Raw genomic sequence first — 130,434 nt, 5'->3', positions numbered from 1 at the left:
AGGGTGAGGTCTGTGATGGTGGGGTTTAGAGGGTGAGGTCTGTGATGATGGGGGTTTAGAGGGTGAGGTCTGTGATGATGGGGTTGAGAGGGTGAGGTCTGTGATGGTGGTGGTTTAGAGGGTGAGGTCTGTGAAGGTGGGGTTTAGACAGTGAGGTCTGTGCTGGTGGTGGTTTAGAGGATGAGGTCTGTGATGGTGGTGGTTTAGAGGGTGAGGTCTGTGATGGGAGTTTAGACAGTGAGGTTTGTGATGGTGGGGTTTAGAGGGTGAGGTCTGTGATGGTGGGGTTTAGAGGGTGAGGTCTGTGATGGTGGGGTTAAGAGGGTGAGGTCTGTGATGGTGGTGGGTTAGAGAGTGAGGTCTGTGATGGTGGGGTTTAGAGGGTGAGGTCTGTGATGGTGGGGTTGAGAGGGTGAGGTCCGTGATGGTGGGGTTTAGAGGGTGAGGTCCGTGATGGTGGGGGTTTAGAAGTTGGCGGTGGAAGTGTTTTGGGGACACAGATGTGATAGTTATTCCAAGACTGTGTGAACTCGCTGTGAGGTGGACCAGTATACCGTCCTAATGGACGCTACACTGTGAGCCCTATAAAAAGTGCTTTTAGGCCCAGATCCTTGTTTTACTTGGACATTAATGTGTTCTGTCTGTTTCCTGTATTATATTTATTTTTAATCCCTTCCAAGGTCAACCAACTATTACGATAAATAAGACTGTGTTCTTATTAACAGACCTGCCGGGTAAATTTCAGGTACAGAAATGAAGAATATAGTGCACATTTACAGAGGCATGGAGGCCATAAAGCTGTGTGACAGTGCAACCATTGCAGTATACCAACTGAGCTCCTCAGACCAAGAAGAGACAATGGCCGCTTTTATTTCTTCACCGCACATTCCTACGGAAGAATGGAACTTGCCCACCCGCTTCGCCACTGAGTCAGAAGCAGACAAACTCCTTATGTGTGTCGCATTACATCCCCAAGTCATAGGTAATGTTACAGGACTTTCCACATTACCCCTCTTCTTGCCACCATCACCACTTTTCTCTGCTCACTCTACTGTTTTAGGTTCCATAATAAAGTAAGAGAGCATCAGTAGAGGAAATGTACGCATTTGTAAGAGGGCTATCGAAATTCATCACAAACGCATCGAAGGCGCCTCAAAATTGGGAGAATGCACACATGGCTTTACTTCAACCCAGTGTGCCAAAACATCTGGGAATTTGAGGAAATCTTTCCCCGATATTCCTCGTTTTGTGACTCTAAACGGGAGTTAGAGTGCATGAGGAAGTCAGGCCTCGGTTCCCCACTGCTGGCTGACTTCATCGTCCTTGACGTGTCAAAAGGGTGTCAGAAACAACTTCCCCCTGGCAACGCACCAAGAAACCGGTTTCCCCTTCTGCCCGGCAGGCCGTTTCCGGCGACGGCCTTCCCCATGCAGGATACACACCCCGACTGAGGAGAAACGTCTGGCACTCCTCCTGACTTGGTTTAAGGTTCCGTCTTTTGTGCCTGCACATGCATGTGTGTGTAATGAAATGCTTACGTTAGAGACATACTCTAGTATGTATGCACACGCTTATGTGATACAAACATGTCGTAGCCTTTTGTTTGATGTCGCTGGTTCATTCGTTGTTTTGGCGATGTGCCTATTTTGATATTGTTCACTGAAGAATTCTTTGACTTTCTGTCAAGGTGTAGCAGTTTCCTTAAACATTTGGGATGATGATTTTCAGGTTCTGGGAACCTCACTGTCTGAAATGTGATGGCTGTACCCTGCAAGTCCAAACACGAATGTCCAAATGGACTCTGATTGCAGCTTTAACCTCAGTCCAGATCATGCCAACTGTGACGCTTAGTTGTCAGTGCACACCAAAGCCAACTGACAATGAAGATTTGTTTTCATTAGTATAATGTATGTGTCATGTTAAAGAAAACACAAATATATAATCAGGATTTTGTTTAAAAATCGCTAGCATTTTTTTATTTTGTAAATCTAAACCATGAGGACTGTAAATATGTTGACGTCGAACGAGCTGTAACAGAAGCACGGTGCTGAAATAACGCCTCACGCACATGCTGATAAGAAAAGCATAAATATAATGAACACAATGCCTTAACACATCCAACTGTCATCAATGCCTGAACTGGTCCTTGCCCACATTATTAACATATGGGACTTCACCAAACTCGTCTCTTATTATAATTCAAGCATTGCACCCAATCCATACATAGGCCTGGCTAACTACACCATTACATCAACATTATCGGAATCATTAACACTACCGAACAGTTTCTAGACAATTCGTATTTTTACCTTTCTGTTTAATGGTCAAAAACACATAACGCACAGCCATATGGAGCTCTCCTCTCTGGGCTGTTTAGGTGCTGACTGACCCGCTGGTTTAAAACAAATAATAATCTGATTGTCTTTTAGACATTATTTCTAACATTAGCTCACAATCTTTATTCCACCACAGTTGGTAAACACATGCCCTTTTGACGGCTCTGTTGCCGCTTACGCGATTACGTGACTAAGCAACAGGCAGTGTTTTTTCATTCCATTTATTTTAGTTATTTAACTCTCATGTTTTATACTTATTCAGACACAAATCCTTATCTGTCAAATTACGCGCATGTTTAAGACGGTCCCAATAGGTACTGGATAAGAGTCACTAAGTCCCGGATCCGGATCCACCTGGATCTGGCACAAATTAAGCACCTGCGTATTTGCAGTTAATTCTTACGACGTTGTTTACCACCATTTCAGTAAAATAAGCAGACATTTAGCATACTGCTTAGGTACAACAGTGCAAATAGGCTCATGTGGGATTCATAACATATAGTATTCAAGAAGCAATGGATACATTTAATTACAGGTCTACAAATGGATCTGGCTATATCCAACTGCCCCTTTAAATTAACTTAACCCTAAAGACTTAATGAAGCCTTAATAAGCTTTGCATAAAGCCTTCGTAAGGTCAATAATAATAATTAAGATACTAAGGATGGTATAATGGGGTCGTTCTTTGCAAATAGAATGACATAGGGGAGAACGGGATGGTTGTAACATTTTGGACATTTCTGTCTGTATCTTGAAGCTCATTTAAGCCAGTGCATTCAAAATTGTATACAAACTAGTTACATGTGTCTGCTATTAGATGGCATAGCTGTTATATCTGTGACACAAACAAAAAATGCATAATTTAGTCTCAAACACAAGGAGTGAAATGTTACAATTCACCCCATAGCATGGGTTAATTGTAACATACCCTGGGGTGAAATGTAACATTATGATATACCCTGGGGTGAGTTGTAACATTATGATGACAGAAAATTAATATAGAAAGATTTTTATTCACAACTTAAATTACGTTTTAACATAATTGGTGTGTGTGTGTGTGTGTGTGTGTGTGTGAGAGAGAAGTATGTTAGTTACTCTCAGTCATAGTAGTGAGACATTTGAATGTAATACATTTGAACAAAAGGAGCATTATTGAATATTAGCTTGTGCTTGTTTGTTACCAGCAGTCTAGGCATACTGAAATTCAAAGAAAACATATATAGGCCTACAACAAAAATGCTGCATATAGTAGGTTGTAACATTTTAATTGTTGTTACAACTAACCCAGACTCTTGTTGTTACAACTAACCCAGACTCATATAGTCATGAACTAGCTTACCTTACAGCTAACAGGTAAAACATTATCACTAACAACTTGCATGAAAGACCCACAATAAACATGATTTAAGTTTGATGAATTTAATTGCATATCTGGCAATACTATCACAAAAATAATGAGATAAAAAAATACTTTCTCTACCTCAAAATTAGTTTTTTCCTTTTTAAAAATGGTGGTGTCTCCTACAGGGTGCTACTTCTTCACATATGAAATAAGGATTAAACTGAGCATGTGCAGAGTGAATCAGATGATTCATAACTTGTTCCTGATTAGAGAAATTGGAAGTGTTACAACTGACCCCTGTTATAACCATCCCCAATCTCCCCTACAGTAGATTGCTCTTAAGGTTTAATTTAGTCTTTAATAAAGGCTAAAGTGTGACTGTACATCATATAGTTTATTGAACATAAATAATATTTTCTGTATTGATTTACAATGATATAAGTTTACAGAATACAACAGAAGCCTATTAAGTGATCAAACAAACTTCAACTTTGTTTTTATAATTCTAAGTGTTAGGCGTGTTTCAAACAAGTAGTATGTACACAGCAGAAAACACAATATATTCTTACCTATGTTTAAGTAGCCTATGTCTGAGATACTGCCAATATACATAAGAAGGCCCTAACCCGTGAATGGGTTAATTAGAATTCAGTGGTTGATCCACTTATAAGCTACTGTCAACAACTTCGTAGACTTCCTTAGAATTAAGCCTTAACGATAGAGCTTCGACTCGTCTTTTATCAACAACAGTGGCGGGCGGCCCTCTTGACCAAACAAAGACATTAAGGTGAGATGGAGAGATATCTGAAGCTCAGCTCCGCCCGAGCTACTTTGTTAAATGAAAAATAACGAGAGCCAATAGAAAGCAACTCCAGCGTAATGGCACGCGTGTAGGGTACATGCGCGCGCGGGGATCACGCGCACCACACGCACAAACGATGTACTCCGCTTGCGCACGTTGAGAACACCCCAAAGAGGAGGAACTAAAATATGGTCATTTAGTTAATATCACTTCTCTACCAACGCCAAACCAAACAAGCTGCTGAAGGTGTGCCGGACACTTACTGAGAAACGTTCTGGATGAAAGGTCACCCTTACATTATTTGGATGTCTTTGAATTCGGGTTATTAAACCGTCGTAGAGAAACGATTGAAGAAGCTTGAAGTGCGCGCACAAATCTGCAGTCATTAGTTTGAAGACGAGATATGCGTAGACAGTGAGTGAAGACTTCTGCACTGAGCCTGCCCGCGATACATCGTTGAGCTTTTCAGTTTTATCAATATAACTTTGGCTGTAGAGTTTTGAACCATCTACGCGAAATGGAGAGACAGCAGTGTTGAAAGACTACTGGAATTTTCGTTTTCCCAGACCGATCATGGTAAGTGGAATCATATGAATAATAATATTGCTTTTCAGGTCTTATTGTCTAATAGGAAAATCAATAGCCCATGCGTATTCTATGTGCAATTGTTTTGGTTAGCTTAGAGAGTCATGTTATCGGCTAACAATATGGTACTAAACAAGTTTCAGCTCTACTTGTAGGCGTGTTGTTGTTCAGTCGTAAATCATACAAACAATATTGTATATTTTTTTAATTTATGGGATTTTCTCTGTGTTAAACATTTAAGCTCATGACAACTCGTTTCAAATTACCCGACTTTGGAGGCTATATTAATTTTTCCAAAAACAATTAACATTAGGCCTACTGTAAAAATTGCAAAGCATTCACAGATATAATTATTTAGTAAATATCATCGATACCCACTTGACCTTATCTTCCAGGTGATAGTGGTTTAGTCGGTTGTTCTGTCTAGTATCACTGCCGCATGAAAAGTTGGTCTGTATATGAGGCCACGGGATGACGAGACACTGTGATTTCATACCAGAATTGTATTTTCTAGTTTGTGTATTTAGTTTGTTTGAATTGCAGTAGATTACAACGCGTATCACGAACTCGACAGTCAGAGGCGATTCCGGTCTATTTCCCATTACACCACAGTAGAGGGATTTGCTAATTCAAAAACGGACATGCTCCACGTTTAAGGCCTAAACTCTTGAAGCAGCTCTTGAAGTGGGCCTGGAAGTATGGAATAATGTCAACAATTTTGTATAATTTGTATGTTTTTGCTATGGTATAAAATTAATCACTAGTCTGCTATTTATGATCAATTAACCTCCGTTAATTATCCATTTACCTCTATTGCTTAAAATATCCATGACTACAGTTGTATATTAGCCTATAGGCCACATCATAAATAATAAACATGTGTGTTTAGAAAATCTTCCCAGTGAATCCAACACCTCCATGCGTCGGGAATCTGTGACATCATCCACTGGCTTTGTCACATAAGAGCGCTTAGCCTTTATATTCCTAAATGTGCCATCTTACGGCTAGCTGCTTCCCTTGGTGAACAGCACACCGACTTCTGTTTTTTGGAAAATATGAATTCCACAAGTTTTATTTTGGCCAAATATTTTTGATCTGTGTGCGTGTGTGTGCCTAAAGTTCCTGTTTGTGTACTAAAGAATGTTAGGGGGAGTGTACCATTGGGTCCAACTTTTCGTTAAAGCTCTTTGTTTTCGTTGGTGGCAGTTGAATCCTTTAACACTAGTGCTTGGCCTAAGTACTGAAGATTACACCTAAATCACAGAGGCCCTTTCCTTGCCAGAAACTAATTAAGTAATTTAAAGGAACCACTCTAAGCATTTTTCAAAGACGGGTATTCATATTTCTCAAGGACCCCTTCATAGCTTCAGTCGAAAATCACCTCCAGTGTTTTGCTAGCCATTCCATTTACCTTTAAACACTCGTAGATCATGAGAGAGTTTCAGTCAGAAGTGGTTCTGGATCCCTCCTCCTTGCGCTATACACAAAAATAACAAAACCATTATTTTGTGTCTGAGAAATACAGACAATGGTTCCATTGACATTTTTATAAATACCTAAAATTATGCTTGTGGCACATTTTCGGCCAGTGCTAACGCATAAATATTGATTTCCGTCAATTAAATATTATATTATGTGCAGTATGTTTCCATTTATAATTTTGGGTGATAATACCTTTTATGATAGAATTGTATATTTTGAAATTAATTCAACAGTACAGTATTTAACACTATGTACATTAGTAACAATTTTTTAATTGTATACTGGCTTAAATTCTATATCTATACTGGCTGAAAATATTATTATTTATGCTCTATTTCATATACACAATAAAACACCAGCATTAGTTTGTTGTCCATCCTATTACAAATAGTTTTGAGTAAATACTTTTTTATTTACTGTAACTGCAGAGAATACTACTCACAAATGGGTATGTTAACAAAGAAACAAAAATTAATCCAATTAAGTATCCTCATCTGCTATTAATACCAAGTGTGTTAATATTTGACTTGACATCCAAATCATATACATTCAATATACTGTACTTGTAGAGCAACCATTGGCCACATAGTTTCTGTATCAAAGCAAACTACTAAAAATATAAATAATTGGAAACCCGCTCCCGGTCTGAATTTCTACCTACACAAATGCTGTCAGTATGTGCTGGGTGTGTATTATTTAACACTGTTTTGTATCTTAATAATATCAGGCCCCATTTTTGGATGAATCTTCTGCTTCCCGAGACCCTTTCTCTTCACGGTTACTTCAACTTGAGTCTAATAAATAGTGAATAAGCAGGAGCCCCAAGTCCTGAATCCAGGAGAATTCCCCATCCTGTACCGAGAGGCACCCCCTCTTAAGAAAACACAAATTAATTCCAAACTCCTCTGTAGCCAAAGTTTGGTGGAATGATAAATATTTTCACAGGAAGCTCTGCTCTTCCTGACTTTATCTCCACCAATTTCATTATTTCACCGCTGACTGAAGCTCTGTGCTTTGTTTCCACCCTGGGAGTCAGGGGGCCTTGAGCTCTCTCCCGAGTGAACCGATCCCCTGTCCCCATCGAGGGTCAGGATCATCATCTGATGAACACAAGACGTCCACTTCTGATGAAGGCAACAGTCCTGAGTGCATGCACTAAAGCAGGACATGCAGTTTTGTTCAGGTCACACCGAAACATCGGTGCACTGTCCTCAACAAAATGTATTTAACAAAACTCTGTAAGGGCACTGTGTTTAAACCTGCCCCCAACGTTACTGTAGCCTGCCAGCAACGTTACTGTAGCCTGCCACCAACGTTACTGTAGCCTGCCACCAACGTTACTGTAGCCTGCCACCAACGTTACTGTAGCCTGCCACCAATGTTACTGTAGCCTGCCACCAACGTTTCTTTAGCCTGCCACCAACGTTACTGTAACTTGCTACCAACGTTACTGTAACTTGCCACCAACGTTACTGTAACTTGCCACCAACGTTACTGTAACTTGCCACCAACGTTAATGTAACCTGCCACTAATGTTGCTGTAACCTTAACTCTGGTTAGGCTGTAACCAAAGTCTGACTGCAATGTTTATTACTAGAAGTTGTGGTTCAGATATCAGACATCCAATGAATAATTAGAACTACAAAACACAGTTTTAAAAAAAAAGGTAAATGGTTTTAATGGAAATAAAATGGAAGTAGTAATGCTGTGAAATTAAATGAACTACCACGATTTAAATTCATGTGTTCTATAGAAAAAAATATGAAACCATTGTTTACTTGGAACTTAAGTAACACTACTTCCAGGTCCCTGCTGGTAGGGTTCTAATGATTGTATAATGTCTTGGATAAAAACGTGTGTTATCAGAACCTTGCGTCTTCATTTCCCGGTAACCCCTAGAATGACCATTTAATTGAGGCTTTAGCGAGGGAGTCCTATTTAATACAGGGATACTTTGATCAGCGATTACCACCAGCAAAGGCTCTATGGTGATAGACCACGTGGGGGGGGGGGGGGGAACACTGAGTGCTCAGATGAGGAAGATTTAAGGAAGGTTGTGGCTCTCATCGGCTCTGCTTGAGCAGTTTGTGGAGAGGCTTCAGCGCACACTCGCGTGCACGCACGTGCACACAATTCTTTTAAACCCCAGGGAGCATCCTGGGAGGCCTGCAGGGTTCCCAGTCTCAACTGTGTGTGTGTGTGTGTGTGTGTGTGTCCCCGCTCTCCAGCCAGCTAAGTCCTGGTCTGTCAGTAGGCAACAGCTGTCTTCTCCAGCTATCACACCTCTCCTTATCTCAATTGGGGGAGCTACGCTCGGAGGCATTGAAACACCGACACACACCTACACACGCAGGGGCAAATGCACAGAAAAAGCACAGTCATGCTGTAGCGTCCAACCTGTTCTCCTGCTGTTATCTTTCTACGCAGCGTCTTGAATCTTCCGCAATGTCCAGTAGGAGGAAGCTCCGAAATGAAAGATGCTCACACATTTCGTTCTCCGGTGTGAACTTCAACAGAGTTAACGCAGCAGGATTCATTTTCAGTTATCCATTGTCAGTTTCATTGGCTCTGGTGTTATCATTCAGTTACAGGTCTGTTAACGAGGGTTTTGGCAAATTCACATCTTATGAAAAAAACTAAAGTTTTCCCTTCAGAGAATACTTTTTCACATCAACTAAACTGCATGTAAACTGCATGTAAACCATAAAGTTAGCTACAACTAAACTACAGGATAACTAAAAGTAACCAATAGGTATACTACTACTAAATGCATCTGAACTACTGGAAAAATACAACTAACCATAAAACTAACTGGAAGCAAACTACGTGTAAACTGCAATGACACTATTTACAGGTAAACTACAGCATTATTCTAGGTAAACTACAGGTAAACTAAGTTATTTCTTCAGCAGTAAGGCCGTGACGTCTTTGAGTGATGACTGAATGCTTCACTCCAGAGTGTGCGTGTGTGTGTGTGCGTGTGTGTGTGTGTGTGTGTGTGTGTGCGTGCTTGTGAGCTCTGGACAGCTGCTAGCAACTAGGGCGGGCGTTGTCATGGACTGTAGAGTAGGGGAAAAGGGCAGAGCTTTGTGTCCAAATTACTAATAAAGAAATTGGCTCAGAGTGTGTGTGTGTGTGTGTGTGTGTGTCCGTCCAAGAGAGTGTGTGTTCCTTCATGCTTTCCCGCTTTTAAGCGTGCATGTATTTCTGTATGTGTGTGTGTGAGAGAAAGATACTACCACCCCACTGTTCTTTTCACTTCCATCAGTAGGCCAGATGTTTTACCTGGGAGCAGACCACCATCTGACTGGGGTCAGCCACCGCTCTGGTCCATGCCCCATGTTAAGGAGGCTTCCGGGAGGTCTGCCAGCTGTCCCTCTCCCCGACCCCCGTCCCGAGGCACTGTTTCTGGGCAAGAAAAGGCTCTGGTGGTGGGGGGGGGGGGGGGTAGGTGGTAGGGGTGGAGGTGGTATGGGTATATTAGGAGAAGTGGTTGTGAGGGGTGGGGGTGGGGGGGTGAAGAGAGAGACAGATAGAGGGAAGGAGAGACAGGGAGAGGAAGACTGGAGCGGAGAAATAGTGTGAGAGAGAGAGAGAAGAAGACAGAGAAGAGAAGAAGAGAATGACAGACAGTGATAGAAGAGAGTGATAGGGAAGGACGGAGAGAAGAGAGAGAAAGATGGAGGGAGAAGGGAGGGAGAGAGAGCCATCGTAGAGTGATTTAATGAAATGGGGCTCCATTTCGGGGGCTGGGGGGTACAGACCTCCATGCAGCTGGTATTAGCCACTCTTTTTCTCGGACTCCGTCAGTTGGGAAAGAAAAGGCCACCGAGGTCTCTCAGCTAGTGTTACACACACACACACGCATGCGTGCGCACACACATTAAATGTGTAAAGGTACAGAAGTGTGAGAGTGTCCTTTTGTGAGTTGAAAGCCACTGAATTGACATTATCTGTTTGCTTTTGAAAGTTCCATTTTGATTTAAAGAGGATTTAGAGATGGAATGCTCTGTGGAGGGAAACAGGCCACTGTCTCTCCCAGGGCCAGTAGTATAGCCTGGTAGCCCAAGGGCCAGTAGTATAGCCTGGTAGCCACAACAAGAGGTCTAGTAACACCGGAGGAGCCTCGCGCGTCAGTCGGAAAATCAATGTTTTAGTAAAACATAGGCATGCGCGTGTGCGTTTTAGTTTTGGTGAAATCCCCAGACTCTTTGGTCATTCTGTGTATGAGTCTTCTTTCTCAGGAGCCCATTACTGCACTGTAATCATCTGCTTTAGGTCTCTCTCGCTCACATACACACACATATACGGTTTAGGTCTCTCGCTTACACACACACACACTCACTCACACACACGCCCACACACACATGCACACACACACACACACACATGCACACGTGTGGCAGCCAGCCTTATTTATGGGCCATGCGGTTCAAAGGCTGCAGATGGGGTGAAGCCGCGGGCCGTGTGTGTGTGCGTGTTTGTGTGTGTGTGCGTGTGTGTGTATGCGCATGTGTTTACTTCAGTGTGAGGTGGCTTTGCGTGGACAAAAAGGCTTGTTTTCTGTGTGGTTTGGCTTTACAGAGGCTAGAGGGTTGGTTGTCCATGACACCATTTAATGTGTTTTTTGTGACTCCCTTGAAAAAGACACATCCAGTACTCAACTTGTGCTTGTGCTGGTTAACAGTCTGGGATCATTATATTCTCTGTGTAGTTTTGTCAAAGATGGTACAGTGTGCAAGGCCAGTCACATAACTTGTGTTAATGTACTGTATACAGATTATGTTTATAGATTTACTTTGTGGGTGATATTGTAGATACAAAGCATCAGATAACATTCCCTGGGTCGTTTACGACAGACCTGATTTCTCCTTTTATTTATAATTAAAACCCCACTAACCACAGCTCCACATTTTATTACAATACACATTTAATGATTTGGCCTGTTGTTTCCTGTCGGAATGTTCTGTGGTTGTTTCCTTCTGTAAACCTGTGGTTCTGTCCTTCTATAGGTCTGTAAACCTGTGGTTCTGTCCTTCTGTAGGTCTGTAAACCTGTGGTTCTGTCCTTCTATAGGTCTGTAAACCTGTGGTTCTGTCCTTCTGTAGGTCTGTAAACCTGTGGTTCTGTCCTTCTGTAGGTCTGTCCTTCTGTAGGTCTGTAAACCTGTAGTTCTGTCCTTCTGTAGGTCTGTAAACCTGTGGTTCTGTCCTTCTGTAGGTCTGTAAACCTGTGGTTCTGTCCTTCTGTAGTACTGTGCTCCTGGGGTTCTGTAGTACTGTACTCCTGGGGTTCTGTAGGTCTGTGCTCCTGGGGTTCTGTAGGTCTGTACTCCTGGGGTTCTGTAGGTCTGTGCTCCTGGGGTTCTGTAGGTCTGTACTCCTGGGGTTCTGTAGTACTGTGCTCCTGGGGTTCTGTAGGTCTGTGCTCCTGGGGTTCTGTAGGTCTGTGCTCCTGGGGTTCTGTAGTACTGTGCTCCTGGGGTTCTGTAGGTCTGTGCTCCTGGGGTTCTGTAGGTCTGTGCTCCTGGGGTTCTGTAGTACTGTGCTCCTGGGGTTCTGTAGTACTGTGCTCCTGGGTTCTGTAGGTCTGTGCTCCTGCAGGCAGTGGCGACGGACTGGGGGTGGGGGGGGGGGGTGGGGGTACTAACTATATAGGGCCGTGTGGAGGGGCCCCCGAAAAATGTTTGAATCTTGAATAAAGAGGGGAGGGGCCCTCAGAGACAGACTATGTACAGGGCCAGAATTTTGTTTTCCACCCGTGCATGCAGGTCTGTGGTTCTGTGCCAAAGGGCAGACAGGAAGCATTGAGGGGGCATTCCTGACAGATGGCACTAACTTCCAGCAAGGAGTCAATACAGCCACAATCACTACACTGAAGTCTTGTTCCAGAGGCTTTGTTGAAGAGGATGTCTGTCTGTGCACCAGTCCCTCCAGGCGGTCAGGGGGGGGTCAATTAGGGTACCAGGTGGGGACCCATATGGTGTCATTAGGTCCTCAGTTACCATATCACACTGAGCCAATATGTTACTGAGTTTTTGGACCGATGCAGCTCACTCAGAGGCCACTGATATTGTGCAACTTGGCTGATGTCCATTACAAACGCTCACACAAACCGCCGAACTGATGCACAAGTATTTATGTGCGCGCACACACACACACACACACAAGACAATAGAAAAAGTACTCTCCCATGAAATATGTTGTTTTTCTTACATATTTGGTCCATTGACAGATAGAGGTAACCTCGTTTAAGTAATGACACAGACAAAATGCTTTGCAATCATTTAATAAACAAAAATCAACAGAAATGCAGCTTCATTTTATACAGCACTGCTTCAACTGTGTCGTGTTCGAGGGCTCTCTCGTGTGCACGGCAAGTTTCAAGTCCCCCTAGAGCATTTTGGTAGGATTTTGATATGGCCTTTGATTTGGCCGTTCCACAACCCTTTGGTGGGACAAGCAGTCGTGTGTAGTTGACCAGTGGTTTGGACTTTCTCCATTTGTAGTTGATCAATCGGACAGTGGAATGATGTACTTAGAAATGGCTTTGTAACCCCTGCCAGACACATGGGTATCAGTAATCTTTCTCCAAGGGGCCTCAGATAGGTCTTTTGGCCTTGGTATGATGTGTTACTATACATCCTTATGTTTATACCAAACCGGCTTCTAATCTTTATGGAAGGTTGGATCCTCCGAAGTTACTCACTAATGATTTTCTAATCTTTTGATTAAAAAAATTCACATTTTAGGTTATGGTAATGTAGGGGTTTACTGTTGTATTGCATTAATTGATTTAAAGTTGATTCTTTTTTGTGATTTGTTTAATTGGGTGATGTTGATCAATGAATGTGGTTGAAATTTAGTACAAAGATATGTGTTCAAAAATGTATAAAGAAAATGCAATTTTCAGGGAGTGTACCAACTGTTTCACAGGACTTTCAATGCAGGCGCACGCACGCACGCACGCACACACACCTTTAATCTTTAATACTCAAATTTAGCAATCAATCAAATTTATTTCATAACGTTAAACTTACTGAATCAGAAGTTGTCACAAAGTGCATCTACTGTATGAGTTCACAAGTCCAATTGCCAGTGAGGTCCCGGGCTTGTTCCATCCGCTCCGATGTGACGCAACTTGTCACGCGGTACTGCAGAATCTGATACCCGTGGAAAAAAAAGTCCTGCCCATGCAAAAACCAAGATGTCAGGTGAAGCGAGGCCGACCGGGCCGAAGGGGACCGCGGCCCCGCAGAGGTTTGCTTTAGCTCACATTTCAACTGGAACCGGACAGATCTCTCCGTGTTCCCATGCCCTTTGCTCTGCCGCTGAGCTCTGCTGGACCCAACCAGGAAGCGCCCGGCGCATCCCAGGCATGGCGGGAAGTCGGGGGTTTTGGCTGGGTGGCCACAGCAGCCGCGGTTCACTTTCCCATGTGCAGAGAGCGTCGCCGGCCTGGGCGAGGTCGTACCGCCCAGGGTCACATCCTCTGTGTCCAGTGGCGAGTCAACACGCGTGTGGCTCTCAAACGGCGAGGGGTCACGGCCGAGGTCAGATGAGGCGTGATGATTCACTGCCGGGGCACCGAATCATGGTGTCCGGTTGTTTTGTATTCACGCCCGGCATTCGCTGAGAAATGACGGGACGGGACGGGGGTCAGTCATATTAAATATATTATCTAGCAGGTTCTCAGGATTTGCTTATGACAAGAGTCAATGTGAACCTTTTGCTACCAGGTAGGATGACGCAAATGGGTTGAATAGTTGAGATGTCCCCTGAGTTGTTTTTGTCCTCAGGATGTCCCCCAGCTTGCAGAGATTCTCACTGAAAACCAGGAATGAGCTTGACTGGGTGGTTTCATGGTTTTCAGGATGCCCCCCCCCCCTGCTCGCAGTTTACCTGGGACGTGTCCTGAGCCTGTGATCAGCGTCACGGGCCGGGCATCAACCTGGCCTCCTGACACCGGCCGTGTCTACACTCCCCCTTCAGGTCATTAAGCGCAGGAACCTAAGTGCTTCTCAGAGTCCTTTGGCACATCCACCGAAGAAATAACTATTACTTACTAAGAAAACAGCCAGCCCTGCAGTGACTCAGACCGTGGCCTTAGGAGTGCCTGGGAGGTCAGCTGCGTCAGCTGCAGTTACCATAACACACGATGCATCATGTGTGCAACGCGGTGTGCGTCGAATGTGCCGCTGGTAATTGAAACTCAATGTGACTGACGCTTAGCCTGTCAGAGGGCCGCAGTCACAGGAGTCCGCTTGTGTTCTGCATGTGCTAACGTGCTAATGGCAGGAGCCCGTGTGGATTTACAGTAGCCAGACTTTCTCCGTAGCGTCACAACCTACCGTACGTGTGCAGCTCCGGGTCCTCTTTTCAAGTGTCCTAATTTTCTAGGAATTCCCGAGACCTCTTTCTCCCTCCCTCAGGCCTCCTTCGCCCTCTCCCTCCACTACCCTCTTTCTTTCTCCCGGGCAGTTGCCGATGTCCTCCCTGCCCCCTATCAGTCATGTGTCTCTTCTGTCTCTGTCAGTGCGATGTCAGCGACGGGGTCAGAGTTCAAGCCGTAGCGTTCTGCGTGGCCAGATTGGAGTGCCCTGAGGGCATGGAGACCACTGTCAACATCAAGAGGGCTGGAAAGAGTTGTTGCCTTTTGTCCTCATCCGTGACTAATCCCCTTACTCTTAATCTTACTGTCTCTTCCAGCTGTTCTCCTTCTTTCCCTCACCCCGACTTCAAAACGAATCCTGCTCTTAACCCTAACCCTAACTTTACCCCTAACCTAACTCTCAACCCTGCTATCCGTGTCATATTCTTATTTGACGTTCATATATGATTTAGAAAGTGGTTCACGTTACAATTTTCTTTCGGCTCAGAAGATGTTCTGGTGTAGTAATTTCCCTGTCAGCGACCAGTAATGGTTTAGACCTGTTGAAAGTTGCAAACAAAGGTACGCTTCCTCCTGGGTTTTGACATTGGCACTATTGTCTGAATTTGTGTACCACTGCTGTTAGCTTAATAAACCACAAACAGGTTGGACAGTTGTAAGTGCCATGTACCAACTTGAATGTGTCCACATTGAAGTTCCTCTGTAACGTTGTATGTAATTGCTGTGTCAATAAAAGTTTTTTGAGCCACTTGCTCTAAAGTGGATCTTAAACTTGAGAGGAAAAGCAACAAGTGTTGTATAATAGTCACAGTCCCATAATATCCTCCAGGTAGGGGCATGACTGAAAACACATTGCCGTTAGTTTGTTTAGCCTGGCAAGTTGTTATGCAGTTGAGAGCAGGTTTTGGGGAGGGTAGGTAGGTTAGCGGTTAGGGCAGAAAAATCTCTCGTTCGGGTCCCTAAGCAAGGCAGTTAACTCAAATTGCCCCCAAGTCGCTGTTATGAGTTGAGAATACGTACTCAATTGCTTCTTTTTCTTTCAGACCATAGTTATAAAAATACAAAGAATCTCCCTCTCTGAAATTGTTTTGCTTTGTTTTTTCTTAGAATGCATTCAGTGGTCTAAGAAAAAACTGTTTAGCAGTTTAGTTCAAATATCTTTTGAGATTTTCATTCAACACTGCTGTTATTTTAGATCTTTTTATTTTCCGTTTGCTGTGACAATGTAAAAAATGACAATAAAGCCCTTTAAACTGAAAGTGATTTAACTGAGGGAAATAGAGAGAGAGAGGGAGGGGGAATAACAGTAGGGGTCTTCTGGGTCAATGGCCAACTTCAGGAACACCTTCCTGTGCTTGGAATGACAAGGGTTGGCATTGACCCCTTTGACCTCTGCCCCAGTGACCTTTGACTTCTCTTTCTCTCATTATCAGTCTGTTTTTTCCATTCCATTCACTGTACTAGAAGCAATTTCAATGTAGTTCCAGCTTAGTTATTGCATTCAGACATGGTCGTACGTATCAGTTGGTGTGTTTCATTCCGCCAAACTGATTTGGTGTCTATCAGGGTGCTGCTTATATTGAGTTATTATACGGTCTAGACAAACCGGTTCTAAATAAAACAAGTACAACATAATTGTTTCATTATGTCAGGGTTGATTTAATTTATGTCTAATTCTGTCAGTACTCAGTTTGGCTTGCCAGTGCTATTATCTTGCCCTAGCTTATTTGCATCTCTGGAATGGGTGCAATGTGCTAAAAGAAGTGTGGCATTCTATGTACCTTCTCAGGAATCTATGTCATCTTTCCAGTAAAAAAAAAAGCCATTTTGACCCGAGGCAAAAGAAGACGAAACAACAACAGCAGTCATTTGACTGTTGTCTGTCAGTGGCATCTCTAATGGGGCGTTCTTAAGTAAACCTCCCTGGCGTTCCATGTCTGTCTGTCTGTCTGTCTGTCTTTTTTTGTCCGTCAGGAGCCCCATTCTTTCCTAAACCTCAAAGCACTTTGTGAACTTTCCGAGTACGATAATTGCCCCCTTTTCGCTCAAACCTGAGTTCTGTTCCAACTTCCAAGCGAATTTCTGCCCGAGGCGTGTTGCTGTGTGTCAGTCAACCGCTGTACGCCTGATGCTGATTCACGGTTGTTTCCACAGAAAAGCTGACGGCCAGAACCTGAGTGATTGTGCCTTGCCAGGGAACAAAACACTCTCCACAGAATCAAGTAAGAGGGCTGCATTTACCAGAGGTATTATTCTTTTAAAGAAGCAGCAGGTCTCTTTTATTACCTCAACAGTGCAATCATACCACAGAAATTTTGTGCAAGTGTTGAAATTGTAGTTGTACAAAGCCCTTTGTTTAGACAGGCGTATATTTCCTTTTTCACTTCTCAGAATTTATATTTTTTTATTGGTATTTATGTGTATTTTCCTTGTTTATCTCGTGTTTTCCCATCCAGGGCCTCCCAGACTCCATATCAGATTCCTCGTTTATCTGCAAGTGAGTCATCCAAGGCAAAGCAAAGCATCGGCTGAGCAGACGATAAAATGCAACATTTTGTTCAGTACATAGTTACCATGTTGCTTAGTAATTTCCCCCATTCTGGCTTCTTCCTCCCAGATCAGCTGACCTGAAAGCTGTCATGGCAGCATACGGTCAGACCCAGTACAGCCCCGCCCTCCAGCCCGCGGGACCATACACACCGTATACACACCACGCCCAGGGATACAGCATGCCCTCGTACAGTGAGTACCACATATCACCACCAGGCACGTACTCGTACAGTGAGTACCACATATCACCACCAGGCACGTACTCGTACAGTGAGTACCACATATCACCACCAGGCACGTACTCGTACAGTGAGTACCACATATCACCACCAGGCACGTACTCGTACAGTGAGTACCACATATCACCACCAGGCACGTACTCGTACAGTGAGTACCACATATCACCACCAGGCACGTACTCGTACAGTGAGTACCACATATCACCACCAGGCACGTACTCGTACAGTGAGTACCACATATCACCACCAGGCACATACTCGTACAGTGAGTACCACAAATCACCACCAGGCACGTACTCGTACAGTGAGTACCACATATCACCACCAGGCACGTACTCGTACAGTGAGTACCACATATCACCACCAGGCACGTACTCGTACAGTGAGTACCACATATCACCACCAGGCACGTACTCGTATAGTGAGTACCACATATCACTACCAGGCACGTACTCGTACAGTGAGTACCACATCTCACCACCAGGCACGTACTCGTACAGTGAGTACCACATATCACCACCAGGCAGGTACTCGTACAGTGAGTATCGCTACGGCTCCCACAATAGGTGTCACAAATCCACTCCCATTCACAACAGTTGTCTAAAACCACAGGCTTATAATTTACATAGATGTACTGATTTATCCAGTGGGACTAGCAGTTCTTATTAAGATACTAAAGTATGTTGGTGGTAGAACCACATTAGACACAGTAAATACACTTTCCTCTCTAAAGTAACTCAACCAGTTTTATCAACAGTTTCTTTGCCTCTCTGCAGAATACGGAGTAATATGTGTGAGGGATGGAATCATTGATGGATAACTGAATCATGTTTTGTCCATCCTACCAGAGACAATGTCTTGTTTTGTCCCCACAGACATTAAAACAGAAGACAGCCTGAGTCACTCTCCAGGACAGAACAGTTTGCTGAGCTACTCCAACTTCAGCAGTACCCCCAGCCAGTCACTCTACAGCTACTCCACACATGGTCAGCCACACACACACACACCACACCACACCACACACACACACGGATGGATGGACGCACACGCTGGCACACACACACACACACACACGCTGGCACACACACACACATACACTGGCACACACACACGCTGGCACACACACACACACGCTGGCACACACACACACACACACGGATGGATGGACGCACACGCTGGCACACACACACACACACACACACGCTGGCACACACACACACACACACACACTGTCACAAAAACACAAACGTTAGGAAAGACCCTTTTCGACTTTTTCTCTAATCTATTCTTTACTCTTCAAATAGACATTCAGCTTCATTCCTCCGCCACTTCATTCCTCCGTCACTTCATTCCTCCTTCACCCTTTCCCTCTTGCTGTTTTACTCCCCCCAATCTCTCTCTCTCTCCATCTCCCTTTCTCTTTCTTCCTCCATTTTTCTCTCCATTTCTCCATCACGCTTTTTATCTCTCACTCATTTTTTATCACTCTTTCTTCATCAACCAGCTTTCTGTCTACCTCTGACAAACATGCACCCCCCCCCCATTTCTCTCTCCATCTCTCTCACTCTCTGAGCTGCCTTCATTTCTGGTCGTCTGTTACCTCCCTCCCTCCCTCTGTCATATTTGTCCCTCTGATCTCTCCGTCACGACCTGTACCTCCGACTACTAGCTCAGTGAGTGGGGTCCCGGTGTTTCCAGGTGGGTGTCCGTAACGGTGGCTGTCTGTCCTCCACACCTGTTCTCCATTAGCCGCGGTCTGGGGGTCTGGCGTCAGCCGTCTCTCTCCCCCTTCTGTCCCTCCCCTCTGGGGGTCAGCCCCTTTACTGATCTCACATCCACAGCACACAGCCTCGCTCGGCCCAGTGTGTGCACTCTTCTGTGTGTGCGTGCGTGCGCGCGTGCGCGCGTGCTCCACACATTCCCCAGGTCTTCGGCGCCCAGAGCATGCTTGGCTCAGTGGGTCTTGATAGCTTTCAAAGCAGCGTGAAATTGACCCCCGTTCTGTCAAGAGGCTAGAGGTCAAGGGGCATGTTGTGGTGCAGGGAGGAGGGACTGCTTGGACTCATTGACAGAGAAATGCAGGGCCGCTGATGACGGCGTCGTATTCATGAGTATGCACCGTAGCGGAAATGGTGCGAACGCGCGTTCAGGACATGTGTCCTCTGGCTACCAGGAAGTAGTCTGAAAGCAATGTGGTTTTTGGGGAGAGTGCTGGTCGGAGGGTACTGGAGCATGATGTGGCTCGGCCCCCCTGTCTGATAAACCCTCCCCCCACACTGAGGCCAGTTCGCACCGCTCTTTGAGAGACTCGTGGGCAACAGTCGACATGCTGACTAAGTGGACTAAGATTCCTGGGCACAGTGGCACTGCCGTGCAATATTTGAAACCAGTTAAAACTAGTTAAGCAAGTACACAAACACACACAACCCCACCAACACGCCCGCACGCACACACACACACACGCACGTGCGCATGCGCACACACACACATTACACCACAGAGCGTAAACCAAACCAGAACACTGTTTATTTGGAGACCTTGTTGTTTCTTTGTGTCGTTGCTTTGAAGACCGTGTTTTGTTGTCATGGGAAACTCGCGGATAGTTGGGGGCATTAATCTCCAGCTGTATCTTGAGATGGATGGATGGAGAGAATGTGGGATGAATGGAGGCATAGATGGCTGTCAGACGAGCTTGGCCAGGGAAAAGAAACCAGAGTAAAGACTTCTTTCAGCAGATTAGATAACACTGATGGAGCGGTTAGCGCACCAGGCTCCCCTGTTGCTGGGACTCATTAATAAAGCGCTGTTTGCCCTGAGCGAGGCGCTAGCAGGTCGCTGGAGGGGTTGAGGCCAGTCATTCGTTGATTTGAGGCCCAGATGACGCTAGTTCGGACATCCCGTCGAATTGATGGCAATATGGGTTGGGTTGCAAAGGTTGTCTCCCGAAATTGCGGTTGAAGGGATTTTGTGAAAACCTGTGAATGTTTTGGAAAGTATTGTTGCCTTACAATCTGTTACCAGTGTACGTACAGCTGCAACAAATTCCCTCATTTGAAAGTTGGTTTAATGTTGTTTTCCAGGTAGCAGTATTTCATCTGGGATTTTCCAGGGAACCAACCCAATCACTGGTTCCACTCCATTTAACACCACACAGCAGGTCAGTACAGGACATTATCAGGAGATATTCATTTGGTGGATGCCTGTGTTTCTGAAACACCTTCTGGGTACCGGGGTCACGACCCGGGTCACCGCTTTCGAGTGCCCCCCGAAACAACAAGTGGCCATGCTCAAGGACGCAGCACAACGGTTCACATTTTCCCATTACCCTTGGCGTGATTTGTCAAACACACGTCCCTGGCATCACAGAACCGTGTACACGCATCTTCTAACGGGTTTAACGCCTCTCGTCCAACAGGACTTCTCGACGTACTCCGGCTACAACCAGAGCCAGTACTCACCCTATTACAACACACACTACAACAACCCGTACCTAACAGGAAACAACATCAGCCCCGGCGCCATCACCAGCGCCATACCCTATCAGCACCCAGAACACCCTGCCGTCATGCCCAATCACAGCCCGGAGTCCCAATCAGGTACGGCTGGCTGGCCCGCCACTTTCCTCCCTTCGGGAGAGTGACTTGTTGCACATTGCGTGGCGCTCTCTCGTGTTTCTGACGCGTTGGTCCATGGGACGTGTGTTCCAGGAGAGTACCACCCGCCTCCGAGCCCCCCCACTCCGGGTAAGGAGCCTGACGGGGTTCCAGTCAGACGGAGCTCCGAAGGAAAACTGAGGGGCAGGAAAAGAGTCAGCGACCCACAGCCCCCTCTGGACTCGGATATAGAGGTAATGTTTCACACACACACACACACACACACTGTTGATGTAGCAGTTGAGTTACTGACCACAGGCCCGCAAAACACACGGCAAACACACAACAAACACACAACAGAAACAATATGTACACAACACTCAGTCATACTGTAACGAAACGTGATTTTGACAGTTAGGCGGATGGACTAATAAATATAAATAAATAAACATTACTGCATAACATCAATAGGAATACAAAATAAAAATAACGGTGTTTGGTCCAGTAACAGGGTTTACAGTGTACAGAGATCTTCGGTGGAGAAGTACCATTCAACATTTATTATGACATTTTTCTGACTGAGTTTTCTGCTGATTTTTCAGGATGTATTATTATACCTTAACGTAATCTTCTTTTCTATGTAGAGTTATTGTCAGAGGTAAAGAATTGTGCTATTTGGCTGAATATTTTTTATCTTCATCTACCTTTTCAGCGTGTGTTTGTATGGGACCTGGACGAGACCATCATTATTTTCCACTCTTTGCTCACGGGGAGCTTCTCCACACGTTTTGGCAAGGTAAAAATAAATAATAATCGTACATGAATGTTACATGGTGAACAATCTCTGCACTACTTTTCAAGTTAAATTACACTAAAACTGGAAGTAATTTTATTGAATTAATGCTTGAGTAGATAGATTTCAACGTGAAGCATAAATGTCAATAAAACAGAGGGAACATTCTTTGCTTAAGTGGCAGTTAATATTCACTCCTTGAAGAAAATATTCTACCGTGGCGGTTAATATTCACTCCTTGAAGAAAATATTCTACCGTGGCGGTTAATATTCACTCCTTGAAGCCTCTTATGAAAGGGTTTTCGTTCTTTGCTCTATCCTTAACTTTTCACACGCTTGATGTTTTCCTTCTCTGCTCTCCTGGCTCTTTATAATATCCAGTGGACTCGTTTGGCCAACCCACGTCCCGCTGTTTGACTGACAGAGGACGAACCTTTACGTAAGAGACAGGCAGCTGATGAGGGGAACAACAGTCATGTTTCTTTTTTTTGGCCTTGACCATGTTTTGAATTCTCACGGTCCCTCTGCGGTTTGACGCGATGCAACCGGGGAGTCGGAGCGGGAGAAAGGAGAAAGGGGAGGAGAGAGTATTGGGGGGGGGGGGGGTGAGGGAGGGTGGGGCGCTGACACTTGACTGTTGTGCCAGATTCCTGATTCCACCCACCCAGCTTCCCTGCTGAAACTTTAATCCGACATGCCTCTGACATCAAAACTCAGACATCCGAGAGAAAATAAAAAGTCATTGGGGAGGGAGAGAGGGGGAAAATTACCCAAATCCCCCAAAAGATTACGGCCAAAGTCTGGAGTGTATAGGCCCAGTGGGGCTATGTATGAGCCAGGGAATGGCTTTCCAGTCAGGTAGGAGCGAGTTTGATACGTGTTCTCACAGCAATGCTCACCGTTTGAAAACGATTCATGTTTATGTTAACTCGGGTTTCCCACTTTTAAAGAAACGGACCCCACTTCTTCCTTCGGGCAGATGAAACAACATGCCTGGTCCACGTAGACTGTGGGGGAGAGGGTGTGTGGAGCCATGTTTTAACATTTGGCGTCGCTCCACAACAGTTCCTCAACCATATCTTGTCTCCCAAATAAGTGGTCTCTTCACACAGCTACGCGTAGACAATGGAAAAGCATGGGTACTGGGTCAGCGCGGGCACTGGGTTAGTATAGGGAACCCATTGTACGGAAAACAGATAGTTACCCTGGTGTCAACACATACTCAATGTTAATGCTTAGCATCAGGTCTGCTAAGACACCCTATGTGGCCTGGACCCAAAGCATTTTTCATCTTTAGTATTTATATTGATTATATAAAAAAAATATATAATAATTAAAAAACATGTCTAGATTGGTCCACACAGCTATAAAGTAGCAGTAGGTTTGTGCTGGTTTAGGAGCTCATAGCAATTCAATGTACTTATAACACTACATTTATTAAACTTTTTTTAAACTTGTTTTGGACTTAACGTGCAGTTCCACTTTTTCCGTGCTGTTTCTTCTTCCATGGACTGAAATTTGGAATATAAACACGTGGTCACATGATTCATTTTGTGTGGCGTCTCAAATAAGTGGTGTCTCAACTGTTTGGCATGACGTCACACACTCTCCGGCTCCATGATGTCTATAGGTCCTGCTCCATGATGGTTACAGGTCCTGCTCCATGATGGTTACAGGTCCTGCTCCATGATGGTTATAGGTCCTGCTCCATGATGGTTACAGGTCCTGCTCCATGATGGTTATAGGTCCTGGTCCATGATGGTTATAGGTCCGGCTCCATGATGGTTATAGGTCCTGCTCCATGATGGTTATAGGTCCTCATCCATGATGGTTATAGGTCCTCATCCATGATGGTTATAGGTCCGGCGCCATGATGGTTATAGGTCCGGCTCCATGATGGTTATAGGTCCGGCTCCATGATGGTTATAGGTCCTGCTCCATGATGGTTATAGGTCCAGCTCCATGATGGTTATAGGTCCGGCGCCATGATGGTTATAGGTCCTGCTCCATGATGGTTATAGGTCCGGCTCCATGATGGTTATAGGTCCTGCTCCATGATGGTTATAGGTCCTCATCCATGATGGTTATAGGTCCGGCTCCATGATGGTTATAGGTCCTGCTCCATGATGGTTATAGGTCCGGCTCCATGATGGTTATAGGTCCGGCTCCATGATGGTTATAGGTCCTGCTCCATGATGGTTATAGGTCCTCATCCATGATGGTTATAGGTCCTCATCCATGATGGTTATAGGTCCTCATCCATGATGGTTATAGGTCCTCATCCATGATGGTTATAGGTCCGGCGCCATGATGGTTATAGGTCCTCATCCATGATGGTTATAGGTCCGGCGCCATGATGGTTATAGGTCCTCATCCATGATGGTTATAGGTCCGGCTCCATGATGGTTATAGGTCCTCATCCATGATGGTTATAGGTCCGGCTCCATGATGGTTATAGGTCCTTATCCATGATGGTTATAGGTCCTCATCCATGATGGTTATAGGTCCGGCTCCATGATGTGGGATGAAGTGAGGTTAAAAAAGGGTTCAGCCTGCGTAATGTCGAGCAAGGCCAGTGTGGCCACAGCAAGTGCCGAAAAACAAATGGTTGTGCTGAAATTATTTTTAAACTACCTTTGAACGTGGACTGTTAGCGATCCCACGGTAACTTTACCAGAGGTGACCTACGCTGCCTGGATCATACGTGAATAGTCTTTGTTTATGATAGGTGGTCTACACTGCCTGGATCATACTGGTTCCTCTTACTTTCTGCAGTGAAGAAAGAAAAGGCTTCCCACAGAATATTTCACTAAAAAAGAGGTGGAAATATCAGAATTTCAGATGTATTACTTGCTGGTATGTTCTGTGAGTACGTAGTCCTTCGCAGGAGTAAGCTGGCCCTCTTATTTCTCATTCATTCCTCCCTCTGCATTCATTCAAGGAGCATTCCAAATGCCTTGCACTTAGCAAGAGAGGCTGATTACGGATAATTATCTCCATTTTAACAAAACAACCCCCCCCCCCCCCCTTATTCAAAAAATCTACTTCTCTGACAATCAACTGTAGGATTTTTCCGAAACCTAATCTGACACTCACCTCTGGCTGACGCCTCCCTTCTCTCGGTCTGACACGGTGCCAAGCTGAAGAACCACCAGCATGGCCACAGTGCCAATGCACCGCAACAGCCTCTGGTGCCCCGCCAACTGTTTTCTTATTAACTGTGGTTTCTCAGGTTGTTTACGGAAGTTTTATTGTGTGTGTGTGTGCGCGTTCGTGTGTGCACGTGTGCGTGCGTGCGTGTGCTTGTGCGTGCGTGTGTGAGAGATCGAGAGAGGTATGGAAAGAGCAAGAGAGAGATTAAATAGGGGTGGAATTTAGACAGAATAATTGATTGACAGAAATGTAGTCACACCGCTGGTGTGATCTAACCTGTCCTGTCAGGATGTGAGAAGGGCTGCCAGCAAGGACATGGTTTAGACAGAATAATTAGATAATCAGGCCAGACACTTTGGCTTGATTACATACCGAACATGGCATCTCTCTCAGGTCTTTTCAGCGGAGCTGCATGGTTAGAGGCCTGTGTGAGTTGGCTGTTTGAAGATTTGTTGTCCTACTTCCTCTGATGGTTTCTACCACAGAGCAAACCATGTTTTTTTTTAAATTGGATTATTTCACCGCTGCTCTGTATACCCATGTCGGTCAATTAATATGGTGTTAGGCTACCTGTACCATCAAAATGTGGAATTTCCCCACACTCATTGGTATTAACAGGCCATCTGTATTTCCTACTAGATTATGCAGAATTCTTTCTACCTGTTACCAGAGGGACTGAGCAATGGGGGAAACACAAAAGCCACAATAGTTGCTAAGAACTTGTTCAGGTCAGACAGCAGGATCAACCAATGATGTCATAGTTTAAACTCTCCCGGCAATGACCTATGGAAATGCAAGAGTCCTGTTATGGGTTTTGTCCAAATAAATGGGGCAGTTTCCCCAACTCTGGTCCCCCAGTTCCCTCAACAGAACCCCAGCCAAGCACACCTGATTCAACGAATCATCAGGTCCGGGGCAAATTGAGTTGGGTGTGTTTATCTGGGGCTATGACAGACACGTGTGTTGTTGGTGGTACTGGAGGGCCGGCGTTGGGAACCACTGAACTGTGTGAAAACTAGGTGTTTTGAGTGTACCTCCACTTCTAAACTGCTGTATACGTGTGTCTGCTGTCAGGACTCGTCCAAGGCCGTGTCGCTGGGTCTGTGGATGGAGGAGATGATCTTCAACCTGGCAGACTCACGGCTGTTCTTCAACGACCTGGAGGTGAGGCTTATTTCCCTATTGGATGAGACCGTACAGTGCGTCGTCCGTGTCCAATTATCCATCAGATGTCATCACTTATTATGGATCATCCATGTTCTCATTTATTGATCGGTCGTCATCCACATTGTTTCTTGTTAAATTTGGTTTCTAATCCGTTCCGCAGCCAGAAAGCCTATGTTAGCCATAGTATCAAACTGTTTAAGAAGGCACAAGGTTAGCAGCGGCGTTGTTAAGGTTGTGGGTTTGATTGCCTCCAGGGTTTTGGGCTTGATTCTCATATGGCCTGTTTGAAAACAGTACAAAAATGTATGCACTCATTACTAATATGTTGCTCTAGATAAGAGCGTCTTCTAATTTTACTTAATTCTAGAAATCTCTCTTGAAAGATTCAATTGATAATCCAAACAACAACAACAACACATTCATGTAATATACAGTTGTGCTCACAAGTATGCATACTCTTGGAGAATTGGTAATACAGCTCCGGAAAAAATTAAGAGACCACTGCACCTTTTTCTTTCCTTTTCAAAAAAGTCGAAAAGGAAGGTTGAGTGAGGAACAGAAGGGTTCAAATTAAGAGGACACTGCACATTGTATGCTTCTGTTCCTCACTCAAACTTACCTTTTCAACCTTTCTGGAAAGGAAATAAAAAGGTGCAGTGGTCTAAATCTTTTCCAGAGCTGTAGATATACACACCATTTGTTAAGAAAACATGAGTGAGCAGGCAAAACATGTATTTTATTTCTTATGGGATTCACATAAAACTGTAGGTCATAACAGAATGACACAATCATAAAACAAAACAGAGTAGTATTTCTCCTGAGGTTACCTGTGGGTATTTCTTTGTATCCCACACAATTCGTCAGTTTTGGCAGAAATCTTTCTTGATCTACCTGACCTTGGCTTGGTATCTAGAGATCCCTGAATTTTCCACTTTTTAATAAGTGATTGAACAGTACTGACTGGCATTTGCAAGGCTTTGGATATCTTTTTATATCCTTTTCCATCATAATAAAGTTCATTTACCTTGTTACGCAGGTCTTTTGACAGTTATTTTCTGCTCCCCATGGTTCAGTATCTAGCCCGCTCAGTGCATCCATGTGAGAGCTAACTAATTCAGTATTTATACACAGACAATAATAGCAATTTAAAAAGCCGCAGGTGTGGGAATTTGACCTTTAATTGACATTTTCACTTGTGTGTGTCACCTTGTGTGTCTGTAACAAGGTCAAACATTCAAGGGTATGTAAACTTTTTGCTCAGGGCCATTTGGGTGATTTCTGTTATCATTATGATTTAAAAAGGAGCCAAACAACTGTGATAATAAATGGCTTCATATGATCACTCAAATAAATGTTTTGCATGATCAGTCATATTTTCTAAATCAGTGCCAAGATTTCACAATATCTGCCAAGGTATGCAAACTTTTCACACAAATGTACATTGCTAAACTATGACAACAATATATGTTGTGACCTTTTTCTGCATTTCATATTCATTATTAGTCAGAAGGCACTGTGAAGTTTTTGAAGAAATCTGACAAGTGGAATACCAAACTCACCCTGTCCCTAGACAGGTTGGCTGCCTAGATTCTTTTAGATGCTCAGTGGTAAGGTAGCTGCAAGATGGATGGATGGATGTGTTCTGGACAAGAGTGTCCTTGCCTTACTGGGTGACCTGGGGTTCATGAGTACAGGCGATGGTTTATAAAGTGTTGAAGTGGGATGATGTTATCCATCTCTAGCGACCAAAATATGTATAATATAACACTTTACTACAAAATGTTCTGATTTCAGCGATGATGTAAAATAAGTTGTAAAGTAGAAATTAAATGGTAGTGAAGAACATATTTACCAACTGATAGATCGCAGGCATTGACCAAATGTATAGGAGTTTCATTACTTGTGTTTCTGGGGATGGATTATCCTTTTAATGGTTAAAGTGATTTGGGGTTAGGGTTAAAATATGTTCTCTGTGCATTCCACAGCCTTGTTCTGACAAAGACAAGGATTAAAATTGGGATTGTGGGTAGAAGGAACACAGTGAGTTGATAATTATAGGTGTGTGTCTGTTTCTGAAAGGAAAATTAGTTGTGGGAAGGAGGAACAGCTGAGGGGAGGAAGGCTAACAAAGCCGTTGTCAAACCCAATATTTAAGTTCCTTGTTTTGTCCGCCTCTGTCGTTTGTTCCTCATGCAGGTTAGTAGGCCTAAAGTGGCGGCCATCTTTGTTTTACTTGTGGTGGATTTACGGAGGAATCTAGCATCAGTTTTGCAAGGAACAGGAAGCACAAATAATGCCTCATGTTTTCAGAAGGCCTACAATGGCGCCCACTTCTTGTGAGTTGTCTGCTGTGGTTGATTTAAGTGGGCAATTAATTTACCTTTTTCAGCAGCTTAGAAAAAGCTAAACAATGTCTCAGGGCTAATTTCACTAGCGGACATTGTTTTGGGCATGTTTATGTTTTATTTTGATAGAAAGAGCGTTTTTACTAAAAGAGCCGTGAACCGGATTTGAGCCATACTGCAGCAGTTTGGGCACAATGGAGGCAGGGCCGTAGTCCACTGGACTTCCCTAGGCCAATCAAACACCATTTCAAACACAATTTTTAAGGCCTATAGTGATGTCCGATGTTAGGCATGCGATGTGTTTGCATATGGAAGAATCTAAGTTCGCATTTGTCAGCAGCTAACAAAAAGCTGAGCAACGCCTCAGGCTGAGGAATGTTCACAAAGCCATTCTGAAATGTAATTTCTAGGTTCCTTTTTTTTTTTCTTCCTCTCTGTCTTTAGTTTCACTGCATTGTCGGCCTTTAGTGGTGACAGTCTTTGTTAGTTGTGTACCGGAGGAGTCTTGCCCTCGGTTTGTTGTCACAGGCAAATGGGAAGCCAATATATTCCAAAAGCTGAATAGGCTATAGGCAATGGAGGGATGATGGTTAGGGAAGTCTCCACCTGAGAGATGTGAAACCGCAAATGATCACGTTTGTTGGTGGAGCTTAAGAAATTGTCAGTTTAATTTAACATACTTCAAAGTATGCTATTGGTCACATCTATAATTCGTTGTCGACACTCGGCCAGCTAAATATGTGCTTCCCCCTTTCACGGCACTTCGAGGCAATTTAGCTTCAGAGGCGTTGAGATGTACCGCTGCGGGGTCGAGAGCTGCCTAATAAAACACTAGCTTAGCCTTTTGTGTTCTGTGGGTCGCGCTAACAAACCCTGTCGGTGGGAGCCGGGTCTCCGCGTCGGGGGAGTGCTAGGGGGGAGTCGGGGGGGAGCGAGAGAGGCTGAGATGTGAGAGTGTGATGAGGTAGCGTCTTCCTGTGCCTCAGCCAGGTTTGAAAGGCGATCGGGCGACCTGTCAGTCCGGCGTAGCCGTCGTTGGAGAAGAGGTACAGCAGGAGTCAGGAGTTACCAAAGTGAGAGTCAGGGGAGACGAGAAGGGGAGCGATGAGGATAGCAGATCTGAAGTGGAGATGCAAGGGGATTTGGTAAAGAGGAGGTGGGAGGATGTGGCGTGTGTAGGAGTTTGAAAGGAAAGCATATTTTATGAATTGCTTTGAGGAAGAAAATTTGAGTTTCTTTCAAAGTTTTTTTTATTTAATTTTTTATTTAATTTTTTTTTAAGGAGAGAGTTGAGTAAGTTCAGCTATTTGACCAAATATTTAGGTAGAGGTCATAATTTAATTGAGTCTGGGATGACAAAAAACCACATGGAAAAAGTGGTCTGCAAGTTGGGTCCAAAATACAGATTTTCCCAAGTCAAATTCATTTATTTTGTTAAGGATTTCCCGACGCTTGCACAGTATCTAAAGGAGATACTTTAAAGATTGTTCTATACATAGAAGGCAAATGACCGTGGGCTGTGCTGAGTCAGATGTTGATAAGTGCAAGTTATTTTCTTCCCACTTCTAATGCAAGGAATTATCATTGGTATATGTGATAACAGCGAGCCTGTTCAAGTGTTTTAAGTAGTACCAAGTGTTTGTTTGGTGCTGTGATTTTGTTGAATTGTGTTTACGGGATAAAGATACATGGTTTTATAAAAGTTGTCGTAACATTTCATTCAGTACAGAGATCTGTAGCCAGCTCATTTTACCCTGTCTCTTTGCTCAACTTACCCCATACCCACAGTGAGTTGTGCCAAGAGACCACTTTTCTGGGACAAGCTACGTTTTCAAAGCTGCACTGTTTACATGAATTCTGATTATTTCAAGGTCCTGAAATATGTATGTTGATAACTTTGTTAGAATGTTATATTCCCTTGATGGAGTGATGCTGATTTTAAAAACATTCAACTCAACTCACTCACCCCTAACTTTCGACAAACACATAACAAACTGAACACTCCGAATATCCAGAAATCCAATTTAATCAAGCATACATATTAAAATACATGTATAATGTACAACCACGTTTCCAAAAAAGTTGGGACGCTGTGTAGAATGTAAAGAAAAACAGAATGCAATGGTGTGCAAATTATTTGAACCCAATATTCAATAGAAAAGAGTACCACATATCAAATGTTGAAACTGAGAAATGTGATTGTTTCTTGGAAAATGAATGCTCCCTTTGAACTTGATGCCAGCAACACATTTCAAAAAAAGTTGGGAGAGAGGCAACAAAAGACTGGAAAAGTTGTGTAATGCTAAAAAACTAAACCTGGTGGACTATCACACAACTAATTAGGTCAATTGGCCACAGGTCAGTAACATGATTGGGAATTTGAGGATGGGCCTGTCAGAAGTAAGGATGAAGAGGGGTTCACCACTCTGTGAAAGACTGTGCGGGCAAATAGTGCCACAATTCAAGAATAACATATCACAACCTAAAATTGCAAGGGGATTTCATCATTTACGGTACACAATATCATTAAAAGATCTGAGAAATCTCTGAATGGACAAGGGTGAAAACCAATATTGGATGGCCGTGATCTTCGGACCCTCAGGTGGCAATGCATTAAAAACAGACAAGGTTCTGTAGTGGACATCACTGCATGGGCTCAGGAACACTTCCTAAAACCGTAGTCTGTGAACACAGTATGTTGCTGCATCCACAAATGCAAGTTAAAACTACCATGGAAAGAAGAAGCCATATATAAATAAGATTCAGAAACACCAGCGCCTGCTCTGGGCCTGAGTTCATTTTAGATGGACTGAGGCAAAGTGGAAAACTGTCCTGTGTTCTCAAAAATCTAAATGTGACATTGTTTTCGGGAATCTTGGACGCCGTGTCCAACCCGACTAAAAGGAGAGGGACCATCCGGCTTGTTATCAGAGCACAGTGCAAAAGCAGGCATCTGTGATGGTATGGGGGTGCATTAGTGCACATGACATGGGTGATTTGCACTTCTGTGTAGGCACCATTAATGCTGAAAAATATATACAGGTTTAGGAGCAAGATATGCTGCCGTCCAGACTACGTCTTTTTCATGGAAGACCTTGCTTATTTCCGCAAGACAATGCCAAACCACATTCTGCACATATTACAACAGCATGGCACTGTAGTGAGAGTCCGGGCGCTAAACTGGCCTGCCTGCAGTCCAGACCTGTAACCCATTGAAAACATTTGGTGCATTATGAAAAGAAAAATATGACAAAGGAGAACACAAACTGTTGAGCAGCTGATATCCAATATCAAGCAAGAATGGGAATACATTCCATACACAAAACTACAGCAGTTGGTCTCCTCAGTTCCCAAACACTTACAGAGTATTGTTAAAAGAAGAGGTGATGCAACACAGTGGTAAACATGCTCCTGTCCCAACTTCTTTGAAACATGTTGCTGGCATCAAATTCAAAATGGGCATGTAATTTTCCCAAAACAATAATATTTCTCAGTTTCAACATTTGATTTGTTGTTTTTGTACTATTGTCAATTAAATATAGGGATCAATGATTTGCACATCTTTGCATTCTGCTTTTATGTGCATTTTACGCAGCATCAACTTTTTGGAAATGTGGTTTAAAGATTGGTTTAACGTACAAAATAATTCTGCATTTAATGTGAGATAGATCAGAATTTTTTGGGCAGTTGGCATAAGAGGTTGATTGGGTGTCAGTCTTAGTGAGGTGTATTAGTGGAGTGTGTTGGCATCAGGTGGAGGGCGAACACTGCCATATTCCACCTTTTTCCTCTGGCGCCTGACTGTCCCGGCTGCCTCCTGTTGTCTTTTGTTTTCATTTTTTTCTTTCTTTCTTTCGTTCTATCGCTCCCTGAGGCTCCCTTAAGATGAAACCTGCCCATGCACAGCTCTGAAACGGATCCCCCTCTAATATATCCACTTTCTTTCCCTCTCCTTTCCCAGGAATGTGACCAAGTTCATATTGATGACGTGGCGTCAGACGACAATGGGCAGGACCTGAGGTAGTGAACTGAATAGCTTTTTCTCTTGAACTCCACTCGGCCCCACACTCAAACCAGCATTGAGTGGTTTCACGGATATATTGAAAATACGTCCCGCTGTTTGTCTCAAAATCGCCTCTCTGTCTGTATCGGCCTCAGTCTCTGTCTGTCTCTGTACCTCTCTTAATGTGTCCCTTACAAAAAAGATTGCCTTTCTGAAACTTTATTAATGTGCAGGAACCTGACCAGGGTTTGAATCTTGCTTGCTGATTAGCCCAGGGGTGCTGAGTAGCCCAGGGGTGCTGAGTAGAGTACATGCCTTCGGGCGTGTAAGGATTCTGGTAGGGAGTTCTCAGTTGACCAGCATGATAAAAGCCAGAACAGCATCTGATGTTTTTGTAAAAATAAAATGTCCCAAGTACGCTGGGAGTAGCTGCAATGAAAAAAGTCAGAAAATGGATATAATACAATTACAAGGAAAAACACAGGGCAAATAAGATAAAAAAAAGTGCAACTGCGGTATTACGGACACAGAAAAACTGCTTTTGTTCTTAGTTACACCGCTAAAATAACTCCAATGGTTTGGATGCAGTTTTTGCAAAATACAGCAGTTGTTATAGACATGATTTATAAATATACTGCATTTGAAAGATTTGGTAAAGGTCGCGTGTGCGTGTGTGTGTGCGCACTCGTCCCTCTGGCAATAGAAGTTACCAACATTCTTCAAAGTCCAAACTAATACTCCTTCATTCTCTCTGCCTTCCTTGTTCCTGACATTTTAGACTTACATTCATTAAGTATTTCAGGATAGGTTTCAAAGGAATATTTCTAAGTGCAATGTGAGAGTGCAATATGTTTTTAACATGCCAGTGCGCATTTGTTCATATTGAAGAGCTTTCAGGAACTATTCTCCACACATTTTCACACTTCATTACACCACTTCAGTAATTATATTATACTACTCCAGGACTCCGCTTTAGCTCCACACAAAACGTAATTAAAACATTACATATTAAATACACATGACATATATTTTATAATATGTACCTTTTTATAAAAGGAGAGCCTACACATTAATAAAACGTTTAAACTATATATGAATCAATGTTCAATTGAACTTCACCACATCATGCGTGTGAAGTCTGAAGGTTCTGGCGTGAAGCTCTGGGTTCCCAGTGCCGAGCTTGGCTCTCATGGCTGGATCTCTGTTGGTTGTTGTCCCGCAGCACATATAACTTTGCCACCGACGGGTTCCAGAGTCCCGCGGGGGCCGGTGCTCTGTGCCTGGGCTCCGGAGTCCACGGGGGGGTGGACTGGATGAGGAAACTGGCCTTCCGCTACCGGAGAGTAAAGGAGATCTACGGCACCTACAAGAACAACGTGGGAGGTGGGTTCTGACAGGAGCTGGGCGGGGAGGGGAGGGTAGGGGAGTGGAGGGGAGGGGAGGGGAGGGGAGTGGAGGGGAGGGGAGTGGAGGGGAGTGGAGGGGAGGGGAGTGGAGGGGAGGGGGGGTGGTGTTGGGGTGTGCCAGTGGGTCTCTCTGACTATGTAATGGGGACATAAATGTTTTTTATTTCAGTGTGCTTAAATCTGTGGTTGAATTTAATAAAATGACCACTGGGGAAGTCTCCACCTGAGAGATGTTTAACAGGAAAAAGGCTTTTTTTATTTTTACTGAATTTTTAGGATTAGAGAAGTTGCAATTGGGTATAGAAATGGGGCAGGGTTTAGTCATTACCGGTTGGGTTTAGGGTAATGGTTTGGCATTAGGACTTGGTTAGGTTTAGGGTGATGGTTTGGCATTAGGACTTGGTTAGGTTTAGTTTATTGTTTTGGCATTAGGGCTTGGTTAAGTTTAGGCTTTAATGTTTGGTTTTTGAGATAGAGCCTGGCTAGGTTGACCTTAATGTTAGACTCAAGGCAAGGTTTATGGTTAGGACTAAGTTGGTAAACTTTGGTGTCCGCATGTAGATAGAGTAGCTGTGTGTGTGTGTGTGTGTGTGTGTGTGTGTGTTGTGAGTAGTGATGGCCAAATGAGGCTTCATTAGCGTTATTGTAGCAGCAGGATATTATGCTGGCAGCACTCAGATTTTCTTTATCACGATTGCTAAATATATTGCCTTATATATTTCAATTATGGCTTTTATTTTGAAAATCAAAATCAGAGTTAGCGCTGCTAGCATAATACCCTGCTACTAGAAGAACGGTAATGAAGCCTCATTTGGCCATCACTAGTAGTGAGTGAGTGTCCATGAGTGAGCCTGTGAGCGTGCACGAACATGCCTGTGATCTCGTTTGGCAGTCAGCTGATAGACAAACCGCAGTGTCAACTGGAGTGTATTCCTGCCTCGTACCCATGATCATAACACACAGCTCTTGGGTATGTCAGGTTTGCTGGGCAGCCCCAAGCGCGAGGAGTGGCTGCAGCTCCGGCGGGAGATGGAGGTGCTCACAGACCTGTGGCTGACTCAGGCTCTCAAGGCCCTGGCGCTCATCAACTCCAGGTCAGGACAGCGCCCATCTTGGGCTGCTACTCTGCGGTTGAGTTACTGTGTTTTTCACAAAATAAGGAACAATGTAAACAATTGGCTTCACTTAAGAAAGAAAAAGGGAGAGTTGGGTAAGAGATCTTTGTAGATAATCCAGACAAGTTATGAAATGGATGGTTTCCTGTATGTATTGAAGGGATGGTGAGTGACGTTTTATGTTCCTGCGTGCAGCGTGAAGAAACATTTTGAAGAAAGAGTTCTGCCAGCCAAAGTCATCAGGTACGCTAGCAAGATATACTGCTTGACATGTGTTGATGTTCCTCTGTCCTCAGACCCAACTGTGTTAACGTTCTGGTGACCTCCACCCAGCTGATACCAGCCCTGTCAAAGGTCCTGCTGTATGGCCTGGGTTCTGCCTTCCCCATAGAGAACATCTACAGTGCGACCAAAACCGGTGAGGCGGTGTGACGCACTGGGTACTCGAGCTTCAATCATCAGAAGCAGACATTGTTTCGTAGTCCCAGAAAGACTGACTAGCTGGCAAGCTCTAGAGAATGTGTAAAAACTAGCACATCCTCCATTTTTAAAAGCGTTCCTTCGAGAGTGGGAACACAACTGAACAAGTAGAGCCCCAGTCAGGCTGTAGTCTTTGCAAAGCCAGAGAAAATTTGTCGAACTGGCGGTCGTGTAATATCATGGACGATTCTTGAGAATCGTTCAATGGCTCTATTGAACAAGGACAACTGAATCCCCTTGCCAGTAGTGTGATTGAGCAATTGGCAAAACGCAAAGGCCACAATAATTGGTACAGAACATGACTCCCTTCATGTTTACATCAGGCAGCAGCATCAATCAACCAGTGACATCACTGGTTGAACACTCCAACCACAGATTGAAAAAGAAACACTGCTATGGTGCACAATTACATATGTAACACCAGCAATGACTCATGTAGGAAGACTGGGAAAAAAAGACTAATGTCTAGCCTTGGATTTTCCCTTTAAGGTTTATTTAGAATTGTGTGCATTTTCTGCTGAACTGCTGATTGCATATTCCTATGAAGGGAAATAAAATCTATAGGGGAATGACACAAATGCATTTAATCTGTATTGCGCAATGTTACAGTCTCACGCTTAGTGTTTTAACAACTTGAACGCATAGGTCTGTATTGACACTTTTTTGCTTGGCCGGTAACTGTTATGTTGGTCCTTCAGGAAAGGAGAGCTGCTTTGACCGCGTGGCGCAGCGGTTTGGTCGGCGGGCAGTCTATGTGGTAATAGGGGACGGAGTAGAGGAAGAGTCAGTAGCCAAGAAGGTGAGCCACAACATGTCACTCATGTTATACAATGCAAGGTCAAAACAAGGTGAGATTCAACACTCCAGTCATTAGTGTGTTACATTAAAGCCCTTGTCTAAACATTGTGTTAATGAGATAACCAGGAAGGGGTTGTGAAGTGGTACACTATATATTTCACACCAAAACACTGGATCAAATCTACACCAAGTAAAAATTCACCAACTCCAAATTCCCTGAGCAAACGAAAAACATGGTGGCAATTTCGGTGAAATCCGTAACCAGTAGTAACTGCTAACCTCTATGAAGGTTTTAAACTTAGAATATGAATCACGCACTCCCTCTCCCCTTGTTTCCATGGTTCCCTCTCCCCTTGTTTCCATGGTTCCCTCTCCCCTTGTTTCCATGGTTCCCTCTGCCCTTGTTCCCATGGTTGCATTGTAGGCTAACTAACTTACCAAGCTGAGCTGTAATGAAACGGCTCAGCTGATTTAATTTGGAGAAAGAAAAATCTGAATGCCTAAATTGATGTCCATTTTTTGTGTCTTGCAGAAAAACATGCCTTTCTGGAGGGTGTCCTGTCGGCCTGATCTAGAGGCTCTGAGTCATGCACTGGAGCTGGACTACCTCTAGTGGTTGCTATCACCATACTTCCCATCATGCCTTCAGTTATTTCCTGCCTGGTGAAGCCACTTCCCGCCCAAAGGGCCAATTGGATTGAGGGCTGCGACAATTTACTACAAAACAAAAGCCAAGAGTCAAGGGACCAATGTTTGTGCCTGCAGGGAATTAGAAATGAAACTGGAAATCTTACACATGCTTTAATCAGTTCACATGTGACCGGTATCCCAGTTTTCCATGTGAAAGGTATCCCAGTTTTCCATGTGAAAGGTATCCCAGTTTTCCATGTGGAAGGTATCCCAGTTTTCCATGTGAAAGGAATCCTATGTCTGAACTTTAAAAGGCTGAAAATATGGGATCTGAGTGCATTTCATCCTTGTGCTGAGGATGGATATTTAGTTTGTTTTGTGCTGGCTCATTGTCTGATTAGGAATGGGTTAGGCAAGTGGGAACTGTAAAATGTTTAAATGGGGATTGGACACTACCAGCACGTCATTAGAGATAGCTAGCTAGATCCTACTTTGACTGGATCATTTCACATGACTTAGTTTTTGTTGATAGATTGTGAATTTCTATTATAACTACAGCCTTGATAGTGCCTCTGTCTAATTTAGCAGGTTTTTGATAAATTCATAGTCTAATTAGATTTGTTTTAACCAATAAATGTGACCTATTTATTGATCAGTTCAGTTACACCTGGTCAAAATAATATTGTAGATGAAATCTTACCACAGTCTTACTGCTCAATCTCAATGTTATGAGCTGAGACCTCAAATTAAAATGTATTGGTTGAGGACATGAGCAACATGTAAACGTGAAGATGGATACATTGCCATAACATTTAGTTCATAGCCCATTAATGATGAGTGTCATTATCAATTTAATCTAATAGACTATTGAATTGCAACAACCACACAATAGAGTCAAACTGCAGAGACTATCTCTGCTCCCTCAGACAGGGTAATATCGATTCTGGATGATGTTTTTCAATATATCTACTGTAATTAATATTACCAAATTTGAAAACCCTTATATTTTACTTATTTAATGTCATTTCCTCGGCATAATGGCAAAAACGAATTATGCAACCTCCATTTGCAGTTTAGCCAAGAGGACAGACAGACAGAGACCAACAGCACTAACAAAACCAACTGTCATGAAATGGACTCCATCTAATGCGTATTGCAGAAGTTCAGTGCTATAGTTTTGCACTCTGGCGTTTCCGGATACTACATTCACAGTCAATCACAATATAGTCCAGAATCCTCCAAAATATGGGTCGAATCGAGCCCTCAATCAATGTGGAAACAAAGCAACCCTTTTGACACAGCACAAGGAAAATCAATTACTTAAGAAATATCCATTCCTTGTGAAACCTCACTTTAGGCATATCATTTTGGCTTGAAGAGGACTTAGTGTAGTAATTTAATATTCTAGAGAACACATTTTCTGCTTCCTAAGTTTCTGGGTGTACATTTGTTGTAATCTTTCTCCATGAATGTTCATACGGTATATATCCTGTATGTAATGGACCTGTTATGGTTGTCTTGGGACTTGCATGTGCGTATTACACTGCCTGTCAGCTTAGCTACGATTTGTATATAAGGATTTATTGTTGATTCGTTTTTTTTGACAGACAATTATAATAGATTAATAAAGATAAATTAATTACATTCTGATAAGTGACATTTATTCAAGATTGTTTTGCATACTGACTGTATTCAATTGTATTCCAAAATATATTATTAAAATAAATATATTTATGTATATTTCTATTAATACAGATTTGCAGGTTATTAGTTAACCATTAAATTAGAATATAATTGTATAATATACAGTATGTTACTTGGATTTATAATATATTGGTTGTATACACAAACATTAATGTTAAAGGGATAATTCAACCAAATTACAAAATGGCACATTTGTGACCTTTGTGATATCAGTAGTCTATGGACGAAGTATTATGGGAATCCATGCTTCGGTTTAGTTTCCCTAGCGTTGTTTCCACATGCTATTATTTTAACAAAGGAATTACGGCACAAATCGTATGCAGGTCAAAAGATCCATATAAGCATTTCTCGCTCATAATATCCAAATCATCCAAAGGTGTCAACAAAGCCCTTGGAGATTATTTTAATACTATGTGCATGCTTTTATAATACCGGTACCATGATATACTAATATAATAGGCATTTTTTAAATTGTAGCATTTGGAAACAGTGGCAGAGAAACTGAACAACATAATAGATTCCTCTCCAACCTCCTTAAAACACTTACAGGAAAGGACACCGATTGTGTAATTATATATGAATAAATTAAAACGATATTAACTTTCAAGCACAACACAATAAACCATTTTGGAGAAGTGGCTAGTATGCTGTTCTCTCAAGCAGATACAATTATTGTATATATTATTTTGCTAACTTTGATTTTAGATGTTACAGGACAGCAAATGAGGAAACTTGGGCCAATTGCCCCCTCTAGTGGATGCTTGCTGCACTGATCTGAACTCATTTATAAAAACGATTTGATTTTAAATAAAAACATACCAACCAATCTCTTAAAATATAAACCCTTTTTGAAATAGACGTTATAAAACGAAATCGCTTTTTAAAACTATATTACATAAATATGCTTTTCATACTTTCTGTGCATTTACAAATTGACCTGGAGTTAGTCAAATGTACGTTTTCCCCTCCAACAACGATTGATGGGCATTTGTATTTATTTTTTGGAATTTGCGTTTTCCTGCAAAAAAGTTAAATTAAAGGCAGTGCTGAAAGGAGACACTGTTGTACATAACACTTACCAAATAACTGCATTAACTTTTGATCTCAAGAGCAGCCCTTAAACGAGGTATATTGCTAATTTATTAGTTACATAACTTGCTAGTATACATTACACTGATAACTGTTCATGTCATTTTATTCCTACTTCATTTACAAAGTGCATGTCAGAGTAGTCAATATGTGACCCGGAAGTACTTTTTCGTTCTTGTTTGTTTGAAGCTATTATATCAACTCGACTGAAATATGTCTAAACTACAACCATTTCGCTTGTTTTTAAATGAGCGTTTAACGGTGGCTGCACTTGAGATTTTCGGGGCAGTTCAGAAAACGGTAACCGAGTATCAGGAAGAGAATGATCGGCTCCGGAGAATGCTGCGGATCACGATGGAGATGAAACTATGTAGAAACGGTGCGTATGGAGCTTGCTAGGTCTCTCTTGATAACTATATCTCGTTTTATTTAGTCTACCTGTTTAGAACTTCAGTGAGCACTGATTCAAAACAGCCAAAGAGAAATACCGGACTTATTTAAACACAAAGAAATGGCCAATACAAATGTAACCGATCTAAATGATGGTATACTCGAAACTAGACAAGCTACAATGAACGCCAGAACTAATTTGACAATTAAACTAGTGTTACATGTCTTTGGTTTTGGAATAATGTAATCACTATGGGGCCAATATTGCCGTAATTGCCTGAAGACTGCGACCAGAAACATCATCCCTGGTGATGCTTTGCCTGGCCTGTACTGTAGCCATCTTCAGTTCCAGCTTGTGTTAGGGCCTTTTGGTATTCTCTGAGACTATTCGTCGAATCCTGTTATAGTAACTGAAAATTTAAATTAATTCATACTTGAAATCATATTATCCACTATATTTTTAATTACTTTTATTTAGTGTACTCATTTATGTAATTTGATACATTTGAGTTTATCATCACCCTTCACTGTTGATGCACATTTTTGAAAAGCATTGGTTGGAAATAATGTTGTGGGAACCAAACCCCAAAGTCTTACAGAAACCATACTACCAAAGTACATTGTTATATATAAATATATGTACATACTGGTGACAAATTAAAGGAAAAACCTGAGTCAATTATTGCAGGAACATAACAAATGCACATGCTTCCATACAGGTGTACTGCATGGTACAGTTAAGCAATTAATATCCGATCAGGCTCCGTGGCATGGAAAGTAAATAGTGAGCAGGCCCAGTTGATCTTGATTTTGGATCAAGATGGCATCTAAGTCACTACAGGACACGAGGGGTAACTGAATGGTTTTATGAGCCTGAAAAAGATGTGAATCACATTCCATGGTCTTCGCAGTCACCAGATCTCAACCCAATTGGACACCTATGGCAGATTTTGGATGTTAGACAGCGCTCTCCACCACCATCATCAAAACACCAAATGAGGGAATGTCTTTTGGAAGAGTGCTTTTCCATCCCTTCAGAGGCTTGTGGAATCTGCACCAAGACACATTGAAGCTGTTCTGGTGGCTCGTGGCCCAACACCTTACACTTCCTGTTGTTTTTTTCTGTTGTCACTCGTCTGTTCGCGTGCATGTACCCATGTATGTGCGTATACGTTTTATTTTTAATTCCTTAGTATACTGAACTTATGGTCCTCCCCTCCAGACTCGCTGCCTCTCCCTGTTGCTGTATCTGAAGAGGAGGTGTTCCCTGAGCAGCAGCACTTTGAGGAGGACTGGAGCCCTGGTGTGCCACGGGAGTACCCAGACCCCACACAGATTAAAGAGGAACAGGAAGAACAGGAGGAACTGAGGACTAGCCAGAAGGAAGAGCAGCTTCGTGGGCTAGGTGCTGATTGCATAGAGTTCAGATTCCCCACCTCCCGTGAGAAAGGCCAATCGGATCAGGGGGAACCCCTTTGGTCCCTGACTCCTCCCCAAACCCAGGCTGTGGAGAACCAAGAGGGTGATCCCGAACCAGTGGATATCAGATCGTTTGCTACCGTGTCCCATCCGAAGGGTTTTGACATTCCCTTTGCCTATTCAGATCATCAGGACAATGCCTCCAGCTCAGCCGTAAGCAGAAACCCAGTGGGACGTGGAAGCAGTACACCATTGGATCCTGGCCCATCAGTGGATTATAACCCATCGCTGGATCCTGCCCCATCGACAGATCCTAGCCAATCAGCAGGGGAGCACTGTCTCAAACCCAACACCGTGCCCAGAAAAACCCACCGCTGCCTGGACTGTGGTGAAACATTCGGAGAACCCCTGAATGCTGACCTCCAAAGGCATGGGTCCCAGGCCAAGAGGAGTCCCGGAGAATTCCATGTCTGCAAAAAACGCTATGTCTCCACCTGCAAGCTGAAGGCCCGCGTCCAACTCGGCCACAGTGGGAAACCTGGCACCTGCCCCTTTTGTGGCAGAACCTTCAAGCAGAAAGCACACCTGTCCAGGCACATGAGTATTCACACAGGAAAGAAACCGTTCAGCTGCAGCGACTGTGGGAAGAGCTTCAGTCGCAAGGAGACCTTAACCAGACACGTCATCATTCACACTGGAGAGAAACCCTTTATCTGCGGGGACTGTGGGAAGAGCTTCAATCGTAAGGAGCACCTAACTGGACATAGGTGTGCCTTCCATTGACCTCTGACCTTCACGTCTATATAAACATTTAAAACTGTTCAGACCCTCCATTTCTATTTTATTATGTTTTATGTAATGAATGCCGTTATGCTGGTTGAACATGGTGGGCAGTCTAATCATTTAGATGGAGCAATGTTCAGTTAAGACATGGGAACAGTTGTATGCTTTTGTTTAGTTTTATTGAGGAAGCAGAGTGACAGTAATTAGGCCTTTACAGTGAGGGTTATTGCAATCGAGTTCTGTCCTGTCTTGGATATTGGATGAAGGGTTGTTTCATTCAGTCATCGAAAAAATTATGTCCTGACCTACACTTTGCATGTCCATAGTGTTGTTTTTGATATTCTCCTCACTTTAAAATTTGTGTATCTTTTTTTATACTGAGGTCTTTTGGGATGTACTCACGAATTGCATTTTCATTTCATAGCTGTAATAAATGTGATACCATGTATGTATCCTTCCATGAACATTATATTTGATCAGTGTTACACTATAAGAATTTTACATTCATTTATGCTCTGTTAGATATGTTTTTGCAGGATTGTAACCCATGATGCAGTGGTTCAAAAGACTTAAACAATTACCAATGGCTACAGGAGAGTCAAGGATCCTACAATGCACATCTCCCCCAATCACATTGCTCAGTCAACCAAGAAGTACTCAACATAGCGTATGTGCCTGGAGAAATTGAACTTGCAGGAGTCCACCCACCACACTTAATGCAATTTAATGGAAGTACCTTCCAACTGATAAACATTTTCTCAAGTTCACCTGACCCATTATTAGCTTTGGTGGGCAAACGTGACATTTTGTTTCACTGGGGTGTAAATGTGCCAAATGCCAAACAACGCTTAGTCACCTATCATCATGGGGAGGGTCACAGAAGACACAAATGGGATAAAAGTTTGTTGACCTTCATGAATTAGGCAGTCGCTATAATAAAACATGCTACACACTTGAAAATAGCCATCTCTACTATGGGATAATTAAAAAGTTTAAATCAAGTGGAGCTGTGCCAGTGTCATGGGAGAGGACACAGGTGTATTCCATGGACAGTAAGGATGGATGGAGAGGTAGAAGGCCTCCAGAGATTCTTCAAAGGAGTGATTGAATCCGTGTTCATGTTGTTGTGCGCCATCTAGTGTTGCACGGAGTAACTGACCGAAAGGGAACCCAAGAAGAGTTTTTTAGTGTTGCCATGCTGTTTTATAAATGATATAAATCACAACTGATTAGGGAGTAAATTCACACACTTTAATGATGGTGTTTTGGGTGTTTCTGTTTTCATGAGATAGGTATAAATAATTGACTTCTGGGTTTATAAGGAAGGGGTTTCTGACCAAAATGCATAATAACTAATATTAAATAAACAGTCTATTGAAGTTGGAACATAGGCCTATGTGCTGTGTTGGAACATCCTACTGTTCAAATGTTCATTTTTATGTCTCACTATTTTTAGCCCCACTTTAATGTAAGTCACAAAACCCGCAATTACCAACAAAACCAGCAACTACCAACAAAACCTGCAATTACCAACTAAACCCGCAACTACCAACAAAACCCGCAACTACCAACAAAACCCGCAATTACCAACAAAACCCGCAATTACCAACAAAACCTGCAACTACGAACAAAACCCGCAACTACAAACAAAACCCGCAACTACAAACAAAACCCGCAACTACAAACAAAACCCGCAACCACCGGAGATGAAATTCAGGTCAGTAATAAAAAAAGGATGGATGATCAAAAGAACATATAACCATAAGAAGAAAACAGACCAAAGAAAGAAACGCTCTGCGTGTTGACAGCCATTCATCCGGAGTCCAAGAACCCTTGTAGTGTGGATCCCAAACCCTCCCCAGCCATCAAAAGCATAATAACATCGTAGCTGTCCAGAGTCACAGTGCATCAGCCAATAGAGGGGCGATCAACAACAATAAGTTTCAGTAACACCTTTATATGTGTCGACAAATAAAACAAAATTAATATAATTATAATGCATACATTGAAGAAAAACATGTTTAACTTAAAAATATAAATATTTAAAACCAGAATAGCATACTTAAAAAATACATGTCTGCTTTAAAAATACATGACTACAAATAATTCCATGAATTTATATAGCTGAATCTCTAATCTTAATGAGCTTTCCAACTTGAAGATGAATTCTGCCGTTTTTGGACAGTAGAAGTGGTGTTCATTGTTGTTTAGGCAAAATTATTCTACCTCTAGTTTATGCTAATGTAAAACAACATACTACATACCCAGTCCAAAAATAGATGTTTAAAAAAAAAAACATTTCTTGTTTGAATTTTTTCCTCCAGAATGCATCTTTTAGGTACAACCATGAATTGTGTCGGAATAACTGCAAAATGCCTAACTGTTCTCCACAGAGACCATCCTATAGCCAGTAATAATTGCAGGTGTATCCAGGATGGCTAAAGCCGCCTGCAACATTTTTTTGCCTGCCATCCTTGGAGTGAAACTAACTTTCGTCTCCACAACGCCCCCTGGAGTTAAAAGGTGAATCCTGCGAAGATGACAAAGAAAGTGTTAAGTTAAGTAAATGACTGAACGATGCAATGTACGGTATGGCTGGATGTACAGGACTAGTTATTCCTGAGTCATTCTTTAGTTGTATAGGCAAGTGTCTCTTTGATACTACTTTAAAACTCAAAAGGCAAAAATTTGATAAATCATAACAGTTTGGTTCCATTCAATTCATTTAAGAAAAGTAGTTTTTGCAGCAAAACATCTATTTGTATGCATTAAAGAAGCAGCTTGGCTTGTCAGATACCTTAGTGGTTAGAGTATTGGACCAGGTTTCAAATACCCGAGCTGACATGGTGAAAACTCTATAACCAAATTGCTCTTGCAAGTCTCCTTGGATAAATGTGTCTACCAAATGGCTAAACTGTTATTTGTAAATGTCCTCACTGTATTAGCTGTATAGTAGGCCTAATTTGCACTGGATAACTGCATCTGATGAACTGTAAAATGGTCCTTCTGGACCAGTGTTGGGGAATTTTACTCTTAAAAGTAACTCATTACAGTTACTAGTTTTAGTTCCCATAAAGTCACTAAATATGATATTTAGTTACTTGCTGTTGAATGTAAGGCGTTAAGTTACTTAGTTCATTTAATTCTATATTCATGTGTTGGTCACTTGTGCCCAGAAGGCACACATTTAAAGTGTTATTGTACATTTACATAGTCAGGAATTGCATGGTCTGTGTTGCATGGTCTTTTCTTTCCTTTCTAAAAAAGTTGAAAAGGAACGTTTTGAGTGAGGAACAGAAGCGTTCAATTTGCAGTGGTCTCTTAAATGTAACCCTTCTGTTCCTCACTCAAAACATTCCTTTTAACATTTTTTGGAAAGGAAAGAAAAAGGTGCAGTGGTCTCTTAATTTTTTCCAGAGCTGTATTTTGCAATTACTTCTTTAATCAAGAATCTCTTCAATCAATAGATTATTTTTTATTGCAAGTGCCTCCACATTTTCAGGCCAGGCTGATTCAACAGCCTCCAGACAGCCTACAGACAGCCTACAGACTTCAAGACTTACATTTTTTTTAGATATTAAATAATATTTTATAGGTATAGCCCCCCAACATGCTCCAAATTAAAAATAGGCTCAGTCGTTTGTGTCATTCAAAGTTTCGTTTGTGCTGTTACTGTGTTTTATTTATTAGACATTTCATTTTAGGTGATGATGTCAACAGTCCCTCAAAATATATACTTTTTGTTTGCCAATCGCAGTAAAAGAGGTCACAGTATAAGATATCCCAGTCACAGTATAAGAGATTCCTATCACAATAAGAGGTCACAGCAACAGTAGAAGAGGTCACATATAAAAAGGACCCAGTAAAAGTGTAAGAAATACCAGTCACAGTAAATAAAAAGGTCCCAGTCACAGAAAAATAAGTCACAGTAAAAGCAGCATGTTGGCTCAACTGGAAGCTGCCTTTAACAACTGAAATGCCAATAACATATTTTCTGATTAAATCCAGGACTCCTTGTTTTTAATGATATACAGAGAACAAAAACATGTCATGTACAGATCAATCAAAACTAAGAGGCTATTAAAAAAGTCTCAGGATCTAAAGGTCCCCTGTGATTATCACTCCTATTACCACGGCAACGAGCAGCCATGTGATGTACATGTCCTTGTCTAATAGCTACATACGTGATTTTTTTCTTTTGCTAGTTGATGACTCTTGTTGTAACATTGGACAATGCGTGCCATACATAAAGTTTAGTCCGAGGTTAGCCGTTCACATATTCAATGACTAAGGGGTTAGAACAGTAAATACCACTCCTGTACCACTCCTTGTGTTTGCACATTCTTTAGTCTGTTGTCAACAGAATCTAAATTGGCAGTTAGCGACACCGTCTTTAGTCTGAGGTGCAGAGGAATGTTTGCTAGATAACACCTAAGAGGTCAGATTCACATTCAAAGCCTGTCCTTACCTTGACTTAACCGCTCCCTCAATCAAACCGGAGCCGGTGACGGTTAATTCGCCACTCACGTGAACAGGAAAGGGGTTGCAGAACACTATAAGGGCTGTCTGCTCCTGGTGTTCAACAATGGAGTCTTCATCGGCAATCTGAAGAATAGAAAGTGCCGTCCGTTTACACACAGTACCACGTTTACCATTTAATTTAGGTAGAAAACAAGTAATGGTTGTGTCTCACGCAACAAATAAAGCTGTGTTGTTTCGTCTGAGAAAATAGAATACAACACCAAATAAAAAAAGGGTTTGTATTAAAATTTGCGTGCCGATGCTTTCTAAGGAGATACCGATACCTTTATAGAGAGTTGAGTTGTGGCGATGTTGAACTCCTCTGAAACCAAGATTCTCTGCTGAGTGGACATATCCTCTACGACCGCTGCCAGGTTGACCAGGAGACCACCCGCTAGACAGCCATTGTGGTCAAGGCAGATCGTGTGAGGAATGACCATAGCTAGAGAGGTGATAGAAACATAAAGAGCCAATGAATGAAGTAGGTAATGCAAAGACCTAAAGTGTCCCAAACATTTTAAGAACAATTATTTATTAAATAAATAGGTAATGAATATACCATATTCAGATCAGCGTTTCTGTGTTGATGGAGCAATTGCATATTGATGGTACTAGCGATAAAATAAAATGCGCTGATCTTAATTTCATCAGCGAATCACGGCTCCTACCTTTGTGTGGCGGTAAGTGTATTACTTTGTGGTCTTCCCAGAAGGTGTCGGACGGGTTTCGGTTGTACATTTTGGTCTGAGCGTTGACGTGCTCCCTCAGGACTTTGGGGATGTTCTCCGTGTTGGTGACGGTGACCGTGAAGGGGATGTTCTCCCCAGCCACAGGCACTTTCAGGAGGCTCAGAGACACCGAGAGGCCCTTGTTAGACCCTGTCACACAATACAGTGGATTATGTCAGATCGACTATTGATAGAGGAAAAAAATATTGTTAGACATATTTACATCTTGTGATATTACAAATTTGCTGGTTAACAAACCACTGATGAACAGTACTACCTTTTAACACTCAATCAACTATTTAAAGAGGCCGAACTTACTTGCATTTGTTGGCTTGTTCGTTGACATGGTACCTGCCGAGGAAAAATATATAAAATATACCTGTCATCAGAAGGAAGCTACGTTTCGCCGTGGGGACCCCCAAAAAGGCTAGAGTCGACCCCCCGGACGAGGCATATTATTGGACCCATGTCTCATAATTAGCATATTCATGACACCACTTCCTGTCCCACTCACCGTTGGTGGGTTTGTAGTTCGCCGTGATGTTCTCGGGCTTCGGTGAGCCTATGTTCTTCGTGACGATGAGGGAGCCCACTTTCTCCTTGTCGACGCAGACGCTCAGCACCCGGCCCTGCTTCACGATGAACGTGTGGACGTCAGCATTCACCTCAGCGTACACGAAGGGGATGTCATAGGGGAGATCCACACGCTGCTGTCTGATGGCCTGCACTGGGGCCGGGCCGCAGCAGAACACCCCTAGGGGCAGGAGCTGGGTTTAGGACTATATTCCAATGCAGATGTACGATAGGTTGCAGTCCTGCTAATGTCGACTATTTGCGTGAATAATATTTCAGTTATGCACACTATTTTATATCGTTTTTTTGGTCTGTCTGTATACGTGTGATTACTTTGCTTGTTATTTATTCATGTTTTTTTTTTTATATTTAATCATGGAAAAATATATAATTAATCGAGATTGTATTGTACAGTGTTTTATTTTTGATTTGTTACGACTCTGACCTCCGCTCTTTTCTTGTGGGGTTGGATCCAAAACCTGCCATCCCCCAAATTCTGTGCCGAGATCTGGCCGAGTCATCCAACACTCCACCCACACATGGAAGTTCCTGAAATGGAGGACCAATCGAAATGCCAAATACCAGATTTGTTGATATTCCTTGATTGGTTTGATTTCCTGATTGATCTTAACATCCAGTTAAACACACTGTAACTTATTACGCCTGTGTTTACCATATGCTGTCGTTACATTTGGGCAGCTTCTTGCCAGTATCGGTGTAATACTCTTCGATCACCAGGTTGCCGTTGGTGTCGTGAGCTGAGTTGAAGTTGGTGACAACACGGGTTGGAATGCCAAGCGCTCTCATGACTGGCGGCACACAAATACATCAGAGGTATGTACTTTTTTTAATTCCCACGTGTCACTTAATTCCAAACATAAAAGAGTTAGGCCATGTCACTGAATCTCATCCATTTAGTCTTTGCTTCAACAAACACATATTTCAATTGTGATTTATTATTTATGTATTATTGAATACTGGATACCCAAACTTATTGAATAGTGTCCAAGCTCACACGCTTTATACATTACCTGTGCACATCACAGCAGCGTAGACCCAGCACTGGCCATACTTAACAGGGCTGAACTGTGACCTGGCCCACTGTTTCAAAATGTCTGCACTTCCTGTCCATTTGGAAGGGGGAACCCCACCCAAGAAATCACTGTTCCAGTTCCCTTTCAGGACCCCCCGATCATCCTCACAGTTGATCTGACAGAAAAATAAATTGTTGTCGTGAATGGAAATTAATTGTTCTATTGTTTTTTCAACCCCAATCCCAAAAAAGTTGGGACACTGAGAACGCGACAGGGTTTCTGGATTGTTTATACCCCCCCCGCCCCCCCCCCCCCAAGTTGTTTTCAGCAACAAAAATTTGCATCCAAACCAGCTCTTCCCAATTCAACTAGGCGCTTAGCTTTCCAGTTCTACATTAGGTGGATATTCAGTTTCAATACATTAAAAACAACCTACCTGGCAGTCTAACATTGAACATCTAAAATACATTTGACTGGCAATCTGGACGACACAATGATGTCCTACACTTATTAAGTGCCTGGCTGAACTGGAATACACACAAGACACGTGAAGTACCAGCCAGTTTGAGAGATCCTGCATCTGAGGCGCCGTCACTCACCATGGCAGACACCACCCTGCTGAGGTAGACAGGACTGGCCCGCTGGAGGTAGTCCTTCTGCCTGTTCTGCGCATGCTTGGGGCTGATCTGGAGCAGACGGAGGCAGATCTCCAGCATCCCTGGCTCATACTGCATGGATCAACAAAAGGTAACTGGTCATGGATTGTGCTTCACATGTCTGTATTTCCGTGCGATGGTTTCAAAGGCATGTGCAGTCCAAATGAAATGTGTTTCTTTCAGGTTTCTCCCACCTGATCAAAGGACCATGGTTTTGACACAATGTGGTTGGCCGTTCCCATGAACAACAAACCATGGTCATTTTTTACATACTCCTGTCTCTTGTATTCCAAGGGAATGTACACAGCATCCTCTGTGGATAAAAACGCTGGTTACTGTAAAATCAAAAATGGGAGTATATGTTTGTTGTTAATATTTTATTTAAACGTATCAATAAAAACAGAAATAATAACAACATTTCACGATAACTGTCCCGAACCCATACATACTATGAATCAACCATATCTACTATGAATCAACCATACCTACTATGAATCAGCCATACCTACTATGAATCAGCCATACCTACTATGAATCAACCATACCTACTATGAATCAACCATACCTACTATGAATCAACCATACCTACTATGAATCAGCCATACCTACTATGAATCAGCCATACCTACTATGAATCAGCCATACCTACTATGAATCAACCATACCTACTATGAATCTTACATACTTGAATCTGATGTAGCTGTTCTGAATCTTCCCACATTCAACACACTGAATCGTATGAGTCGTTCTGCAGCTCCACTCACCTCTGCACCAGGGGTTATAGAGGAGAATGAGGTCTCCCGCGGTGTAGTGCTGAGCGCCCTGCGTGCAGACATGGATGTGGATAGTGTAAAGCCCCACGGAGGACGAGGCCGGGCTGCAGACGAACACGGAGCGGGAGTTGGCGTTCAGACATGCCGGGCTGAAGTAGGCGCTCCATCCGGAAGTGGTGGCTGGCTTGGATGCTTCGACGGGGAACTCCACAAACAGCTCACCTCCTGGTTGACAAGGAATGAGCACGGGTTGGATAAAGCGACCAATCTTTCCACAGATCGGCATACATCATCTGTGCTCTGTTGCACCAATCAGGGCACTCAAGTTTAATTTGAAAGAAAACTCTGTCTTTCTTAGAACTCGCATAAGCTTCTTTCAATGGTACACTGTATGTTCATGACAACAAAACCAAATGTATTCATCCATTAAGAAATGTGCAGCGTTCATTTGCTCACAAAAATACAGTGCATGATCCAAAATCTATGGCAACGTACCCAAGAGGACTTTGAAAATCAGGGTGTCCTTGTGGTTGTTGAATGGCCTGCCTTTAAACAGCAGGGTGACTCTGAATGGTGCTCCTCTGCGCACTACCAAGGTTTTAGAGCTGTACTCCTTAGTGTGATGGCTCTGCTCATTGTCCTTCAGCTCCAGGTTGACATACTGTATTCTTAAATCTAGAGGAAAGAGACAGACAGGCAGTAAAATAAATGCATATTAAAGGGTAATTATAAAATCATACTTATTTAATGTATGTGTTGAAAGATTAAAAGGGTGCACGATTGACTGTCACCACGAGCCAATGGATTCAATCAGAGTTGTGAAACAACCCACAAAAACAAACAAACATGTATACACATTCAGTCAAACAAATCAGATTAATACAAAAACAAATAGTGTTGTCTTCAAAGATAATACTATAATGAAATCTGTATATAATGAATACTTTACCATCCATTAGTGTGTTCTTGGGTGAAAATGTTGAGTCACAACTGAGAATTTGTCCATCTATTTAAATAGCCCCTCTGCCCCACCTCAAAGGTGTGTCAGAAAAACTCAATGCGATACACCCAGTCTACAAGTGGATTAACTGGTTTCTCCTGCAATCACTTGCCAGATAATTATAATGGCGTATAAAATACATAAATCTGTCATCACCATGAAACAGGATGTGAGCAACAGTTTGACATGGACTCAATCGCAGACCAGCCAACTTAAAATACACACAACACGTTAGCCTTATTGCTCCAGGGTAGAGGCTTTGCCACTGGACGTTTTTGTCATCTAACTTTTGCTTTTGCCTTAGGAGTCTGCATTTGGGGTCAGTAGGCATAACGCAACATGAAGACTAGGGAGCCCTCTATGAAAGAACTGCAAGCTATTTGGATGCTAAAAGAGGGACTCTATTAGAATCAAAGCACCAATTACATTTTCTTCTGATATGGACAAGATTTGTCTTTAAACTTGTTAAAGACACTATGGTCTGAATGTGATTTCAAATGATTTTAATTAAATTTTTATCTTGTTAATCACCTATCCTTTAAACCAATAACATTATTGCAAATGTAAAATTCATACATATATATAATAATCTCACACTTTCAATCTACTAAGCCCCTGAACAGACATTGTGTCAGCAAACTCATCAGGTTTTACAAAACGTATGTTGTGGCGGTGAGGTGACGGACAGCTCCATCATCTCCCGCTCTTCCCGGATTCCCGCTGTACATGGGCTCCCCCCGGACTCCTTCATTTGTCCCGTCTCCAATTGTCGCTCACACCAGGTCCCAATCCATCATTAGTATGTGTTTAAATGTTTCTCCTCTGCTCCCCTCACTTGTCTGTCATTGTTCCGTGTCTACGCTGGTTTCCGTACGTGGTGAGTGGTCCGGTTTCGTTTATGTTTCAGTGCTCGGTGTTTTTTCTATTCAAATACGACGTCTCTGCCTGCGCCTGGTTCCTTTCCTCTCCACCACTACGCCGACCGTGACAAATGGTTTACCTTCAGAATTAGAAATGAAATCAACATTATCTTCATTGAATATTACAGACTTAAATTCACACTGCTTATCCTTTCCAACCTTTCCTGTTTGCATAAAATTAGAAGTACCAGAATGTTGTTCTGGACCGTTCCTGGTCCAAGTCAAGCACTGGTCCTGAGTAAAAGGGCTATGAGAGCATCTAATTATTAGGCCTGAATGCCAAGCACTGGTGAAAACCAGGTAATGCTTTTAAGGAAGGCTTATACTTGACTAGTGCAGGGTTGATGTTTGAGTAGTGGAGGGGTTAGAGGAGAGAAGGAGGACTGATGTTTGAGTAGTGGAGGGGTTAGAGGAGAGAAGGAGGACTGATGCTTGAGTAGTGGAGGGGTTAGAGGAGAGAAGGAGGACTGATGTTTGAGTAGTGGAGGGGTTAGAGGAGAGGAGGACTGATGTTTGAGTAGTGGAGGGGTTAGAGGAGAGAAGGAGGACTGATGCTTGAGTAGTGGAGGGGTTAGAGGAGAGGAGGACTGATGTTTGAGTAGTGGAGGGGTTAGAGGAGAGAAGGAGGACTGATGCTTGAGTAGTGGAGGGGTTAGAAGAGACGAGGACTGATGCTTGAGTAGTGGAGGGGTTAGAAGAGAGGAGGACTGATGCTTGAGTAGTGGAGGGGTTAGAAGAGAGGAGGACTGATGCTTGAGTATAGGGGAGTCTGAGGAGTGTCCGTGGAATTCCTGTATTCTGTAGATGAACATCAGACATTCTGTTGTCGACGCCTGTGGTTGTGCATCGTTGCATCAGCTGAGACGAAAGATGAACATAACAGATCTTACATTGGCTTTTCTGTCAACAAAGTGTATAATCTCTATGAACTCTTCTTGCCATGCAGGGTTTGACAACATCCCATTGCAATGTTATTAAGAAAGTGCTCTCAAATAATTCCATTAATTTCACGACCCAGTGCCAGCACCGAGCCCATTCTATAGGAACTGTAGGTCACTGTACTGGTACTACCTACAGGGGGAAAAGTTTTGTTTTCAACAAGTTTGTTGACCGCAAAGGACACATTCAAACCTGTAGAGACCGTAGAGATTGTACATATGCTTTCTGTTGCCGTGCCGGCATACATTTTGTGTTTAAATTAATCTGTCTTCTGAGCAAATGGAACGCAACTGAAGTTGTTGACAAGCCAACATCCAATCAGCAGTAGGACACCGTTCCATAGCTCAAGCTAATGAATAAGATTACAGTATTTGACGTCAAGCGCTCAAGCACACTCACTATTACATGGGAAATTGACTTTTTATGTGCAGGGTTAGTCAGGTTCGCTGGAAAACAGGTAAGACCAAAAGGGAGGGGAAAACCTAAATACTTCACACAACGTGTTGGCAGCTCTGGGGAAAGACTTCATCTTAATGTACAGTGTGTCTGTTGTTTTGTCTGTGGTGTTTTGGGAGGAGGGGCTCTAGAGGCCACTGTCTCAACAGCCTGCCCTCTCAACTGGACGTGGTCCGACGCTCAATGAGGGGAAATGTGGCGAGAACACCCCTGATAGAAAGACAGAAATTACATTCCTGATTTAGCTGACGATAGGGAACAAGCTGCATTATTTTCTCTATTTCTATTCTCAAAAAGAATGTTTACAATCAATGATGGTTTATTCTCAGCATACTGTATAAACTTGACCTACTATAAACATGATTATTTTCCAGTTAGCTTTTTTTATTATTTGAATTTCCAGTAGCAACCACAGAAATGCATTAGCTCTAACACTATTACTTTTATCAATACATTCATTGACTTTCCTGCTATTAAACTTGTTTCTTTTATTGATTTTTTTAATCCCAGAAATATAAAGATCTCTGACAGAGTTGCAACAACACATTCCACTGACATCGGGACCTCAGTTCCACAGTGAAAATGATTTCATAAAAAATGTAGCACTTTCATCATTAATGGTTTTATTTACAAATGTTATCACAGAAATTATACAAGGAAAGCAGGGCAAGGTGAGAAGTGTTTCCGAGGTAGAGTTACCCGTAGGCTTTCAGACTTGGTATGGGGGGGGGGGGGGGGGGGGGGGGGAATGCGCTACTGCCTGCGTAACAACGGAAGTTCAGTCATTTCCAGTGAACAAATATGGGGGGTGGATTCTGCCACGGAGATGTAGATAAGCGACCTACCGTCAACTTGCTCCCATTTAACGTCGCCGTGAGTGAATCTCTTATGCTTTAGGTCGCCGTTAAAAGTTTCGTTTGTGCTGATGCAGCGTTGCATATATTAGACATTTCATTTTAGCTGTCACCAGCCCCACAACCTGCTCCAAACTCCCTCAAAATAAGCTCAATCATTTATGCTCTGTTTGTGCCGCTGAAAGGTTTGTTTGTGATTCTACAGTTTTTGGTACATACCTATTCCTACTGGATAGTGTACTGGCTTTAATCTCTTTCCACTATAGCTCTGTAACTATCCGTAAGAAAGCAAAAACAAACCTTTATCGGCACAAAATGAGCACATATGGAGCCTATTGAGTGAATTTGACCTATAAAATATTATTTAATATCTAAAAAAGTATAGCAGCACTTTTTGCCGTTACAATTTTCATTTTGGCTGCTTCGGTGTTTTAAATATTAGATATTTAATTATAGGGTATGGTGTCACCAGCCCCCACAACATGCTAAAAACTCCATCGAAATAGGCTCAATTGTTCTCCATTTGTGCATTTACATTTTTCATTGTACTGACCCAAACGAAGCACAAACGATTGAGCCTATTTTGAGTGAATTTGATCTATAACATATTATTTAAAATATGAAAGCAGCACAAAAACTATAACGGCACAAACAAAATCATTTATGGGTGAATTTGGAGGATTTAGGGCGCAGAGTGACTATAACTACTACGTTGCACATGTAAATCACTCACGACGGCGTTACAGACGTTGTCAAAATTTCTTACGCCGCCGCCGTGAGTGAATTCACATGTGCAACGTCTGAACGTCGCCGTGAGTGATCAACAATGTGCTACGTCGCCGTGAGTGATTAACAATGTGCAACGTCTGAACGTCGCCGCCGTCAGTGTAGGAAAATAAAGATTTCAACATATTTGTACAATACTAGTGTAGTCAGTGTAAATAATTGACACACAAATAGTTTATAACAACATGATATTACAACATAAGGAATTCTACTCATATTAACAGGTATTCATATTTTTGCTTGGTTAACTGTCTGAATGGCTAGTAACATAAAATGATAACACATGCCTTGGTCAAAATATCACTGAGCCAAAACATACACTCTCTATTCATGAAAATACTAATGAGTAAATGATAAAGAATACAATGAAATGTACAGTGATCACCGCATATTTACAGCTAAATCCAAAATCTAAATGTACAGCTGTAATCAGTCTGTGTGTAGTTCACTTGTTTAGCCACATGGTGTATCAGGCAAACGTCCTACATAACATAAAATAGAAATGTAAAATATAAAAGAAAAAAATAATACACCACAAATGATGTGGTATTACTATGGATCAAAATACATGGTTAATCAGAATATATCCTGCTAAAGGTGCATTTTTATATAGGTATGTACACACCCAGAAAATGTGTTTTTTGCTCAGATGTGTACAGATATGACCAGACCATACATTAACATGAATTTCTTTAGATCATACCGTTTTTATTCTTATCTGCTCTGTTGCGGAGTAAGGAAACTAAGCATTTCATGACAAATACAAACACTTCGAACTTGAACAGATAAAGGCAACTTAATTCAACAACTGACACTGAGATATTAATACTTTGCAATCACTTACTTTCCAAAAATAAACAGAAATGCAATTTATTTAGGGAGCACTTATTGAAAGTACACCAATAGCTTCAGTAACGTTACAATAATAAAAGGGTCTGCTGCATGATGTAAATGTTAAATCCATGATTGACTCCATTATGGCAGGTTGGCCCGGCCCTGATGCATGAATGCCACCCCAAACCATAATATAACTTCTCTTTGCTCTTTCTCTGCTTTAAGTGGCATCACAGTAAATCGGTATACGTAAGGAACAAGGCACAAGCGGGTTTGGTACATGATCATTGTACCACAGATAAGAACCTAAGTGTGATGCATCGTGCAGTGCCTTGACACAAGATTTGGATATACCGTGGATATAAGCAATTCTCACAAACCCAGAGATTTATTTTCACTCTTATAAACCAATTACTAATTTAGTTAGACCTGGGTGTCTCTGTCCATGCCTGGCTGACCTTGGCAGTATATGTTTGTAGAACTGGTCAGCTTAATAAACCTCTGCATCATGCCTGCTCCAGATGTGGCTGATATTGCTACAGTTGTTCTAGCCCTTGGGAGTTGATATTGTGATTTTTACCATTTTGCATGTTTGTAAATTACCTGTTTTGTATACGCATTTCTGTGTTTCTCAATGTAATTTCTCATCTGAAAATTGGATTGGAGTGCAATGATTCCTTTAATGTATTATAATTTACAAGCTAATTTGAGCGCAAGGTTCAGAACGCATTTTGTTAATATTTAAACAATGTTGCATTTTGGAATGCCGTATTGAAAATGAACAAGGATTAATTGAATCTCCTAAACAGATTTTCGAGTTGAGCACAATCTTATAGACTACAAAAGATATCTGAGGTGGATGACAGAATAATTATTTCCCAGTTCAATAAAAACCCTTTCTTGGCCAGATCAGTAAACCCTCAGCGACTTAAAAGAAAGATGGGAAGGGAGGAGTAATGAGAAGGTGAGCATCTGCTTATGAGCCAAAGCATACCACCTCTTCTGTGAAGCATGGTGGAGGAAGTGTTATGGCACCTCTTACAGACTCTACTTCATTTTGTATTTTTGTACTCTGTGTAACTGTATGCTGTCCTGCACGTTTGGGCTTTGTCTCGGCCAGGTCACCATTGTAAATGAGAATCTGTCTCAATCGGCCTACCTGGTTAAATAAAGGATACATAAAAAATACAAATAAACTATTCTGTGAAGCATGGTGGAGGAAGTGTTATGGCACCTGTTCTGTGATCATGCTATGTGCCATTCGATCGGTGCCACGTACTCCCTTCATTGGGGACTTGAACTTCCGTCGTACCGCCCCGACAGTAAAACAACACCAGTTGAAAATATTGAACGCATGCGTTTAACTAAACGCACCGCAATGCAGCATCGCATTTGGAAACGCATCTTTTCAGATGGCTCCATTGACAATGAATGACATCCGGCGCAACGCTACGAGTTTGATATATTCAGGCTTAATGCGTAGTGATATGCAAAGTGCTTGCAACAAAACGATGCATACACAATACAATTGTCGCATTTCGTGCGGCCGTGGGTTTACTACATGATTCCTACATCTACCAGCCGCGAATTATCACAATTAGATGCCTTAGCTGCTCCGAATGCAGCTCCTGAGGATGCTTGGTCCAAAATGTCATTTCTAAGTTCAAGTCATCACCACCAATTGTATAAAAGCGTGTTAATTTGTGTCACAGAAACATGTTTGGGCTTCAAGTCATATCATTTCAGAAGCTAGATCCGGTTATTAAAGGGTATTTTTAAAAGTATAATCCATTATAGTTTCATTACTTTATACAGATGAAGATGACTAAATCTACTTCAGAAGTGATCTATGCTAAACATAACTTTGTTTAGTGGAACTAAAGAGTATTCCCGGGCCTCTTTTAATTCACAACAAATTCGGTAGAGTTGAAGATCACATCAAACCTCCCTCACAGGTATCAGTGCCCAGCTGTCATGCCCTTTTCCACAGTGCTTTTTCAACCAGGAAGTCCTGTAGGTAAATATGTGAGTGCATGCTGACTCACTGGGCAACCTGTTTGCAGCATCCAAGCCGCTTTGGGAGCTACTAGAATGCCATGGGACCAGGAAATCCCTGCTGACGAGCTCACCCCGCTCGACACTGACGGGTCAGCTAGATGTTCCTTCAATGGCCCAGGACCACAATGAGTTGAACCAGAAACAAGTAAGGATTGTCACAGTAGTATATGATTGCCAAATACTGGATGAGGACGATAAACACACATTAAGGAAAACCTTGTGACAGCAGATGAGAACATTTGTTTATTTATTTGAAATTGAAAACAACCTAAGAAAATTATTTTGTAAGAAACAAATAATTTCAATATTAGTTGGGGACTTAAGAACGGTACACTAAAACGATGGCACACTGCCATGGGCTCATTGTAATTTCACCCCATAAAACCTCTGAATCAAGTGCAGTGAGTAAATTGGGAAGAAGAAAGAAACTATCGGCAGTACATGGATAGGATCAAGCCCACACACACACACACACACACACACACACACACACACACACACACACACACACACACACACACACACACACACACACACACACACACACACACACACACACACACACACACACACACACACACGGCCATGGTTCCTCTATAAAGCAGGCATACAGGCGTTCAGTCGCTGTTTGACAGAGCCGTGGGCCAAACGAGGGAGCAGGGGTGCGATCATCGTCGCTAGTATCCCATGCACAACGATGTCTAAAGTGACAACCCACGACCGGTCAGCTACGGACAGGAAGCTGCAGACTCGGGTGGCACAGGACCAACAACCTTTCCTACAAATTACTGGTCCAACAAACTCTCGTACCCGATGAGCCACGTTGGCCGATGGCATAGTCAGATACTGGACCCATTCTGCCTGGTGCCAACTTCACAGGCTGGTCCTAACTCTGATCCCAGACACTCAGTAGAATCCATGCATCAAATAATCCAGGGTTTTCTGGAGGCAAAGGAGGATTCATACCGGTGATAAACTGGCCACCGTCTGTATATAAAAACCTGATGCAGTTCTAGATTGACAAGGAGCGCTTGTCCCCTACATACCTTTTCAGGTTTTGTTATTTTACATTATCAGATTTCAGAGCACATGACATGTTACAAAAGCTAACATTCATTAAAAAATATATGTAGTTCCTCTAAGGTTATGCAAATCACAGTCTTGATTGTGAACATGGCAGAGAATCAGTGCCATCATTGACAAAGTGTGCTGATGTCCGATCAGATCTCCCGCTGCACATCTTATTATTAACTAAAGGGAAAAACTGATCCAAGCACATCACTCCTACTTAATACTTCCCCATGCCTGCAGCTCGACAGTCCGTCATACTGTCCGCTTTCCATCCTGAAGCCACAGAGCTCGTGTTAGGTCCAGCTCACTCCGGAGCGACGGGCCTTGGCTTGTTGCGGACGAGGAAGTCTGAGATGTCGTGCCACACGTTGCTGTCGTGGTAGAGGTAGTTCATGGAGGACTGCAGCGACGGCTGGAGGGTGTGGGGATGGTACTCAAAGAGCCAGAGCACAACGCCCCACACCAGGGTGGCAAACAGAGGGAAGGGGTCCCGCTTGGGCTGAGGTAGAACGCCCCTCTCCACAGCCAGGCGAGACAAGGCAAACAGAATCCTAGACAGCAGGTACATGTTGATCTAGAGGCAGGACGACAAGGAGGAACATTTCATTGGGAAGGACAACGTATTGGCTCCTTCATTAATCTGGCTAATCTGGATGAATTACACTTCACTTACACCTGGCATGTTTTGAATTTCAGAGAAAAGACAAAAATGGGCTCACCAACTTGCCGGAGACTACATTGCACTTCGTTCAATGTCATACCTCCAGCCCCTTTGAACTAACATGCGGTTTTTGCGATTCTGGGTTACCAAAGTTACCTGGCTATTGATGTTATTGTTTTCTCCAAACACCAGCCAGCCCCCAAGGCAAGCGGCCAAGAACGACTGGGACTGCAGAGACTTTCCCTGGATCCTCTCCTGCAGAGCCTGCAGTCCTTTGTACGTGAACACAAAGCAGGCCAGGTTGCGCGAGTGCTGGAATGTGGCCTTTGCGATGGCCCGCAGTTTATCGTTCAGGCTTTGCATATGAAAAGAGGGAGGGGAGGCATTGTCTATTGTTAACAGAGCACAAACAATTATTATTCATGTTTTTTTATATAACCATTGCCTTGGGCTTGCCTCATCACAACCTCCTCCCCAGTGGGTTCAGAAGGTTCAGACGTGTGTACGTCTCGCCAAGCCGTTTTGCTTTTTATCGCAAGGCTCACTCAACCAGGAAGTGTTTGCTGGTCGCTACAGTACATGCTTTAAGCCCAAGTCCCAAATTATAACAAGGCACTGTCAGTCACCATACAAATCCATCCCAGACGGTGCTGAGCCAATACACACCGCCCTCTGTTGGAGTGCCGTGACCAAGATTTGAACTGCTGATTGCAATGGTGCAGCTGTACAGTGAGGCGATGACCTGGTCAGCTGTGCCCCTCGGCAGCCTGTCGTATCCAGCTTAGTTTTTGAATGACATGGTTAAATGGGTAGGGAATTTAGAACTGTGTTTAAGGTACTTCTTACCTTCCACCTCTGAAGAGAAAAGTCATGACAAGAGCGTGGGGTGCACGGATTTTCACTCCATAACTGTGTGGAAGAGAGAAGGTGTATGTCTACAATGTTAATGATTTAAAACTGAGATATGGCCTGGCCAGGCCAGTCAACTTAAACATTAAGTGAGCAAGGTCCAACCAGTGAGTTAGCAAAGAAGCTAGCTTGCAGTTGTAATGTCTAGTAGTTTGGCGTGATAGTACTGAACTGTGTATTGTACTGAAGCTCGACACCCCCCCCCCCCCCCAAAAAAAAAAAAATCAACAAAACAAAGTCCATAGCAGCTAACATAAATTAAACTTCATAATGTAACAGCTTACAGGTTCAGCAAGTACAATACGACGACAGCTAACCAGCTCCACTAAGGGTCGTTTACAACTTTAGACAGCAAGCAGAGGAAAAGTAACATAAACAGAACTCACACAGCACCATTTCGAAATCCTTTAATCACTGCGAGCGCAGCTTTGTATTTTTCTTGCTGTAATACATTATTAATCGTGTACAGAAGAGTTTTGAATAGATCTGGAACTGACATGTCGACTTTGTGTCGGGGGTCGTAAAAGAATGCGACGCAAAACCTAGAGCCTGGGTGCAGCACAAATATAGGCTGTCACGGGACGATAGACGTGCATTTCGGTTCCTATTCAGTTAGAGGCCAAACGTGTACTTAATAACGCGATCTATGTATATCTATAAATGTCCATAAACGACAAACACAAAAATCCTCCAGTTGCCTCATGTTAAAAAATATTTTAATACATTTCCACTCAGTCCCTACCCGTAGAGGTCATCTTCTATCCCTGATTGGTTGGGGTTGGCCTACTGCAAGATCATTCACCCCCCCCCCCCCCCAGTATATTAAAAACCCCATATCACCTTATCTTCAGTGTTCACAAAATATATTCTTATGTAAACTTTGCATAAATTGGATGTATTCTGGCTCAGAGGCATAATAACACAGAGCAAAATTCAGAAGTTGACTGATCCTAGATGAACTCAAATTCAAAGTGAGATGTGCATACATACATACATACATACATACATCCATCTAATTCTACTTCATCCGGGGCCGGGTCGCGGGGGCAGCAGTCTAAGCAGAGATGCCCAGACTTCCCTCTCCCCAGACACTTCCTCCAGCTCTTCCGGGGGGACACAGAGGCGTTCCCAGGCCAGCCGGGAGACATAGTCCCTCCAGCGTGTCCTAGGTCTTCCCCGGGGTCTCCTCCCGGTGGGACGGGTCTGTAACACCTTCCCAGGAAGGCGTTCCGGAGGCATCCGAAACAGATGCCCAAGCCACCTCAGCTGACCCCTCTCGATGTGGAGGAGCAGCGGCTCTACTCTGAGCTCCTCCCGGGTGACCGAGATGTGAGGTGTGTTTTAATTCAAACTCAACATTTACATGAACGTCTTTCATAATAAATGACACAAAGACCAGAGTTCCAGTAGCCCATGGTTTAATTTCACAACTTTCTAAATTAATTTTGACATTTCTTTTTTTACATAACAAGGATCCTCTCTCTTCACATTCACATAAGAAATAAATAAATAGTTTCCAACCAGTAACTCCCATTTATTAAAAGGTTAGAGAGCTTTTAGAAAAAAAATACAGTGAATACACTATAAACATGATTTACAATTCAATCATTAGAAGTCAGAGTAATAGTTAACACCTGCATATGTCCATAAATGTTATTCCTCATTATTATCTGAGAACATGGCAATACTCTGAAAAATCTAACAACAATTTAAAGTGGTTAATCAGCCAACTAAGGTGCCATCTCATCATTTGTTAACTATTCCATATTTCCTACATTTAATTTGCAAATGATGCCGTCTCTTCAGAAGGCAGCGCAATACCCTCAGATGAGACGGAATCAGAGGGGCAAATAATTCACAAGAAATGAGACACAGAATCACCCTGAAAATTCACCCTGTTCTTTTTCTTTTTCTTTAAAAGGAAGAAAGCAGAGCCCAGTCATACAGTTCATAGATTTGGACACAGAAAAATAGTAAAAACAGGTGTTTGTCATTAAATGAGTTAAAGGAGTCCCTTCCCTAGGCTGCAATTAACATGCACTAAAGTTGATTATAAGATGTGTTGTCAGTTGATGTTCGGCGCGTTCAAATTTCAGTCACTCACGACAAGGTGCTTATGTACGTCACGTGCATGTTGGATTCGATTGGCAAATCCACATTGGTGACCTAAACATTTCATGAAGAAAAGGTCCACTCAGTACATTTTCATTATATAGTATACTGCCTCGGTTCCTGTGAAGAAAAGCTAACGAGGTTCCTGTAGTAAAAGATATGTCTGAAAAGCAGAGGTCACAAAAGGTCAGATGTGTTCAATGTGACGGAAAATGTTTAGCAATATCTCGCAATGGGGAAATTAGTTTGGGTAGTTCCTCCTGTTTCAGTCCATTTTATTCTGCTTGGTGCCTCATGGACAACATGTTGGTGGCATGCCCTCTATAAAAAGCCTTGCATTTCTGCACTATCGTTAGGTCTGAAATTAACATTTACATTAGTTGTTTTCAAGTTACTCTGCTTGTTTGACGTCTTGATTTCAAGCAAAACATTTTGCCTTAACCCAAAACATTGTTTTTCTAAAACACAGCGCTGAGAATTAGTTTTTTTTGCACTGGCGCGGTTAGGATGTTACTTTTGATTCACAGTTGTTTTGTTGTGAGACTCAGTGCAGCAGTTGACAATTCAGCCAAAATCTAAAATTGGGACAGATGATGCACTGTTAGGTTACACCAACATAAAAAAAAATAAAGAATAATCTAAAAATCAAAACTGAACCCTATAAAACTAGGGCTGCCTTGATATTTGATTTAAAGTTACCTACTATGTGTTACCGTAATTCTTAACATCCTCTTATTCAACTAACAGGAACATACAGTGCCATGGCCCCAGAACACTGCTACATCAGGTTTTAGTCATACGTAATCCTAATTACCCGGGTTAAAAAAACAGTCAAGTGCGTGGGGTTATTTGTGAATGCACACATGCTGAGCATCCATTACAATCTACATGTTAGGACACCTGGATCTAGAGTAAATTAAATCAAGCCAAGGTAACCTGGGCCAGGAGATTGCTTTGGAAGCGTCAGAGGTGTTTGAGACAGGAGGCAGTGGGAGATTCACGGACAACACTCAGAGAACTTAAACAGAACCCAAGCCCAACTCTGACATTGCCAAGACACGGCGCAGGCAATATTTAACATATCCCTTAACCCTTCATTTCTGATCACAGAATAAACAGTCAAATGATGCTCGTCAGTGGGAGTAAACTTCCCAAGCGTCCTCTTTCCATTTTGGTTATTCAAATGTTAACCTTCTGTTGACACACCCACACCATTAGCAACTCGTTTGGCTTTCAATAACAATGGAAATTATTTCAATTAGATATTTTAACCCATGATTCAAACAGGTCATGCTGTCCTGATCCCAAATCTGTCAAATTAAACTTCAAAACTGGGTTCTGTTCAGTAGGCACACAATCAAACCACTTAAACATGAAAACAAAAATAATGTGGGCACTACTGGATACAATTCTGTCGATTTTCCTTCATTTGGTACCTGCTGAATAGAACCCTGGTTTGAGGAATTTAGGCCATAATAAAGCAGTCTTCATATTACTATCTAGACCGGAAAACATTTTAAAAACAAAAAAACTTGGACTGTGTTAAAATAATGTCTGGTTTATCTATATAAAGGGAATAAACATCTGACTAGAAAACTATTGCACATTAAAAATATAGCTTTTCCTCATAACATTCACAGAAACCTTGCTGCCACAACCCAATGCCTTAACGTTTCAGATGTCCTCTCAAAAGCAACACGTTAAATCAAGTGAAATACTGTAGATGTCACGCAGACAGGAGGTCAGTGTCTTCCTGGTTGAGTAGGAAGCACACCGTCCCAGCATTCCTTCATCCATTCTGACACTGGCCGGCCTGGGGTCTGGGACACCGAGGGGGGACGCACTAAGCTGCTGACCCTGTGCTGCATAGTAAACAGTCCTCTGTGATTACTAACTACTGTCTGGTTGAGTGGACAGTCGGACAGAGACAGACAGAGACAGACGGACAGAGACAGACAGATAGGACTTCGGGAGGGGAACGTCCCCTCCTCTCCCCCTCCCTCCACCCCATCCGGAAATATGTCTGGGCTCAATAAGGCAAGCTGTAACTGTGTCACGCAGGTCGGGGGTGGGGGGGTCAAAGGTGAATCAGTTAGTAGCTGAGGGTCGTCACCATGGAGAGAAAGTAACAGGGCCTCCAACCTAGGTGGTGCGTTTCTGTAATGTGGCCTGCAGAAAGGGGTGTGTCTGTCAGTGTCTGCCCATAGCTGGGACCCTGGGAGGGAAAAGGGGCGTGTCTGTCCGTGTCTGCCCATAGCAGGGACCCTGCGAGGGAAAAGGGGTGTGACTGTCCGTGTCTGCCTGTAGCAGGGACCCTGGGAAGGAAAAGGGGCATGTCTGTCAGTGTCTGCCTGTAGCAGGGACCCTGGGAGGGAGAAGGGGCGTGTCTGTCAGTGTCTGCCTGTAGCAGGGACCCTGGGAGGGAGAAGGGGCGTGTCTGTCAGTGTCTGCCTGTAGCAGGGACCCTGGGAGGGAGAAGGGGCGTGTCTGTCAGTGTCTGCCTATAGCAGGGACCCTGGGAGGGAAAAGGGGCATGTCTGTCAGTTTCTGCCTATAGCAGGGACCCTGGGAGGGAAAAGGGGCGTGTCTGTCAGTTTCTGCCTATAGCAGGGACCCTGCGAGGCAAAAGGGGCTGTTGCCTGAAACCTAGACGGAGCAAAGTGCTGCTGTTGTAACATGGTGCAGAGAAGCACTCCTGATGGGGTTACTACTCCTACTCCTGTCCGAAACCCTCCGTCTCCTCGATGGCAAACATGAGCTTCTCCTTCAGCTGCTCGTAACTCTTGTAGGGGGGCAGGTCTAGTCGATTAAAGCTGGGATAACAAATGCACAATCAATACACAATGAGGTGACTCCATTTTAGATAGACATAGTTGATATTTAGGTCTTGTGTAGAAGAGTTTGGAAGATCAAAGCACTAGAAACACAAAGATTTGGAGTTTCAATCCAGCAGACTGATTCTGTACTCTCACTGTACGGAGTTGCTTAGAATATAATTGTATTTTGTGGCGAAATGGAATAACATTTATGAGATATTTAATAATAAAATAAACAGTTGGAAAGTGAAATGTTGTCAATGGCTGAATTTAAGACATCACAAACCCTCAGACAGGCTGGCAGTTGTTGATATTCAAACAAGTGCTTAGAAACGTCTGGAGGGTAACCCAACAAATGAACTTACCAAGTGTGACTTCTTGGAAGCCAGTTTTCTTTGCCCACCTTCTCGATGCAGAACTTCTGTGGGCCGTTACTCCCTAAACGCAAAAACACAGTGACGCGTCTGTCCACTCCAATGAAGTCACAGTCTATCCTGTTAGTTCCCACCCCCTGACAAATTCTCTGACATTACTGGATAAAACAAACGCTGTTCTAAGGTGGGACTGTCGCCGGGGAAACAACGACCTCCAACATACCCATGAGGTCGGTGAAGCCGCCCATCGGCAGACGACAGGTGCCGGTGACAAACTGCAGTAACCTCATCCGCTTCTCGTTGTCCATCTCCTTCACAAACTGAACGGGGGGTGGGGGTGGGGAGTCACACTGGTCACATTCCCAACACAGCTTAAATGACACATCAGCAGGCGTTTCAATGTGACAGAGACGTGCCCACCTGCCAGAACCAGAGGATTTGCCTGCTGCTGCGGGCGTAGTGTCTGTAGATGGTGTGTCTCTGCCAGTCCACCAGGTCTATCTCCTGCATGCCGCACAGCATCACCTGGCCGGGGGGGGGGGGGGGGGTCCAGATATTAAGTTACACTGGGAGAGAGAGTTTTTTTTTTTTTCTTAATATTTGCTCTGGGTCAAAACGGGGGCCTACATCCAGATTTTGAGCGGTTTTTCACTTCACATTTCCTGAAACGTAACCCCCTAGTCCCCCTAAACACCTATGACCTCCAGAAAGACTACTGAAACGTAACCCCCTAGTCCCCCTAAACACCTATGACCTCCAGAAAGACTACTGAAACGTAACCCCCTAGTCCCCCTAAACACCTATGACCTCCAGAAAGACTACTGAAACGTAACCCCCTAGTCCCCCTAAACACCTATGACCTCCAGAAAGACTACTGAAACGTAACCCCCTAGTCCCCCTAAACACCTATGACTTCCAGAAAGACTACTGAAACGTAACCCCCTAGTCCCCCTAAACACCTATGACCTCCAGAAAGACTACTGAAACGTAACCCCCTAGTCCCCCTGAACACCTATGACCTCCAGAAAGACTACTGAAACGTAACCCCCTAGTCCCCCTGAACACCTATGACCTCCAGAAAGACTACTGAAACGTAACCCCCTAGTCCCCCTGAACACCTATGGCCTCCAGAAAGACTACTGAAACGTAACCCCCTAGTCCCCCTGAACACCTATGACCTCCAGAAAGACTACTGAAACGTAACCCCCTAGTCCCCCTGAACACCTATGACCTCCAGAAAGACTACTGAAACGTAACCCCCTAGTCCCCCTGAACACCTACGACCTCCAGAAAGACTACGGAATGGACAAGCTATCCAGCCACATGTGAACTTTGACACATAAGGTGACCGATCGTTTACCTCCAGCTCTTTTGCGTCGAAGTACTGCAGGTACTGTTGGGGGAGGACCTCGTTGAAACCCTCAAGAAAGGCCTGGGTCTGCTCCTCCACACCCCTGGACAACCTCCACTCTGCCACTAGCCTGGAGGACAAGCATACGCACAGTGAGGATCAGGCAACAGAGCACCATAAAAAACAAATATTACAAAGCCTTCGAAAATATATACATATACCCCAGTAGTCAAACAGAAACACACAATAATGACTTTTGTCTTAAAAACGAATACGATACATTTAACCGAATGACGGCACAAACAACATGTATCAAAGTGGCCTAAACTGTTTGGCAAGTAAATCTGTCCCATTGGCTGTGGAAATGGAGGCTGTCATTTCACAAAGCGTTGTCTTAACAACTATTGTTGTTTTTTCAATGCGATCCTACCGGATGTATTCCTCTTTGTTTTCCTCGGTGACCAGAACATTGCCTCCGTCCGGCTTCAGCTCGTGGGTCGTGACCTCCCCCAGGATCTCCTTGTCCACAGAGAAGTACATCTCCAGACCACACTCCTCCAGGTTGTTATCCCTGGTGAAATTAAAAAGCACCAGTCCCTTCCTCATTGGAGTTATGATCATCTATGTCGCTCTAATCTTCATCATCTGCTTCCTTTCTTTCTAATCATCACCATCCTCCTCCTCATGGTCCTCCTGATCCCGACCCTCCTCCTGAACCCGACCCTCCTCCTGAACCCGACCCTCCTCCTGAACCCGACCCTCCTCCTGAACCCGACCCTCCTCCTGACCCCGACCCTCCTCCTGAACCCGACCCTCCTCCTGAACCCGACCCTCCTCCTGAACCCGACCCTCCTCCTGAACCCGACCCTCCTCCTGACCCCGACCCTCCTCCTGACCCCGACCCTCCTCCTGACCCCGACCCTCCTCCTGACCCCGACCCACCTCCTGACCACGACCCTCCTCCTGACCACGACCCTCCTCCTGACCACGACCCTGCTCCTGACCCCAATCATCCTCACTCAAGAGATACCACTTCCTAAAGACAGCCGTTCACACTAACTCCCAGTTCCACCCTCCCATTCCTGGACTTACTTGATCCAAATGAGGGAGTTGTAGAATTCCGGGTCAATGGATTCCAGGTCCTTAAGGGCCAGAGGCTTGTTCAGAATGCGCTTGTAGAAAGGCAGGGAGAATCCTGTGTCGATGAACTTCCCGTGGAACAAAGCCTAGAGAGAGAACCAAAATAAACCAGGGAGGAAATCAGGAACTGAAGTGAAGCTTCTTCCCAAGGACATGAAAGACAGACTGACAGGTGGATGAAAGTATGAAAACAACGGAAACGTCATTTTCTTAAAAATGTGAATAGAAATGCAAATGTTGCAACTTAGGGTTTTGTTTTGTGTGTAATTTACTCATACTTGAAACATTGCTTTTTGAAAAAGGAGTAAACACCATGTTCCACCATAGGCATTAGATGACGCTTTTATCCAGAGTGCGGTGAGTGCCTCCATTTGTTTCCATTATAACTATGCCATTGTATAAGCACCAAGCTCTCCCACAGCGGTTATCAACCATCTCTTGTAGACCCCAGGCAAGACTGGTTTTGCACCCCGGAAAATGCTAACCACGAATGACGAAGTTAAGGGCTTGAACATTAGTTGATGCTAGCTAGCTCTGGGAGCCCGAAGGAGAGGGTTGCGAACCACTGCAAATCTACCAGTTGATCAACACAGGACATTCACTACGTCAACATCTGTTGTCTGATTTCAGGTCAACAAGAAAACTAAAACGACTCAATCGGAAAGGAAAGATTTGCCCAGTAGATGCAGTCACCATGGCGATGAAGCGTCCAATGAACTTGAAGTACTTGAGGTGGTCAGGGTTGATGTAGGACGCTGGGTTGATCTGCAGGCAGTAGTTGTCCTTCCCGGCATACTCAAACAGACAGTACATGGGGTTCAGGACCTCATGAGACAGCAGGAAGAACCACTCCCTGAGAACACCCCAAAAAAGATATGATAATACGCAGCATGTAGAAAGACATGTACCTTCACATACCTTAAACACACACATTCTAAAAACATGTGGTCATACAGTATTTCTGTAATCTATCAGATTTATCTGGAATGACTAACCGTCAGAAGATTCATCTCAGTGGGACTATTTATAGATGCTCTTTGAAAAGGTGGGATTTCAGAAGTTTTCGGGGGGGGGGGGGTTTGGCTGTGCAAGCTTTAAAGGAGAGATCACTCCGCCATTTGGGGTGGCAGGACAGCTGAAGCTAGACACACAAACGCCACATACGACGCACTCGGAAACAAATTCACACTCCAGATTTGAATTACCTGGCCACGCCGCCGTAGTCCAAGCCCTCTTCCCCGGGGAAAATGACCCACAGCCTCCGCCTGAGATCTTGCGGATGGAAGCTCATTATCTTTGATGGAGACAGAAAAAGGATTGGAAATTGAGCCGTTGCCATGTATTCATCCACCTTTTGGTACCACAGCTCCAAAAATACACGGGAGTTGTTACTGAAGATGAGGACCATTTTTATTTTGCTTACATGACTACAAAGACCACACGTCTAGTGATGTGTTAATTTAAAGTTGCAACAGTATGTAGATATTGGATTTATTTATTTAAACTTACTTGTTGGAATGAATCCTCAAAGAGGGTTTTGCGTGTGACTGTGATCTTGATGTGCTGTGGCATTGACAATTGCTGGAAGAGAAACGACTCACTTTTACGTCTCCAGAAAAAAAAAAGAGGAATGTGTGATTTTCAATGATGCCTCACAGTGGAGGGAGATGTTTCTTCTAAGGTTCCCCAAGCCATGGGTAGGGCTATGACATGTTTCCTCAAGCCAGGGGTAGGGATATGACATGAAAATGTCCCCCTCAGACTAACTCCTTGAACATCAACTCGGTGAAGTCTCAAAACCATAGTTTCGTTAGTTTTGATTCACAGGAGGTAAAGTGCACACTGCACTCTAGAGGACATACCTGACACCAGAACCTGAAGTACTGCACTTTGGCTTTGAAGTCCCTGACGTATGTGATCTGGGGCCCATTCACACTGTGGGAAGGAGACATGAAATGTGTGTTAAAGAATGGCATTTGTATATGTGCTTATGGATATAGGACTCATCGGAGTGCATGTCGCCCAAGTGATCAAAGGGCCTGGGGAGGGTTGGGTCGGGCGGCCTGGGGGGGGTTGGGTTGGGGGTCGACTCACAGGGAGGATTTCCCAGTGCGAGGGTCGATGTAGGTGGTGGTTCTCCTGTTGTGGTCCACAAAGTAAGGGATGCCGTCCACTGTGAACCTCATTTCCCAGCCTTCCGGCAGCGGCTTGTCATTCAGCAACCTGCGGGACAAACAGGAACAGACCCTGAGGTACAGTCCAGCCAGAGACAGACGAGGGCTTTCCCAGGACAGTGTGTCCTCACGCCGTTTGACACGAAACTGACCCTTGTGTCCGTGGGTCCTCCCACTGTGTCATCCGCGTCGTGTGGTGAACAAAATACACCCGGCCATTCGTGTCGGTTCGTTTCTCTGCGGCAAACGGGACAGACAGAAATATATACAGCAATAACAACAATTATAATCCCAGATTGTAGCACACATTTTCAATACGAACATAACGAAACGTTTTAAATCGTCACACGAAATTGTCACAAGAACCAACTGGGGGGTATTCAGTAAGGCACAGTCTAGGAAAACAAGAAAAACATTCCGACAAGAAAAACAAATGGCCAAATTCTGATCGGCCACCAGGAGAAAACCCATTCATTCAGACACGTGCAATACCAAAAGCACAGTAAAACACAGTAGCAGTTACAAAACCAACAAGAAAGTAATTGCAGCTAGCTAGCTTTCAAACCTGGCTAACCGAGGCACCAACGACGGTATCCAAAATCGGATTCCACGCTGGAAAACGTGACGTTGCCTCCATTGCTCCCAAATTAGTATCTGCTCATACTTCAATGTCGTCCGCACAATCCAAGCATACCGAGACAAGGTGTTGTTTTGGAGGTGTCGGTGCGTCTCATCACGCTACTCACCCCATCCGTGCGGTAGCGGACCCAGGGGGTCGAACTCTTTGTTGGCCGCCGCTATCTGCTGATCCTGGAGCTGGGATGGTGAAACAAGGAGGGGACAGTTGCGGAATGTACACGTGTCGACATAAAGACTTCTGTACAACTGTACCCAGTGGGCTTCACCTTCTCTTAGCATAGGACTCAATCGCAGTTTGTTTCATCAGGCCCCCTCAGTGCGTCTTACCCCGAATATGAACCTCTGGTTGAACTGTTGCATGGCGCCCTGGAGCTGGCTCCTCTGGTGCTGCCACTCCTCGTAGTTCCGCACCGACTCCTGGGTGGGGCGTTGCCACGTGGTGGTCCGGGTGACGTGGTCCACGAAGTACACCCGGCCCATGGGGTCCACCCGGCGCTCCCACCTACGCCCGAGGGTGTAGTTGTGATGGAGGTTAGTCTGAACATTTCCTCACAGCGCTCGGTGAGAGCATCGCTGAGCAATCATCCCAATCCACAAAATGTAGTAATCACGGTAGTATCACGGTTAAAAGGTTTGAGAAGAAGTAGCCTCTATAGTGGATGCTTTATCCACACATCTCTGAGTGAGGAAAAGAAAAAGGCTTTTTTTTTTGTTGCTGTTAATGGCATATCCAGTTATTCACTGAAAGGAACCTTAAGCACACATGTAACCATGTTGCATGATATATTAACTAGCTACTCACTGTGCAACAAATAACAGCGTTTAACTCATCACGCTAGCTGCAGTATCCAAATGGCGGATAAACACTGACTAGGCTACGCACACATTTGGATGGCACATGAAGATCCGCAAAGAGACAGGCTCAAAAGAGAACTCTTGAACAGGTTCAAAGCTCTTCGTATCCAAACACACGGTTGTTTTTCTCCTACTGACTCTGACTAATCAGAGGGTGTAGGCTAGATTAGACAGTGGAGCATGAATGTCACTGGGAGGTGTGTTGATGGCGGACAGATATGTTTTCATCCACTACCACCACCCACAGCCTGACTGGAAATGATCAGTTCACTGCTATTTTATTGTGTCGGCTCGTTACAGAGACAACGTGTCGGCTCGTTACAGAGACAACGTGTCGGCTCGTTACAGAGACAACGTGTCGGCTCGTTACAGAGACAACGTGTCGGCTCGTTACAGAGACAACGTGTCGGCTCGTTACAGAGACAACGTGTCGGCTCGTTACAGAGACAACGTGTCGGTTCGTTACAGAGACAACGTGTCGGTTCGTTACAGAGACAACGTGTCGGTTCGTTACAGAGACAACGTGTCGGTTCGTTACAGAGACAACGTGTCGGTTCGTTACAGAGACAACGTGTCGGTTCGTTACAGAGACCACGTGTCGGTTCGTTACAGAGACCACGTGTCGGTTCGTTACAGAGACCACGTGTCGGTTCGTTACAGAGACAACGTGTCGGTTCGTTACAGAGACAACGTGTCGGTTCGTTACAGAGACAACGTGTCGGTTCGTTACAGAGACCACGTGTCGGTTCGTTACAGAGACCACGTGTCGGCTCGTTACAGAGACAACGTGTCGGTTCGTTACAGAGACAACGTGTCGGTTCGTTACAGAGACAACGTGTCGGTTCGTTACAGAGACAACGTGTCGGTTCGTTACAGAGACAACGTGTCGGTTCGTTACAGAGACAACGTGTCGGCTCGTTACAGAGACAACGTGTCGGCTCGTTACAGAGACAACGTGTCGGCTCGTTACAGAGACAACGTGTCGGCTCGTTACAGAGACAACGTGTCGGTTCGTTACAGAGACAACGTGTCGGTTCGTTACAGAGACAACGTGTCGGTTCGTTACCCAGAGGGGAGAGAATCCGGTCGTTCCCACGTCGTCCTTTTCTCAATGTGATCCACAAAATATATGCGTCCATTCTGGTCCACTCTCTGCTCCCAGCTTCCAACAAAAACAAAAAAACACAGGACAGTGAACAACTACAGTGTGTGAAGTTCCTCATGAAAATACAAATAAATTCATTTCTGAACTGCGGGAATAAATCCACAAGGCAGGTTATGCAAGTAACTGTGACAGATTATATATATTTTTTAATAACAACATTCCTACCAGTATCTACCCATGGTAAAGAGGCATTATATGAGAGGATAAACAGCCTGGACCCTTGCATAACAGGCTAACGCGGACTACACTAGTCAATGGTTCAGTCTGTCCAACGAGCAACAAATTGCAGATTGAATTGCAGATTTGAAATATCAACTTGAATCATCAGCGAATATTTGTAAGCAGTGTAGTCCAAAGTCGATTTAACTCGAAGAGGTGTGATGCTGCACATCTGCGAAACCTCACAAGCGACTTTCACGCCTAGCCTGTCCGGTCGATCCACCCGGGACCGCATGTCTTTGACGGGAACAGAGTGTTCCCCTCCTCTCAACACAAAACCACATCTCCTTACCCCGGAGGCAGTGGACCATTGACGGGGACGACCCGGGGGGGGCCGCAGGCTGTAGGTGCCCCCGCAGGGGCCCCCATAGCTGGGGGGCCACCGGCGGCCTGCGGTGGGGGCGCCGCTGCTCCGGCCTCCTGAGGCGGGTTGGAAGGGCCGCCGCCGGCCGAGGCCAGGGACGAGCCGTCTGATGCCGGGGGCTCGCTCAAGTCGCTTGGGGTGGAGCTGCTGGACGAGGCTGGAGGGGGGAAGGTTAGGTTAGCTGTGGCCACGAGCAGGACAACCAAACCTCAAGTTACGAAATACAACAGGTAGGGAAAAGAGGAAATGGTTACAAGAAGCTAGTGAATAAACTTGAACTAGACTTTTGACTGTTACATAATACTGCAGTGCTGTTGCAGAGTAATTGGGTACATTATTATCATGGCATTACTACAAACTTTTTACGGTATTGCTACCATATGACTACTGTGTTTCTCCTTGGTATTTCTAAGCGCTCCACCCACCTGGGGAGGCGGCTGGTCTGCGTGGTGTGGGTGGAGGAGGCCGGGCTGGCCTGGGGGGACGTGTGGACTTGGAGCCCCCTGGGGATGGGACAGGAGACTCTGTGCCGTTGACTGCATGGCCATTGGGGACGATGACCCAGTCCTCGGTTGAGTCGCTGGAGGGGGATGTGTCCCTGCTGGACCTGGGCGTCCGGGGGAAAGGTCGGGGGCGTCCGGGGGAAAGGTCGGGGGCGTCCGGGGGAAAGGTCGGGGGCGTCCGGGGGAAAGGTCGGGGGCGTCCGGGGGAAAGGTCGGGGGCGTCCGGGGGAAAGGTCGGGGGCGTCCGGGGGAAAGGTCGGGGGCGTCCGGTGAGTAAGATATGTTGCAATGTTTTTTTTAGATACAGCCCAACTTTGTTGAGGGAAATATAGTAGACACCTACAAAGAGTCTGCACTGAATGAAATACAACCACTACCTACATTTACCAAACATCCTCTGATGTTTGCATGTTTACAGTAGAAGCGCTTACTACTTGTTTTTTTCCCCTAATGCACACTCCCTAAAAATAATAAACATGGGTTTCATTAACTTAATATTCCTACCACGACTACTCTCTATTTCACAACTCAAACATACCGAAGGAGCACATCGCTGACATCTGCAATCATGATACTAAAACAACAAAAACGGATGGAGAAATAACTGCATGAAAACAATGGAACTACTAACATGGTGTTAGTGTCTGGCTAGGATTTACAGTGGAGCTACTAACTTGGTGTTAGTGTCTGGCTAGGATTTACAGTGAAACTACTAACATGGTGTTAGTGTCTGGCTAGGATTTACAGTGAAACTACTAACATGTTGTTAGTGTCTGGCTAGGATTTACAGTGAAGCTACTAACATGGTGTTAGTGTCCGGCTAGGATTTACAGTGAAACTACTTACATGGTGTTAGTGTCTGGCTAGGATTTACAGTGGGGCTACTAACATGGTGTTAGTGTCTGGGTAGGATTTACAGTGGAGCTACTAACATGGTGTTAGTGTCTGGCTAGGATTTACAGTGAAGCTACTAACATGGTGTTAGTGTCTGGCTAGGATTTACAGTGAAGCTACTAACATGGTGTTAGTGTCTGGCTAGGATTTACAGTGGAGCTACTAACATGGTGTTAGTGTCCGGCTAGGATTGAAACTACTAACATGGTGTTAGTGTCCGGCTAGGACTTACAGTGAAACTACTAACATGGTGTTAGTGTCTGGCTAGGATTTACAGTGGAGCTACTAACATGGTGTTAGTGTCTGGCTAGGATTTACAGTGAAGCTACTAACATGGTGTTAGTGTCTGGCTAGGATTTACAGTGAAACTACTAACATGGTGTTAGTGTCTGGCTAGGATTTACAGTGAAACTACTAACATGGTGTTAGTGTCTGGCTAGGATTTACAGTGGAGCTACTAACTTGGTGTTAGTGTCTGGCTAGGATTTACAGTGAAACTACTAACATGGTGTTAGTGTCTGGGTAGGATTTACAGTGAAACTACTAACATGGTGTTAGTGTCTGGCTAGGATTTACAGTGAAACTACTAACATGGTGTTAGTATGATACCTGTTGCCACTGTCTCCATTTTGTCTCACATCCCCGTTTGGAACAGAAACTGTTGGGAAACAGAACATCAACATCAGGCATTCAAACCCAGAGTGCAGTTCTTAGGAAAATCTTGAGATGGCAGTGGATCACACAATCACCACCACCAAGGGGCTCAATTTCTCAATTCAAGGCATGTATCTGTTAATCTGCTAATCAACAACAAAGAACTTGAACGAAAGCAATTTTTCAGCAGGATATGTGAGGTACCTAAACAGCAGTGTTTCTGCCTGGAAAACAGACATGCTTTCAGTCCCCTCACCATGGTCTCGCTCTGCAGAAGTGAAGGTCTCTGGGTCCACCTGGAGGCCATCCAGACAGATACACAGGTCCCCAGTCACTTCACCATGGTCCCGGTCCGAACACAGCTGGAGGGTCAGAACCACCTCGGAGACTGACAGACAGGAAGACAGAGAGACAGTTTAGAGATGAGGCTACCAGATCAAACACACAACAGGCACACCCAGCAGGTGTTTACACACACACACACGTCTGCAAACAAAGTGGTTGAAAACATGGATGTGATTTATTAACTACAACATTAATGTATTCCAATCTAATGTGACTTGTGTTCCTGAAAAGCATCTTCTGTGAACTGGTATAATGTCTGTGTTGACCGTGTACAGTCCTGTTCATAAATACTGGAACAGTGACATGAGTTTGTTGCTTTTACTCCCGCAGTAATCCCGCACACTGCATATTTAACAATGTGAGGGGTAGAACTGCCATTAACTCCAAACTCAAAGCCTAGAATCAAGATTTGACATGGGGAACTCTTTTCTGCATGCACTAATAATATAGACAAACATATGTACAGAAAGAGACAGCTCTGAATCAAACGGTCCAAATACTTTTAACAGTGGGACTATGTAGAGAAGATGCTGTTCTGAATAGTTCCTTCAATAGGGACAACCCCCCCCCCCCCAATGTTAAGCTGACAGTTTGTCTTCAAGCCCATTGTCATCGTATCAGTTACAAATCCAAAGTGCTGCTGTACAGAACCAAACAACAGAACCTATATCACTGTCAAAACTCCTAAAGACCGCCCAAACGCCTAAGGGCAGCCCAAACGCCTAAGGGCAGCCCAAATGCCTAAGGGCAGCCCAAACGCCTAAGGACTGCACTGTATATTATTAGGTTATGTATTAGCATTAAAGGTCACCTACAAAAGGAACTTCAGATCTGTGTCAGGTTCCTTTGACCCGTGATTGCAGTGCAGGCATTTCAGAATGTCTGTTTGAGGGTCACATGGGAGGCCGCGGTCGACCCTGACTGAAAGGGCTCATTGTGCAGGCAGTTGTAAGCCCATTCCTCTGCTCGACTGAAAGTCAAGAGTGTGCTTTTACAAGCTGTGGTGAGGGCTGCCTGACAAAGGACGCCATACATGCATGGAGTAGTGGGTCAGGGCAGGCGTCTCAAACCCCTACCACGAAGGACTCAGTCTGTGGAGTCATTTCCTTCTGATGGGTCCTGCTAGGAACTATTCAAATGTGTTATAACAGTTCCTAACTAATCAGCGACCTATCCAACCATGTTATAACAGTTCCTAACTAATCAGCGACCCACCCAACCGTGTTATAACAGTTCCTCCCTAATCAATGACCTATCCAACCGTGTTATAACAGTTCCTAACTAATCAGTGACCTATCCAACCGTGTTATAACAGTTCCTAACTAATCAGCGACCTATCCAACCGTGTTATAACAGTTCATATCCAATCAGCAACCTATTCAACCATGTTATAATAGTTCCTTAAGAATGAGTGACTTTGACAAAACCAGAAGACACTTGACACTCCATGGAATGAATCTGACACCTGTGGATAGGAAACCTACCTCCTACCAGACTACAACACACAGGGCAGTAGGACCGATAAGCCTTATAAAAACAGGTCATTTGTCAAAATATGTAACACAAATGTTAAATATCATTATTTGTTGAAATACTGGCAGAACTCTTTTGGACACATTTCTGTGGTTAAAACCAGCTGCATCACAGTTTTCCCGGTATCAAAGAGCCAATGCTCCTGCCTTATCAGGAAAAGGGAATTAACTCACGCTTCATATCATTGGACTTGAGGGTTTCGCTGATCTCCAATGTGGCCATTCCCAGCGGGATGTCGGCCTTCAGAGTCTGGTGACTCCATACCCGAAACGTGACCTTGCTGAACGGTGTGACAATTCTGTGACGAGGGGACAGAAACATGATTTGGTTATGTTTTTACACCAGCACCGCAGGGATCACACTGTCAAAAGTCTGCATTTTCCAAACACAGACCCTCACAAACATTTGTAACAAAATATTAGAACTGCTTTCTAATCAAACAGCCATGCAATGAAAGGCTCAGCTCACTTCTCTTGACCACAGGAACATGCAGCGTGCTATTTGAATGATTTATTCATGTTTGTTTACATTCTTGGTGAGCACAATATCAGAAAAACTTTACCTCCGGTTCAAACTTAAGCAACTTAACTAGTCTGAAACAGCCACATAGCGCACAGCAGTAACGCACCTTGGGCACTTAACCCATCTTTCTTTCATCTCCTACCTTGCTTTCTGATTAATTCTTTATGAACAGGATTCATTTAAAGATGGAGTCCGTAACTTCTAGCTACTGGGTATAAAAGGGGCGTTGTTGAGCTATAAAGTGGCCAGAAAACGGTGCCCCAGGTCATCAAACCCACTCGCTTTCAAACATGGAATTTCAAAGTTAACCGAGGGACGATGGTGATCTACTTGTAGGTTCTGCACATATGAACATTATTACACATCCAGTCCCACACTGCATCTTGAAACCCATTCGTTTCAGTTGGAAGTCTGGAAATAAGGAAGTGTGTGCTGGAAACACATTGACCAATCATTGACTGATTCGTTTGAATAATATGGTACCAGTGTAGTTACGGCACGATAATGATTTTTACACGTCTATGTCAACCACCAAATGTGCCAGCAAATCGTTTCTTTCATCTGTGGACATACCTAAACATTTTCATTTTCAGTCAGTTTGTGAGTCCTTTGTTAGGAAAACCATTTGCCAAACACACACATTCCCTGTGCTGCAACAGTCAGGCACTGTGTGAAAACGTGGTTTGTTTTGGATGTTCGCTAAGAGTTAATTTCAGTATAAAAGGTTGGCACTTAATTATTTCAGGGTCGATAGGCACACCTGCGTTTTCAGAATGCATTTCATGCTATCTGGCGCAATGAGACCACTGGCCATGTATATAAAGAAGAGACCACATGTAACCGTTGGTGACCTAGTGGCCTAGTACTCTGTTACAAACATGTGAGATAGTCAGTCCCTCCAGAATGTTGTGATTAATTATTTGCAAACCTAACCTCGCCCTGCATATTATGTAAACAGTTAGAAATGAAAGAATCGCTGTGTGATGAGTGCAAATGTAAAGAATCGCTGTGTGATGAGTGCAAATGTAAAGAATCGCTGTGTGATTAGTGCAAATGTAAAGAATCGCTGTGTGATGAGTGCAAATGTAAAGAATCGCTGTGTGATGAGTGCAAATGTAAAGAATCGCTGTGTGATGAGTGCAAATGTAAAGAATCGCTGTGTGATGAGTGCAAATGTAAAGAATCGCTGTGTGATGAGTGCAAATGTAAAGAATCGCTGTGTGATGAGTGCAAATGTAAAGAATCGCTGTATGATTGTATTAACCCTCATCAACCATGAGTTCCCCTATAAAATACTGAAATGAACAATGACGCCCAGCCATCAATAGAATGTTTGTGGACATTCGACACAATCATTATATCATACTGCCATGCATAACAAACACAATAAAAATGTTGCAGTGAAACATTTCAGAACCTTGGCTCAGTAGGGCGAGAGGTCACGTGAGGCCTCCTTTTCTCCGCATAAAGCCGTGCAACGTCCTCTCACACCTTCTAAACACCTGGCCTGACTCAAGGACACACGCTGTGGGAACACCTGGCCTGACTCAAGGACACACGCTGTGGGAACACCTGGCCTGACTCAAGGACACACGCTGTGGGAACACCTGGCCTGACTCAAGGACACACGCTGTGGGAACACCTGGCCTGACTCAAGGACACACGCTGTGGGAACACCTGGCCTGACTCAAGGACACACGCTGTGGGAACACCTGGCCTGACTCAAGGACACACGCTGTGGGAACACCTGGCCTGACTCAAGGACACACGCTGGAGACACTTACACTGTGAGCGACTGTTTCCACTTGGGGCTGTGCGTGTTGTTGCATTTCTCCGTCTTCTTCGACTGGCTGTCCACGGCCACCTCCACGTACGGACTCGGGCCGAACCAGTTCTTCTTGTTCTCCTTGAGTTTGGCCGACAGCACTGCACACCATGAAGGAACACACACAGACACACACATCAAAAGGACCATCCTGCCTCTGTAACCTAATTACTCATTTTTGACGATTCGGTAGCCAACTGCTTTTTATATCCTAATTTGTTTATTCATTTATATTAACCTGATCCCTCACAGCAAAAAACTAAACAATTATATTCACACAGGCCTGCAGGGGTGTGAAGTGCTAGCTACACAGGGCAAGGGCACGAGTTGAACTGTTACAAACCTACCAGTGATTTGAAGTTGGGCCTTCATGGCTCAGCCATTAACTCTGCAGCTGGCTTCACCGACGACAGGATCTGCAACGAAAGCAAACGTGACATTGCAGATGGACACGTGGCTATAGTGCAGGTGTCCTGGTTTACAGGGATTATCCTACTCTAGTCAATAGGATGTTTAAATATACCGCAGTACTTAGGTTTATAATCTTCAGGGAACGAAAAAAAAATGACACTGTAAAAACACAAATTTGGATTTCAGAAATGGAATAGCAGCCAAACACATCAGCAATTTAGCATTCGCTGCTATCCAGATTGATGTATAGTGTTTGCGAGTGAATATACACTGCTCAAAAAAATGAAGGGAACACCTAATCATTACAGTGTAACACTAAGTCAGTTAATCTTCAGGGATATCAATCTGTCCAGTTAGGAAACATAAGCCATTGTGAATCAATTTCACCTGTTTTGATGCAAATGAAAGTGACAACAGGTGCACCGGAGAGGTAACAGCAAGACAACCCCCAAAAAGGGAGTGGTTTTGCAGGGGGTGGCCACGTGCTCTCTTCTTATCCTTCCTGACTGATTTTTCTCTAGTTTTGCATTTTGCTAGTGTCCTTGTCACTACTGATAGCATGAGGCGGTACCTGCAGCCCATTCAGGTTGCACGGGCAGTCCAGCTCCTCCAGGATGGCACATCCATACATGAAGGTTTGCTGTGTCGCCCACTACAGTCTCGAGAGCATGGAGGAGATGCCAGGAGACGGGTTGTTACACAAGGAGAGCTGGACAGGGCCATAGAAGGGCATCAACCCAGCAGCAGGACCGGTATCTGTTCCTTTGTGCGAGGAGTAACAGGAGAAGCACTGACAAAGCCCTACATAATGACCTCCAGCGGGCTACTGGTGTGCATGTTTCAAACTGTCAGAAACAGACTGCATGAAGGAGGCATGAGGGCCCAACATCCTCTAGTGCAGAGGTCTCAAACCGGTTCCACGGAGGGCCGAGTGTCTGCAGGTTCTCTCTCACCTTGTACTTAACTGACTAATTAGGTCACTAATTGGTTCGTTTCTACCCCCACCTGGTTGTTTAGGTCTGAACTGGGAACCAATTTAAAGGAAAACCCAAAAACCTGCAGACACATGGCCCTCCGTGAAACCGGTTTGAGACCTCTGCTCTAGTGGGACCTGTGCTCACAGCTCAGCACCGTGCAGCTCCATTGGCATTCACCAGAGAACACCAGCATTGGCAGGTCCACCACTGGTGCCCCTTATCTTAACAGATGAGAACAGGTTCACACTGAGCATGTGAAACATGAAAGAGTCTGGAGACGCCATGGTGAACCAGATGCTGCCTGCAACATCATCCAGCCTGACCGGTTTGGCAGTGGGTCAGTGATGGTCTGGGGAGGCATATCCTTGGAGGTTCGCACAGACCTCCACGTGCTAGCCAACGGTACCCTGACTGCTGTTAGGTACCGAGATGAAATCCTCAGACCCCCAAGTGTGTAGGCTGTCCCTGGATGTTGAAGGCATTGATGCCATTGACTTGGCCTCACGATTCCCAGACTGTCCAGGAGCTCACTGGTGCCCCAATCCAGGTCTGGAAGGACAGCCAACTGGACACCATTCGTCGTCTCATCAGGAGCATGCCCAGACGTTGCTGGGAGTGCATCCAGGCACATGGGGGCCAAACACACTGCTGAGTCACATAATGAGTTGCCGTGATTTCAATTGTTTACTTTGATTTTTGGTGAGAGTTTGAATCCAGCCCCCAATCGGTTGGTGATTTTGGTTTCCACTGACCGTTGTTACGTCCTTTTGTTCTCAATGGATTACACAATGCACAGTAAAGATTTTGACCTTTAATATATCTCGTTCATTGAGACTCAGTGTGATTTCAGTGTTCCATCATTTGGTTTTAGCAGTGTATTTTCATACATATTCATACTGGGCCTTCTTGGGAATCAAACCCACAACAGCGGCATTACAAGCATCATGCTCAACCAACTGAACGACACAGGAATCCAGCATACCCATCGGCTACATTAACTACCATGTCATTCAAACCTAGGACTAAGAAACACGCTAAACAAGTCGGAGAGGGTCTACTGTATAGAGCATTCTGTTGTACACAGACGGAACCAAATAGCATACAGAGGAATTCAAATTGGGCTACTCCAAATGCCCGGCTGTTGTTCAATTAAAGAGCTGGGAATGCACATGAGATCTCCTGTGGTGGTTAGGGTTACAGATACATCAGATGGACAGGAAAAATGTAATCCCTCCTGGATTACCAGGTTACAGAAACTACCACTTTGTAAATCACCAGTGCCCCTAGTTTATGACTCTAAGACTGGGGATGCCTCTGGAAACTCATTCTAATACATGTATATTTCCAGTCCCACAAATCACCTTGCTTATGAAGATAACGTAGGCAACCGGGACTGTAAGTATCCTAGAGGACACTGCAGGGCAAAAAAGATGAGCAACGGCTGGATAAAATCCTCAATCCAACAAGCCAATGTTCGTTTAGTCGCCCCAGAAATGACTGACATGCAAATGTCAGATTTATTCTAAAGTTTTCAGTGTTCAGATGGGGCCTTGACCCCAGGCCGGGGTCACCAGTTTGGTTGTTGGCCAAGTGTACCCATGTAAGGCCTGTTTAAAAATGTCAGTCATCTGTCAACAAGTTAATAATTCATGGTCAAGAATGTGCTAGCAGAACCGGCCACAGACATACAACTATATTTAGGAAGCTCAGCGTTGGAGAGCTACAAACCCTAATCTGAAAATACATTGGTTTACTGGGTGCAAGGTAGGACAATGCAAGTTGGAGCAAACTAAAACATACCACATCTACTAAGCATCTATGAACACATTATCACAACTTGAAGGTGATGTAGTAAAAGAAGGAGAAATAGATAAGACATTGCAATATGACCAAGAGCTACAGTCAAAGTAAAGTCTGATTTATACCGTTGGAATGACAATGCATGCCCTCCTTAATGACCTACGGTAATAATCAGGCTGGATTTAAGGCAACATTTACTATTCCCTTATGGCATGCAACTACAGCACAGGTGATTTAGTTAAACCTCAATAACTACCATCCACAACAAATCCGACTTCAGGCTACATAAATAGTTGTCTATATAGCTACGGATTCTAGCTAGCTGGTGGAATAAAGCCAATGCCAACTAACTCTAGTGAGTCCTACTAGTGCCTTAATTTGGTGTAAAGAAGGACTATTAGTAATAAATCTCAATAACATTTAATCTATCCAGCTACGTAATCAATCAGTTACTGTCAACAAAACTCAAGCCTGACCCGTAACTATTCTCGGAATGATTTCTGGGTTATCAAGGTAGACACAACAATTTACGGTTTCATTGAAAGTGAGGGAGTGACAAACTGGGCAACATTGAACGGCGACAATTACAGAAGAGAAGTTTACATGTAACTACAATAACAAGCCCCAGTGTCTGTCTGTCTAGATGACAGCAGGCCAAAATAAGCAAGCGCTAGCTTTTCCATATCGTAGCTAAGCCTCTGGTAGCTAAATGTAGTTGATATAGTTATTGGCATCACATAACAATCGTTTATTTAGCGACCATAATAATGAATGTGTACTGAACTGTTCCCCACTTTTACTAGGTTTGAAGGCCCTTGTAACACAGGTGAGCTCGCTCCGACCGTACACTACCTAACCGAGCTAACGCCTGCTGTTATTAGCTAGCTTTGCTAACTAATGTTAGCACCAGATATCTTACAAAATGTAAGCTCTATCCATATGAAAGTATTGGATTACGTCTTACCCGTACCCGAGGGAAGAAAATGTTTCTTAAAATGTCCCCCGGCCTTACGCCCACCAAAGCATATTGGTGGTAAACAACGCAACAGAAATACGAAAAGCTTTCTGACAGGTATCGCTCACCAAGCCTTAGGGCACCGTCTAAACAACTTCCTGATTATTGTGTCATGTGACCAACGTTAGGCGTGTGCGTATAAAGTAGTAGGTCAGGTATTTTTTTCGCCGTTATGCATTATGATTTTTAAGATATTATATACGTATTTAAATAAAACAGTCTTTGAGTTTTGACCTAACTATATAACGGGAACGAAATGTCGCCAAATTATCAGAAAAACAAGTTTTACTGTCCCCATTTCGAAAATGGTTATTTGTTAGGTTTAAGTGTACAGGTTTAGGGCAACAGTTACGATTACGGTTAGAGTTAGCATTTACAGGTTGAGGTTAGCTATTAATGCTGGTTAAAGTTAGGTTATTGAAGTTTGAGTTAGGTTGATGTTTAGGATTAGTAAAAGTAGGCTATGATTTTTTTAAGCGCGCTGACATTTGATGTTCCCATTTATAATGCTAAGAAAACATGCACACGTGTGTGTCTGTCTGGTGTGTTTTCGTGTGCGCGTTTATAGTTCTTGATAATCGGTGTTAATCAAGTTAGACTATATATTATTCGCGAGACCGGCCTACGTTAAACACGGGTATTACGCTTGTTATCCATCCCTATTATCACCAGCAGATGGCAATGTCTGGCACAATACAATACTGATATAGGCATCCACTAATAAAGTATTCGAATACGTTAAATAAGTGAAAGAAAGGTGCACTACATTAATTTTCTTAATTTCCAGGAAAACCCCTTGTTCAGGTAAAATGTGCAAATCATATTTCTTCAAACCAACCTCACCTAATTCGACGTTAACTATTCCCACAGGACAATATTCTAGGTCCATTCGTATCTCATTTTCTAACATCATTCTAGCATTTTCTACCATTTTTAGTGTTAATGCACCACACGGCATCTTTTCCTACTGCCTTGGAGGGATGCTCAACAAAGACACTGACCAATCAGGGCTTGAGAAGGTGGGGTTACCTACCTACCGCTGAAAGTATCTGCTTATAGAGCGCAGCATCACTCTCTGATGAAACGTCGTTGCATCGGCTTGCAAGCACCGGGTGATACTTTTGAACTCCTCGTCAAAAAGCAACATTTCTAACTTTCCAAAGCGGCAGGTTTCTACAAGTCGTCTGTACAGCATCTTAAGGTATTATTGAGAGATGTTGGCGTGTACGGAGATGATCACTATGTGCCTTCATTCGGCGAAACAGAAGCATCTTCGCGCTCAGCAGCAACAACAGCCACCACAAAGCCCAGCTTATGGACTTCCAATTTTTAAAGATGTAAGTAGTTACATTTCCATTCTGAATGTTTCTGAGAGCAGAGCTATGTAAATTGAAATGTTTTAATTACCTTTGAATATATTTTCACACAAGGTTAACATTTGGTTGCACACAACACAATTACAAACAACATTGTAACTATGCTTTAACGCTTTATTACCTGATCAACATGGCATTGCGTGAACCTCTAGTTTTTTTATAAGCTATCACCAGGGAGATAAAACCTGTTTGGTAATTATCATCAAGGTACAAACTTTGAAATGGTCTGCAGTGCCTCCACCCTAAAATAATCTCCCCTCCTGTGCCCTGATACCGTGTTTGAATCGACGTCAACCTCCGGGTTGTCCTTGTTGCGTGTTGTCTTTGCTGTGTGAGTGTGCGTGGTCTGTATGAGTCTGCGTGCGCTTGTTTGCTCATTTGACCGTTACATGGCCCAGGCCCCTGCTAAAAAGCAGCTGAAGGATCTGCCTCTGGCGTCATGCCCGAACAGCTTGGTTATCACCGCAGGCTTGTTGAGGTGCTCATATTCCGGTGTTTGGGGCACGTTCACAGGCTGACAGTACGTGGCCTTCGAGTGTCAAGCCAGCATAAGTCAAGGGCGAAGCCCCTGACGAGATACTGCCCAGGGATCAAAGGCGGCTTTGCAGTGTGGAGAGGGCTTTTTGAATTGTACATTTTATTTTAAGTCATTTAATGTGTGTGTGTGTGTGTGTGTGTGTGTGTGTGTGTGTGTGCGTGCGTGTGTTTTTATTAATGTGCAGATGTGTGAGTGAGAGATATAGTGTGTGTGTGTGTTTGATGGATATAGGGAGAGGTACAGCTGCTACCTCTGCATGAGAAAGTAAGCCTACTCAGCTGGAGTGATTTTGGGGTTGCTGGGAGGTTGCTGGGAGGTTGCTGGGGGTCTGCACAACACACACAGAGACACACATTCATACTGACTGACAAAACAAGCCAGAGGATAAGAAAGATAGGACTGGGAGAATGGGGGTAGTTCACATGGACTAAGTTGCTGCAACATTTTGCACACTAACCCTAGTCCCAACCCTTTGCCCCAGGTGGGTTGTAATGTCACTGAAGGACTAGTCAAGTGAGCTATTCTGAGAGTGACATTAAAGCACATCACCCAGAGCACATCACACATTAAAGCACATCACCCACACCATAAAATGTTTTTTTAACAGTCAAAAACATTACATTGGTACTGTAAAGATCATTACAAGTATCCATGCACTCATTATAAATAATTAATGGTTAGTAAATACATCATTATTTTTATCATATATATATATATATATATATATATATATATATATATATATATATATATATATATATATATGTGTGTGTATTATTATGATTTTATAAAAATATAATATCTCCAATATTATTTTTTTTTAATTCCCTGTGCTTCCTTTGGCTCTTAAAATTCTTAGTCTGTTTGAAAAGCCATTAGGAAATCAATGTTTTTGGATTGTCACACCACTGATAGGATGATCTACCAACTGAAAAGTAATCGTTCCATTTTAATGAAATCAATCCTATGAACTTATACAGTTGGCCAAATGTACCATCCCACAGAAAGCTGAAATTTAACACAAAAGGAAATTTTATTAATTTCACTGCACTACGCATTTAATTTCTCACAGAATGAAAAAAACAAACAAAGGAAAATTGACTTTTAAAGTTTGTGTCAATAGTACAAATGTATACATCTGCTATAACGTCTTTTGAGATATTGCAGCAAAAAACTAAAAATAAGGGTTGTGGATGTAGAATAAAATGGAGGACTGAACATATCAGCAAAACTCTGTGTGTTTGTACTGCAAGTCTCTGTTCAAAACAGTTGGCCATTTGGCTAAACAGAAACCATTTTTACTTTAGAAAGAAAGAAATATTGTTATGAATGTATCAAAAGGGTTGCAGTCTGAAACAGAAATTTTCAAATCCCTGTCAAATAAAGCCCGACCTCCATCATGTAGACCATAATGATAATTATGAACATGGTTTCATTCAGAAAAGACAACTGTAAATGTTGATCCTGAGGCTGACATGATCAATTTCCCAAATATATAGTTTTTCCTTCAAACGTTTTTGAAATTAAATGACTACAATGACAGAGCTTGTCATCAATTTATTAAATATGCAAAGTATGTTTTCTGTTCACACAGTATCTGCTCATCGTTAAAGTTTGTTTGTGAAACAACCGCATTGACAGTTTCTTTTTAGTACTATAGACATACATGCGCGTGACACCAGTTCAGATTTGTTTCAAATGAACAATATAAAGCAAGAAAAATCATGAGAATTGATTCATTTGTAAGAGTAAACGTTTAGGAAGTGTTCAGAATGTCACAGTGTTATATGTCTGCTTCTCAAACCTCTCCTGTAGACCCTCAGATGTCTCACAGTTTGTTGTAGCAAACCCATATCAACTGTTCAAGTGTTTAATTATTAGTGGACAACTGTATTCAGGTGGGATACACTTGGGATTAGGGCTGTCATGATATCTACACAATAATCGTCGCCAAAATAACTCACGATTATCGCGATATCTACAGAAAATGAAAAGAAAATAATAATAATGCTATCAGTCCGATTGATCTTTAACTTTGTTTATTGTGTGTTTTGTCTCTTTTTTGGCAAATTAATTGCACTCAAAATAAAAGTGTAGGGAGGTGGAGAGAAAGTCTAACTATGACTGCACAAATACAAAAAATAAAAGCGTACAAAAAGAACAATTACACTTAATGGACAGTGAAAAGGCAACCAGATGAACTGATAAACAAAACAGCCACAAGACCTAACACTGAGAGGAGTTTTTGGAAAAATACAGCTCATTTTCGCCTAGTGAATAGGCTACAAAAACGGTTAATTCCAACTCCAGTGTATAGGTCCAGACTTGTAGTTTAAGCACATGTATCGTTTGTCCATAGGTGACGTGAATAAGCTTTTGAAAAACCAACAGGTGATTTTGGAAAAAGACAACATAATGTTCGCCATGGGAATGGGCTATGTATGAGTTCTGGTAGGGCGAACAGGTTGATTTTCAAAGGGGTTTTAGGAAAAATACAACATCATTTTCACCAAGTGAATATGAAAATATCACATGTGTATTATTGACATGATATCAATAATTTATTTTTGAAATGTCACGGTTATCTTCAATATAATAACCGGTATATCGCGACAGGAGAGGTTTTCATTTTGGTAATGACTCAGTACAGCTGAGTCATTACCAACAGGGATTAATATTTTGATTGCAGCGTACAGACTGTACTCGGAGACTCTCATATAGGGTCTGGTGAATTGGCTCAGCAAAGGTGGGTGGGGGGATGGATGGACCAGGGGGGTCGGCTCAGGTTGCCCTAGTGACCCCTAGTGGTGGATTGGGAGCCTGTCTTCTCACTTGTGATCGTAGTCTGCGGAATGCGGCACAAACGCCCTGGTTGAGTGAGCGGTAGAAGCCGAGCTGTAGGGCCTGTTGTGCTGAGGATGACCCATATCTTAATCGGTTGTCCTCAGTCCCCCATGGCATAACCGTCATCAGGGACACAAAAGATTGCGGTTGTGCCTCTTTTGAAAACAAAAAAAACAAAGCACCATTTAAAGAGAACACACCATAAAAGCACCACCCCTCCCCCAGACAGTTTTTTCCCTTCACCGTGAGTTGAGATCAGTTCATCTTGGATGGTATTTTATTTATGTGACAGTAGAACTCTCTCCCTGACACAATAGGCAAACTTAGTCTGCGTCATGAAAAAAAGCCACAATTTTTGCCATTATCTCATGTTAAAAAAATCTGATCTTATTTTAATTGATTGTTCAGTTCAGATAGATATATGGAGGTGACACTAACATTAACTTCATGAATGGGAAGTAGATTTTCAGTTTCACTCGAGGGATAAACAATCCACATACAGTGCAAGAGAATGTTTAGCTTATTCATTTTTGTTTGCTAAATGGATGAGCTCTTTTGCGATATGAATATATTATGAGGCTGAATAGTTTCAACATAGGGTAAACATCACCCATGTGTCATCTTATATTGGGTCATTATAACATTAACCTCTTATTTAGATGTGGTTTATAAGTTAATGAGCTTTATAAAATTAATATACTATGGTAACATGTAAAATATGTCGTAGTCAAAATTGATGCCACTCTTATAAATGTAAGATCTGCATTATGGAGAGAGATGCTCAACTCTCCTTGGACTTCCATAAAATATTGACTATTGTACCATGTAAACCATTGCATGAAGAGAGACAGAAAGCCAGTTAAATCCAGACAATTTGGTGGGATGTCATGTATTCAACTGAATGTAAAATATTACATTCTGTGTTATAATGTTATAATGTTTTAATCCAATATATAACCATTATAATAAACATGGTTCTATAATAGAAATAAATAATTATAAATTTGCTTCAAATGACCTTATATACAACCGCATTTTCCAAAGCCCTCCCACAACCTTGGCTTGATGAAACCCACCTTTCCCCTTGGCTTGATGAACCCCACCTTTCACCTTGGCTTGATGAACCCCACCCTTCACCTTGGCTTGATGAACCCCATCCTTCACCTTGGCTTGATGAACCCCACCTTTCACCTTGGCTTGATGAACCCCACCTTTCCCCTTGACTTGATGAACCCCACCCTTCACCTTGGCTTGATGAATCCCACCTTTCCCCTTGGCTTGATGAACCCCACCTTTCACCTTGGCTTGATGAACCCCACCCTTCACCTTGGCTTGATGAACCCCACCCTTCACCTTGACTTGATGAACCCCACCTTTCCCCTTGGCTTGATGAATCCCACCTTTCAACTTGGCTTGACAAACCCACCCTTCTCCACGGTCTGACAAACCCCAGCCTTGAGGTTTGCACATGCCATCATATAAATAAACATTTGTATTTCTTTTGACAGCAAATTGTAAAGTGGCAACCAGTTGATAGCTTATCCACTTAGGAAATAGGCTACAGCAAAATGAGTGCAACGGGGGGTGTATTTCCAGGCCTGGATTAGCATTGCTAGTTAAATACTTCAGGATATTGTGGCATATATCTTCCCAGAGGTAACAATAGTCACAGTCCATGATGGAAATCAGAATTCATGGGGGTGTTTTGCTGGGTTTAATGAAACTCTCCTTTGTTATCCCACCACACTGCAGGCCCACACATAATCACACTCCAAGCAGCAATTTGAACTCGGCGGGATAAAACCTCAGATCTCAACCGTTTGAATTAGGCACAAAGAGAAGGCCAAGCGACACTTCAAAGGGTTTCCCGTCTGGTGGTTTACGCCTTCTTAGTCGACCGTGTGCAGAACGGGGAGGTGTGTTGTTTCGCACGTGCTCACGCACGTGCGTGTGTTTATGTGTGTCATGAAGTGCGCGCACGCGCGAGCGTTTATCCGCGTAATGAAGTGCACGCGAGTGTTTCCGTTTTAATCCAGTGGAAAGCTGAATGCGAGAGCGGGTGAGCAGGACCCTTAGACAGTAAACTGGCACTGGGTTGTGTAATGTTTGTTCCCCTTCTCACAAACTGGGGCCTCGCAGAGACCCAGGGGGCCCACTGTCTGAACACCTGCTAACGCGTCTTCCGACACAGATTCTCCGGAAGGCCCAGCTGACCTTTAGCGGTCCACCATAAATGATGCATTGTTGCCTCAGAACACGCAGCACAATGCCACCGAGACATGGCGGTGTGCTTTGTCGGTTGGGTTTACTTATATTTGTGAAGACAGGAAAGCACATTTCATCTGACTGTGGCCAGTGTTCAGTCTGTCTTTGTCGGTTGGGTTTACTTACATTTCTGAAGACAGGAAAGCACATTTCATCTGACTGTGGCCAGTGTTCAGTCTGTCTTTGTCGGTTGGGTTTACTTACATTTCTGAAGACAGGAAAGCACATTTCATCTGACTGTGGCCAGTGTTCAGTCTGTCTTTGTCGGTTGGGTTTACTTATATTTGTGAAGACAGGAAAGCACATTTCATCTGACTGTGGCCAGTGTTCAGTCTGTCTTTGTCGGTTGGGTTTACTTACATTTCTGAAGACAGGAAAGCACATTTCATCTGACTGTGGCCAGTGTTCAGTATGTCTTTGATTGTTTGCTTTTCGTGGTGAATAGTCAATGGATTAAAGTCATGAAAATAATATTCTTAGATTTCCATTAACTCAGGAGGTTTCCGTAAATCCCAAATCGGCTACTCATCCCTAAGAACAAGGGCCTCGCCCGGAGAGTGATGAGGGAAACTATAAACCCATCAACCTCCAGACACACTCGTGACTTGAAGGATGTAATTCATGTTCCACTCATAAATAATGAAACAAGCATGAAATTTAAATGAACAAATCTCCCCTTAGGAGAAATAAACTTCATCAACAATTTAACATTTCAATTAGTCTCAAAATCAAATAAAGTGTTATGAAATTTCAGCATATACATTTTTTTTGTGAAATTATGTAGGTTAGAAAATAACCAGTACGGGATTCCACTTGGTTTACGGAGGCGATCTTGACTCACGGGTCGAAAGACATTGACAACAGGAGGCATAGTGGAAGGCATTAAGCATTAACTTAATGATAGTTGGAGTCCACCTGAAGGTTGTTAGTACGCTGTGTAGGATGTGCTGAAGGCTAGGCCTGATGTCTGGCCAATACTGAGAACGCTGATTGAGGATGAGCAATGGTTTGTCAAATAGAATGTTTATGATCTGCTTTTTGCTCTTTTTTGAGTTTTTATTTTATATTTTAAAATCAAATAAATTAGGCATAGTACTGGACTAGAAAAATCCAAATCAATTAGACCTAGTACTGGACTAGAAAAATCAAGAACAAGTAAGCCTAGTGCTTGACTGAAAAAATCAAGATCAATTTAACTTACTACTGGACTGAAAAATCAAGCTCAATGGAGATTCTTCCATGACTGAATTTTTTTTTTCCTACACTGGGTTTAATCTGTGTCCCCAGAAGTGTGTAGATAAGTGGATTTATGGGTTTCTCTGCTTTTCTGTCACACATACAGGATGTAGGGGTGCTGGGATTACTGCACCCCCACCCCCAACCGCTTCCCTTGTATCTTCAGCATCCCCTGGCGAGATTATGAAAGTCACATTTAGCTTTGTATTGTCCACTATTCGGGCTACCGATTTGCTTCCTCTGCGAGTCACACTGCAGGTGTGCTGCGTTCACTAAAAAGGCGTAGTGCGCTGTTGAGAAATCTGTTTCGCCCATGCCCCCCACCATGCCACCACCTCACAGCTTAGCAATCATCACCACCTGATCAAAACATCTTTCCGGGGCTATGCTTTGACAGTGCATATTTCAATTAGGATGCAGTAGCCTACCCTATGCTCCGTGAGTATAAAATAAAGCTCAGTGTGCATAAAAGGATCCCACAGTCTTGGCGATGAATTGCCATGTTTAAAAAAAAATAAAAAATCCTGAGAATCCCTGCTATGATTTGGTAAAAGCCTCACATAAACATTGTTTCCTCTTTCTTTCAGATTTTCCGCCGTGCTGACAAAAACGGTGAGTAGACACCAACTCTGCTTGTCTAATGATGATTCATTTGGTCATTTTCCAGTTGACACATTTGTTAATTTTCCAGTTGATTCTACTCTATTTCTAAATTGATCATTATCCCATGGGGTAACATTCAGGGGTTTGGATGGGCTGTGTAATCAGTTGTTATCATTTTCAATTCAAAAGCCAAGTTTCTCTGCATGAAGGATTGCTAAAAGTGATTCTCTACTCTGTTCACACTTCATTATATTCCTCTTTTCATTCACCAGTTAAAACTATAACAAGGAAGAGGAGCTTTGCTTAAACCGCAGAGGATGTGTCTCAGAGTCAGTTCAGTCCAAAGAACCCCGACTCAAAGACATTCCTTAGACCGTGTATTGCAACTAATTGGAATGGATTTCTGCTATTGTGCTGCCATGTGTGGATTGCCTCTGACTGACTTCTCTCTGTGGATTATTTAATGGTGAACAATTACGTCTAATCCAATCATGACTCGGGTAACAACTGATTCCATGTCTGGTTACGTCATCAGAGGAAAAAGATGACTGAGCTTTGTCACAATATGTCTTCTCATTAATGTTGTCACATCCTATTGCCTCTCTGTGTACTCCCCTATTGGAAGAGAATGTTCCAGGTCCCTCCCCTCTGACCTTCTTTTCCAGTATGTTTTGACCCTTGATGATTTTAAAGGATTGGCCTGGTGCGGAACAGCACATCTGGCATTTGCCTGAAATGCCAGATAGGCAGTCTGGCCCGGTTGGAGTTTACTGAAAATCTAAATGGGCAATCGACATTGAAGGAAGGAGAAATTGGTGTGTCCATTTGAGGGCTTATTAATGCATCTGAAAGCTGTGATTAAAAGAATCAATAGTGTTAAGACATGGACACAGACATTAGCCTATCAAATAGGTTGTTACAGTACGTAAATGCATTGTATGAATACAATCCGCTATTTAAATGCTACAAAAAGTGTTTCATATGCACCAAAATATTATTTATTGACATTTTTGTGCACATCTTTGATTACATACAGTGAGATAATTCTTTTTTGATCCCCTGCTGATTTTGTACATTTGTCCACTGACAAAGAAATGATCAGTCTATAATTTTAATGGTAGGTTTATTTGAACAGTGAGAGACAGAATGACAAACAACAAAAATCCAGAAAAATGCATCAAAAGTTTGTAAAGAAATATATACATTTATTTGCATTTTAATGAGTTAAATAAGTATTCGACCCCTCTGCAAAACATGATTTAGTACTTGGTGGCAAAACACTTGTTGGGAAACACAGAGGTCAGACGTTTCTTGTAGTTGGCCACCTGGTTTGCACACATCTCAGGAGGGATTTTGTCCCACTCCTCTTTGCAGATCTTCTCCAAATCAATAAGGTTTCGAGGCTGACGTTTGGCAACTCGAACCTTCAGTTCCCTCCACAGATTTTTTATGGGATTAAGGTCTGGAGACTGACTAGACCACTCCAAGACCTTAATGTGCTTCTTCTTGAGCCACTCCTTTGTTACCTTGGCCGTGTGTTTTGGGTCATTTTCATGCTGGAATACCCATCCATGAGCCATTTTCAATGCCCTGGCTGAGGGAAGGAGTTTCTCACCCAAGACTTGACGGTACATGGCCCCGTCCATCGTCCCTTTGATGCTGTGAAGTTGTCCTGTCCCCTTAGCAGAAAGGCTTCTTGAGCAGGGGTAACTTGCGGGCGCTACAGGATTTTAGTCCTTCACGTCATAGTGTGTTACAAATTGTTTTCTTGGTGACTATGGTCCCAGCTGTCTTGAGATCATTGACAAGATCCTCCCGTGTTGTGCTGGGCTGATTCCTTACCGTTCTCATGATCATTGCAACTCCACAAGGTGAGATCTTGCATGGAGCCCCAGACAGAGGGAGTTATTTTGTGTTTCTTCCTTTTGCGAAATAATTGCACCAACTGTTGTCACCTTCTCACCAAGCTGCTTGGCGATGGTCTTGTAGACCACTCCAGCCTTGTGTAGGTCTACAATCCTGTCCCTGACATCCTTGGGCAGCTCTTTGGTCTTGGCCATGGTGGAGAGTTTGGAATCTGATTGATTGATTGCTTCTGTGGACAGGTGTCTTTTATACAGGTAACAAGCACTCCTTTTTAAGAGTGTGCTCCTAATCTCAGCTCGTTACCTGTATAAAAGACACCTGGGAGCCAGAAATCTTTCTGATTGAGAAGGGATCAAATACTTATTTCACTCATTAAAATGCAAATCAATTTATAAATTTTTTTACATGCGTTTTTCGGGATTTTCTTGTTGTTATTCTGTCTCTCACTATTGAAATAAACCTACCATTAAGATTATAGACTGATAATTTCTTTGTCAGTGGACAAAGGTATAATTGCTGAGAAAACTTTGGACAAGCAATATATATTTTTTTTAAGATGGACATGAAAAAAAAGGATACTTCCTATGGATGACCAAAGGAGTCAAAATTTAATAATTAAATATATACAAAATTAAATCATTAAATAAATGAATGTATTATTTTAAGTGGTACATTATGAAATATTTTTTATCAGGCCCTTTTTAAAATAATGGTATATTTCATGTTAATAAGTAGTTTTTCCCAGTGTTTTTCTTCCATCACTTTATGTATTTCATAATGTTATGTCCTTTTTTATAATATCGGAACATATTTTATAACATAATGGCATTTTTAATAATAATATGGTGTATTATGTCATTAAATGATGTATTTCATAATTTAATGGCACATTTCAAAATGTTATGACGTATTTCATGATCACAAAGGATATTTTAATCAATGCAAGTGCGTGGTCTTTAGCTGCTGATAGGCTAATCTTGCGATACAAGCTTCATCAACAGTTGTTCGTTTGTGGGCATTTAAATCAGGGAGGACCAAAGGAATCAAAATTAGGTAAATATATCAAAATATATCAATAATGAATATAAATAATTAAATAAATAATTGAATAAATGCATTATTTTAAGTGGCACATTATTATGAAGTATTTTATAATCACCCTTTAAAAAAAAAATTTGATGATATTTCATAATAATACATTGTATTTCCAAATGTTTTTCGTAAAATCACTGTAGTATCATGACCTATTTCATAATTTAATTATGGAGGACCAAAGGAGTCAAAATAAAAAGAATGAAGTATATAAACTATTAATGAAATAAAGATATTATTTTAAGTTCCCTATACTTTGGAGGACCAAACGTTTGAGATAGAGTCATGCCGATTAGCCAATGTGAATGCCCCCGGGACACCTAACGACCGTGTGGTGGTAACCATCTGGATAGGTCGGTGTCTCTCGCTCGTGCTTGCACCGGAACTACACGTCTCCTCTACACGCAACACCGATTTGGTTCCTTCGTGACTCACAATGCCAAAATGTGCACTAGGTTGTTGAAACAAGTGCGATACTCTGTCTGGAGCTATTTGTTTAGCTACACTACCGTTCAGAAATTTGGGGAAACTTAGAAATGTCCTTGTTTTTTAATGAAAAGCCGTCATTAAAATAACATCAAATTAACCAGAAATACAGTGTGGACATTGTTGATTTTGTAAATGGCTAATATAGCTGGAAACGACTGATTTTCAATGGAATATCTACGTAGACGTGCAGAGGCTCCTTATCAGTAACTACCACTCCTGTTTTCCAATGGCACGTTGAGTTGCTAATTCAAGTTAATCATTTTAAAATGCTGATTGATCATTAGAAAATCCTTCGGCGATTATGTTAGCACCACTGTTGTGCTGAAGCAATACAACGTGCCTTCTTTGAGTATGTAGAGCATCAGCAAATATGGGTTTGATTACAGGCTGAGAACGTCCAGAAACAAATAACTTTCTTCTCTAACAATGATGTGTTGTACTCCACAGAACAGCGCAAACTGTCTCTAAGCAGAATAGAAAGAGGAGTGGGAGGCCCCAGTGCACAACTGAGCAAGAGGACAAATACATTAGAGTGTCTAGTTTGAGAAGCAGTCGCCTCACAGGTCCTCAACTAGCAGACTGAGCTCACTGATGCCCTGATCCAGGTCTGGGAGGAGATCCCCCAGGACACCATCCGCCTTCTCATCAGAAGCATGCCCAGACATTGTCGGTAGTGCATACAATCGCCAGAGGCAAGTCCACCACTGGTGCCTCGTTCTCTTCATAGATGAGAGCAGGTTCACACTGAGCACATGTGACAGATGTGAACGAGTCTGGAGACGCCGTGGTGAACATTATGCTGCCTGCAACATCATCCAGCATGACCGGTTTAGCGGTGGGTCAGTGATGGTCTGGGGAGGCATATCCTTGGAGGGTCGCACAGACCTCCACGTGTTAGCCAATGGTAACTTGAATGCTGTTAGGTACTGGTATGAAATCCTCAGACCCATCGTCAGAACTTACGCTGGTGCAGTGGGTCCTGGATTCCTCCTGGGGCAGGACAATGCCCAGCATCATGTGGCCCAGGTGTGTAAGCAGTTCCTGGATTATGAAGGCATTGATGCCACTGACTGGCCCTCATGTTCCCAAGACCTGAATCCAATTGAGAACCTTTGGGCCTTTATACAATCTAATATAACGGTGCATCTAACACCGCCATGTAGTGCCACAGACTGTCCAGGAGCTCACTGATGCCCTGATCCAGGTCTGGGAGGAGATCCCCCAGGACACATTATGAGTTGCCGTGATGAAATTCATGCACGTTGGAACAGCTTGTGATTTCAATTGTTTACTTTGAGTTTCAGTGTGAGTTTGAAGCCCTCAATCGGTTGATGATTTTGGTTTCTATTGACCGTTGTTATGTCATTTTGTTCTCAATGAATTACACAATGTATAGTAAAGATTTTGATCTTTAATATAGTTCGTTCATTGAAACCCAATGTGTGATTTTAGTGTTCCCTTAATTTTTTTGAGTAATGTACAGTCATATGAAATTGAACCAAATTGTACACTATGAAAACATATTTTCTCTTAGAGTTTGTTTCTTAACCCCATTCCAGCTGCCTTAATGTCTGCTCAAAAACAAGCTGACATATTCATCTTGTTTTTTGGAATTAGGTCAAAAGACCCAATTGTAAGTCCATGCCAAACGACGCCACTGGCTGTGACATTCAGCATTTTTGTCTGTTTTAGCATTTCTATTGCCAAATACTAAGATATGTACATAATAATAGTGATTTTGCCTGAACTTTCTTCATACAAACTTGGTAAATTGCTACAACTCAGTACAAACGCTAATGCTACAAAATCCAGTTTAAATGCCCACAAACGAGCAAACTTTGCTGAAGCTCTGTTGCTGAAACTGTTGCTGAAACTGTTGTAAGACCTCCCACTGACATTGATTGACATATCCCTTGTGATCATGAAAAAACGTAATGAAATACACCATTAAAGTATGAAATATGTAATTAAATTATGAAATATGCAATTACATTTTGAAATATGTAATTACATTATGAAATGTGTCATTAAAGGATGAAATATGTCATGAAATTATGAAATACGCTATGATATTATAAAATAGGTCCAGATTATGAGAAAAAGGCCATGATTTTATGAAATACATTTTGTGATGAAATAAAAACATTGTGAAATACAACGTATTAATACAACATTTCATACAATTAAAAAAAAGGGTTAAAAACCATGTGCCACTTAAAATGATATATTTATTCAATTAATTATTAATATATTTTATTATTTAATTTGGACTCCTTTGGTCCTCCATAGGCCTTCCACAGCTTCCTGTTTCAATGGGAGTAACAGGCATTCAAAATCAATTCGGTTGCCACACAGAAGCCTTATAGAAGGCAATAGTTGACCTTCCATGTAGAAGTGTTAATTGACCACAAAAATCCACATTTTGCAATGGCTGTCTTCGTTTCCAGACTGGATTAACATTGATAAACTGTGGTTTGACACAGGATCCCTTCCGATGTGTTTTCCTATCATTTGAAAAACATTTTAGGAAAAAGCTGTTTCCTTGGCCTGATGAAAAGGGAGTCGGTCATTTTTGTTTGGAGAAGTGCATATGTGATTTGAGATTTTATGTTGGTTGATTCCCCTTGATGAAGTACAATATCTTTCATGTTGAACAATCACAATATTGCTCCTTAACTGCACCGATATTGGCCACCTTCATCTTTACCAAGGACGCCAATAGGTTGGAGATGACTGTATATATTTCAAAATATAATATGTCCTATAATGCATATGAAGTGAATATTGACAGTATATACACCAAATAATTCCCATGTGTCATTTTTCACCACTTTGATATCTTGTTTGCTAGAGAGTCGAGGCAGTTTAGAAGTCATAACAGGTGAGTCTGCCTGATGAAACGATTCTAAGAATAACAACGTTGGCGTTTTCTTACTGTACCTTCCCGCTGGCACGCTAGACAAGCTGTCAACGAACACCATCTCTCTAGCCCGGCTCAAACCCCTCTGGTGTCGGTTACACATTTCCCCACGGAGGCTTAGTCTGTTCCTGGGAATAAACTGAAGTCTTAAGTAGTGGAAATGTTTAGGGCCACAGTTAACGCAGATCACCTTTCTGTGGAGATAATGCACTGTCCTACTTTGTGCTCTGCTTCCTGTTGGCTTTTCATTTAGATTTCTGCTGCCTTTTCCCAATGAGCAGTTCACTCTTCCCCTAATGCAAGAAAGATACAGTGTATTTCAGTATACTGTTGAATATGTAGTTCATTAGTCAGTACATCACTATGCTGATAAAATGTAGTGTAAAACACAAGTAAATAAGACCATGAGCCTTTGACAAGAAGGTGTCATATTGTGAATATATTGTGAAAATTCTTTGGCTGGTATTATACAAATTGGAAATATTTTTCTTGCCAATATTTATTGAGATAAAATAAAAAATTCCCAAAATGTTCCTGTACACACAACAAGCTTATTTGTCACAAATTTGTTTCCACCCTGAAAGTGAGCATTTCTCCTTTTCCAAGATAATCTATCTACCTGAATCTTTGAAATTGTAGTATGTAGCATTAATATTTTTGTTCACTACAATATTGCATCTAAAATGGCTAAAGAGAGGTGACAACAACATTTGACTGGCCAAGGATCTGGCCTAGTGGTTAAAATCGTTCAGAAAGTAATCAGAAAGTTGCTGGATTGAATCACTGATCCGCCAAGGTGAAACATATTTTGTTCTGTCCTTGGACAGTTAACCTTCCCTGATCCAGGGTGGCTCTCAATAATGGCTGATCCCCTGGTTATAACCCTCCCTGAGAGAGTCTCACCGGGAGATGAGGAAGAAAAACGTTTCCAATTTGTATATTTGTATGACAATATTCTACTTATTTTGTATGTTTCTCCTCACCTCAGATATCATCCTGAAATAATACTTGAGTGCGTATTTAACATACTATCAAAACTATCTGCTTGTTACACTAATGTCCCTCTTACCATGTGGAGATTTCCTCTTATTTCTCACTGCTGTTATGGCTAGATTGTCATTGTGTTATGGCTAGATTGTCATTGTGTTATGGCTAGATTGGCATTGTGTTTTGGCTAGATTGTCATTGTGTTATGGCTAGATTGTCATTGTGTTTTGGCTAGATTGTCATTGTGTTATGGTTAGATTGTCATTGTGTTTTGGCTAGATTGTCATTGTGTTATGGCTAGATTGTCATTGTGTTATGGCTAGATTGGCATTGTGTTATGGCTAGATTGTCATTGTGTTATGGCTAGATTGGCATTGTGTTATGGCTAGATTGTCATTGTGTTATGGCTAGATTGTCATTGTGATGTCAACGCTCCCTGCTCTGCTTTGAGGGCTATCCACTGTGGGATGAGATTTCCCCTGGACACTTATCATCAGTCAGTTTAGCCTTTCAGGATTGATAAACAGATCCTGGATCTGTTAGGGGAAACCTTTTCCCGGAACCTACTACTGTCAGATGTCTCAACGATTGACTGTCACCCCCTGGCTAGACTGTCTGTCTAGTCCCAATCAAATTACAACGTGCGCATCAGGATGTTTTGAGGGCTTTCTTCTTGTCGGCATCTTTAAACAGATCTGGTGCTACGTTATGATGGGACATGGGTATAATGATGAGTAAATTGAATAGTGGGAGGAATGAGTCAGGATGATCAGAAAGCTACCTCTCTCCAATTACACACGTTGATGCACCATGACATTAGTACTCTTTACATTGTCCAGATTCATCTGTCTTTCAGACGCTAACCTCAGCTCGATCTGTCTCGCCAATATACCTCTTAATATACCTCTCTGTCTGTCTCTCTCCCATTGTTCCTCACTTTCTCTCTCTCATTCTCACTCCAACCGTGTTCTCCCTCGCCCACTCCCTCCGCTCCTCGCCCTCTCTCTCGCTCCCTGTCATTTCCTCAGTTTCTCGTGCTCTCTGTCCACTCTGTTTCACTTCCTCCCCCTCTGTCTCGTGTCTGTCTCCCCCCCCGCTCCCCCTCCCTCCCCCCACCCCCCCCCCCTCTCCCTTCCCCGTCTTCTCACACTCTCCCTCTCCCTGCACAGTTGACAGACTTTTAGCGATGCTCGCCGATAGTCTTGTTGGACACCCTTCGTGGGCATCTGTTGATGTAATCCGACAGTGCCAGTGGCCAGGGCAGATGGGAGAGAGTAACGAGCAGGAGAGAGGGGCCAGCCTTGATAGGCCCAGAGCGTGAGTCACTAAATGAAAGGACAGAATGGTAGGAGACGGAGCAACGCACAGAACACTGAGCGGTTACCATGAAAACACGCAAAACTGTTATTGCTACGTTCAGGATGTAGTATGTTGTTCCTCAGGCTTGATCTGGCTCCATTTGTGATATTTTAACTTGCCTCGCTGGCTTTCTAGCTTGCGAGGTAATTAATGCTGATGAGGACTGAATGTAATCTGAACAAAGATGTTTCTGATGGCGGACTGCACACACAAGGTTTCAGGACGTGGTTGGGTCCTGGGTCTATAGGGCATCGATGTTTTTGCTGACAATCAAAGCCATTATGGCAGTGGTAATAGTATCCCCGAGCTGGGAGATGTTATACCATGTTACAATCACCTACTGCTCGTTGTTGTACATTTAATGTCACCCACTGAGCGTAATTCTTTGAAAGGCATATTTTCTACGTCTTTTCAAAGTAATTTCTACCAGAAAGACACATTTTCAATGTCTTTTCGATGTCATTTGCTCAGGGGATATTCATTGCAATGGCATGTGAAATGGTGCCAGTCTGGGTCAGCTTAGGCCATAATCTTAGAGATCCAGCACAGGATTTGATCTGGTCGTTACTCTCTCCGCCAAGTAAATTCCCGTTGAGTACTTCAGTCCCAGAACGTGCCACTCAACAGCTCTTTCTTCAGGCTGACCCATCAGCAGTTATAGATTAAATAAGCCGTAGCCATGGCAATGATACGCTCTCCGAGGTCGTTCTGGTTTGAGGCAGACTTTTTAACCCAGAACTGTCAGGGAACTGAGCAGGGTCCCAGTAGTCACCATTAGACTGCCAAAGAGCAAGGCATCAAATCTGGTGGCTTGACAGCCAAACCTGGGAGGTCTCAGAGTCAGATAATGCAGGGCTCAAAATCAGTGCACTAATTCCTCTCACATGCTCCTCAATATTTTATTGTGTGATATGGAAATGTTATCTGGAACAAATATGAATCCTAGCTTTGAAACGTTTCAAATATTTTGATAGTGTGTTTCTTGTTGTGAATATTTCCATTTAGGTTGTACATGCTTTGTTTGTAAAATGCAAAACAAAAGCACTATAACAGCAAATAGTCTGGATAGATCAAGGATACTCATAGGATACTCGTTGCCATACACTGTTTCTGAAATGTAGCTTTGACTGACACTATTTACAGTTCATATTGTGCCGCGTCTCCTCTTCCCTCAGACCTCTCCTCTTCCCTCAGACCTCTCCTCTTCCCTCAGACCTCTCCTCTTCCCTCAGACCTCTCCTCTTCCTTCAGACCTCTCCTCTTCCCTCAGACCTCTCCTCTTCCCTCAGACCTCTCCTATTCCCTCAGACCTCTCCTATTCCCTCAGACCTCTCCTCTTCCCTCAGACCTCTTCTCTTCCCTCAGACCTCTCCTATTCCCTCAGACCTCTCCTCTTCCCTCAGACCTCTTCTCTTCCCTCAGACCTCCCCACTTTCCTCAGACCTCTCAGGGTGGTAAATCATCTTAAATCTGATTTTATGGGAGCTATGTGAAAGTGTGTGAGCCTTTTGGATGACGAGGTGGTGGCAAAGGCCTTGCGTCTTTCTCTCAACCTCCACATTACAGATTAACAACATCCCCGGTGGGCCGGCGACACCGCACGGCCAAAGCAGACGGTTCCCAACCATGACCTTGATTTGAGACGAATATGCCATCTGAATTTGTTTTGCATATAAAATTACATTCATTGTTAGATTTTCATCCACAATTTGAACAGATTGTTGGCTGGGAAGCAGCTGTAACATTGGGTTCCTTGGGGTTGTATGTCTTTTTTGGGTGTTTAAAGTGTTCCCAATCCCAGTGTAACCAGGCACTGCTTGTCTAATTGTGCGACTCCTTGCAGCTGTTCAGGCACCTACAAGCTCCCTGAGGTTGACAGTCAAAAAGTGTTCACTCTGACGCTTTGGTTGGACTGTCTGCTTACAGCTTGGTGGTGAACGTTCGGACATTCGGACAGGAGCCATGACACGAGGTCAGGAATACGAATTGGATACCACAGATCAAGAATACAATTTCAATAACAAATATATCCAAGAGCTGTACTTCGTGTCTAGGACAAAAATTCAAGCCAACAGGTAAATGTCCAAAGGGACCCTCATTCCCTTTATATTAAAGTACTATTGAGCCAAGCTTGATAGGTCCGGGCTCCCAGTGTTATAAACCCCCGCCAGGACCTCTTTCTGTCAGTCAGTAGGAACAGTCTGCCCAAGGCTGCTGCTGACTCAAGCTCCAGTCTTTCTGTCTGCCAAGCGGCAGATTGATACCATGACCATGATCGTCTCAAATCAGACAGCTACAAACACTCAGCGTTTCCTGGGACACTTACAATTGATTTCATACCAGATTTGCCAAACATCGACATTGGCCCGGTGTTTTTAGCCAAGCGATCGGTTGGCGTGTTATTTCCCCATGTTTCTCTGTCGTTGACGCATAGTGAACTAGGGTGTCGCGTTGTCTTTCAGATGACGGGAAACTGTCGTTCGAGGAGTTCAATGCCTATTTCGCAGACGGGATTCTTACCACGGACGAGTTGCGGGAGCTCTTCTACTCCATAGATGGACGGCAGAACAAGTATGTCCAACTCTTCGTAATTAACGGATGCATGTATGGTGGGATGTAAAGGAATTCATAAACACGCCTGCTACAAGATGTAGAGTTTTCCTGAACCAAGCAAAAGCAAAAGTAGACAGTGAGCTGAGTCGGGCGAGAGAGAAAGGTGGAGCAGAGCGAGCTTAACTTGGCTGGAGAGCAGAATAGGCATTTTGTAGTTGCAGCCATCTGTCCTCTTCCATTTTTGCTCATGTAAAGTTCAGCCATAAGCTTTGGGCCTGCTCTGTCCCGCTTCTTCTATTCTATACCACCCTTCTTCAGACCACAACCGGCTGTTGAAATGTTCAGTGCTCCTTCTCAAATAGCTTACTTTGAGACCAAATTATTGCCTTTGTAGTCACTAAACTAGATGGGGTGTTTGTTAAAGTATGCATTTTAACTAAAATGATTGAGCAATTTTGGAGCTGCAGTTTTTTTTCCCTCAGAGTGTAGAGCCCTTTTTTAGCTGAGCTGGAGAAATTGGACATTGAGTGATGAGGGGATTTCAGGAGTTATAATGATCAATTATGATCCCTTTATTGTGCCATATACCGTAGCTGTGGGCAAGCTCTGCCCACCAGAGAGTCTTTTCTTTTCAGTCATCTATTTCTTGTGTTTTTAGGGATGTTAAATCTGGTTGCCACTTAAATCTCACTGAATTGATTTTCTTTCAATTTTCTCTAGAGACAATTTTTCACACTCAATGACCGATTTGTAATGGTTGGTCAAACCTTCACCATGGTGATAGCTGAACTGGGCTCAATGTAATACAAAGCCACTTAAAGATCCTAGGTCTATGATAAACAAAAAATGCATACTACTGTAGATGTCAAGATATACTGTTTGTTTGTTTGTGGTATGAAATACAGATTCGAATCCTGAATCTATGACCACTGCCATAATGGCTTTGATTGTCAGCAAAAGCATCGATGCCCTATAGATCCAGGACCCAACCACGTCCTGAAACCTTGTGTCTGCAGTTCGTCATCAGAATATTTCCAAAAACAGTACAACTTCTCAGTTTCAACATTTGATATGTTGTACTATTTCAGTTAAACATAGGGATAAATTAATTCTGTTTTTATGTGCATTTTACGCTGGGTCCCAACTTTTTTGGAAACAGGTTTGTAAATCAGATATTTTATTTGATCTCTCAAACAAGGTGATGATGTATGTAATAACAGTAGAGGTATAATCTAAAGCCATTAGTTTGTGAATCCTCATCCTAAAATACCTGTGAAATTATGCAAGAGAATGTGACAATATCAGTAATGAACGATGGCTGAGGCAGAGTCTATATAGTACAAGGTTCACTGGAAGGCCAAACCAGATCAAGGTTTTGGCAGCTGAACCACTACCCTACCCTTTTGTCTTCATTTATTAATGTATGCAATTGTCTTCATTTATTAATGTATGCAATTGTCTTCATTTATTAATGTATGCAATTGTCTTCATTTATTAATGTATGCAATTGTCTTCATTTTGTAGACAACATTAAAAAAAAATGCTTTGAATAAGGGATAAGATAAGTAATGGAGGATCGGAAGTCAGATTTTAAACGTTGCATTTTCAGGATTTTCTTTGAAAACCTCTTTACAACCTGAGTGGCCTATTTACCATTCACACACCATATCAGGACTCATTTCAGGTCTGTTGTTTACTGGCAGTGACCCAAAAACATATTCTTCTCCTCTGGATTTCAAATGTTGTTTTTGTCTTCCCAAGGACAACCTCCCGCAATCAACAACTCTTGTTTATTACATCATATACACTGCTGAGCATCAGTGTCCCATGGCAACAACCATAAGGAATAAACTGTACACTGATTGTACAGTAGATAAAGCTTGTTATGGGAGGAATAGAAGATTTGTAATCATTTAGTTAAATGGCTCATTTCCATGACATTGCCTGTGGGCTTAGAGTGACTGTAATCCATTCACTTGCACTGATTGTAAGGTTGTTGTGGCTAAATCTCGCAGATGCCTTGCTGGCCATTTTAAGAAAAGTGAAGGATGGGTGACATTTTCTCCTGGCCCATAGACCGTAGTATTTCAAAATAGACCATAGTATATGAAAATAGACCGTAGTATTTGAAAATAGACCATAGTATATGAAAATAGGCCGTAGTAAATGAAAATAGACTGTAGTATTTGAAAATAGACTGTAGTATTTGAAAATAGACTGTAGTATTTGAAAATCGACCGTAGTTTTTGAAAATAGACTGTAGTATTTTTGGTGATTTAGTGTCTCATATTGAGTTGTGAAACATTGAACTTGCCTTTCTAAAGACTGCTTTTCTCCTCAAGTGGCAAAAGTACGCTGTTACATGTTTTTTAAGCCTGTTAACTTGATTTCCCCTGGCAGAATGGAAATGTACTCAATGTTCATGGAGCGCTCACTGTCGTTTCCCTCCAACATTGTAGAATCTGAAGTCCAGTCATGCCCTTGTTAGGGAGTATACACATCCTTAGAAAAACACACAAAAACAAGATGGCTTTAACCAGTCAAGTACGCGCACACAAAAACACAAACACAGAGAGAGACCCTAACCCCAAAAACATAATCTTAACGCTCCCGGCTAAGATTAATTCTAACCCTGACTCTATATTCTACCGTTTACATTATCCCTGCCATGTAAGACAGATGTTGCTGGTACAGTGCTCCTACAGCTCTACATTGGAGCACCAGAGGTCAGGCCAATGTAACCTAAACAATGTAAAACACTAGGATTGCGTTCAGACAGCTGGAATAGCGAATGCATGTTCCTGACATGGTGACAATCATTAGAACCTTCTCTGTTGGTTACACAAGGCAGCCAAAACTAACTCTGACAAAAGGTGTCTACTGAAATAGATTTTCAACATCAGTGTTCATAAATGGTGGTCGGAGCTATGCAGATGTCACACAGCGATTACACAAGGCATTAACCAGGATACATTTTGCTCTAAATTCTTTCCTCCAAGCGGTGCAAGTAAAATTGGCAATTACATTCTTGGAGGGAGCACTCTCTGTGGTTAAGTTGGCTGCTTTTATACATGCATATATTAGGCAAATATCACAACAATATTTTTGGTAGTCAGATTTCAGATGGTAATTTCTGCCCAGCCATCAGTTTCAACGTAGTTAATCCTGGCTTTGATAGATCTAAAATTGTCCAAAGACATCAGCTTGAAAATGTTAAAATGAATCGGCTGAGTTCAAAGCCTGTGTGATTTGCTCAGACACTGAATGAAAAGTTGCGTGAGGTTTGTGTTGATGTTTCTTTTGGATTCTCAGTAGCTGTCGCCATGGTGATAGCTACTCTTCCTGGAGTCTGACCTTACAGTGCAAAAAATACATTACATTATTTACTGTAAGTCACTCACAAAGGGAGTCTCCTCAATGACTAAAATGTAAACAAATGGGAATTTCAGGCAAACAAATATAATGTCCATAAATTTAAATGCATTAACAAGTAGATAAAACAGAATAAAGATGTGGTGATTCACTGAAAATGTGTTTCCTTGCAAGAATTCAGAACATGCGGCAAGCTGATTGTTGTTGCAGTTGTTCCACCAACGTTTATTTTATTTTATTGAGTCTATTAAATGCAGAAGGTCTTCCAGTAGGTTACTGCTCCGTCCCGTCGTGAAGCGCGGCAGTTTCCCTCAGTAGACATTCTGCGCACGCTTACCTCAGATGTGAACTCCCCAGGACTTAAATGAAACGCACCAAGGTCTTTCAGCTGACCGTGAATCTGTAAACCTGTTTCTTTCTCTCCCCCTTCCATTTCATTTCTGCTACACCGCAGCAACCTGGACACCGACAAGCTATCCGGTGAGTGCCAGCCATGCTCTCTGTTTCAATGCGACCTGTGACCTCATCACATTAACCTGTGATCTCACCAGTGAATCTCTTGTGCTCAACCACACTGCGTCTTCTATAACAGTGCATGACTGCTGTAATAGGTTGAAAACGCCATCAGCATATTCCGTCAGTACATTATTCCGTTCGCCGATTAGCATAATCTTTGTCCTTATCAACGCTACCACCGTCAACGCCAACCGCATTCACACTCCGTCGTCCTCGTCCCTGTCATTCCCATGCTCACCATCGGCCAGCCCTGGCTTTGTGAGTGCGGCTACAGTATAGTCACGTATAGGTGTCCTAATGGAGGAATGTGGCAGACGGGCCTAGAAAAGCAGAGAAATAGGACAAAGACACTGTAAACACTCACTTCCGAGAATAAACCCGCTGCATAATTCATTGAGTGGCAAAAGCATCAGTCAGTGCAGCCTCTCAGCGTCAGAGAGGAGTGGACTTCCATCACGGTAAGTACCTTCTCTGTGTCATCTTGAAGTTAGTCCACTGGACGTCATCAGTCAATATCTGGCCCATAGGGGAGAAGGGAAGTGACATCCAGGGCTCTCTTCGATTGGTGTGACTGGGAATGGCCTGATTTATTTGACATAATAAAGTACTGTATAATATCTGCATCTATCACACTGACACACTTGAACGGTTTTCCCCTGAATTGCCTCACGACTTCATTAGAGGTTATCAGACTATTTTCTGTCAGTGCCTGGTCTTGTGTCTCTTTTGCCTTGATCAGTAATCACAATATTTGTCATAGACCTTTTTACCCCCGTTTTGCAGTCAACGGTCGTGATTCGAACCACACCGTTTACAACATTAGATATTTGACCAGGTTGGTCATTTAAACCATACGGTACAGCATAAGAAAATGACCAGTAAATGTTGAGTCTGTAACTACATTGTCTTTTTTTTATTTCAGATTACTTTGCTCAACACTTGGGGGAGTATTTGAATGTCCTTTCTGCTTTGGAGACCCTTAACATTGTCATCTTGAAGGCCATGGACAAAACTAAAGAGGTAAGCCTGTGCAAGAGCTGTTTTGAGAAGTGTCAGTGGTCAAGGGTTACTGTCAAATAGACAAGTGAATCAAATAACACTTTTGTGAATGTGCCCTTCCTGTGCCGTGCCTCTCGAATCCTGTTCCTGGAGAGCTACCGTCCAATAGGCAGCTATAAAACACGCCCCATAGAAAGCCTCTCGAATCCTGTTCCTGGAGAGCTACCGTCCAATAGGCAGCTATAGAACACCCCCCATAGAAAGCCTCTCGAATCCTGTTCCTGGAGAGCTTGTATCCAGTAGGTTTTCAGTCCAACCCAAGGCCTGATTTAAATAATTGGCCTGCTTTCCAGGCAATGAATGGCTCTGTAATAATTGGTGTATGTGTGTATGTGTGTGTGTGTGTGTGTGTCTGCTGGAGAGGCATTTTTGTTTACCTCTGCTAGGCAATCACCAACCAAAGCTCAGGAGATGTGTTCAGCTCTTCCAGCAATCACACATTTAGCAATTCGTCTCCAAGGTTTTCAGCGGAAGCAGTAGGGGCCAGTCCTGTCCAGTGACAGTGTTCTGGCCCTAATCGAAGATTGAGGCCAAAAGTGGATTTGTGCTTTGCTGTATAGTAGGAAAAAGAAGAAGCCTCCACTCTACTCTCTCCCTTCAATATTTTACCTAGTTATTTGCAGATAACCTTGTTTTTGTGGCTTTGATTCAGTAATGTGATTTTTATCCCAGTTTTTTCCTTCTATAAGCAAATTAACGAGCTTCTTTTCTGGTGATGACTCACCACATACTGCACTGAGCTACTTCAATACCTGACTTTTGACTTCGACTAATTTCTTTCCACCTCTCTCTTTCCTCTGGCCTCTTGACATCCCTCTCTCCCAGTCCCCTCCCACTCACAAGGCAAGCAATTAACAAAACGTCATCTTCACAAGTGGCAATTTGCCTACCAACATCATTGCATCCCCCTCCCAGGTCTTTGACCACCACTTTTCCATTTCTCTCCCTTTTCCAATCCTACCCACTTTTACCCGGACCCCATTGGTCCTGTAAGCTCTTTCAACCCACTAATCTCTCCTGTTCCATTTGAATATGTCTCCCATCTTTCTCCTGATGATGACTCTTTAACACTGGTCTCCTCAGTTTTTTTGGGGGCCTTTTTCCCTTTCCTCAGTCCATCTCATACCGACCACTATCTGCAAGGAGTCCCAGACTCTGAACACTCCTGGATTACATCCCTCCTGTCAGGTCACTCCTAGTGGTGACCCCAAGGTTTTGGTTCTACGCCCTCTTCTTGCTGTAGACCAAGCACTTGTCGCTTTCATATCCTCTCAATGTAATGTCAATGCCACTCAACTATGTTGTATTCTTTTTTACATCCAGCTGGTGACAGACATGTCTCTTCAACCTCAAGCTGAACCTCAAAGAGACAAAACTGCTTGTTCTCATTTTTTTTGTCTTATTAAATTATAGTGAACTCCAAAGTTAATTTGACAGTTTTTTTTCTGTCTGTAGTCCAGCACCTTGGATTTGAAATAATACAATTACTTTGGGGTTAAGCCATGGATGGTCAGCTTTAATTTTAGGGAATTTTAATTCATATTGGATTCTTGAATACGGAACCAAAACATTTGTCACTGTCCAAATACGATTCCGGAGTGAAAACCAATGCAGTGAATCCTGACCCCAGGTCAGTGTCATTTATCAACGTTGATGCTAAAAATCAATTTTGGAAGATGCCCTTTGTCACTTCAAGGGGAATTCATTTTGAATGGCTTAGTGTTACCATAACATGGGTAGGCCTTACAATCAGCCCTGTAGGAAATCCTTCTTTGTCTTGGCAACGCAACAGTGGAAACAGATTCCCCTTGACACCGGAAACCTCCTGAAGCCCTTCAAACTGTTGTAAAAAAAATTGTGTGGAGAAAGTGAAGGGGTCTGAACACATTCTGAATGCACTTGGTTCAGATTTAACACGACATTCTTGAACCTCAAAGTCAGATCAATTGCATTTTTGACTTAATCCCTCAAAACAGGTACAGACATAGAAGGATTCTAAATACAACCACTATAAAAGAGAGCCTAAATTGGGGATATTCAACTTTTAACCTATTTGATCCAGAACCTGCTGGTTTTCTGTTCTAATTGCATCCACCTAGTGTCCCAGGTCTAAATATGTCCCTGATTAGAGGGTTGCAATGACAAAATGGAGTGGAACTGTCTTCAAGGTCCATAGTTGAATACCCCTTTTCATAGAACACTGGCTTTAGAACTTTTCAACAAATACATTTTTTATATTGGAATTGGATTGTTCCCTACTCCAGTACCCTATCAGCAGTATGTTCTGCACGATGAACAATAAATGTTCCACATTCTTTTAACTGGGGGCTAGTTTTGCTCAGTTCAGCTGATTCATGACTTTGAGGGGAAACTTAGCTTCTGCACAGATGGAGGCAATCTAGTGTGCCTGGTAAAAAATCACGAGTCAAGCGAAAGAAATTGGTGCAAGAATAGTCCAGCCCAGCATATCTGCAGTCATTACACTCATTATTATGATCTATATTATGCTGTTTCTGTAGCACACGGTGCAGTCAGCCCTTACCATTGTGGCTAAAGGGGAAGGATGTGTATGGAATTGTACAGGCCAGTGCTTTGTTAGATTGCTAAGTAATCCATTATAGGAAAATGATACAGGAAGTTTTGTGCACAGTTCCCCGATATGTATGTGGAGAGATTCACACTACGTACAATAATAAAGTAGTGATTTTTAGTGCTTGGTCGCATATCATTTGCATTCAATGATTGTCTAAAGCCTGTGTAGCATAGGCATCACCAAATGCTGGGTGTCTTCCCCCTGGATGCTCTGCCAGGCCTGTTCAGTAGCCTTTGTTTCACAGCAAGTTGCCTACAGTTTTGTCCTCAGCGTGTGAAATTGGATTCAGATCCAGTATTGACTTGGCCAGACAAGAACTTTCCATGTTTTGGCCCAAAATAATTCATTGGTAGCTATGGCAGTGTTATTGTGGCCATTGACCTGCTTGATATAGCATGTTGAATTAGTTTAGAGGCATTTTTTTGAGTGTGTGAACAGACAAGAACCAATAATGTTTTAGCTATGTCTCTTGATGGTCAACTTGACTTGCATTGACACTCATTTGGACCTCATGTTGACATTGAAAAAATGGGGGGAACATTTGTAGACCATGACAAAAATCTACTCCTTGGATGAGCTTTGGATCCATAGTTCACCTTCTGAGTCTGGGATCCCGAAATAATCATGGCCTAAATAATTATTTGAAGTTACAAATCAGAATGTATTTATTATTAACCATTTGTAAACTGTTTTAATGATTTAGAAACTCTTTAGAAACTGACTGTTTAGTCTATATATTTTTTGTTAATGATTAACCAGCTATGTAACGAAATAATTCTTAGACTTTGATTATCAGGCATTCAAAGAAAATGTTACACAGTCTTGCTCAAGTAGAGCAATTTTGTATCTACTTTTTCCCCTTTTTATAATTTTCTTTGTTCTTATCTGTGACTGAATCTTATAAATTATACTGTATTGTAACCGAGTGGAGATAGAAAGTCTCTGAGCTGCTAGACAATAGCCGGCCCAGGAATCAGGGAAGCGAATCAGTAGAGGAATGAGAAAACCCAGCGATCCTTGTAAGAAAGAGGAGACTGTTAATGCATAATTATGCCCCCATTCTTCCATTTACTTTCCCTGTCAGAAGAAACTCCATTCAGCTTGTCCCTAGCGATGGTAAGCTGCTGTAGTCATAAATGTCACCACCAGGCCCCAAACTAGAACCCACCCCCATGCAATTCATCTACACTAGCAAGGCTCACCTCCCAAACTGTACCCTATTGCACCTTTCAGCGCACTACCTTTGAGCAGAGCCCTTAGGGAACATGCAGGGAACAGGGTACTGTTTGGAAGACGGCTAAGTCGTTGTTGTACATTCTAGTGTGTCTCCCCGCTGCAATTATTCCATTAACTGTCCTGCACCGTTCCTCTGAGCCTGCTTCAATTACAGCCTTGTTACAATGGCTCTCCGGCTAGTTAAATATAGAACAGCTGCAGTGGCAGGAAAGCCTCTCCACATCCAATATTTAGGAAAGGGCAAGGACCTAGCATGCACTGAAACACAACAAACGAACCAAAGGTGAATCCCACGCCATGACTTGTTAGACCTGTAGTTGTCTCCTGACACTGTAGCTGTCACCGTTTTTGGAATTGATTTTGTAAAGGTTGCCAACCTGTTCTATCTCTCTTGCCCCCCCACCTCCTCAGGAGTACCAAGGCTCCTCTGTTTTGGGCCAGTTTGTGACCCGCTTCATGCTGCGGGAGACCTCGACCCAGCTGCTGTCCCTGCAGATGTCCTTGCAGTGTGCGATGGAGGCCGTGGAGGAGCAGAGCAGCCCGGCGCCGTGAGTCCCGACACCGTGGCGGTGCCACTGTTACAGCCGGTGTCCAGGCTTGAAGGCACAGCGGCACCTAACAGATTAAAAAAAAAACATGCCAGCCTCACCAAACCGCTCCAGAAGTTCTGTCTTCAAATTTTCTGCTGTAAAAAAGCTAATGGCTACCACTATACACCCTATAGAGAGGATGAGAGAGGAGTTACCACTATAAACCCTATATAGAGGATGAGAGAGGGGTTAACATAATATACCTTATAGAGAGGATGAGAGAGGGATTACCACTATGCACCCTATAGAGAGGATGAGAGAGGAGTTACCACTATACACCCAATAGAGGGGATGAGAGAGGAGTTACCACTATACACCCCATAGAGGGGATGAGAGAGGGGTTAACATAATACACCCTATAGAGAGGATGAGAGAGGAGTTACCACTATACACCCAATAGAGGGGATGAGAGAGGAGTTACCACTATACACCCTATAGAAGGGATGAGAGAGGGATTACCACTATGCACCCTATAGAGAGGATGAGAGAGGAGTTACCACTATACACCCTATAGAGAGGATGAGAGAGGGGTTAACATAATACACCCTATAGAGAGGATGAGAGAGGAGTTACCACTATGCACCCTATAGAGGGGATGAGAGAGGGATTTACACTATGGATACGCCATAGAGTGGATGATGGAGGGTGTATTATTATTGATGCCTAAATATGTTTGCTTTGGCAATAGTGTTAGCCATCCTTTTGTGCCAATAAAGCACCTACTAAATTGAATTGAGAGGACGAGGCAGGGAGAAAATGACATACTCAGAGAGAGATCTCTGGAGATGGGGTCAGAGAGTGACTGCCAAAAACAAATTATGGGGGATGTAGTAGATATTGTGAAGAGAGAGATAGAGAGACAGACGGAGAGACTGAGAGAGAGACAGACACAGGCAGACAGACAGGGACAGAAAGACAGCGTAGAGCAAACAGGAGAGAGAGAGAGAGCGTAGAGCAAACAGGAGGGATGTGGAGGTAGAGGAGAGAGGGAGTAAAAAGGAATATAAGGTACATGGAGGGAGAGAGAGAGAGAAAATAAGAAAACAAATAGATGAATGGGAGAGAGACTAATTACAGCCCGAGGCTATGTCCTCCTGTCTGTGGTTCCGCCAAAGTCTTCATCTACGTGCTGCACTGCCCTTTGGGACTGCTAGCTAGCTCAGCAGGGGAACTGTCCTAGTACGCGCTGTCAGCAGGACACTCGGCCTCTCAGCCTGGGGAAGACATCAGCTCTCCACACACATACTGTGAATGTGTGTGTCTCTGACTCAAATGTCCCCAAACTGAGGTTTAATCAGAAACACGGGGGGTTGTGTAACTTACTGTTAACCGTTAGGGTTAGCCATTACCAGTTAGGGTTAGGCATTTGAGCTAGATTAAGTTTAACAGTAAATGTTAGGCTGTCCGCGCTTAGGTTTGGTTAAGGTTAGGGTTATCAACTTTGATGTCCACATTTAGGTTTGATGTGTGTGTGCGTGTGTGTGTGTGTGTGTGTGTCTGTGTCTGTGTGTATGTGTAAAATTAATATTTGGTACAGACAACTTGTGGTGCAGAAACAGTTTGAAGTCTTTTTGTTGAGTTCATTATGTACCAGCTTCAAATAGGTTCAGGGATTTTGGCCCATTCTTCTTGGCAGTTTGGTTTCAGGTTGGTTGGAAAATGCCTGTAGGCCACCATTTTCAAATAGTGCTACAGATTCTCCTGAATGAGATCAGGACTTGGACAGGGCCACTTGTAGGACATTAACCTTTTTGTTCCTGAGACACACCTGTGTTACTTTGGCTTGGTGCTTGGGATCATTGTCTTGCTGAAAGATGAATTTCCTCCAAAGCTTAATTTTTTCTGAGCTGGAGAAGGTTGTGTTGCTGTACTACTCTGTATTGTACTCTATCCATTCCTACTTGAATTTTAACCAGAGGCTTAGTCCCTGCTGAAGAGAAGCATCCCCACAGCATGCTTGACGATAAGGATGAGATATGGGCATAGTTAGGTTTGCACCACACATTGTGCCTTGGGTTTTTGACAGAAGCCTCTATCTTGGTCTTATCTGACAACAAAACCTTTCCCCACCTTGAAACAGGTTCACTTGTGTGCTTTCAGATGGTACTTTTTGAGTAATGGCTTCTTTCTTGCCACCATTCAGTGTAAGCCAGTTTCATGCAGAGCTCGTAACATGACTGATCGGTGCACCTTAACACCACGCATAGAAACTGATCTCTGTAGCTCCTTCAAAGTGAGTGTTGGCCTTCTTTTCTGAGTGGTGAGTTTGGAGGGAGAGCCTTTTCTTGTATATCCAAAAACTAGCATTTTATTGTGTGCCATTATGCATTTTCATTACTTTAACTTCTGTGGAATGTGCTTTAGGCTTCATTTTCCATCAGATTCACAGCCTGTACAATGAGGCCAGTGGTAAGGTAGTTTTGTCTTTGTTCTGGCATTTTCTCTCATCTGTGTCAAACTAGGAGCTTCCACAGCTGAATATTTATTCAGGGGCTGAATATTTATGCAAATCTTGCGACTCTTTCTGGGTTCAGGCTGCCCAAACTCTTTATTATTTATTTAATTTTTACTCTTCTGCTAACAGAAATACAAGCACAAATATAGAAGACATCTTCACAAAATGTTTTCAGTTAATGTACTCAGTTTGTATTGACTTTTAGTCTCCTCATACCGGCTTTACACATGCAGTACTACCCCCCCCCCCCACACACACACACACACACACCCTGAACCAGCCTGAACCAGCCTGAACCATCCTGAACCATCCTGAACCATCCTGAACCAGCCTGAACCATTCTGAACCAACCTGAACCACCCTGAATCACTCTGAACCAGCCTGAACCTCCCTGAACCAGCTATAACCAGTGTGAACCACTCTGAACCATCCTGAAGCACTCTAAACCAGCCTGAACCAGCCTGAACCACCCTGAACCAGCCTGAACCATTCTGAACCAACCTGAACCACCCTGAATCACTCTGAACCAGCCTGAACCAGCCTGAACCACCCTGAACCTCCCTGAACCAGCTAGAACCAGTGTGAACCACTCTGAACCATCCTGAAGCACTCTGAACCAGCCTGAACCATTCTGAACCAACCTGAACCACCCTGAATCACTCTGAACCAGCCTGAACCAGCCTGAACCTCCCTGAACCAGCTAGAACCAGTGTGAACCACTCTGAACCATCCTGAAGCACTCTAAACCAGCCTGAACCAGCCTGAACCACCCTGAACTAGCTAATAACCAGTTTCATGCAGTAATGGAAGAGGTTGAGGAAACAAGTCATGATATTGTTGAAATGGAGTCCTGTAAACATACACAGGACTCCCCACAGTACTCCTTCAAGCATATATAACAGAGTCCATTAGCATTTGAATCAGTCTGTAAATTACAGAACAAATCATTGTTCTTAAGGTACCAGAGTGCCAGCTTGTACTTTATTAGTCGATCCTGTAACCCTGCCTCAAACTAGAACAATAGCTACTCAATCTGATTTTATTCTCTCCCCCTGTCTTTTTTAATGTGATTCCTCCCTCCCTCTCTGGCAATTACAGCTTTCGTTTTGATGTTTATTCCTCCTCATTTTGTCTGTTTGTCTGTGTTTTAAGGCGAGAGGTGAAGGCCGCGGTGCATCCCTCTGTGCAGAGGAACAGCAGGCGATGTGGCCGCCAGGTCCTGAACAATGTGTCCCAGTCCGACCCTTACCCAGGCATCCTCAAAACTGGTAATCTATCATGTGTCCAACCACACAATACTGTGTGACATAGTTAGGAAGAGCGTGGCACTGATAATTCCAGGTTAGTGATTTTGATTGCGCAAAATGTTTTAAACTTAAAAATGTGCGCTAAATTACTTTAGAACTGGGGCTTGTGAAGCAATAAAAAAACCTCAACTTTACTATTAACTATTGGTTAACTTATTTTTCTCAATTTCAGTGGAGGCCCTGCAAAGCCATTTAACTGTAAGAGCACAGTACAACACACTGAGGAAGCGCATCAACTGCTTTTCTTCTGAACATTTTTATAACTGTAATTTTGACCAATTTTACAAAAAGCTTGACAAATCCTTCCTCTACTTAGATTAGACTAGATTAGACTCAACAAAATGCAGTTAGCATCTAACCAGAAGTGCAGTAGAGGAGGAGAGAAAATGTATTTAAGAAGAAAACAAATATTAAGTATATGTATATTACCAGAATAATGTGTAGATGAGCAATACTAAATGTGCAATAAGGCAAATAGACTATTTGCCTTATTGCATTAGGTATAGTATTGCATTAGGTATAGTATTGCATTAGGTATACAGTGGGGAGAACAAGTATTTCATATACTGCCGATTTTGCTGGTTTTCCTACTTACAAAGCATGTAGAGGTCTGTAATGTAGAGGTCTATAACAAAAATCCAGAAAATCACATTGTATGATTTTTAAATAATACATTTGCATTTTAATGCATGACATAAGTATTTGATCATCTACCAACCAGTAAGAATTCCGGCTCTCACAGACCTGTTTGTTTTTCTTTAAGAAGCCCTCCTGTTCTCAACTCATTACCTGTATTAACTGCACCTGTGTGAACTCGTTACCTGTATAAAAGACATCTGTCCACACACTCAATCAAACAGACGCCAACCTCTCCACAATGGCCAAGACCAGAGAGCTGTGTAAGGACATCAGGGATAAAATTGTAGACCTGCACAAGGCTGGGATGGGCTACAAGACAATAGGCAAGCAGCTTGGTGAGAAGGCAACAACTGTTGGCGCTATTATTAGAAAATGGAAGAAGTTCAAGATGACGGTCAATCACCCTCGGTCTGGGGCTCCATGCAAGATCTCACCTTGTGGGGCATCAATGATCATGAGGAAGGTGAGAGATCAGCCCAGAACTGCACGGCAGGACCTGGTCAATGACCTGAAGAGAGTTGGGACCACAGTCTCAAAGAAAACCATTAGTAACACACTACGCCGTCATGGATTAAAATCCTGCAGCGCATGCAAGGTCGCCTTGCTCAAGCTAGCGCATGTCCAGGCCCATCTGAAGTTTGCCAATTACCATCTGGATGATCCAGAGGAGGAATGGGAGAAGGTCATGTGATCTGAAGAGACAGAAATAGAGCTTTTTGGTCTAAACTCCACTCGCCGTGTTTGGAGGAAGAAGAAGGATGAGTACAACCCCAAGAACACCATCCCAACCGTGAAGCATGGAGGTGGAAACATCATTCTTTGGGGATGCTTTTCTGCAAAGGGGACAGGACGACTGCACCGTATTGAGGGGAGGATGGATGGGGCCATGTATCGCGAGATCTTGGCCAACAACCTCCTTCCCTCAATAAGAGCATTGAAGATGCTGGGTCTTCCAGCATGACAATGACCCGAAACACACAGCCAGGGCAATTAAGGAGTGTCTCCGTAAGAAGCATCTCAAGGTCCTGGAGTGGCCTAGCCAGTCTCCAGACCTGAATCCAATAGAAAATATTTGTAGGGAGCTGAAAGTCTGTATTGCCCAGCGACAGCCTCGAAACCTGAAGGATCTGGAGAAGGTCTGTATGGAGGAGTGGGCCAAAATCCCTGCTGCAGTGTGTGCAAACCTGGTCAAGAACTATAGGAAACGTATAATCTCTGTAATTGCAAACAAAGGTTTCTGTACCAAATATTAAGTTCTGCTTTTCTGATGTATCAAATACTTATGTCATGCAATAAAATGCAAATTAATTACTTAAAAATCATACAATATGATTTTCTGGATTGTTGTTTTAGATTCCGTCTCTCACAGTTGAAGAGTACCTATGATAAAAATTACAGACTTTGTAAGTGGGAAAACCTGCAAAATCGGCAGTGTATCAAATACTTGTTCTCTCCACTGTAGTATTAGGTATAGTGTATTTTACTGGTGGGATCATAGTTGTTTGGGTACAAATGTCAATTTCAGAATGGCATTTAAGATGTGCAAACGAGACAAATGAAGGAGTGCTGTATTAAGGTAGCATGTGCCCCCGAGATGCAGAGATGACAAATACATGCATTTGTAACAACTGTAAAAATGCAAGCACAATGGCAATTCTACTTGTTCGATTTTTACATTCAGTCTGAACACTTCTTCAGCTACCACAAAACTACTATTAAACAGTTAAAGGCCCAGGAACTTCTTACATGAAATCTAGCTAAAGATGTGTTCGTTTTGGTCTATAGTGTAATAACCAAGGCTATTTCCTATTTCAAAAGAAGGCAAATAATTGGTAGCTACATATTTTATTATAATTTTGATTTGTCACTAAATAGATTTTAGATCTGTTTAATGTTAACTAGCTAATTAATAGTAACGGCTGGCATTGCTCATTTTAGCATTGCTATCTATTTTTGACTGAATTTGCTAGCTAGTCAAGAGTGGATTTGATGATTTGATAACGATGGCAATGTAATTTTCTACTAAATATTACCCTACTTTAGCAATATTGTCTATTTCCAAGCCCCCAACCAAGATGGAAGTCCCTACATGAATATCGAAAGAAACTAGCAGGACCGTATTCTTTGAATCATAAAATACACCACTGCATTTCACCTTTAAACGCCATTGACATAATGAATACGTTTGCTCACCTAGTTGCGTGTGTGTGTCCAGGTGTGACCATGGAGACTGATGACCACTGGTGTTCCCAGATCAACAGGCTTCAGCTGCTACTGGACAAGCTGGAGTGGCAGGTACCACCAGACAGTCCCCTTGGTGATATCGCACCCACGCTTTGGTCTTACTCTTGCTCACTCACTCTTTCTCTTGCCAGACGAGAAAGTGGGACCTGCAGCGCAATATCCATATTCAAGCCTGCATTATGTACTGTATTGCAGTATCAGTATCGCCACCTCACAGCCTCTTGTTCCCCCATTGCAGTCAGCTTTAGGTTCGGGTCCATTCAGGGTTAATTTCATAGTCAGTCCTTTCACATGATAGCTCACTGTTCTATGCCTCATTGCTGGATAGAAATAGACAGTGGTGAGTGTACATGCAGGGGTTGGAAATTATCTCTGGTCTCACCGTGAGCCAATAGCTAGGTTTCCATCCAATCAGCAAATATTCTCAAATCTGCGACATGCAAATGAATGGCAGTATATTTTCCTAATCCTATTATTACAGGGTGGTTTGGCTGAAAGCCACGGCAGATGGATTGGGTACCACCCTGTTGGTGTGTGTTGGGGGGTCTTGGTGCTCATCCTGTTATATCTTCAATTGCCTTTTTCAGAGTCCAAAGCTGGAGCCCCTGAGAGAGGACACGCTGGCCAGTACATACAAATCCGTGAGTGCCTCCTGCTGTTTATCAACCGGATTCAGTTCAATACAACTTTATTAATACCCTCATGGCTACCATGGGCCTGTGGCTGTTATCAGTTTAACAGCGCGCAGTTATGCAACAGTGTAAGCGATTACAGTTATGTTTTCGTTAACGCCATTACTCGTTATTTTAAGCCAACGCAAGTTTTTTCCATTGTGAGTGCTGTGGGGTGATGTTCGATCTTCACCAATCAGGTTTGTTTAGTTTATTAATGTGCACGAGACACAATGCAAAGGCATTCACATAGCAGCAGCCCCTAGATGACTGTTAGAAAAACTCCAATTCATCACAGCAGCCCTTTAATGTCATCATTCACACATTGCGTTTCCCCTTACAGGCACAAATAACGTCCCCCCCATCTGTTCCTCAAACCTGTTCCGCCTGAAGCCAAGGTCCTTTAGAGGCTCTTTTCATGTAGTCTTTCAAAAACCCTATCCTTCCTTCACCAACGTTTGTGTTTCCTTACGAGAACTGATTTAGCAGATTGCTGCATTTCAAGGAAACGTTTTCTTCGGATGACTGATATTGACCATCCTTTAGGCCCTGACTATTGAGTGGAAATTCAACATTATGCAAGAACCCAATGTATCATGCAAATGGACAGTCGAGCATTCTTGCGTAAACTAACAAGTGGCAGGGCTGCACATTTCTTTTTTTCCAAAAGTCTTCTAGCAAACAGTGCAGGATTGCTATTTCCCCTAACAAACTGCGTTTACGTTGTTGCGTACTCCACAGGGCTTGGTCACGTCCACAACATGACCTGAATCTAAATGTTCTGTTTGGGTCTGGTGTCCCTGTCAGCAGAACATCCTGCTGGTGCAGAGACAGATGTCGGCAATGGAGGAAGACCTGGGGGAGTTCCAGAAGGCTCTCAAGACCTATGTAGACACCACGTCCCACCAAAGCCACAATTTGCAGTGAGTCAACTAAAAACAAATTTTAACAATATTTACTGTAGTACTTGTCATTTCTTATTTCCATCCGTGCGAAGGGGTTTGCATTCACGGCTGCCAGACGTGGGCCCTGAAGCAGATTGGCTTCACACAGGGTATTTCAGGAGACGCAACGTAAATGACATGGTCTGGCCAGGAACAATAAGACAATACTTGCTTTTTGAAAATACCTTAAATTAACAGCCAAATAATGTGGATCCATTCAAATCAAATAAGATCTGAGTTCTTTGGTCTGATTAACTGACTACTCTCTCTCTCTCTCTCTCTCTCTCTCTCTCTCTCTCTGTCTCCTTTTCTCTTTCTTTTCTTTGTCTCAGTGTGTCTGTCCAGAAGCTCCCAGGGAAGTCGTGCTACATAATATATGAGTTTTGGCAGGATCGTATCTCCTGGATGAGGTAGGTGTGTGTGTGTTTCTGTGACACTGGCAGGAATGCTCATCTTTCTGACGAAACTGTAATGAGCAGATGGCCTGTCTGTCAAATAATGACTCACAGACAAACATATTCACACACATTTTATACAAATGTTAAAAACAGGACCAGCAGGCCATGATTTGGTGGATTTTCAATCCATAGAATGGTCCTTTGGAGGAAGGATTGTTGACATATTTGACATTTCTATCTACAGTATGAATTAGAAAACAATTGTTGGCTGATTCATGCCGTTTTGGGACAAGCCCAGTCCTTTCATACTGTTTCATCTTTAGCATCTCTGGCTACAAAGCAAATTCATGTTACTTGAAGCGTTACCTATTGCTCTGAAGTAGCTTGATTTGGACTTTTGCTACATACACTATCTTTTGAAAATATGCCATCGTTGGTTTTCAATAACTGTTCAACATATTTAATATGATGAATCTCTGCTACTTACTGTGCCACGTCCCCACTGGTAAACATTGCTAACAAAGTGAATGTGAAGATGTGTTTAAAATGGTTGCACTCCCTGGCTGATTGGCAGGATTTGCCTGAACAGGAAAGGGACATTTTCAAAGAAATCCCAGAGGTGGGATATAAAGGCAATCTTTCCCAAATGAAAGTGACGGTAACACACATGGTGTATTTAAAAAATCTAAACGGTGTCTTTGGAGAGCATTCGGACCCCTCTGTCTCATTCACATGTTGTCGTGTTGCAAGCTTAATAAATAAAGGATTCAGAAACCACTGCCATTATTTACCACTCCCATGATGACAAAGAGAGAAAACATAGTTTGTCGATATTTCCGCCAATTCCGGTCGTGAATATGACTCTGTCGTCTCTAGAATGTTAGTGGCCATGGCAACAACACCACAGTGTGACAGAGACGCAGTCCATGAATACCAAAGGAAACTACCTCTACTGTGTTCTTTGAATCATGTCCTGTACTGTTGGTTCATTTGTTAGTCAGGCTCTTCTCTGTGTGTCCATACTAGCACATGGGGACCTGCACTGTAATAACCAAGCAAATCAAATCCGGCAATTCCAGCCTGCATTATGTACTGTATTGCAGTATCAATATCGTCACCTTTCAGCCTCTCGTTCCCCGATTGCAGTCAGCTTTAGGTTCGGGCCCATTCAGGGTTAATTTCATAGTCGGTCCTTTCACATGATAGCTCACTGTTCTATGCCTCATTGCTGGATAGAAATAGACAGTGGTGAGTGTACATGCAGGGGTTGGAAATTATCTCTGGTCTCACCGTGAGCCAATAGCTAGGTTTCCATACAATCAGCAAATATTCTGAATACTTACATACATGAGGTATTTCTATTTTTTCTAATACGCGTTTTTGTTTTCCCATTACAATGTATTTTATATTGATTGATGGCGTTTCTCTTTAAAATAAATGATGAATTAAGTTTATAACACAACAACATTTGGAGAAAGTGAAGTGGTGTGAATATTTTCCTAAGGCACTGTCTGTTGAACTAGATTACAGCTCCAGGCCAAATGTGATGAATTCATGTCTTAGTCACCAGTCAACTCCCTTTCACTCAGGTTATGTCAACATGAACCAGTGAATGCTGGAAATTGCTAGGTATACTAGCTAATCTGCATGTCTATGTTCATAATACTTAGCATGCTATAGCAAACCCTGCAATTGTTTTAAAGGGATATGGAGCATGTTGATAACAGATGTGTCTCTCTCCTGTCAAGCACACTTGAATACATCAATACATCAGTTGTGGTACGATACATGAAGAAGATTTTTTTTTATTTAAAATTATTCAGTTTGATTTGAGGATTGAATAAACGTGACTTGGTTCGCTGAGGTTTGTTCCATGAGTGTTTTCCATTCCAAATGCAACTCTGAGCTCAGGATCTCAGCCTGTCTCAGATGGATCTGGGACTTCACTTTCTCTCAGCTAATGTTGTCTGTGTATGTGTACGTGTGTGTTTATGTGTGTGTGTGTGTGTGTGTGTGTGTGTGTGTGTGAGAGAGAGAAAGAGAGACTCAAACACATAGAGGGAAAAAAAGAAAATAATATGGTGTGTGTTGGCACCTGAGGTAATGGGACAGGCTAAGCATCTACCACCATCAGATTATACTAGAAAATATACTTCTGGTTCTCCACCCATTTACTGCCCATTAACTACTAATCAACGTGTACATTATTGTAGCAGATGTTTTTGACCTGGCGACATTTTCGATCTGTTCAGTATATTTAGAACGAAGCTGTGACACCAATTATAGCGAAGCTTTCTCTCAGCAGTGGTGTTCTACTGAGAAGAGGAGGCTATTTTCTCGCTTCAGCAGGATATCACTGTCTACTGAGCAGCTCACCAAAGTGGTCACTCTCTGTGACTTGGTATTGCAATTTTACACTGTTCATGTAAAACGACCCACTAACTGTTTCAATTAACACAGCCAAGACGGTGCGTTTTGTAACAATGATAGCTTTTCTGTTTACATTTGTTTAAATCCGGAGTTTGTCGGAGCAAGTACATATTTACAGTAATAGCCTATACACAATTCACATGATAAAACAATACATTGTTATTTGCGCTGGATGTTCAGTACATAATAGAAATATTTAAAAATAAAAATACATATACAGTTCTGGAAAAAAATTAAGAGACCAGTGGTGTTGTACCCTTACTGTTGTCACTGAATTGAATATCATTAACTGGAATAAAAAGGGGTCGCATGTTTACGTAAGGGAACGATTTAATTATCTGAGTAAATTGTTTCAAATGATTAATGCCGGATTTAGATAATTTGTCCTGCCATTCATTACTGAACATTTGAAATGGGACCAGTTGTCACGGTGGTGGTGGCGGGACACAAGCGCAAAGGCAAAAGGGTGGAAGTAATCCAATGTTTTAATGAAACAGAAACAAAACAACAGCAGCAACCAGTGACGTGGGGCGTTCAGTACAAACTAAACCAAAATGAACCACACCGGGTGTGGCCACACCCAGAACATAAATAGGGTCCCCAATTGGAGGCAACGATCTACACCTGCCTCCAATTGGGGAGACCAAAAGGATTAGAGGTGGCTAGAGGTGCCACCTTCCGTCCTGTCCTGACTGTGGCCCTAGCCCAGTGTAGAGATGGCTGGGGGCATAGCCAGGACGTGACACTAGTGCTTGATGGTGAATGGTTTCGTATCAGACCAGTATGCTGTATCAGATGTTTCAAACAAAATTCCTAACCGATGAAAAAGCAGTAATTGTATTTAATGAGAGTATAAACCTGATTTACCAAAGCAGCCCTGGAGCTCATTTAAAGTGGTGCTGAACTACCTGTATTTTGTTTGTTTTTCGTCGATACCCCCGTCGAGTGGTTTGACCACTTTGATGCATCATCCAGTGATGCGCTGTAAAATGGACCAAAATGAGCCCAAAAGCCAAATTGTTTTATGATTACAGTTTTTCAAATTGTCCCGAAAAATAATATTCTAGTTATGGAGTAAGAGATAAAGTGCCATATGTCACCAATTTTAGCCTTGTTGTGCCTATAGAACAAACATTATGTTTTAAGTCTTAAAGGAAGACTTCTTTAGGCCAAAATGACACACATATCAGATACAAATGTCATGATATACCAACTATCCTTTCTTCAAAAGACCATTCCATAATTTTGTTTTGAAAATGTCTAAAATCATTGAAATGTATTTTGCCCTGGTTTCAAATGGAATTACTCACAACCATCAGCAGTATACATTCAGCTCTGATAGTCATATGTTCAATATATTTACTGTCTCACAGTCTGAATGTAAAAGATGAATGTGAATAACTTAAGAAACTATTAGTAAATTATAAACATACAAGTCTGATGAGTGCATATTCATCTTTTTGTGTAATGTTGTTGGTGAATTAATGTTGTTTGTACTGACTGTTACCTCACCTAGCAGAGTAGATACCTTACTGTTTCTCTCCTCTCTCACCTAGCAGAGTAGCTACCTTACTGTTCCTCTCCTCCCTCACCTAGCGGAGTAGCTACCTTACTGTTCCTCTCCTCTCTCACCTAGCGGAGTAGCTACCTTACTGTTCCTCTCCTCCCTCACCTAGCGGAGTAGCTAACTTACTGTTCCTCTCCTCTCTTACCTAGCGGAGTAGCTAACTTACTGTTCCTCTCCTCTCTTACCTAGCGGAGTAGCTACCTTACTGTTCCTCTCCTCCCTTACCTAGTGGAGTAGCTACCTTACTGTTCCTCTCCTCCCTTACCTAGCAGAGTAGCTACCTTACTGTTCCTCTCCTCTCTTACCTCGCGGAGTAGCTACCTTACTGTTCTTCTCCTCCCTCACCTCGCGGAGTAGCTACCTTACTGTTTCTCTCCTCTCTTACCTAGCATAGTAGCTACCTTACTGTTCCTCTCCTCTCTCACCTAGCAGAGTAGCTACCTTACTGTTCCTCTCCTCTCTCACCTAGCGGAGTAGCTACCTTACTGTTCCTCTCCTCCCTTACCTCGCGGAGTAGCTACCTTACTGTTCCTCTCCTCTCTTACCTAGCAGAGTAGCTACCTTACTGTTCCTCTCCCTCTCACCTAGCGGAGTAGCTAACTTACTGTTCCTCTCCTCTCTTACCTAGCAGAGTAGCTAACTTACTGTTCCTCTCCTCTCTTACCTAGCGGAGTAGCTACCTTACTGTTCCTCTCCTCCCTTACCTAGCGGAGTAGCTACCTTACTGTTCTTCTCCTCCCTCACCTCGCGGAGTAGCTACCTTACTGTTCCTCTCCTCTCTTACCTAGCGTAGTAGCTACATTACTGTTCCTCTCCTCTCTTACCTAGCGGAGTAGCTATGTCAATTTGCCTCGATTACACATCTAAAATGCCATTTAGAATTGCCATTTGTACCCGCACAACTATTTACACCACTTATAACAAACACTATACTTAATACTTGTAAATGTTCTGCCCTCCTCTATTTGCCTTTATTGCACATTTAGTATTGATATTTGTACTGAATTTGCCTTTATTGCACATCTATACATTCCACTTGTAATATATACATACTTAATACTTGTAAATACTTTACATTTCTCTGCCTTCCTCTATTTCTACCTCCTCTATTTCTACTTCTGGTTAGATGCTAACTGCATTTCGTGGTACTTGTACTTCAATGTCAATAAGGTTGAACCTGATCTAATCCTCCCCAGCTACCTGCAGTCTAATGGCAGTAAGGATTTCCAGCGCTGTGTCATTGATATGCTGGAAGATCCTGAACTGGTGTCCACCATGCTGCTCCCAGGTGAAATACTGTCTGTGTGTGTGTTTGTGTGGGTGTGTGTTTGTGTGTGTTTGTGTGTCTGTGTGTGTGTTTGTGTGTCTGTGTGTTTGTGTGTGTGTGTTTGTGTGTGTGTGTGTGTGTGTGTGTGTAGGTACTAATGTTTCAATCTATACCAAAGAATTACGCAACATGCTTGACTCACTACTTTCTGGTTCTGCAATAGAAAAAAACTAAGTAAGACTTTAAATTGCATTTGAGCCCAGGTCAGCAAGAAGTTACATATTCACCCATTTATCCCCATCTCTTCTCTCCCTTAGCGTCCTGGTGGATTATGACTAACAACTAGCAAGAGAGCACAGAACACCCAGCCCCCCCCCCCCCCCCCCCCCCCAACACACACCCCAACACACACCCCAACACACACGCACCCCGAAGACAAGACATCCAAAAGGCATCCAAGTGTTTCAGTTCAGGATGTGCAGACATGGAACACCGTGTTATTCAGCATCGTGCAGCACTCAGTTATGTACCATCAACTCGGGCTGGTCATTACCGTCATAGGCCGTGTTTCTTTGGGGGGGGGGGGGGGGGGGGTGCACAAATAAACAGCTCAGTGTATACGCATGAAAGTGGTTCTGTGTGCTGTGAAAGCCGATAATGACGCTTTGGAAGCAGTCGCAAAGTTTGGCTTTAATCTACAGACAGTTCCGTCATACGGTAGCTCGTTTCCAACGGCGACGGCGATATCATACGTGTTGTTTTATGACCTGCTGTAACTTGCTTAGTCCTCAGTGCAATTGACGATAATGACTGAGGCTCGCAGTCTAAATTGCATGCAGACCAACGTTTGACCGAGCCTTGGAAATTAATCGCTTTGCATTCTCGCTACATAGCATAGAGAGAAATGATTTCCTCTGACTGGAAGTAAAATGTGATGTGTTTCAGATTCAGCAGCAGCCTGCTGTTTTCTTATACCCTCATAAGGGACCCCCTGCAATGCAGTCTTTCTATTGTGTGGTTTCCTAGTGGGTGTGCTTATGTTTGAGTTGCGTTGCCTGTCTTTTTAATGTAGTTTGTACCAGGTAATTCACCTGTTTAAATACGAGATCACCGAAAGGAGGAAGAAAGAGGAAGAAAGTTGGAAGGACATTTGGTGAGCCCCCTCTCAATTTTCAGAGACAGTTGCTGTATATTGTAGAACTTTTCCAATTATTTGTTAGTTTATTTCATTTGTTAGAGAATAATCTGAGAATTAAGCATACTCATGTGCATATGGATATGTTTATATTGTGCTTTAATCGTTACTGAAATATATTTTCCATGTAGAAAGTCAACATATTAACTTTAATAAAGATCACTGGCCAGTCAACACTTGATTGTTTTGAGTTTCAAAGTGTCCATGTAAAAACATGAAAGGGTTTTCCCATTGGATAGGCATATGTGTTCTATCAATTAAAGGTTTACCTTTATAAACCTTTTCAATTAAGTATTTGAAAGTCCACTTGAGCTGTGACATCTAAATTCATTAACTACATTTTATGAATTTTTGTCAGGCTTGAGTTGAGCAAAGTGCTCTCTTCCCTTTTTGTCAAAACCATTAATCTAAGCTCCATGAATAACAGTTTCTCAGACATGGTGCGAAATGAAACGCTTTTCCAAAGAATTGATGATGTGAGGAAAAGAGCTTGCCAAAAGCCTGTCTCACCTTTGTTTCAAATATTTTGCAAAGCAGAAAGAAGAAAAACCTACAATTGCAAAGTAATGAGGCAGCACTTAAAAAAAAGAACAAAACAGTTTCAAGCAAAAAGACAAAGCAGTAAAAAATTAAATCCACAACAGACTGAAACATGGTGGACCCACATAAAACAATAAAAAAAACTGGGTAGGACACACAAAAACAGAATAAAAACAGTGGAAACACACAAAAACAGAATAAAAACATAGTGGACACAGATGAAAAGA

General features: G+C 42.9%; 6 protein-coding genes across 11 annotated transcripts; 3 read left to right on the top strand and 3 right to left on the bottom strand.

The window, feature by feature from the left end:
• Positions 1-4,650: 4,650 nt before the first annotated feature.
• On the top strand, positions 4,651-38,854 carry eya2 (EYA transcriptional coactivator and phosphatase 2). Of its 2 annotated transcripts, none has more exons than XM_034287318.1 (16): positions 4,651-5,056; positions 17,093-17,160; positions 17,395-17,435; positions 17,556-17,680; positions 18,603-18,713; positions 20,808-20,884; positions 21,143-21,323; positions 21,435-21,574; positions 22,033-22,116; positions 26,341-26,430; positions 32,740-32,798; positions 34,004-34,164; positions 35,167-35,281; positions 35,599-35,720; positions 36,481-36,581; positions 37,113-38,854. In XM_034287318.1, the coding sequence occupies exons 4-16, from the start codon at positions 17,578-17,580 to the stop codon at positions 37,191-37,193; spliced, it is 1,425 nt and encodes a 474-aa protein (XP_034143209.1). In that variant the 5' UTR covers positions 4,651-5,056; positions 17,093-17,160; positions 17,395-17,435; positions 17,556-17,577; the 3' UTR covers positions 37,194-38,854. The 2 variants fall into 2 exon arrangements, with proteins under 2 accessions (XP_034143209.1, XP_034143210.1); XM_034287319.1 differs by having other exon boundaries at positions 17,093-17,184.
• Positions 38,855-40,137: 1,283 nt separating this feature from the next.
• LOC105030550 (zinc finger protein 467-like) lies at positions 40,138-43,541 on the top strand. The gene is made up of 2 exons (XM_010904462.4): positions 40,138-40,382; positions 41,616-43,541. The coding sequence occupies exons 1-2, from the start codon at positions 40,217-40,219 to the stop codon at positions 42,593-42,595; spliced, it is 1,146 nt and encodes a 381-aa protein (XP_010902764.1). The 5' UTR covers positions 40,138-40,216; the 3' UTR covers positions 42,596-43,541.
• Positions 43,542-44,648: 1,107 nt separating this feature from the next.
• Positions 44,649-52,093, bottom strand: tgm5l (transglutaminase 5, like). Its single transcript, XM_010904461.3, has 14 exons — positions 51,830-52,093; positions 51,376-51,555; positions 50,872-51,105; positions 50,302-50,420; positions 50,051-50,179; positions 49,449-49,626; positions 49,091-49,226; positions 48,863-48,966; positions 48,359-48,598; positions 48,163-48,195; positions 47,785-47,994; positions 47,401-47,558; positions 47,064-47,200; positions 44,649-45,125 (listed from the first exon to the last, which is right to left on the bottom strand). The coding sequence occupies exons 1-14, from the start codon at positions 51,834-51,836 to the stop codon at positions 44,972-44,974; spliced, it is 2,019 nt and encodes a 672-aa protein (XP_010902763.2). The 5' UTR covers positions 51,837-52,093; the 3' UTR covers positions 44,649-44,971.
• Positions 52,094-58,964: 6,871 nt separating this feature from the next.
• pxmp4 (peroxisomal membrane protein 4) lies at positions 58,965-61,924 on the bottom strand. The gene is made up of 4 exons (XM_010904460.5): positions 61,755-61,924; positions 61,306-61,368; positions 60,616-60,814; positions 58,965-60,372 (listed from the first exon to the last, which is right to left on the bottom strand). Exons 1-4 carry the CDS (start codon positions 61,865-61,867, stop codon positions 60,103-60,105), a joined length of 645 nt encoding a protein of 214 aa, XP_010902762.1. The 5' UTR covers positions 61,868-61,924; the 3' UTR covers positions 58,965-60,102.
• An 845-nt stretch (positions 61,925-62,769) lies between these two features.
• itcha (itchy E3 ubiquitin protein ligase a) lies at positions 62,770-85,156 on the bottom strand. Of its 4 annotated transcripts, none has more exons than XM_034287310.1 (25): positions 85,006-85,156; positions 81,201-81,269; positions 80,813-80,954; positions 78,680-78,804; positions 76,885-77,016; positions 76,566-76,632; positions 75,619-75,654; positions 75,003-75,184; positions 74,506-74,734; positions 73,896-73,991; positions 72,302-72,476; positions 72,082-72,151; positions 71,488-71,572; positions 71,256-71,384; positions 71,024-71,096; positions 70,671-70,742; positions 70,367-70,455; positions 69,855-70,014; positions 69,114-69,247; positions 68,452-68,592; positions 68,031-68,151; positions 67,091-67,195; positions 66,894-66,990; positions 66,662-66,734; positions 62,770-66,293 (listed from the first exon to the last, which is right to left on the bottom strand). In XM_034287310.1, exons 2-25 carry the CDS (start codon positions 81,223-81,225, stop codon positions 66,194-66,196), a joined length of 2,658 nt encoding a protein of 885 aa, XP_034143201.1. In that variant the 5' UTR covers positions 81,226-81,269; positions 85,006-85,156; the 3' UTR covers positions 62,770-66,193. The 4 variants fall into 4 exon arrangements, with proteins under 4 accessions (XP_034143201.1, XP_034143202.1, XP_012993546.2 ...); XM_034287311.1 differs by having other exon boundaries at positions 85,012-85,156; XM_013138092.3 differs by lacking the exon at positions 75,619-75,654.
• A 968-nt stretch (positions 85,157-86,124) lies between these two features.
• necab3 (N-terminal EF-hand calcium binding protein 3) lies at positions 86,125-129,841 on the top strand. Of its 2 annotated transcripts, none has more exons than XM_020055161.3 (13): positions 86,125-86,393; positions 93,903-93,927; positions 105,094-105,202; positions 109,011-109,036; positions 109,995-110,092; positions 114,372-114,508; positions 118,158-118,273; positions 121,167-121,246; positions 121,783-121,836; positions 122,677-122,789; positions 123,143-123,220; positions 128,402-128,493; positions 128,790-129,841. In XM_020055161.3, the coding sequence occupies exons 1-13, from the start codon at positions 86,271-86,273 to the stop codon at positions 128,816-128,818; spliced, it is 1,080 nt and encodes a 359-aa protein (XP_019910720.1). In that variant the 5' UTR covers positions 86,125-86,270; the 3' UTR covers positions 128,819-129,841. The 2 variants fall into 2 exon arrangements, with proteins under 2 accessions (XP_019910720.1, XP_012993525.1); XM_013138071.4 differs by having other exon boundaries at positions 122,674-122,789.
• The last annotated feature ends 593 nt before the right edge of the window (positions 129,842-130,434 follow it).

This window comes from Esox lucius, chromosome 17 (assembly GCF_011004845.1).
Source record: "Esox lucius isolate fEsoLuc1 chromosome 17, fEsoLuc1.pri, whole genome shotgun sequence".
Classification (NCBI taxonomy): domain Eukaryota; kingdom Metazoa; phylum Chordata; class Actinopteri; order Esociformes; family Esocidae; genus Esox; species Esox lucius.
The sequence above is the reverse complement of the archived record's forward strand: the minus strand, read 5'-3'. Positions and strand labels throughout refer to the sequence as shown.

Excerpts from the sequence above, each read along its gene's own strand:
- eya2 (XM_034287318.1), top strand. The coding sequence starts at position 17,578 with ATGGCAGCATACGGTCAGACCCAGTACAGCCCCGCCCTCCAGCCCGCG. Across the intron at positions 17,681-18,602 it reads ATACAGCATGCCCTCGTACA|ACATTAAAACAGAAGACAGC; the intron begins GTGAGTACCACA and ends TTGTCCCCACAG. Across the intron at positions 21,324-21,434 it reads CAGCCCGGAGTCCCAATCAG|GAGAGTACCACCCGCCTCCG; the intron begins GTACGGCTGGCT and ends CGTGTGTTCCAG.
- LOC105030550 (XM_010904462.4), top strand. The coding sequence starts at position 40,217 with ATGTCTAAACTACAACCATTTCGCTTGTTTTTAAATGAGCGTTTAACG. Across the intron at positions 40,383-41,615 it reads GATGAAACTATGTAGAAACG|ACTCGCTGCCTCTCCCTGTT; the intron begins GTGCGTATGGAG and ends CCTCCCCTCCAG.
- tgm5l (XM_010904461.3), bottom strand. Across the intron at positions 49,227-49,448 it reads CGCTGCTGTGATGTGCACAG|TCATGAGAGCGCTTGGCATT; the intron begins GTAATGTATAAA and ends GTGTGCCGCCAG. Across the intron at positions 47,995-48,162 it reads GAACAAGCCAACAAATGCAA|GGTCTAACAAGGGCCTCTCG; the intron begins GTAAGTTCGGCC and ends ATTGTGTGACAG.
- pxmp4 (XM_010904460.5), bottom strand. The coding sequence starts at position 61,867 with ATGTCAGTTCCAGATCTATTCAAAACTCTTCTGTACACGATTAATAAT. Across the intron at positions 60,815-61,305 it reads TTTCTCTTCAGAGGTGGAAG|CCTGAACGATAAACTGCGGG; the intron begins GTAAGAAGTACC and ends TCATATGCAAAG. Across the intron at positions 60,373-60,615 it reads ACAATAACATCAATAGCCAG|ATCAACATGTACCTGCTGTC; the intron begins GTAACTTTGGTA and ends TCCTGCCTCTAG.
- itcha (XM_034287310.1), bottom strand. The coding sequence starts at position 81,225 with ATGAAGGCCCAACTTCAAATCACTG. Across the intron at positions 71,097-71,255 it reads CGCACTGGGAAATCCTCCCT|TGTGAATGGGCCCCAGATCA; the intron begins GTGAGTCGACCC and ends TCCTTCCCACAG. Across the intron at positions 66,735-66,893 it reads CGGCTTCACCGACCTCATGG|GGAGTAACGGCCCACAGAAG; the intron begins GTATGTTGGAGG and ends TTTTGCGTTTAG.
- necab3 (XM_013138071.4), top strand. The coding sequence starts at position 86,271 with ATGTTGGCGTGTACGGAGATGATCACTATGTGCCTTCATTCGGCGAAA. Across the intron at positions 86,394-93,902 it reads GACTTCCAATTTTTAAAGAT|ATTTTCCGCCGTGCTGACAA; the intron begins GTAAGTAGTTAC and ends TCTTTCTTTCAG. Across the intron at positions 123,221-128,401 it reads GATCGTATCTCCTGGATGAG|CTACCTGCAGTCTAATGGCA; the intron begins GTAGGTGTGTGT and ends AATCCTCCCCAG.